The sequence below is a fragment of the Amblyomma maculatum genome, chromosome 6, assembly GCF_055883805.1.
Source record: "Amblyomma maculatum isolate TAMU_Amacu chromosome 6, ASM5588380v1, whole genome shotgun sequence".
NCBI lineage: Eukaryota > Metazoa > Arthropoda > Arachnida > Ixodida > Ixodidae > Amblyomma > Amblyomma maculatum.
The window spans coordinates 159626746-159770924 of NC_139349.1; the positions used below are offsets into that span (position 1 = coordinate 159626746).

General features: G+C 48.9%; 1 pseudogene; it reads left to right on the forward strand.

Moving 5' to 3' along the window:
• The first annotated feature begins 85453 nt into the window (after window positions 1-85453).
• On the forward strand, window positions 85454-87628 carry LOC146187308 (uncharacterized; annotated as a pseudogene).
• Window positions 87629-144179: the final 56551 nt, after the last annotated feature.

The window sequence follows — 144179 nt, forward strand, 5'->3', positions numbered from 1 at the left end:
CTGCTGGCCATCTAGGCGTTACAAGGACGTACGACCAAATCCGCTGTGAGTTCTTCTGGCTTGGCTTCTACCGCTCAGTGCGCCGATATGTTGGGGCTTGCAATATGTTGCAGCGACAAAAGCGACCTGCGTCAGCTCCAGCTGGCTTTCTTAAGCCCATCGACATCCCTCTATAGAGCCATTCTACCATGTCGGCTTGGACCTCCTCGGACCTTTTCCTGAGTCCATTTCTAGCAATAGATGGGTTGCAATAGCCACAGATTATGCCACCCAGCTAAAACAGACGCTTGGGCAAGTTGGCCGCGAGGGTAGATGATGATTATGTCTATAGGGCTTCGGTGGCTGCAATAGCGAATGAATTGAGCTTTTTGAACACAAAGCAATGACGCCGCTGTTGTCATCCGCAGCTGGAGATATTATGTATCTATGTATATCAGTGTCATTACGTTTGCTTTTGTTGATTAATCGAAGTATATATTTTCGCGGGACAAGCAATAAAGCATGAGTTGAAAATCAGCGCTCGTTTGGGTACTTCTTATGTCCTCCTTTTCTTGCGCTGACGTCCGATACGCCTTTCGCGTGTGTGCGGTTTTGTGTGAGTGTACCAGTGTTTACGTGGTGTGAACGCCTCCTGCCACGTAACAGTATTGTTAATATAAGCAACGAAATAAAATTTATTATTTACCCTGAAGACACCAACTTATTCTGCTCCTCCCCTAATATTAATCAACTAACGGACTCTGCGGACCAAGTACAAACTTCTCTGAACGAATCGTTGTCCTTAAATTCTTTGACGGTAAAAAAAAAGGCAATAATTTTTCATGCTAAGGGCAAACTAGTAGGGAATGCGCATTCTATAATTTTCATAAATTCACATAAATTGGCACAGATTTTACACCCACAATGTCGTGAGATGCTCTGATAAACAAGGTCTGTACTAAGCTTTCTAAATTCATAGATATAATTTCTCGTAATAAATATATTGTAACCACGAAAATAGAACTTGACCTCTAGTATGGATTCTTTTTCTCATATTTAAGGTATTGCTATATGGTATGGGGAAATATCACTATTTTCAATTAGCAAAAGCATTTTGTTCTCCAGAAGAAAATGCGACTCGTTATTAACAATTCCTCCTATAACGCCCCAACTCATCCCATACGGATAAAATAAAAAAATAATTCGAATCCTTAAGCTGTTTGAATACAGGTTTGCTCGTTGTTATGAAAACATACCGCTTGAAATGACCCATTTTGTACTGCATCGTACCATAGGTGCCACGCAACACGCCCTCTACTGCAAGAAACCCTAAAATGTTTGACGTATCCAGGTGTAGAACGAAATATGGTCTTGCTATGTTGAAATATATACTGCCAGTATATTTAAATACTTTTCTTTATAACAACATAAAATAATTACTTTTTGTTTCCTCTGAGAAATCTTCACTGATTAGGTTGTATTAACAAGAAATTAATCTGTCGACCATTCATATTTTTTACTTTTTCCTTCTCATTGTATATTTTTTCTTCTCTATCAGAGCACTGTCTTCTTTTGTAACATGTGAATTGTTCATTTTATATTCCACGAACTGCCACTGTTCATTGTCGACTTTACGGATGATGAAGCCCGTCAAGCGGTCATTGCTAGCTCTTTTGTTTTGTCGCCCACGCTTTTAGACATTCATTCATTTGAACAGAGGCGAACGCGCAGCACAATGTGGTGTACGTTTGGTTTCCATGCGATAAAGACCATACTTCCGATCACAGATCCGGAGGAGGGTCCGCTACTGGGAGATTTTCTAAACTAGGTAAATGCCCTTGTCCCGAAGGCGGTGCTGCTCAGGTTAGAGAGGATATACCTGTGTTTTACACTATTGAACCCTCCGCGTAAGTCCCGCGAAATGATGGCCCTTTCCTTAGGGTTGGAGATGATGACGTCTTCTCTTCTGGAAGTGGAAACAGGATGTGTTTAGCTGACATATGTGGCCTAGATCAGCACATTGTGTCGGCGAAAAGCCGTTATCACTGAAGTTTGAGGAGATATGGTCGCGTGTCATGGTCTTCTTAAGCTTTCGGACGCATGAAGTAAGGAAAATAGGGCCCAGAATATCAACGTGCATCATCTTCCCGGGCTTGCGGATGAGAGTATTGAGGAATGTATTCCATTCCGCAGGCAAGGGTCGGTAGCCATCCCTGATATGATTCTCATATTTGCGTACTCCTGATCCGGCAGAATCGTCAAATACGGGACTGTTATACCTCTCTGCCGGGAGCCGTACCGCGCGTCATTTTAGCGAGAGCTGCCTAAATGTCGCAAAACTGAAAGGAGCATACAGATCTGCTTTTAGTTGCCCAGCATACTGGAATTCAGACCTCCTTGGATCCTCTATGCGACAGAGGTAGCGGCAGCACAAGTTGTCAGCAAGCTGAGCGGAAGTGTCCGGGTATGTTGAGTAGTAATAGTAGTCGAAGACTATTGAGGTGCAACACTTAGGCGCCTAATTCTCGATAGCCTGCTGGACGAGCAGGCGTTGTTCTTCACCCTCAGCACCAAGCCAGTCCACCTAAGCCCAGATAGTATGGGAGGCGGTAGGAAAGAAACCCGATAACAATGCATACCGCGGGCATGAAAATAGGCAGTGGGGAAGGTTGGCTTAAGGGGAAAGACATTTGGGGCATAATCGATCACGACGAAATTTGTACAGATATAGCCGTGCAGGGGTTAAGATAGTATTCAGCTGTATTTGCCGAAGGACATGAGCCTCCCGAACAGATAGATTAGGATGAGGGTCAGGGTAGAACTTGCGGTCTATAAGCGAGTAGAAGGAGTTTTATTTTTCGTTGTTTCACCACGTGTGCTGGCAGGGTGGAGAACTGTGCGGAAGAGTTGTCAGGTCCTCTTGGAGCTCATCGGTCTCGTCGCCCTATCGCACCGTGCGATTAGTTGGAATCCATCAGCTGGGACGAATACTGCTCGGCCTTGTCATCATAATCATTATTAGCCTGACTATACCCACTGCAGGGCGAAGGGCTCTCCGATATTCATCTAGTTAACCCGGTTCTGCGCTAGCTTTCAACCACTTTTTAACCTCAGAAGCCCACATAACTCTCTGCCGTCACCTACTAAGCTTTCCTTCCCCTGGAATCCATTGTGTTACTTCAAGAGACCATCCTCCCTTCGCACAGCATGTCCTGCCGATTCCCATTTCTTCTTGATTTCCACAAGAATGTCAGTAACTTGAGTTACTTCTCTGAACCACTATAAACGCTTCCTATCTCTTATTGTCACTCCTATCATATTTCGTTCCATAGCCCTCTGCGTTGTCCTCAACTTAAGTAGAACCCTCTTGACTAGCCTCCCCGCTTCAGCCCCATAGTTGATGCAGGGAAGATGCAACTGTTGTATACGTTTCTCTTGAGCGCGTCCGTTAACCTGCTAGTCATATTCTGCGAATTCTTGCCAAGTACGCTCCATCTCAATCTTATTCTCCTTCTTATTTCCCTTTCATGGTCCAGATCTGCGATTATATCTGTTCTAAATAGACATTTTATTCTACTTCCAGTGCTTCGCTACCTAACGTGAACATTGCCTTGTGGTAAGCTGGCGTATTCGCAACCAGAGCCCTTATGGGCACGCTTCCACTGCCGGTCAAGACCATGGCGGACCTCCCACAGATGAAGGAGCTGGTTATTCATCGCAAGCTGGTCGTCTGCCAGGGGAAGCATCTTTGTGTGTTTCCGTTGCAGAGTGAAGAGTTGTCTGGCCCATGCAAGGTATCACTTGGATAGTACGTAGTTAGCGATGGCAGCTCTCCGCAATTGTGGCTACTGGGTGAGCTTGGCTTGGCCCCAGCACAATTGCGGGACAAATACATGCTGTTTTTACGAGAACTTGTGCGGGGCTCACTTTATTTAGATGGCGAATACAGTTCATTGTGTCACGGGTTTCACACCGTGGAAAATATGGCTTGATAGACGGGGTCAGCAACGCCTCAACATAATTGAAAGTTAACACGTGGCAGAGCTCGTTCAGTGCACTATTATAAAAGATTAGTCTTTATATGTTCATATTACTGGAAGGGATTCATTTATAATAACAGTCATGCCTAAAATGGGAAGACAAATAAAGCGAGGAAATGTTGGGAAGTTGCATGGCTTGTAAGGCACAACTTTTTCAAAAATTATGAAGATGCACTCAACGGAGCTAATGGCGTTTTCTGGCATCACATATAAGTCTTGTATCGTGTTCTTACTGGATTTAAATACGGTCAGCGCTAGTTGCTTTTCCGCTGTTTCTGTTTTCGTTCTCTCTGAGACAAGAAATGCATTCGCCTTATTTCACATTCGGGCACATTACATTCTCGTGTTGGACACATGAAATAGCGATACTGTTCGTGCCATGGTTCGACAAAGTTATCTATGAATATACTACGAGGCTCGTCATTTCTATCTCTTGTAAGCGCAGAATTATGACAGATACTGCGCCTTTTCTTTCCTCTTAACAAACTTGAAACGGCACTAATTCTTTCTTTACTGCTTAAAACTATAGGCTGTATCATGGGCGTTCGAGGGAAGCGAGACATGAAAGGCGCAGCACGGAACCCTGGTTCACCCGGCACGCCTTGTAAGGTCAGTTTCGTATATGCGTGAATAGCCTAGTGACCGGACGACCGAATGCGACTTCATAATGACATAAGTATCGAATATCAGACATGACCGGACGTGATGTTGTGATGTCACTTCCAGGCAAGACGGTACGCCCGATCAGGGTGATGTCATTGCTGCGAACACAGCCAGATTCCAACGATAGGGGGAACGTCCGGCCTAAAAGCATTGCGGCCAAAATAGCGAAAAAGTCAAAAGACGCTAGAAAATGAACACATATATGCAGGATAGCCGTGTTTTGTTGCGATAGCTACATTACGTGCACTCTCGCCGTTTCCCTGTGGCTCTTCTTCGGCAGTTCTGCTCATGCGCGAGGAGCCGAGTGACGTCAGAGTTGCGCAGCTGGGGTGCCGCGCCGACCGCGGAGCAGACGCCGCTCGCTTTTCCTTCCTCTATGCCGCTCGCCTCCGCCCGAGGAGGTTCATGTGCGAGAAAAAAGTGCGAGAAAACCTGGTGAAAAAAGGTGCGATAAAATGGAGGGATACTTAAGCATTTCCAAGACGTGGAGCCTGCTACGATATCGCCTTGATACCGGCAGTTCGAAAACACAATCGAACACAAAAATAGCAAAGACAACACACGCGTTCGAGAGGACGGACGCGGAACTAATAACTACACTAGTTCCTACTTAGGTCGACTTACAACATCCCTCCCTCTATGCAATACGCGCACCCTTCGAGCGAGGCCCTGGACGCGCTCATCACAGAGGCGGAGGTTACAGCAGAAATCCTGAGCTTAAAGACGCGATTAGCCCCCGGCCTCGATTAGATGACAAACAAAATGCTAAGAAACCTATACCACGCCTCCATAACTGCCCTCAACAACTGCATGAAAGTATGTAATAGCGGTCGTCTCCTTCTGGAAAACTGCAAACGTTGTGCTGATTCCAAAACCTGGTAAACCACCGAAATTGGAATACCTCAGACCCATTTCTCTAGCCTCATGCATGGGAAAGCTCATGGAATGCGTAATTAACCAAGGCTAACGGCCTTTATGGACCAAAACGACCAGCTGTGGCCGAACGAGGTGGTCGGTTTCCTACCGGACCAGTGCACTCAAGACGTGATGCTCCCTTTGCGACGTCATCACTGACTCGAATCCAGAGACGCGAAGGTAATTTTAGCACTGGATCTAACAAAATCATTTGACTAATAAAAGGCGAGGCGTTTCTTGCGGGACTGAAGGCATTAGGCGTCGGCGAGAGGACATTCAATTGCGTAATTGATTTCTTGACAAACAGGACGTTCAAACTACAGTTTCAGGACCTAGAATCCCCTACTGTCACATGGGAAGTAAAAGCACGCTGCAAGGATCGCGGCTCTCGTCCTTTCTATATAACGTGGTGATGAGAGGCCTTCCCGTCGCTCCTAGGAACATAAAATATCTAAAGTTCAACATGTAAGCAGACGACGGTAATCTCTAGATGATCAATATCAGTGACGGCAGCATAGAGGAACGCCTAGAAGCGGTAGCAGACACCGTTGTGTTCTACTTGGCCAAAATAGGTCTCGCGTACTCCCCGCAAAAATACGATCTTTTCGTAAATGACCCAATGTCAATGAGGTGCAAGCGCAACTTTATCTTGGAAATTAAGGTGACGGCAAGACCGGACCAAATTTCCGGCAAATCAGAATCCTCGGGATTTTTATTCAAAAGGACGGATATAACGACACAATTATAAGAACAGTCTCTATATACGCAGCGCAAGCAACAGGGATATTCAGAAGGATAACACTCAAAGACAGAGGCCTGAAAGACAGTTTGGGAATAAAGGTGACGAGAGCCGTCTTCCATTGAATGGAAGACGTCACTCGTCACCTTTATACCCAAAGCCGGGAAACCAATCGACACGGACAACATCGGACCCATTTTTCTCAACTCGTGTGTGGGAAAATTGATGAGACGATGGTGCGGGATCAGCTCTCTGAGTACCTTGAACAACACAACACTTTCGCGGGCACTATGTTCGGATTTCACCACACAGATCAACACAGGATGCCCTGCTCCAAATCGACCGCGAAATAATGAACCCCATCACATGCACAAGAAACGATAATATCGTCCTCACCCTGGAACTCAAAGGGGCGTTCGATTATGTAGCACACGAGGCCATACTTACGCACTTGAGTCAAATGCACTGTGGTATGAACACTTTCAACTACATCAAACAGTTTCTCACAGACAGACTGTCTTATATCCGAATACAGGATCAAGAACACGGACCTTTTTTGCTCGGCACGAGGAGCACTTCGCAAGGCGCAGTGCTTTCCACTCTGCTATTCAACGTTGCAATGATGCGCTTACCTGCTCTGTTGGGTGCGGGCGAAGGGGTGCAGTACGCGCTGTACGCCGACTACATCACCTTCTGGACCACGCAAGGGCATTTTGGGGACATGGAAACTAGCCTGCAAACGGCTGCTAGCATAGTGGACCGCTATGCCCGCGGCTGCGGTCTCCAATTCTCACTGCAGAAATCTGAATTCCTGCATCTGTGCCCCTCGCGCTCATGCTCCCGACTCAAATCAATCTCTCCTTGTAAAGCGGTCCCATTAAAGAATCTAAGGAAATCTGAGTTCATGGACTCTTTATACACAACCAGCGCGATGCGACACAATACTCGCCAAGCTTCGGCAGATGGCGGGCCAGGTGGGCCGCATGGTCCGCCGGGTTTCCAACAAGCGCGGTGGGTTACGATGTAGGGACGCCTTGCGGCTGGCGAACGCATTCGTGACTAGTCGAATCTTGTATTCGACTCCCTACCTGCACCTGCGGAAACAGGAGGGCAATACTATTGAAGTTATCCTCTGTAAAATAATGAAACGAGCCCTGGACCTCCCGGTCTCCACCTCTACCAGCCGTCTCAAGGCGCTGGGTGTGGTGAATACTTTCAAGGAGTTTCGGGAGGCCCACCTCTCCAATCAGTACACGCATCTGATAAAGACAGAGTCGGGTCGCCGTCTTCTTGCTCGACTTCACATCCAACACACCCAACTCACAGAGGAGAGATGTCGCATTTCCGAAAAAGGGAGACGCGCCTCCACGTGCGGCCTCTCCCCGCCAACATGTCCAAAGAGGACCATAAAGGTCGGCGCCTGGCGCGGGCGGAAGCCTGGACCACCATTAAGTAAGTAAACTACGAGTTTTCTGTGTGGACGTCTCCGGCCCGAATCCTAAGGGTTGGAACACAGCCGCTGTCATCCACAAGGGCAAAACAGTAGACGGCCTTACGTTGAAGGTCCAGTCACCAACCCACGCAGAAGAGGTTGCCATCGCGCTCGCAGCCTCTGAATCCTCCTCCAAATACATAATAACCGACTCGCGAGGAGTGTGTCGGAACGTCCATTAAGGGTGGACTGCTCCCTAGCTTACCGCATCTACCAAAATAGCAGTCGATATTCGTATCCTGCGTACCGACCTCTCGTTTGGGCTCCACGTCACCAAGGTCTCCAAGGGAATAAGGCAGCCGACGCCAACGCCCGCGCGCTCTCTTTCCGGGCATTTCCCACGGGACTCGACGCGGACCAGGATTGTGATTTCAGCCCAGCTCACAAATTTAAAGAAATATGTGAAAATTACAGATCCATGCACCAAACTCCTGCCACCCCGTGCAAAGGGCTGGGGAAGGCTAACGAGCGGGTGCTCCTGCGCCTGCTCACCAATGCAATGTTGTGCCCGGCTACTCTAAAACATTTTGATCCACACTTTGACGAGCCTTGCTCGCACTGTGAGGAGATGTCTTACTCCGGAGCCCTCCACTACGGTTCCTGTTTCTCTCTTTCCACTTTCACTACCACTTTCTGCCTTCCCTTACAGCGCGGTTGAGGTGTCCACAGAAAACAAGTGAGACAGTTACCGCATCTTTCGCTTCCTATGAAGCAATCAGTTCTGTCTGCAGTTCTGTCCACAGATTCTGCACCTGAAGAATCTGTGGACCGAACTTCGTCTTCACAAACACCTAACGAAGGCGTTTCTAGCGCATGATGAAATCTGTCGCGCGAAGTGTTCGAGTTATAACAGAAGTAACATGCACCGAGCACTTTCACACACACAAGAAAAAAAAACACGCACGCCTTGCCAAGGACGGCCCTTTCCTTTTTCAAGATTTTCCGGTAAAAAAAATACTCCTTGCGATCACTCAAAGTAGCTCAAATCCGCACTTCAAGACGAGGGTAGGGACATGCTCGAGTATGCCTCTCAGAACGGAAACGACTGCGCCGCTCAGCTGCCTGGGCACTCCGCTGCTTCGGCACTCCGCCGAAGGCGGCGCTGTTCCGCCGAGGCGACGGTAACTAACTAGTAAGTATGTTAGTAACAAGGACGAAGAAATAAAGAGCATTAAGCAACAGGTGAAAAACACAGAAGGTAAAAATTGGATAAATTCGATGGAAAAAAAAAAACAGAGTGTGGAATTAAACCGAAAGTGGAAAATGCAGATCAGGAAGGAAGATTTCTTTGATAACTCAAGAGGCAGTGCCCTACTTTTTGAAGCTAGATCAGGGTGCCTTAGAACACGCAGCTACAAAAAGAAGTTTAACGATGGGGATGACGCATGTGCTGTATGTGGAAACTCCAGTGAAACAATTGACCATATTATACTAGAATGCAATGGTATCCATCCAGAAGTTGATGCAGGCGCAATCACTGTTCCTGAAGCTCTGGGGTTTAGAGATAACAGTGGCCGGGTGAATAAACCGGCGGTGGAAAGTAGCAAAAAACGGCTGGAAGATTGGTGGCTTAAAAGCAGAGAAGTGACATAATGTTAGTAATGTAGGAGCAAAATTTAATAAATAGAATGATGGTTTAGTTGACAATTCGAAATCAATAATTAAGATATATGGAGAAAGATGAGCATGATAGCTACTGCTACCACCCCGTTTCAAAGGGGACGCTCCTATATTCCATCCATCCATCCATCGACGGTGGCGCCATACAACGGGCGCCCAGTCCCTATAGCTATATGAGGTGTATGCTCACAGACTGCACTTATCAGGGCATACAAGCATGGAAACGAAGATGCGGGAGTCTCCACAATTAGTGACCGCAATCGGCTTAAATGCACTACATGAAAGCGTACTGTATTTGGTGTGATATTTAACAAATATCAGTTAGCTTGCACGCATCATGCCAAGGCAGTAAGATTCCGATCGACCAAAATGTTAGGCAAATGAAATTCATGAATACCACTAAACAACCGTTCACAATCTACCTCAATAAAACGGCGGGCATATGAATAGACTCACGTGTTTAGCCTTTGTGCCTTTATTCTGCCCTTTGCATGAGCATCCAAGATAAAAACGTCGACCTTTCCTTACCTCGCAAGCAAATAACCTAACATGTTTGAAGGAAAGCAGTTCTTCATATAAAGCATTGCTTCACACTACTGTGCATTGTTGTACTTTGTCATCAAGGAAGGAGCGAAGGGTTTGACCGATATTGTGTCGAGACAAAAGTCTCTCAACAGCCTTAAAAGGCATTCACACGAAGAAAAGAATAAGCAAGGGGCTGTTCCTTTACGTTTCAATGTCACTGGCCGTGAACACCAGTGCCTTATTGCAACGGGTTCCGTACACCCTGCATGCCACAGTATTCCACACAGCGTTTAACCTATCGAAAGACGTGTTGCAGGACAATTCTTTATGCATGTACATCTCATCAGTCATTATGATGCAGCAATCATTACGGCGCATGCGCGCCCGGGTGCGAAAACTAAGCTCATTGCTTTTTACTACTTTAAAAATTAAATAAACCCCATTTTCTAGGGAGCACACCTTCAAACAGAACTTCAGTACCGTGACTTACGTTAACATGAAAAACTGTGTACAATGTCTGGAGCCCTTTTGGCGATGGAAGTGAAGTTCTAGGGGAAATGCTTTGCTTTATCTGCTGCAGAGACAACCACAGCGTTTAACGTGTCCGAGCTTGGGCTGAGCTTCAACCAGTGCAGAAACGTATGCCGATAGTAAGGTGCTTATATCATTTGCTATTTCTGTCACGGTGCTCTGGCGACATCGATGTGCGGCCTGAAACTTCTGGTTGTACTCTAGAAGCAGCTGGTACTTTCTTCCCGAGGCTGGGTATATCTGGCGGCAGAGCTGGCTCATACAGGAAGCTGCAAGAGACAGGAACAATTGAGAGAAGTGCATGCCACACCGCATGCCGTCTGAAGTGAAAACCAAATAGACGTACATTAACGAAGCCTTTGTCGCTACAGGTAGCTCTCATGTAATACGCATCTATAAAGCTAGTCATAATCACATCTATGAGCTCACGATTAATTACAATTAAAGGAAAGTGGATGTTTCAAAAAACACTAATGAACAGTTCTGTAACAGTTTGATGCTGACATTTCAGTAAGTCCTCGCGTGCTATATTTAATGCTCTATTCGACCGTGCTACTCCTGATAAACGTTCCCGAGCACAGCTTGAGCACTCTGTGGTAGTCTGCTCACATGTATGTTGCTAGAGAAAATATCTTTTCGGCATTTGTACTAAATAGGCGTTCTCGGGAGTGATTCTCCATTTTTCTGTGCGTATATTTGAAACTACTGCCATTCTGCGTGTTCGCATGACTGGGTGCTCACAGTGCATAAACGTTTTTGTTTAACTGGTTGCTCCTTTTAAATGCTAGAGTTTCTGTGAGAAACCCCTTTCCTAACTGCGCGTTAACCCAAATGCTTTTTCTTGCGCCCGGCGTTTCAGAGGCGTGTTCTTGTGGCTTTCAATTCCATACGCTCATACACACCGATGATCAGGAATTCAGCTTTTAATTCCTCATAGCTAGAAGTTGACAGCTTCCTGCGGCAAATTGTTTTTGTGAATTATACTTCCCTTTCGTAAGTGACAAGGAATACCTTACCTTTCTCTCAAACAAAGTGACGTACTTATGGACCATGCCCTTCATGCATTTACTTTTTTCTTGTTTACTCACCTTAGGCGTTGTTTTTATTGGATTGAAATGTAAGGATACAGTACCGGGCACAACACTGGGGAACGTACTTTAGCTACCAATCATATGTTACGCCTTACCGAACTATAATTAGGAAGCACATCGTGCATTCGTTCCATTTTGCCGCTGGTGTATTTGCAAGTGAAATCAAGAAACTCAAAGCTTCTGTACGGAATGAAAAGTTTTTAACGCCGAATTATTCCGCCAAACATTTTCGCCGTACCTTTTTATGTTTGTGATTGCTTTGGCCTCTTTTTATTTAGCTTCTCCATTTTTATTATGTTATTTGCATTATGAATATTCCACTTTATGTTAAAGATGGACCCCTTAGGATAAGTGGTAGATATATATTTCTGAGCTGAGAAACTTTATATTGAGTATTGGCCTGCAGTTATTTCGTAGCAAATTTCGTTTTACAGCATTTCATTTAGGTATGTAAAAGTCCGTTTTAGAGGATTATTAAAGTTGCTTCTTCTAACGCGCTATAGTTTGCGAAGCTTTTACAGCTGTGCTGTACACGGTCTAGCTATGGTCTAAGTTTATGTGGTTGGTTTGATGCCATGATCTGTCAGAGCTGTTAGATTCGATCTTGTTTCCTAATTACAAAGAGTAAACTGCGATCATGGGCCTCATTTTGTTTCCGCTTGGTACAAAGAATGCGCATCGAGATGATGCCACGTCTTGTGTATGTATGTAGCCATGATGTTGCAAATCCGGCATCCAGAAGGACGTAAAGACAGCGAGCGATCCGAAAACCTTCTTTTGACGTTTCCGCTCTACTACTTATAGCATTACATAAAGTGGGATAATATTCCGAGTTGATATGACCCATTGCAGAGCTCCTTTCGTCAGCTTTCCTGCATAGCGAAAACCCCTTTACCATAGAGGCGCAGCCTGTCATTGAAACAGAAGTTGGGCATACCGCGCAAGATTTCTATATCAGGCCTCATGCCATGCACGAACCTCGCAGCATTTCCCTGCTATTTAAAAGGATGTCGGAGGGGGGGGGGGGGGGGGAGGGGGGGCTCGATGGTACCTGTGAGGCAGAGGTGCTCCTAATCCCCTAATCGCATCAGCTACACAAAGGATAGGGGTGCAAGAAATGGTTCCGCAATTATTGTCTCAAGAGGCATCTCCTTCGCTGTACCCCATTTCTGCCTCCACAACAGGTTGGGTCGCTATGCTGAAGGAGTTTTGCTGTGTAGAAAAGCTTAGTTCTAGGGTTGTGGAAAGTATCCATAGCACACCAAGATCATTTCCCGCTTTAAATGCGCAACCTAATAGCCCAGTTCCATCTAAATTTTATGCTCGGGGCGACAATGTGAAAAAAGTAGCGCATCGGACCATTGGGCTTATATCTCAAGACGTGGACGGAGCGCTATCGTGGAGCTGTGCACGTACATGACATCGCTACCACGAACAGCGTATCACCTTACTCTGCAAAAACAAACCGGGAAGTCTAATGGCGCTGTGCGCTCCGTAGTCGCAAAATGAAATCGAAACAAATAGCATTGCCAACAGCAGCCGTAAAGACCGCTCATATTAACGGGAAATAAACGTATTTTGTGCTGTGAGTACCTCTTCAATTACTAACCTTAAGTGATCCGTACATTTGGGATGCAATTCACCCTATGTCAGCTCTCAGTGCTCTAGCCAGAACTGCTTCTATTGTTGGAAAAGTGAAAATCTACCACAGCTGTATTTCCCTTGCCTCCCTCATCTGCTCCGTCTTCCTTGTGGTGAACGTTTACCCCTGATCTGGCATTTTAAAACGCAACTCGTTAAGGAGTACCCTAGAGGACGTTATTTCCTTCAACTCTGAAACAGTGTAAAGACTTCAATAGTGTACATGTCTCACACTAAGAAAATGGGAAAGTCGTCGCCACCAGTTCTCTTCATTATACGCCTGATCTGTTGGGCCTCTGACATCTGACTGGTTGACGACACCCTTGGTGTAACTCGTAAAGTTCTCGCCGACCTGCTGAGACTGTGTACGCAAGCGCTGTTCTGTGCGGAGCTTTCTGATAGCCAGGCGACTGTTTTACATGCACCATGATGCAATTTTACCTTTATTTATTTATTTGAAATACCTTGCAGGCCCATTAGGCATTGTGTAAGGGGGACGGAAAAACCTATACAGTGCTATATATACGTAAAATGTAAGGAAACAGTAAAAAATAGAAAGCATAGTATTTAACATATGAACAAACAAAATAGTACAGAAGAGCACATGAAACGACTTGGAAATAATTATATCACTACGGAAAAGAAATACGCGACACATATTAAAGCACAACGGTACACACAGATTAAGCACAATAAAAACCAACCGGCAAACAGTGCCCCGTATAGCGCTTTAAAAAAAATGGTAAGGGGGAAAAAAACGGAAAGAGTACATAGGCAAACACAAGTAAATAAACCCCATCAAGACATTTAACAGCTGCAACAAATTTAATAAAAATGTATTTATAAGACAAATAAGGCTAAATGAAGGCTTCAATGATATAATGTGATGAGTTGGCGATGGAACGCTTCTAGATTAGGAAGAGAAGCGATAATTTCTGGCAGGTAATTCCATAATGGTTCCGATACCAGAGATTTGCCACGCCAGTGACATAGAAAATCAAGTTGTCCAGGTCGATTTCTTCGCACTCTTTATCAAAAGCTCTCATCAGCTCCTAGGATGTAATCAAACCTTCAACACCATGGTCGTCAGTCCCGTTGAAGATTGTGGGCTCTCGGGGGCGGAGATAGCCAGCAAAATTCACGGGCGTGCCTTCTTGTAATTCTCGGAGGTTTACGGCTTCAGGCATCGCAGGAGACGGTAATTTGCGGCTACGTAGTTTCAAGAAGAGCGGATTGATTGCACCTTGCACCGCCACGAAATATAACGGTGGGCAGCATTTTTAATATATTCATGACTGACAAGGCAAAACAGTATAGTCCGTGATAAGACAACCGAGCGAGGGGCATTAGTTACACGATGACATCCCTATGCGACTTGCACGTATACTCTTCTTTATTTACAAAACCAAGATATTGCGTTACTGAGCTCCGACGTAAGTGGTTGCGCTGCCGACAGTGGTGCAAAGAATGGGCAGCGCAAGTTTTCGTGATCGTTGCTTCGGCGATAACCTGAGCAGTCCAACGCAACAACTATACGCAGAAAAGTGAGGATAGTCACGACGATAGTCAGTGTGAGAGTATAAATCTTACACATCTGTTAACACGTTTTAAATTAATATGTTTGAATTACGGTCGTTACTTTCAAAGGCCGTCGGAGTGAAGTCAAAGGGCATTGAGCTAATAATGCTAATAAAAAGGAGGTCGCCTGCCCCAGCTCACGAATGTTTACCATTTGACACCGTAGTTGCTCAGCACTCATCTGTTGTTAACGTCTCGTGAGTGGTATGCAACCACCTATGAAACTTCTATGCCCATTCAACACTTCCAAAGATGCCTATTTTAGAGCGCAGCTCTTTGGCGTCCGTTCCTGGGTTTCGCGTCGGCGTCGGCGTCGTCGTCGGCCTCGTAACCAGCTCCGTCCCCCTTTCATCCCCCCAGCGCTAGCAGCGACCGACTGATACCGCTGGATGCCGCTGACGCCGCTAGAGGGTCAAGATAACGTGACTGCATAGAACACCGTCGCCGCCATGCAGAAATAGGGGAGGGTCTCCCCCCCTGTTCCTGTGTGGCGGATAGGGTGCTCTTCAGTTGCCGACGCGCCGGTTATTTCACGTAGGCCCCGGCACGTCAACGAATACGTGACCACCTTCCCACGGCTAGACCTGGTTCTTGGCGCTGCGGAAGCGAGGGTATCATATTGTTTGCGTCGGCATCGGCGGCGTTGTCCCTGAAACCAACTCCGCAGCTGGGGTTGACTCACTATCGGCGTCAGCAGCATCAGTCAGTCGCTGCTATCTCTTCCCTCCTCCCTTTATCGCGTTGTCCGCTTGCTGCGCGCGCTTCTGCCCCCATCGTTTGCCGCTGGGTGTACACGCCGCCCCCCTCCCCCCTCTTCCTGCGATTCTCCGGTTGTCAAAGCGCCGGCTCGAACTTAATTCCTTTCTTCGCTCCTCCTCCAATGCAACCCCTGTGCGGTGGCAATCAGAGAGCCAGATCGGTGGCGGCGGATCTGTATATGTGCACCGCCCGAGCCGAAATTGCCGCTGCCGTTCGCCACTGCGAAATTATCTGCCAGTTCTTTCTGAGCCATGAGTGAGACGAATGTTGACATAAAGACAAACAGGAATTTCTTCACACTTATGCGGGAGAACATCCCGTTCCTCTCACTCGTAACGCGTCCCACGGCTGTGACAACCTCGCGAGGCACTTGTATAGATCTCGTCTTTGAGAATCAAGCATTGGTGTACCAAGTCGAACATATATCAGTCTATTTCTCCGACCACAAAGCTTCCTTCATGACTGTCAAGAACTGTCAGGGGAGTCTTGGTAAAGGAATACGTGTGAAAAATAAAAAAAAAATTCTGTGATAGCGCATACATGTGTTGCTCGATTTCTTTGCCTCAATCTATCTAAAAGGTGAAACAGTTTATTTGCTGCGCTCAAATTTCGCATTACGAAGTAACGTAATCGTCGGTAATTTTTTTCTTTTACGGCCGGGTTCGAACCCGACCTTTGCAGCTGCGTTTCGATGGAGGCGAAACGAAGAGGCGTCCGTGTGCTGTGCGATGTCAGCGCACGTTATTGTTCGACATAGCCGCAGCGAAAAAAACACAATCACAGAAGGAAGACACGTACACAAGGACTAACGCAGTCCTTGTGTACGTTAGTCCTTGTGTACGTGTCTTCCTTCTGTGATTGTGTTTTTTTCGCTGCGGCTATGTCGAATGTAAGCTACCAACTCGCCCAAAAGCTTGTTTTACTGAAGCACGTTATTGATTCCCAAGTGGTCGAAATTACTCCGTAGCCCTCCACTACGGCTCCCCCTTCTCTCTTTCCACTTTCACTCCCACCCTCATCCCTTCCCTTACGGCGCGGTTCAGGTGTCCACAGAGCTAGTGTGACAGATACTGCGCCTTTTCCTTCCTGTGAACCAACCAACCAAGCTTTTACTACACCTTTTATTCTCAACAGTACGTTTATGAAATCACGTGCGCCATTTACGCCAACGCCCTGCCAGTTCTAACTCCAATCAAGAAAATAATCTGTTGGTCGAAGATCAGACTCGCACCAAAGTTTCATCTATTGTGAATGGTACAAGCATGTCTAATTCTTAATTCGAAGGTTTTGACTTTCGTCCTGCAGATGTTCGGGACGACGTTTTGTGGCACCCCAATACGTTAACCTTAGTGACTACAATCTGCGGTTGGCCATCAACGGCCACCTTCTGGACGATTCCCAACTATGGATTGCGGACACCACTGTCGACATTCAGCCAGGGTTCTTCAGTGCCCTCGGCGAGAACCATTTACACAGCGACGGAGCACGCGAACGCTTCAAGCGCTTCTTTGTCGCTTACGTCGTCTGGACGCTGTCTCTATTCCTAGCCAGTGACCTGGATCATGCCATGCACGTCGACATAGGAGATCCACAACCATCCCTGACACGCAAGACTCAAGAATGTTTCTCGTCTCTCAGCAACCTCATGCCACTGGTAAGCTGTGAGGGGAGGCTGACCAAATACAAGACAAACCTCAGGCCTGGTGCCTACTCCGACTGCTAGCAGAATCGACCGTCAGGATCCTGAGCGAGTACAGTGAGGATATGGTGGCCCGAGCCTCAGCGGTCTTGTTGCATTTGGGGCTCAATGCACTGAACATGACCGTGTCGTGGTCTATGTTAGACCACATATGCGGTTTCATACCAGCCACCGTTGGAAGTGGCAGCTATTTCGATCATTACAGACACGCCGCCCAGACTACTGTCAGCGCGTGGATGCAGTCAATGCGTCGACCTCGGCTTAACCGCTACCGTTCCCCAGACGCCTCAAGAGTTGTCATCTACCGCAGCTTGGTCACCAGGGAGGTTGCAATGAGCTGCTCCTACTTGGTTAAACCCGTGATGGCGCCGAACCACCCACTCGCCGTAGTGCTTGGAACCGTCGGCTGGCAAGTAGCCTCCGATATCCTTGAGCTGCTTAAAGTAATACTAGTCTATGACGGACCAGCTCAAGGTGAGAGGGAGAGCAACTCTGTGGCAAGCTCACATATCGTGTGTGCTTTCCAGAAAATATGATCGATTTGTTCCGGGCCCTCATTTGCCTGAGCGTCGTGCTTACTTCTTCAATTAAAAGCCGAGTACACTTTGAGCAGCGCAGCACGCACTGCGATACCAAGGGGGTCAGGGTCTACTCCTTACTAGCAGCTTAAACTATACGCTTGCTCGCCTGGGGAGGGAAAGCATGGAGAGGTACTAGCGCACTCAAACCGACAGGCACATCTAGCACATGAATTCTCCTACAAAGCAAATCTTAGTAGCAAGATTTACCTAAGCCCATATATATATATATATATATATATATATATATATATATATATATATATATATATATATATATATATATATATATATATTGTTGTAGAAGACCTTGACCTGGGCGATACGTCGTCAACAGTCAATAGAACGTTCTGCGATCAGTCGTGAGACGTGTCAACACACGTACGAGCGTCGAAGCGAGCTTCGTTGTCGTTTTCCTTCCTGCCCGTCACGCGCGTTGGACATGCTTGTTGTCGTTCTCTTCAGCAATAGGCGCAAAACATATCAGAGACCAATACCTGTTTTACAACTTCCCCCGGGCGAAAAGACGCCATCCTGGCGGCTCATGGCGATGTGACGATGGCCGGATCGTAGTAAGGTTTCAGGCGGTTACTGTGTACTATTTCACGATTTCGGCGACGGTGGTCAGTGGATGGCGTAAGGGTTCGATGAGGTAGTTGATGGGGGGTGTTTAATGACAACACGGTAGGGGCCCTGATACTTGCTCAGAAGTTTGGATGAAAGGCCGGGACTGGAGGAAGGCACCCATAGCCAGACCAAAGAGTCTGTACCGTAAGTAGGAAGAAGTGCAGATTGATCTCGGGTGGTTTTCTGCTGTTGCTGGGCGTGAGAAGTGAAGGACCGGGCAAGCTGGCGGCATTCTTCGGCATAAGTTGCAGCTTGTGAAACAGTCGTGAATTCTGAAGAATCCGGTCGGTAAGATAGAATGGTGTCCATAGTACAAGAGGGCTCACGACCGTAGAGGAGGAAGTATGGTGAGAAACCGGTGGTTACTTGTGTGGCAGAGTTATAAGCGAATGTGACGAATAGAAGAACGCGGTCCCAGTTGGAGTGGTCGGAAGCGACATACATTGCTAGCATGTCGCCCATGGTGCGGTTAAAACGCTCAACCATTCCATTTGTTTGCGGATGGTACGGGGAGATGGCGCGGTGAACGATTTTGCATTTTCTTAGAACAGCTTCGACAACTTCAGAGACGAAAGCGGGACCTCTGTCACTCAGCAATTCTTTGGGAGCCCCGTGGTGAATAATTATGTGATGGAGGATGAAGGAGGCAATGTCTTGGGCTGTAGCATATGTCAAAGGCGCCGTTTCGGCGTAGCGTGTGAGATGATCGATTGCAACGATGATCCAGCGATTGCCTGTTGATGTGCTAGGAAGCGGGCCGTATAGGTCTATTCCAACACGCTCAAAGGGCTGAGCTGGGCAGGTCAGCGGCTGCATAGGAGCGGTGGGTTGGCGAGGTGGGTGTTTTCGGCGCTGACACTCTTGGCAGGACTGGACGAACCGACGAACATAACGGCACATCCCACGCCAGTAGTACCGCTGTCGCAGGCGAGTGAAGGTTTTCAATAAGCCGGCGTGGGCACATTGGGGATCGTCGTGGTAATGGGAGCAAATCAGGGAGCGTAGATGGGTCGGAATTACAAGCAGCCAATTTCTACCATCTGGAAGGTAATTCCTACGGTAGAGGAGCTCGTCTCTGATGGCGAAATGGTGAGACTGCGACGGAGAGTGTGGCAAGGAGGTCCTGAAGCGCGGCCAGATAAAAAAAATCAAGGAGGGAGGCGATCCATGCGTCTTTGCGTTGCTCGGAAGTCATATCGGTGGGCATGTCGGTGGGATGTAGAACGGATATAGCAGGAGTGGCTTCAGACGGCAAGGGAGAACGTGAGATAGCATCAGCATCAGCATGTTTACGGCCAGAGCGGTAGATGACGTTAATGTCGTATTCGTGGAGCCTCAGAGCCCAACGGTCCAGTCGACCAGAAGGATCTTTCAAAGAAGACAGCCAGCAGAGGGAGTGATGATCGGTGACGACATCAAAAGAACGACCATACAAGTAGGGGCGAAATTTTGCTATTGCCCAGAGAATAGCGAAACACTTTCTCGGTGACGGAATAGTTTGCTTCAGCTTTTGTTAGGGTCCGACTTGCGTAAGCGACAACGTACTCGTCAAAGCCAGACTTCCGCTGCGCCGGCCAGGAGTACTGCGCCGAGGCCGACGCCGCCATCAGTGTGGATTTCCGTGGGAGAAGAAGGGTCGAAATGACGCAGGATTGGCGGAGTCGTCAGAAGGTGGCGGAGTGTCGCGAAGGCATCATCACAGTGCGGAGACCAGGCTGAGAGATCGTGGCTGGACAGAAGCTTGGTGAGAGGGTTGATGATTGTGGCGAAATTGAGAACGAAGCGGCGGAATTACGAGCAGAGGCCGACGAAGCTGCGGAGTTCTTTCACATTAGTTGGCTTGGGAAATTCTGCCACAGCGCGTAATTTTGCCGGATCGGGAAGAACGCCATCCTTGGAGACGACATGTCCGAGTATGGCTAGCTGCCGTGCTCCGAAACGGCACTTCTTTAAATTTAATTGGAGGCCAGCGTCGGTCAGGCATTGCAGAACTGTCTCAAGGCGCTGGAGGTGAGATGGAAAATCTGGGGAAAAGATGACAACGTCGTCAAGGTAACAAAGGCAAGTGTGCCATTTGAGCCCTCTGAGTAGGTTGTCCATCATGCATTCGAATGTGGCAGGGGCATTGCACAGTCCGAATGGCATGACATTAAACTCATAGAGCCCATCGGGTGTGACGAAAGCGGTTTTTGGGCGATCGGCCTCTGCCATCGGCACCTGCCAGCAGTCGGAACGCAGGTCTATTGAAGAAAAAAACTCCGCTCCCTGCAGGCAGTCAAGGGCATCGTCGATACGAGGTAGAGGATAAACGTCCTTGCGCGTGATCTTGTTCAGTCGGCGGTAATCTATACAGAATCGGATGGAACCGTCTTTTTTCTTGACCAGGACGACCGGAGACGCCCAAGGGCTGTGCGACGGTTGGATTACGTGGCGCTGGAGCATGTCGGTCACCTGATCATCAATAATGCGGCGCTCGGCGGCTGAAACACGGTATGGACGCTGGCGCAAAGGGGAATGGGTGCCGGTATCAATACGGTGAGTAACGGTAGTTGTGCGCCCCAACGAATGTTGCTGGGAGTCTAACGAAGCCGCGAAACGTTGTAGGATGGCGACAAGCTGGGCTCGTTGTAAGGGCGTCAGGCCAGCGTCGATGGACCGGTGGAAAACTTCTAGAGATGATGGAGTGGCGGCAGGAATAGGTGTTATGGCGCTGATGTGAAGGCTGGCGATGGTATCGCCAGAGGGATAGGTGGGCATGGAATCGAGCAAAGCAACACTACCCAGTGACTGGCCACGAAGTAAAGTGGTAGGGCATGGGCACGGGTTACAAACAAAAATAGCACTTGAGTTGCGAAAAATTCTCAGCACAGCATGGGGCAGCAACACGGATTTTTGGTCAGCGCATCGTAACGAAGGTGTGTAGATAACAGTGGCGTCGGAAAGAGCAGCACAATAAAGAGGCACAAGCACTGAGGAGAAAGGCGGAACATCGGTGTCCTCTGCGACGTGCACGGTAGCTGCAGCAGCAGCGGGTGTGTCGAAAAAAGTGTCACTGGGCGGTGATAACTCAAGTTGAGCACGGGCCCAGTCTATTATGGCGTTATGATTGGAGAGGAAGTTCCAACCAAGGATAACGTCGTGTGATGAACGGGCGAGGACGAGGAATTCTATTGTGTATTGAACGTCGTCGATAACAAGGCGGGCGGTGCAGGCGGCTTATGATCGAATATCCAGAGCGCTGGCTGTGCGAAGAGAAATTGCAGAAAGCGGCGTCATCACCTTTTTCAGTTTGCGACAGAGGGCGTAATTAAGAACAGAAACGGATGCTCCAGTGTCTACAAGTGCTTCGACAGGAACTCCCTCGATGAATATGGTAATAATGTTAGCTGGTACGTAAACAGGTCTTGAGTTAGTCCCTGATGGCGCAGTTCTTGCCTCCGGAACTGCAGCCGTTAGTTTTCCGTGTTAACGGCTGGTTGGCGGCGGAGCATCGGATAACGGGAACGACGGCCAGGAGAAGGCGAGCGGTGGGAGCGGCGATCGTAACCTGAATAGGACTGCGGAGGAGGCTCTAAGAACACAGGCGAGGGGGACGGAGGAAGGTTGTACATTGGCTCACGTGTATAGTCGTAGGGACGAGGGCCACGATTGCGGCACAAACGAGCCACATGGCCGGCGACTCCACAGGCGTAGCAGATAGGTCGGTTGTCTTGTGTGCGCCAGGGGTTGGAAGGGCGTGGCTGTGGTCGACGGCGGAGAACTGGACGATAAGGTGGGATTGTAGGTTGCTCATTTTGCTGGCGTCCCTGAGGCTCGTATAGGAGGGGAGGCCGGCTGTACACAGGGGCGACAGGGGGTGGTGGCCGCACCAAAACATCAGCGTACGTGAGAGGAGCCGCCACCAACGGCTGCTGAGGAAGTGAAGGCAGAACCTCAGCGACCTGCTCTTGTATGACACGCTGAAGAGTGGGAGTGAGCGGCGGCGCAGGCGCAGGTGCTGGCGGGCAAGTTAAGGTGGACAAGGAAAGCTGGCGTGCGACTTCCTCGCGAACAAATATTGAATATGCTGAATTAGCGACTGCTGGTCCTCGGCACCGTCCCCGGAGAGAGCCAAGCTGGAAAGAGTGGCCTGCTGAAGGCCAGCGCGTCGTGTGGAAAGCCGCCTCTTGCGCAGCTCATCGAAGCTTTGGCAGAAGTTTATAACGTCGGACACAGTTTGGGGGTTTTTGGTGACGAGCATCTGGAAGGCGTCATCGTCAATGCCTTCCATAATGTGTCCGATCTTCTCCGCGTCGCTCATGGTAGCGTTTACGCGCTTACAGAGGTCTACGACATCTATAAAACTGGTGAAGTTTTCGCCGGTTTGTTGTGCCCGACTTCGCAAGCGTTGCTCGGCGCGAAGCTTACGTATAGCGGGACGGCCAAAAACTTCGGTCAGGCCGGTTTCGAGAGCCGTCCAGGTAGAAATGTCCCTCTCATGGTTGCGAAACCATAGATTGGCAACGTCGCTCAAATAGAAAATGACGTTTGTGAGCTTCACGGTGTCGTCCCACTTGTACGCACTTACGCGTTCATACGACGCCAACCAGTCTTCTACATCCGTGTCATCGGTGCCGCTGAAGATGGCTGGGTCGCGCTGACGCGCTGCACCGGGACAGATGACAGGCGATGGGGTTGGTGGTTGGCTGGTGGTCTCAGGCATCGCGGAAGTGGTAGGCAAAGCTCGGCTGCGAAGCTCCAGGTTGAGGGGATTGCTGGCACCTCCACCACTTGTTGTAGAAGACCTTGACCTGGGCGATACGTCGTCAACAGTCAATAGAACGTTCTGCGATCAGTCGTGAGACGTGTCAACACACGTACGAGCGTCGAAGCGAGCTTCGTTGTCGTTTTCCTTCTTGCCCGTCACGCGCGTTGAACATGCTTGTTGTCGTTCTCTTCAGCAATAGGCGCAGAACATATCTGAGACCAATACCTGTTTTACAATGTATATAATTTATGCGTTGATTAAAGTGCACTTAACAAAGTCACTCGCAAAGATGTTTACCCTATGCCACGAATTGACGGCCCCTCGACTGTCTTCAGGGCGCCGAATATTTCTCCACGTTGGATTTGCGTTCCGGTTACTGGCAGATTCCGATGCACGAAGCCGACAAAGAAAAAACCGCATTCTGTACTGCCGACGGGCTTTACGAATTCGATGTCATGCCTTTTGGACTTTGTATTGCCCTCGCTACGTTTGACCGAATGATTGACACTGTTCTTAGAGGACGTAAGTGGAAAACATGCTTGTGCTACCTGGACGACATAGTTATTTTCTCTCCGGCTTTTTCTGATCATTTACGCCGCCTTGATCAAGTATTAACGTGCCTGGCATCCGCCGGTCTCCAGCTGAACAGAAAAAAGTGTAATTTTGCCAGGGAAGAAATCAAGATACTGGGCCACCTCGTCAGCCGCGATGGCATTCGACCCGACCCTGACAAGCTTGCTGCAGTTTTGAACTTTGCACGACCTCAACGGACTAAGGGTCTACGCAGTTTCCTTGGCATATCTTCATACTTTCGCCGTTTTATTCGCAATTTCGCTACCATTGCTGCACCGCTCCACCACCTCCTTACCAACCGTACTACTTTCAATTGGTCCGAAGAATGCGAAAAAGCTTTTCAAACCCTGAAAACCCTCACTTCGGACCCTGTCCTCTCTCGCTTCGATGATACTGCTGCCACCATTCTCCACAGCGATGCCAGCAGCCTCGGTATCAGCGCCGTACTTTTGTAACGTGATACTGCTTCTCGGGAAAAGGTAATTGCATTTGCCAGTCGAACTCTAACACCAGCGGAACGCAACTACACCATCACTGAGCAAGAGTCCCTCGCCGTCGTTTGGGTAGTTCAGAAATTTCGCCCCTACCTCTACGGCCACCATTTCACGATCGTTACCGATCACCACGCTCTGTGTTGGTTATCAATCCTCAAAAATTTGACTTAACGCCTGGGCCGTTGGAATCTGCGTTTGCAGGAATGCCAGTTCGACGTAACATAAAAATCGGGTCGCAAACATCGAGATGTCGATGATCTTTCCCGTTGCCCGCTCCCAAAATCACCACCTAGTGCTTCTTCGCGCCTTCCTGCGTGCATCCTCGACGTCCCAATGGCGTCCAGAGCTCCAAACATCATCTTTGCTACTCTTTCCGCTGCACCAGATCGCTACGACATTATTTCACGCCAGCGAGCAGATCCCTACTGTCTTTCCCTAATTGACCTTCTCACCGGTGCTTCTCATCCTCCTACCGCTAAGATGTGCAGGCAACTACAATAGTTCAAACGTTTCAACGGCGTGCTCTCCTGTTATATTTATTGCTCTGAAGGCACCCGTTGGATCCCCGTTATTCCGAGAGCGTTTCGCACCCGTATCCTGGCGGCTTTCCACGATGAGGCTACAGCCGCTCACTTAGGCTTTCATAAAATTTACCACAGCGTGAAAACCCGTTTCTTCTGGCCAGGCCTCGCCTCAAGCGTGGCAAAATACGTCGCCTCTTGTCTGCCATGCCAGCGCCGCACACGGCCGACTTCTCCTGCTGGCCTACTACAGCCGCTACCTTGCCCTGCTATTCCTTTCGCCGTTGTTGGCATAGACTTATACGGGCCACTTCCATGGTCCGCACGAGGTAATCGCTGGATCGTAACCACCGTCGACCACCTAACACACTACGCTGAGACCGCTGCCCTGCCTATTGGCTCAGCACATGAGGTCGCAACCTTCTTTTTGGAATCGCTCGTACTGCGCCATGGGGCCCCTCAAGTGCTTCTCAGCGATCGTGGTCGGACATTTCTGTCGACAATTGTAGCCGAAGTTCTTGAGACCTCAACCACACATCACAAATTGACCTCCAGCTATCACCCGCAGACCAATGGGTTGACTGAGCGGTTCCACCGCACACTTTCTGACATGTTTTCTATGTACGTCGACCAGGACCGCCGAAACTGGGACGCAATACTTCCTTTTGTTACGTTCACCTACAATACAGCTGTACAGCAGACCACAGGTTACATCCCGTTTTTCCTCGTTTACGGCCGTTCTCCCAATACCTTTCTTGATGCCTCTTTCCTTCCTACGCATGCCAGTTCGTCATCCTCTCTTCCTGACCAGTTCCTTTCCCGAGTGACCAAATCTCGCCGGCTTGCTCGCGTCAACACGAAGCTAGCCAGGAAGACCGCAAATGCTGCTATGATGCAACCCATCGCCAAATCTCGTTCCGTCCCGGCGACGAGGTGTTACTTTGGACCCCATTACGCACTCCTGGCCTTTGTGACAAGTTCCAACACCGTTACATTGGTCCTTACACAGTTCTTGCAAAAACCTCCCCGGTCAACTATCGCGTCTCCCCTGTGTACCCTCCTCCGGACAGTCATTACCGTTGCACTGAAGTTGTCCACGTTTCACGCATGAAGCCTTTTATTCAGCGCAATCCTGCGGACTAATTGCGGCCAGGCTGGCCGCTTGAACTGCGCGGGCGAAATAGTGTGAGCACTGTGTGGCGCTTCATCTTCCACAAGGCTGAACGTGCTTCTTCATCTTCATCCTGCTCCCTCTTGTAGATACCCATCGTCATCGCGGGGTGTGGTTGGCTGCAGTGTGCGACCAAAGCTTCAGGTCTGCGATAAAACCTGATCTCTCAAGTCCGACCTTCGCGTTACCTTACAATATATATATATATATATATATATATATATATATATATATATATATATATATATATATATATATATATATATATATGAAGGAAAGAAGCCAACAGTCGGCGAGGCCAAGGAAAGCGTTGGGGATGGTACTTTGTCTTTCTTTTTTTTTTTAATGTTTACTTGGATAATCACAGAAATTAGTAATGTAATCTGTTTAGGGGAAAGATAATTAGACACAAAGTAGAAGAAAAAAAAACAACGTGCCGATGGTGGGATCCGAACCCACGACCTCCGAATAACGCGTCCGGTGCTCTTCCAACTGAGCTACATCGGCCGCTGTCCCCCTGCTACTTTCTTGGGTATTTATGTTGTCTGTATACGAACCTTGAGAGTGTTCACCAGCGCCACCCTCAGCCATAGCGGCGGACGTGGGACGTCCTTTTTGTTACCGCCAGCATCACGTAGAACGTGATCAAGAGCGAGGGCGAAAGCTGTGCTAGAACCCTCTTACGCTACCTATGGCTTCAAGACTGCCAGAACCGAGACCCCCGTAAGCTACAAGCAGATCAATCAAGGGGAAATGAGGGTGCTCGTTATAATACATGAAGGAAAGAAGCCAACAGTCGGCGAGGCCAAGGAAAGCGTTGGGGATGGTACTTTGTCTTTCTTTTTTTTTTTTTTAATGTTTACTTGGATAATCACAGAAATTAGTAATGTAATATGTTTAGGGGAAAGATAATTAGACACAAAGTAGAAGAAAAAACAACGTGCCGATGGTGGGATCCGAACCCACGACCTCCGAATAACGCGTCCGGTGCTCTTCCAACTGAGCTATATATATATATATATATATATATATATATATTGTGACGTCCAGAAACAGATATAAGAGAAGATGCGGTCGATGAAGAAGCGGCTCGTTCTGGCTCGAAACTGGGCATAGGAGCGTCTTCGACGTCTGTTCTGCGTCAACTAGAACCTCGCTCGTAGCATCTTGGTGGAGGTGCTGGCTGTCGATCTCAGGACCTCTCGAAGCATTCATGGACCCAATACTCCGCGGTTTAAAATGGGAGGTGTGTATGTGTTACTTGGACGATGTCGTGATTTTCGGGAAGACGTTCAGCGAGCACAATGAACGTTTAGCTCTTGTACTGGACTGTGTGCGTGAAACTGGCCTCGTGCTGAACTCCAAGAAGTGTCATTTTTAAGCACGCCAAGCTCTAGTTCCCGAGCATCTCGTCGATAAAGATGGTTTCGGACCGAATCCTGCACAGACAGAAGCGTTTTGGCGTACTCGAGCCGCTCCCTTAGTAAGCCGGAGCGCAATTATACTGTCACGGAAAAGGAATGCCTTGCTGTCGTTTTTGCCACACAATGCTTTCGTTCATATCTTTATGGACGCCCGTTTAGCGTTGTCACAGATCACCATGCCCTCTGCTGGTTAGTTAATCTCAGGTACCCGTGCGGCCGCCTTGTACAATGGGCCCTACGGTTACAAGAGTATGAATTTGCAGTCACATACAAAACTGGCCGTAAGCACGCTGACGCAGACTGCCTTTCTCGCCTTCCTCTTCCTACAACGTAATCTGACGCTGATGATTTCGAGAACTGCGTCGCGTCGGTATCACCTCATTGTCCTGATATCCCCACGTTTATAGAAGAACAGCGGGGGGATTCCACCTTGGAACCTCTCTTCGCAGCGGCTCAAGATCGGTCAGGTGGACACCAATTTTGTGTGCGTGATCGCCTCCTCTGGAAGAAAAACTATTATTTTACCTGCCCCCGCTTCCTCCTTGTTGTTTCGAAGGCCCTATATCACTTTTTATTGCAGGCCATGCACGACGACCCTAGTTCCGGGCATCTTGGAAATGCGAGAACGCTCCACCGCGGCCAAGAGCGCTTCTCTTGGCCAAAAATGCGAACTACTACTGAGCGGTACGTCGCCAGCTGCACCCAGTGCCAGCGCTACAAACGTCCCACAAGCGTGGCAGCGGGGCAACTTCAACCCATCACACCACCCCGTGCACCATTTGAGCAAGTGAGCGTTGATCTACTTGGCCCCTTCCGGGTATCCCATAATGGGAACCATTGGATCATTGTTTGCGTTGACTACCTCCCTCGATACTGTGAAACGGCAGCCATACCCTTGGCCAACGCGTATCCAGTCTCTTGCTTTGTTGCGGGTGATAGTTCGTCGCCACGGACCACCACGAGTGATTATCAACGACCGTGGTCGTTGTTGTTGTGGTTGTAGGAAGAAGGAAAAGAAAATACACGGGCCTGCCACTGGCTCTGTAGCTGAGGCACCTCCGCTGCCTTGTGCAGACAGAAGAGAATATAGAGAAGAAAGAAAAGGAAGAGGGAGAGAAAGACGCGCGCCGCAACAACAGCCGTCGTCCACCACCGAAGCAGTGGCGGGAGCAATGACGGCCTACAACATAGAAAACTTCGGTGGCAGGCAAGCCCACGCCGCAATCGGCGGTGACCTACCTGTCTCAGCCCCACCATCAGGGGATGTAACCAATTTACTGCCGACGTCGTGGAGCAGATGCTCCGTTTGTGTGCCTGTGATCTTCGCCATTCGTCGCCTTATCGTCCGCAAACCAACGGTCTAACTGAACGCACCAACCGTGCGATCATCAACATGCTGTGCATGTTCAGTTCAGTTCAGGCGTTCAGTCGTGTCCGACTCTTCGTGACCCTATGGACCATGTCACGCCACGCTTTCCGGTCTCTCACTATCTTCTTAACATCACATAGCTTCATCTGCAATGCCTCGAGAATGCCATCTAACCATCGCGTTCGCTGCCTACCCCTTCTCCGGCGACCCTCAACCTTTCCCAACATCAAATCTTTCTCCAGCGACTCCTCTCTTCTCATCAGATGACCAAAGTAGCTGAGCTTTAACTTTAGAATTTGACCCTCCAATGAGCAGTCAGGGTTTATGGTCGACAATATCGACTGATTTGATCTTCTGGCAGTCCAAGGAACTCTTAAGAGTCTTCGCCAGCACCACAATTCAAACGCGTCAATTCTTCGGCGGTCAGCCTTTTTCACAGTCCAACTCTCGCATCCATACATCACAACTGGAAAGACCATAGCACGGGTTATACGGATCTTGGTTGGCAGACTAATGTCTCTGCTCTTTACTAGGCGGTCAAGGCTAACCATTGCTCTCTTTCCCAGAAGCAGGCGTCTCCTAATTTCATGGCTGCAGTCTCCTTCCGAGGTAATCTTGGCGCCCAAGAACAGAAAATCTGTCACAGCTTCCACTTCTTGTCCATTGATGCTCCAGGACTTGATAGGGCAAGACGCCATGATCTTCGTCTTTTTAATGTTCAGTTTAAGCCCAAACTTCTCACTCTCTTCTTGTACGCGCATCAGAAGTCTCTTGAGTTCCACTTCACTTTCTGCCATTAAAGTGGTATCATCCGCATATCTAAGGTTGTTGATACGTTTTCCAGCAATCTTCACTCCAGCTGAAGACTCGTCCAGACCGGCCTTCCTCATGATGCACTCTGCATATAGGTTAAATAGGCAGGGCGACAGTATGCAGCCTTGCCTCACCCCTTTCTCAATCGGAAACCAATCAGTAAGACCATGCCCAGTTCTGACTGTGGCCTCTTGCCCTTCATACAGGTTCCTGAGGAGACAGATGAGGTGAATTGGAACTCCCATCTCTCGGAGAGCTTGCCACAATCTGCTGTGATCTACGCAGTCAAACGCTTTCGCATAATCAATAAAGCAGAAGTAAATGGGTTTCTGGAACTCTCTTGCTTTTTCCATGATCCAGCGAAGGTTGGCAATTTGGTCTCTAGTTCCTCTGCCCTTGCGAAACCCAGCTTGCACGTCCGGAAGCTCCCGATCCACATACTGCTGCAGCCTACCTTGCAGGATTTTTAACATCACCTTGCTAGCATGCGAAATAAGCGCGATCGTGCGGTAGTTGGAACAATCTTTGGCACTGCCTGTACGTCGACGCAAATCATAAAAACTGGGATAGTGTCCTACCATACATTACCTACGATTTCAACACCGCCCGTCATGAGACGACTGGCTTTAGTTCACTCTTCCTGCTCTACGCTCGCCACCCACGATATACCTTAGACACCATCCTCCCGTTTTCAGCTACTAGTGAAGATCCCTCGGTAGCCGAGGCAACCTGTTTTGCCGAAGAAGCCCGCCGGCTTGCTCGCCTTCGCTTCTTAGCGTCTCAGGATCGCTCAAAAGCACGGTACGATGCCCACCACTGTCACGTTATTTATCAGCATGGAGATTTGGTCTAGCTGTGGCGGCCTATCAGGAAGCGGGGTCTGTCACAAAAGATGCTGTGCCACTATAACGGACCATTTGTCATCCTTGCCCAACTTGGCGAGCTCAACTATCGCATCGCTCGCCTCACCAAAAGCGGCCGTCGTTCCGCGAAAAGCCTTACCGATCACGCGACGCTGTTTAAGTCGCCCAGCGGGCTTCAGCTGTATCGGGGGAAGTGTGACACCCAGAAATGGAGATAAGAGAAGATGAGGTCGATGAAGAAGTGGCTCGTGCTGGGACTCGCAAGTGGGCATAGCTGCGTCTTCGACGTCTGTTCTGCGTCAACTAGAAACTCGCTCGTAGGAATAATATATATATATATATATATATATATATATATATATATATATATATATATATATATATATATATATATATATATATATATATATATATATATATATATTGATACAAACTATAGTCGACGACGAAGCGGAGACAATCAGTGGCTAGTTGATGTAGACGATTAAGTGGTTGCTAGTTGGCGTAGACGACGAAGTTGGTTGCCTGGAACCGCGCTCAGACCGCTGCTCGGACCGCTCTCGGACTTCGGCAGTCTTCTAGGCTCAGGGCGTTGCCTGGACGTTTGGCGCAATACTCGTTACAGTCTGGTGGAGTGCGCTGGGTACGTTTTCCGACGTTTACACGCTTCACGAGGGATCTGACTCCGGTCCACCAGCGACTCAGTCGCCGCCTCCGCGGACAGTCGCCTGAAGTTGGGCCTCTTTCCACCCCTACGAGGATCACACAGCCGCAACTCTCGAGCCACCTCGAAATGGCCACTGATCCCAGGCTCTCAGCTCCGATCCTTTGCCACCCGCCGCGAACACCACCATCTTTTCACGGCGACGTCTTCGAAGACGCTGAGGATTGGCTGGCTACCTTCGAGCGAAAGGCTCGGTACAACGGCTGGAGTGACGAGCGAAAGCTCAATAATGTTTACTTCGCCCTAGAAGAGTCTGCGCGTACGTGGTTCGAAAACCACGAGGGCGCCCTTACCACCTGGCAGCATTTAGCCATGAAGTTCTGACCACCTTCCCAAACGCCGATCGCCGCGAGAAAGCTGAAGCTGCACTTCAGTCCAGAAACCAGCGGCCAAATGAAAGTGTACGCATGTTCTGTGAAGACATGACCCGCCTTTTCCAGCGCGCAGACCCCAATATGAAAGAGGAGACGAAGCTTCGTCCCCTCATGCGTGGAGTTAAGCAGGAGCTGTTTGCGGACCTCGTTCGCAGTCCACCGCGTACCGTTGCTGAATTCCTCGCGGAAGCAACGACCATGGAAATGACGCTCCAACAACGGGCCCGGCAGAACAACCGAGATGTCAGCAGCCTGGCCCCAGATGTTTTTCGTCGTACCATGGAGGCGGTGCGGACGCCTTACGTGACCTCATCCGGTCTGTTGTTCGAGAGGAACTCCAACGTTTCCGTCTGTCTCCGAGTGCGCCAGTGACCTCACTGACCGAAGTCGTCAGAGATGAAGTACGCCAGGCTGCTCGTGAATTCCCGGTACCAACGTACTGCAGCGCGGCGATGAAATGCCCACGCACACATCCATTGTTCCTCAGGCAGCTGCCTACGATCCTGTCGCTACTATGCCTCCACGGGTCGACGACAAACGAACGTACGCGGTCGTTGCATGTCAAGCAGCTGCCTGTAGTCCTATTGACCCGACAACGGTGTTTAGTCACATCAGTCCGTATGACGTATCAGCTCAAGCTGTGGTGCCTGTTACACGCCCTCGCAAGTCGGACGTGTGGCGTACGCGGGACCACAGGCCAATCTGCTACCACTGCGGGGAGGCCGGCTACCTTTACCGTGCATGCCCGTATCGCCGAGTGGAACTTCGCGGCTTCGCACCCGATGCGCCCTGTCCACGGAACGGCGAACGGCCGCTCGAAATAGAAGCTCATCTGTCGGCCAGTCAGAGGCCTGGGAGATATAGGCGCTGACTCAGGATCATCTCCGCTGTGGTATCGTTCCCCAAGCCCTCGCAGAGAGCCCAGCAATACTGAGCGGCGTTCTCAAAGCCCACACCGGGAAAACTAATTCCAGCGGTCTCCGGAGACAGGGCCGCTGCTGTCGCAAAAATTGAAGATCCTCCGCCGCCGATACACCGATATGCTGATTTCTCACAGGGGCAGGGTAGCGACAGCATCCGACGGGCTACTTCTGATTTGTGCGTGACACTTGACGGAACTAACACGATCGCGTTACTTGACACCGGTGCAGACTATTCAGTGATGAGCTGCGCCCTCGCCCAGGAATTGAACAAAGTTGTGACGCCATGGTTGGTCCCTAGCATTCGCATGGCTGGAGGTCACCTCATTAGCCCGGCCGGAAGGTGCACAGCCCGAATTGGCATCCGCGGTTTCGTCTACGTTGGGGAATTCGTTGTCTTGCGCGAATGTTCGAGAGATTTGATTCTGGGGCTCGACTTTCTGCAGGCAAACGGTGCTGTCATCGACCTACACGAGGCACGAGTCACATTCTCGACCAAACGGGCAATGGCACGCTTAGACACACGAGATCCCTGTAGCCATGTTCTGCGTATTGTGGAGGATGATGTCATGGTGCCACCATGGTGCAGTGTCGTAATGCGCACGCAGAATGACCTATTTCATGACTTCGAGGGCATGGCGGAGGGTCATATCCCGCTGCTTCTTGGGAGGGGTCTCATTGTTGACCGAGGCCTCGTCCACCTACGGGATGGCTCCACTACCGTGCTGCCCACCAACTTTTCGAACGAATTTCAGCACCTCGTCAAAGGCACGGTAATCTCCTTCCTCCAAGACGTCGCGGAGTGTCCACATTTGTGCACCGTGGAAGAAGCTCTTCAAGACGACACTGGACCTCGCCATGTTCTGCCACCTGTCGAAATAAACACCAAGTTATCGCCGGCTCAGAAGGATCTTCTTTCGGCTGTCTTGGCAGATTTTGCAGACTGCTTCGCAACGTCTTCCAAAGTGGGCCGAACTCCGGTCGCCAATCACCGTATAATAACAGACGAGACCACGCGCCCCGTATGCCAACGCCCATACCGCCTTTCTCCAACGGAACGAGCAGCGATTCAGAGACAGGTCACCGAAATGCTTTCCGACGATGTGATTTAGCCGTCTACAAGCCCGTGGGCTTCGCCGGTTGTTCTCGTCAGAAAGAAGGACAATACTCTGTGGTTCTGTGTCGATTACAGAAAACTTAATCTCGTCACTAAAAAGGACGTTTACCCACTTCCCCGCATAGACGACGCACTCGATCGACTGCGAGATGCACGATACTTTTCGTCGCTAGACCTAAAAAATGGGTATTGGCAAATAGAAGTGGATGAGAGAGACCGGGAGAAGACGGCTTTTGTGACACCCGATGGCTTGTATGAGTTTAAGGTGCTACCGTTTGGCCTATGTTCGGCACCGGCCACGTTCCAACGCATGATGGACACCGTTCTGTCCGGTTTGAAGTGGCAGTCGTGTTTGGTTTACCTGGACGATGTCGTCATATTTTCGACCACCTTCGACCAACACCTAGAAAGGTTACGCCTTGTGATAAAAGCTCTCCGAGACGCCAATCTGACAATCAAACCGGAGAAATGTCATTTCGGCTTTGAGGAACTTCGCTTCCTTGGTCACGTGGTCAGCGCAAAAGGTGTTCGCCCGGACCCTGAAAAGACAGCTGCCGTTTCTGGTTTTCCGCACCCTACTGACAAGAAAGCGGTACGACGGTTCTTAGGCTTGTGCTCCTATTACAGACGATTTGTGCGAGACTTTTCGCACATAGCAGAGCCGCTAATCACACTTACTCGAGATGACACGCCGTTCCTGTGGGGAAGTGAACAAGAGGCCGCTTTCCTTGAGCTTCGCAGCCACCTACAGAATCCTCCGATACTAGGCCATTTTGACGAAAACGCCGCAACTGACGTTCACACTGATGCCAGCAACGTTGGGGTTGGTGCAGTACTAATTCAGTGGCAAGACGGTGCAGAACGGGTCATCGCTTACGCGAGCCGAACACTTACCCGCTCCGAAACCAACTATTCAACAACTGAGAAAGAATGTCTGGCGGTAATATGGGCCCTCACCAAGTTCCGATCATACCTCTACGGCCGACCTTTCCGCGTTATAGGCGACCACCATTCAATATGCTGGCTCGCGAGCCTCAGAGACCCCTCAGGACGATGGGCTAGATGGAGCCTTAGATTACAAGAGCATGACGTAACAGTCGTATACAAATCAGGACGGAAGCATCAGGATGCTGACTGTCTGTCGCGTTCGCTCATTGCCATATGTCCAGAAGAAACGGCCGATGATTTTCCCTTTCTGGGGGCTATTAGTACAACCCAAATGGCGCAGCTGCAGAGAATGGACCCAGAGTTAGCGTCACTCGTCGACTATCTGCAGGGCGTCGACACCCGTATTCCCCGTGTTTTTCATCGTGGGCTTCAAACGTTCACTTTGCGTGGTAACCTGCTCTACAAGCGAAATTTCGCTAACAGTGAAGAGACATTTCTCCTTGTTGTGCCCTCCGAGTTGCGCCGAGATATATTGAGTGCGTGTCATGATGAACCCACCGCCGGCCACCTGGGGGTGAGCCGTACCCTTGCACGAATTCGTCAAAAGTATTATTGGCCCAGGTTAATCCCATCGGTGCGGGCTTATGCACGATCATGTCGTGACTGCCAACGTTGCATGTCTCCGCCGTTGAAACCCGCTGGATTTCTTCAGCCTATTGCTCCGCCGAAGACCCCTTTCCATCAAGTGGGCATGGATCGTCTCGGTCCTTTTCCGAAGTCCCCGTCTGGCAACCGTTGGGTAGTCGTCGCGACAGACTACCTAACACGGTACGCAGAGACCGCGTCTCTTGTTAAAGGTACTGCAGCCGAAGTTGCTCATTTTTCGTTCATAACATTGTCCTACGTCATAGCGCCACCGCCGTGGTAATCGCTGACCGTGGAACAGCTTTTACGGCTCGCCTAATCCGGTTGGTCATGACTCTGACTCACACTAGCCATCGACGTGCGACGGCGTATCACCTTCAGACCAACGGGCTGGTGGAGCGCCTCAATCGTACCCTCACCGACATGATTTCTATGTATGTGGACGCAGAACATCGCACCTGGGATGCGATTTTGCCCTATATAACTTTCGCGTACAATACCGCTACTCAAGAGATGAGGCGACTGACCCCGTTCCAAATTGTCTTCGGTCGCCAAGTGAGCACGTCGTTGGATGCCATGATGCCAGTTAGTCCTTCTTGCGGCTCTGACGCCGACATCTTTGTTCAGCGTGCTGAGGAAGCGCGGCAACTAGCACGCCTCAGAATCCACCGACAACAGGCGAATGACGCTGCTCGGTATAATCTCGAAGAATCGTCACTTACGAGCCGGGCGACCTCCTCTGGGTTTGGACACCTGTTCGTCATCGCGGCCTATCGAAAAATTACTGCGCCGATACTTCGGCCCTTACGAGATTGTTCGCCGTATCAGTGAAGTCACCTACGCTGTTGTTCCAGTAGCTTCAGCTCCATCCCGAAGGCCACAGCGTCCTGAAGTCGTGCACGTGGTTCGGTTGAAGCCCTATCACGATCGTACATGACTGAACTTTTCGTCAACGCCGCTGGGTCTTAGTGACATTTTAGTGCACCCTTTCGCTGACTTCTTCCTAGTAGCACCGCGTCGCATCGAGTCGATGCTACGGAAAAGGGGGCAGTGATACAAACTATAGTCGACGACGAAGCGGAGACAATCAGTGGCTAGTTGACGTAGACGATGAAGTAGTTGGCGTAGACGACGAAGTTGGCTGCCTGGAACCGCGCTCAGACCGCTGCTCGGACCGCTCTCGGACTTCGGCAGTCTTCTAGGCTCAAGGCGTTGCCTGGACGTTTGGCGCAATACTCGTTACAATATATATATATATATATATATATATATATATATATATATATATATATATATATATATATATATATATATATATATAGCGAAGCATACGCTTCATTAAAGGAAACATTTTTTATTTTTCATTTCACTCGACGTTTCGATCGGAGACCGATCTTTCTCAAGAGTGAATCTTCTTGGATAGTGTTGCCGCTTTTAAGCGTTTGGACACAGACAACACCTGGGTAGGAAAACAAAACGTGAGAGACAGACGAAAGAGACAGATGCAGTAGGGAAGGATGATGTCCAGGTGTGCCATGCCAGGTGCAGCTCTCAGCTCGACAGGCCTGTCGAATTGCGCTGAAACAGGTGCCTGGATGCATATCCTCTGATGCGAAATAATGCGGGCTATTGTCACTATTCCTGGCCACGACGGCCGAAGAGTAGGGGTAGGGAAAAAGAGATCGCCACCATTGTTGCCGCTGCAACAAAAAAAAAGAGGGTGGGGTGGAGGTGGATAAGGAAGGGTGTTAGCTTAGAAAAAAGTCGGAAGCAAGCGAAAGAAAACAGAAAGGGGGGAGGGCGGTAGGAGGTAAGTGGCCTTGACAAGACAAGAACACGCAAACACTTTGGCATTCAAAAAAGGTGACGACCACAGACGACTTGGCTTTGTGCATTATAGTTGGAATTTTCGTGTGTTCGTGACATCGGAAGAGCGGACAGGACCCCGTGGTTTTCGTTTAAGCCCTCTTGTATAGTAATAAATTTAAAAATGAAATATGATTCTCGTTGTTCGCGCTCACGAGTGTTTTTGAAGCCACTCTGTAATATTGTGACTTTAATATTATCGAACTCATGACCTTCCTTGCGAAGTTGCTTCGAAAGGGGGAGGTTGGGAAGGGTTTGAGCGTGCGACAGGTGGTTATTAAATCTCAATCGGAAGGAGTTATCTGTTTGGCCAATGTACTGCATACCACAGTCACCACACTCGAGCATGTAAAAAACGTTGCTAGAATCGCAATTTGAATCTTCTCGTATATTATGTTTGAAATTTGAGTAGGTGCTTTTAGCCAGTGCTGTGGACAGCATGTGTTTACAGATTTGACATCGGCTTTTTCCGCATGACGTGCAGCCCAAAAATCTGGGTTTATTGACAGTTGAGTGGACAACGTGGTTTTGTAAATTCTTTGGTCTTCTGTATGTTACCTGATGAGCCGTCGAGAATATTTTGGAGAGTCGTCGGCTTTATTCTATGATATTGAAATGTTTTTAAGGTATTTTTTAATATTCGGGATATTGTCTGCGAAGGTTAGAATGAGATTACAGTGTTGTGATGTTGGCTGTGATTCCGCACGGATGTGATGACGATTACTTATTTCAGCCCTTTTTATGGCATCTTCGATGATAGAGGGCGGGTAGTGTTGTTTCTCTAGTGTTACTCGCATGCGATTAGCATTTTCTTGAAAATCTACGGATTTTGAGCAAATGCGTTTGAATCTGATAGCCTGCGAGTATGGGATTGCAGTCTTGTAGTGGCGTAGATGGCAGCTTTTGAAGTGAAGGTATTGTTGTCTGTCGGTGGGTTTTTGTAGACGCTAGTGATTAATGCGCCCCCTTCAACTCGAACCAGAACATCTAAGAGTTGATTTTACTAGTTGAGTAGGTGTGTGTGAAAGAGATGTTAGGGTGTATGTTGTTGAATGAGGCGATAAACTTAAGGAGGTCGTCCTCTGTTTTGGTCCAAATTATGAATATGTCATCCAGAAAGCGTTTGTAGAAAATTGGTTTGATTCCACATGAGGACAGAAAGTCGGACTCAATTTTGCTCATAAATATGTTTGCGTAATTTGGAGCCATTTTGGTGCCCATAGCTGTACCACTAGTTTGAAGATAGTATGAGTTGTTGAATTCGAAAGTGTTAAGTTTAAGGACCAGATTGGCTAGTGTCTCGACGGTACTTGGACTAGGAGAGTCTAAAATTTTATATTTCTCGTATGCTCCGATCATGGCCTTGATTCCGTCGTCGTGTGAGATGTTAGTGTAAAGTGACACCACGTCGAGGGTGACTAGGAAAGCGCCATGAGGGAAGGTAACATGGGATAATTTTCTCAGGAAATGATTGGTGTCGCGTATGTAAGATGGATGTTTCGGAGGTATGTGTTTGATTAGGGAATCGATATAATCTGAAATTGGCTCTGTGAGTGTGCCGATACCGGAAACAATAGGTCGCCCTGGATAATTCTCTTTGTGTATTTTCGGGAGCATGTAAATGCGCCCCGCTGAGTCATTTTTTGGCGTCAGTGCCTACTTACACGTAGGGGTAATTCACCTTCATCGGTTAGTTTAGTAAGAGTTTTTCCTATGATGCTCCGGTGTTCAGCGGTGGAGTCCGATTAGAGTTTCTTATAGAATTTTGGTTTATAGAGTTGACGGTTGCCCTCCTGAATGTAATCTTCTTTGTTTAAAATGACTATACCTCCACCTTTGTCGGCGGGCTTAATAACAATGTCAGTTCGTTTGCCGAGTGAGCTAATGCATTACGTTCTTTCCTTGTGAGGTTAGGTGGGCCAGATCTGCGTGTCCCAAAGGCCTGAAGAATATCCCCTTGTACTGCTTTTATATACATGTCCAGATATTTTTCCCTACCAGGTTTGGGCGTCCACGGTTCCTGAGGTCGGGGAAAGTGCGGATGACTCGAGTTTGGTCTATCGAAAAAATATTCACGTAGTCTAAGATTTCGAGAAAAGTTATCCAAATCTTTGAATAATTGAAATTCATTATACTTTCCATTACATGGACAGAATTTTAGGCCGCGTGACAAAAGGGACTTTTCATCGGAGGTGAGTTGAGAGTTTGAGAGGTTAATTATAATTTCTGGAAGGTGTGGTTCCTCGGGTGTTTGGTCTAATGTGGTTAGGTGTTCGGTTACCGCTTTGAGGTTCTTGTTGGATGGGTGTATGTGGCTCCCTGGTTGTAATTCTTTTGTAGGCTCTATGTTTGCATCCACAATTATGTTATCCCGGGAGATCTTTTAAGTTTCTTTGTCCAAATTTCCTCAGTTTTGCAAGACTGGAAGGCCTCAAGCTCAGTTGCCTGTGATGTTGAAAGCAACATGTTGTGACGCGCCCGCCTCTCCTCGAAGTTTAATGATGCCAACGTTTGTTCGAAGTTGCTCAGTTGTTATTATCAAAAGTTTAAAAGATGCCCCGAGTAGTTCTTTGTTCCATGCTAGTCGATGGGATTCCGAAATGTTATTCATCGAAGGGGTTAGAATTAGAGTAAGTCCTCTCGGTACAGTTTCCGATTTCAGATATATTCGAAGGGATTTTACGTGAAGCTCGTGCCTGATTCTTTTGTCTATTATTTTTCTTAACTTTAAAAAATTCCGAGAGTGTATGTCATCGCCAGAAGGAGAATTGGTGGGCGCGTGAGCCTGGTCGGCCTGTCAGTATTGCATCAGCCGTTGGGCTGAGCCACAGCGTCGTCTGAGGTCATACCTTTGTTTTGGCGTGGTGGCTTCAACCCCGAAGTACTGCACAGTGATTAATGTTTCCTGGGATCCAAGTGCCGGCTCCATTGGTGTCGACATTGGAGCCATCCGTGGACCCAGGGTTGGCGGCGTGGCAACCGGCGACGTGTCGCCATTCCCTTTGGGCGTCGGCAGTAGGGACGGGCTGTTTGATGTAGAGCTCTGGTTCCGGAGTGTGGTGTCTCGTGCTGCAACACTGGATGATTTTGCGGCGTCTTGAGACACAGTGCGATGCGATGGTCTGCTTCCTGGAGTTGGCAGCAGGGCTTGGCGAGGGGTCGTAGTTTTCTTATTCAACCTGGTGTCACCTAAAAATCTTGGGGGTGAATTCTAGGAGGCTCTACTCGGGAGGCACATCCGACTGCGGTCTTGCAATCCAGGAGATCGGCTTTGGCGGATCAGGTCCTCTGCTTCCGCAATGGTCGGGAAATCAGGGGATGCGAGTGCCCTGGCGTCTTCATTGTTTTTTTTTTGTCTCGTCAAAATAGCTGTCGGCTATTCGGGTGCTGTGCTGCATCGTGCGCCGGTGGATCCTCTCTGGTGTTAGATGATCTTGCCATTGGGAAAGAGAGTGTCGTTGAGCACTAAGGATAAGGTTGAAGATGTTCCAGGCGAGCACCAAAACGCCTCCAAAGCTTGGGTGCACTCCATCAGCAGCCAGAACCCTGATCGCGGGCAAGGCTTCCAGGTAGTGATAGAGGTAGAACACGTTTTCCCTTCGAGCGCACAATTTAACCAGCTTGTTGTTGAATATGATGGCACGTTGGTTAAATTTCTCCACCATCCGCCGATTTCCGGAGCGTCGTAGGGGATTAGGGGCCCGCGGAAGTACTAATGTGGCATAAACCACCTCTATATCAGGCCGTGCGGTGCGTATGAGCTTAAGTGCTTCCTCATAACGAGCGAGGGCAACATCAGTGCTTGTTTGGTAGAGGTCGTTGGTTCCCAAGTGAAGAATCAGTCCTCTAACACTGGAGGGCACAAAGTCCAGGCGGTTTCTCACCTCGGTGATCTCGGCTCCTGGTTGCGAGATGAAGGAAGGTGCGCACAGGCTTGATGCTTCGAAGTGGTTGTAGAAGTGTTTGGTCTGGAAATCTCCAATCAAAGCCCATGTCGGCGCGTTGAGGGGAAATTTCCAGAAAACGTTCCTTGAAGCGTTAGTTGCAGCCATTGAAGAAAAGAGGTTGCGAGAACATAACGTACTAGACTGCTAAAAGAGTATATAGCGAAGTATACGCTTAATTATAAGAAACACATTTTATTTTTCATTTCACTGGACGTTTCGATCGGAGACCGATCTTTCTCAAGAGTGAATCTTCTTGGATAGTGTTGCCGCTTTTAAGCGTTTGGACACAGACAACACCTGGGTAGGAAAACAAAACGTCAGAGACAGACGAAAGAGACCGATGCAGTAGGGAAGGATGATGTCCAGGTGTGCCATGCCAGGTGCAGCTCTCAGCTCGACAGGCCTGTCGAATTGCGCTGACACAGGTGCCTGGATGCATAGCCTCAGCTGCGAAAAAATGCGGGGTATTGTCACTCTTCCTGGCCACGACGACCGAAGAGTGGGGGTAGGGAGAAAGAGATCGCCACCATTGTTGCCGCTGCAACAAAAAAAAGGGGGGGGGGGGGTGGAGGTGGATAAGGAAGGGTGTTAGCTTAGAAAAAAGTCGGAAGCAAGAAAAAGAAAACAGAAAGTGGGAGGGCGGTAGGAGGTAAGTGGCCTTGACAAGACAAGAACACGCAAACACTTTGGCATTCAAAAAAGGTGATGACCTCAGACGACTTGGCTTTGTGCATTACAGTTGGAATTTTCCTGTGTTCGAGACATTGGAAGAGAGGACAAGACCCCGTGGTTTTCGTTTAAGCCTTGTCGTAGAGTATTAAATTTAAACATGAAATATGATTCTCGTTGTTCGCGCTCACGAGTGTTTTTGAAGCCACTCTGTAATATTGTGACTTTAAGATTATCGAACTCATGTCCTTCCTTGCGAAGTTGCTTCGAAAGGGGGAGGTTGGGAAGGGTTTGAGCGTGCGAGCGGTGGTTATTAAATCTCAATCGGAAGGAGTTATCTGTTTGGCCAATGTACTGCATACCACAGTCACCGCACTCGAGCATGTAAAAAACATTGATAGAATCGCAATTTAAATTTTCTCGTATAAAATGTTTGAAATTTGAGTGGGTGCTTTTAGCCAGTGCTGTGGACTTCATGTGTTTAAAGATTTGACATCGGCTTTTTCCACACGACGTGCAACCCAAAGGTCTCGGTTTATTGACAGTTGAGTGGACAACGTGATTTTGTAAATTCTTTGGTCTTCTGTATGTTACCTGAGGAGCCGTCGAGAATATTTTGGAGAGTCGTTGACTTTGTTCTATGATATTGAAATGTTTTTTAAGGATTGTGTTAATATTCGGGATATTATCTGCGAAGGTTAGAATGAGATTACAGTGTTGTGGTGTTGGCTGTGATTCCGCACGGATCTGATGACGATTACTTATTTCAGCCCTTTTTATGGCATCTTCGATAATAGAAGGCGGGTAGTGTTGTTTCTCTAGTGTTACTCGCATGCGATTAGTATTTTCTTGAAAATCTACTGATTTTGAGCAAATGCGTTTGAGTCTGATAGCCTGCGAGTATGGGATGAAGTCTCGTAGTGGCGTGGATGGCAGCTTTTGAAGTGAAGGTATTGTTGTCTGTCTTTGGGTTTTTTGTAAACGCTAGTGATTAATGCGCCCCCTTCAACTCTAACCAGAACATCTAAGAAGTTGATTTTACTAGTTGAGTAGGTATGTGTGAAAGAGACGTTAAGGTGTATGTTGTTGAATGAGGCGATAAATTTAACAAGTTCGTCCTCTGTTTTGATCCAAATCATGAATATGTCATCCAGAAAGCGTTTGTAGAAAATTGGTTTGATTGCACATGAGGACAGAAAGTCGGACTCAATTTTGCTTATAAATATGTTTGCGTAATTTGGAGCCATTTTGGTGCCCATAGCTGTACCACTAGTTTGAAGATAGTATGAGTTGTTGAATTCGAAAGTGTTAAGTTTAAGGACCAGATTGGCTAGTGTCTCGACGGTACTTGGACTAGGAGAGTGTAAAATTTTATATTTCTCGTATGCTCCGATCATGGCCTTGATTCCGTCGTCATGTGGGATGTTAGTGTAAAGTGACACCACATCGAGGGTGACTACGAAAGCGCCATGAGGGAAGGTAACATTGGATAATTCTCTCAGGAAATGATTGGTGTAGCGTATGTAAGATAGATGTTTCGGAGGTATATGTTTGATTAGGGAATCGATATAATCTGAAATTGGCTCTGTGAGTGTGGATAATTCTCTTTTTGTATTTTCGGGAGCATGTAGAAGCGCCCCGCTGAGGCATTTTTTGGCGTCAGTGCCTTACTTACACGTAGGGGTAATTCACCTTCATCGGTTAGTTTAGTAAGAGTTTTTCCTATGATGCTCCGGTGTTCAGCGGTGCGGTCCGATGAGAGTTTCTTATAGAATTTTGGGTTATTGGGTTGACGGTTGCCCTCCTGAATGTAATCTTCTTTGTCTAAAATGACTACACCTCCGCCTTTGTCGGCGGGCTTACTAACAATGTCAGTTCGTTTGCCGAGTGAGCCTAATGCATTACGTTCTTTCCTTGTGAGGTTAGGTGGGCCAGATCTGCGTGTCCCAAAGGCTTGAAGAATATCCCCTTGTACTGCTTTTATATACATGTCCAGATATTTTTCCCTACCAGGTTTGGGCGTCCACGGTTTCTGAGGTCGGGGGATGTGCGGATTACTCGAGTTTGGTCTTTCGAAAAAATATTCACGTAGTCTAAGATTTCGAGAAAAGTTATCCAGATCTTTGAATAATTGAAATTCATCATACTTTCCATTACTTGGACAGAATTTTAGGCCGCGTGACAAAGGGACTGTTCATCGGAGGTGAGTTGAGAGCTTGAGAGGTTAATTATAATTTCTGGAAGGTGTGGTTCCTCGGGTGTTTGGTCTAATGTTGTTAAGTGTTCGGTTACGGTGTTGAGGTTCTTGTTGGATGGGTGTATGTGGCTCCCTGGTTGTAATTCTTTTGTAGGGTCTATGTTTGCATCAACAATTATGTTATCCCGGGAGAACCTTTTAAGTTTTTTTGTCCAAATTTGCTCAGTTTTGCAAGACTGGAAGACCTTAAGCTCAGTTGCCTGTGATGTTGAAAGCAACATGTTGTGACGCGCCCGCCTCTTCACGAAGTTTAATGATGCCAACGTTTGTTCGAAGTGCTCAATTGTTATTTTCAAAAGTTTAAAAGATGCCCCGAGTAGTTCTTTGTTCCATGCTAGTCGATGGGATTCCGAAAGGTTATTCATCAATGGGGTTAATGATAGAGTACGTCCTCTCGGTACAGTTTCCGATTTCAGATATATTCGAAGCGATTTTACGTGAAGCTCGTGCCTGATTCTTTTGTCTATTATTTTTCTTAACTTTAAAAACTTCCGAGAGTGTATGTCATCGCCAGAAGGAGAATTGGTGGGCGCGTGAGCCTGGTCGGCCTGTCAGTATTGCTTCAGCCGTTGGGCTGAGCCACAGCGTCGTCTGAGGTCATACCTTTGTTTTGGCGTGGTGGCTTCAACCCCGAAGTACTGCACAGTGATTAATGTTTGCTGGGATCCAAGTGCCGGCTCCATTGGTGTCGACATTGGAGCCATCCGTGGACCCAGGGTTGGCGGCGTGGCAACCGGCGACGTGTCGCCATTCCCCATGGGCGTCGGCAGTAGGGACGGGCTGTTTGATGTAGAGCTCTGGTTCCGGAGTGTGGTGTCTCGTGCTGCAACACTGGATGATTTTGCGGCGTCTTGAGACACAGTGCGATGCGATGGTCTGCTTCCTGGAGTTGGCAGCAGGGCTTGGCGAGGGGTCGTAGTTGCCTTATTCAGCCTGGTGTCACCTAAAAATCTTGGGGGTGAATTCTGGGAGGCTCTTCTCGGGAGACACCTCCGACGGCGGTCTTGCAATCCCGGAGATCGGCTTTGGTGGATCAGGTCCTCTGCTTCCGCAATGATCGGGAAATCAGGAGATGCGGGTGCCCTGGCGTCTTCATTATATATATATATATATATATATATATATATATATATATATATATATATATATATATATATATATATATATGTATATAAACAGGGTGTCACGCAACTTTCCCGATTATCTAAAATAGATAATCGGGAAAGTTGTGTGACACCCTGTTTGAATTTAACTCTGGCCCATTAGTAACAAGCAATCCATGTCTATATATATATATATATATATATATATATATATATATATATATATATATATATATATACGTCGGAAATAAACCTTTGTTTTCGTTTGTGCGCCCCTACCCCATCTTATACATATTTCTGGATCCTGGAAGACTTTTATAAAATATATATATATATATATATATATATATATATATATATATATATATATATATATATATATATATATATAATCCTCTAGCGTAACCATGATCTGTAACTTATAAATAAGAAGACAGTGCAGCGATCCTATGGATGCGCTTTCTGCAACGACGTGACGCCCTCTCTCGTATAGTAATGATCCTCGGCGTCGCTAAAGCTTACCTGCTCATCATGATAACAGCAGCAGATATTGATATGCAAAAATCCAGTTCTTATCAAAAGGTGCCTAACTTGATCGGCACAGTATATGATTAAAAAAACTTGGAATTAAATGTATATGGTCGTTTCGTAAATATTTTCGACTGCAAAGAACACCAGCCTCGGCCCGTCGTGAGGGCATAGTCATATAGATTGGCTACACCGCGTGAAAATAATGCGATGTGAAAAGAAAATACAGGATGCCGAAGGTCAGCCCCAGCTCAGCTCAGGTCAACCGCAGCTCCTCAAGATGGTGCATGCCACCACGCTAGCATTGTCCGCGAGCAAAATACCATCGAGCATGTCATTACAAACGTCCTTCGTATGTTTGCGGCATGCTGCTGCTTTACGCGATGTTCCCTTAACAGGAGTTCGATAAAATCTATCTATAGTGGTTTATTTTTTGGAACTTTATTTTCCAAACTTTCGGAAAGCGCGACATATAAGCATTTTTATAGATCGTGGCCCGACTTAACACACATGAAACTCTCTGAAATTTGTATAGTAAGAATTTATCGCTTCCTTTCAAGCCCTTGTTTTGGGATTTTGTGCTTTGTGCGGAATGCTTCGTGAAAGAAAAGTAAAACCTAACACCTAACATTAGACTCAAACATTTCCAGTTAATCTGATTATGTACCATTCCCGCTTTATATGCCCACGTGACCTGCATCACAGTCCTAGTCACCTTGTGAGCAGCACCCTGATATCGCACAGCAAACGTTGTACGTGGCCGCTCCTGCTATATGACGCTACGCCCTGACGATTGCGCAAACGGAGCAGAGCGGCTAAGAGCCCTTCGTTTCCGCCGTACACGCGGCGTTGACGACTTCTAATCACGATTTTGTGTCGAAAGAAAGCTGGGAGCATTCATTCCAAATGTTCTTTCTTGTCATCTTGAAGCACGGCATTTGCACATTAGCCTCCTACCCGGTCGCTTCTTGACAGTCAGGTTGCTCCTTCTTCCGCCCGCTTTATAACCTAACTCCTACGTTTACCATAGCCACTCTCTGGGTTCTTTCCATGGGAGCCACCTTAGTCTCCTCTACTTTTTCCACAAATGAGGAGAACTCCTTGGCACAATGCCACCTGGATCCGTGGCTGCTGGCGGAGTACTTACTCTTACTCATTTCAGTTGCACTGCAATAGTCTGAATGGAATGACATTCCTTAATTTATTTCACTGTAAAATGAATTTCTTAGGGCGCAGTCTGCAATTACAAGGAATAACGAAGGCCATTGCGGGTACTTTCGTCCTATGACAGCTCTCGCTGCTAATCACAAACCAAGGTTCTGTATAAGAACGTCGCCTTCTACTAAAGAAAGGTGGAGCCGAAAGGAAAGTAATCAATTAGGAAAGCGTCACTTCAAAGGCCAGAAGCAGTTGACATTTTTTTCTCGTTCTTTCTTTCCACCTCGGTCCTTTTAAATTCCACGAGCGCAGGCTGACGCAGTGAATAATGCACTCATTATTGTCGACAATAAGCTTTCACCCGCATTCATTCTTTGGATTGAAATGTCCTTCATTAAGATATAGTATGAAAGGTGTATTCTGCAGGCAGTGCACTGGGTTGTCGCTGCAGAAAACGTGATCTACAGCTCTACCAAGCTAGGAAGATATTTTGTAAAATAAGATATCCTATTTTCAAAGCTCCGCCATAAAAACTTCAAACAAGGCTGTAAATGTCGAGTCTTTTAAAAATGCTTTGTATTCCCCTTTTCAATGAAAATAGGTGGAAGCAGCCTAATACTTTACAAGAACAACGCGATCGTCTTCATACCAGTTTTCACCTATAGATACAACTGATATTTTTGCGCTGAGGTTCTCTCCCAAGGTTGTTTTAGCAAAGCCTGAATGTCACGTCACTCTGCGCATGAGAACATTACAACCATCATGTATATCGCACCTGCAGGCTGACGCGCCAGCTCTGTCATCTCTGGTGGCGCGTTTGGAGGACATTGTCGCCTTCGCCGACCACTTCTACGATACCCATGAGAAGTTCACGGGCCTGCATGATATGACTGAGAGCGAGTTTCTACTCATGATATACCAAAGTATGGCGGCCCTGGTGGCGTCCGACTTGGTCGAGACCAACGGAGCTGTAACTGGAAAGCGTTTCTGGCCATTGGCGTTCACTCCGTTTCAGCACATTCCTGCCAGCAGTCTGTTCTTTCTCGTCAATGGTTTCATGCAGTGCCGTGCAGCCGGACGCAGTCGTTCGCTCAAAATGTCTAGATGCGTAGACAAAATGTCTAGGTGCGTAGATCTGTAATATTCACATATTTCTTAAATTTGTAATTTGGGCTGAAATCAAAATCCTGGTCTGCGTCGGGTCCCGTGGGAAATGTCCGGAGAGAGAGCGCGCTGGCGGCGGCGTTGGCTGCCTCATTCCCTTGGAGACCTTGGTGACCTGGAGCCCAAACGAGAGATCGGTACGCGGAATCCGAATCTCGACTACAATTTTGGTATATGCGGTAAGATAGCGGAACAGTCCACCCTTGCTGAACGTTCCGACAAGCCCCTCGCGAGTCGGTTATGATGTATTTGGAGGAGGAGTCAGAGGCTGCGAGGGCGATGGCAACCTCTTCTGCGTGGGTTGGTAACTGGGCCTTGAACTTAAGGTCATCTACTGTTTTGCCCTTGTGGATGACCGCGGCTGTGTACCAATCCCTAGGGTTCGGGCCGGAGACGTCCACATAGAAAACTCCTGGTTTGCTTCCATAATGGCGGTCCAAGGCTTACGCCCGCGCCAGGCGCCGACCATTATGGTCCTCGTTCGACATCTTGGCGGGGAGAGGCCGCACCTGGAGGGTGCGTCTCCATTTTTCGGGAATGCGACATCTCTCCTCTGTGAGCTGGGTGTGTTAGATGTGAAGTCGGGCAAGAAGACGGCGACCCGACTCTGTCTTTGTTAGACGCGTGCACTGATTGGTGAGGTAGGCCTCCCGAAGCTCATTGAAAGTATTCACCACACCTAGCGCCATGAGATGGCTGGCAGAGAGGGAGGCCGGGAGGTCCAGTGCTCGTTTCATGATTTCGCGGAGGATAACATCGAGAGTATCCTCTTCCTGTTTCCGCAGGTGGAGGTAGGCAGTCGAATACAAGGTTAGACTGGTCACGAATGCGTTCGCCAGCCGCAAGGCGTCCTTGTATCGAAGCCCACCGCGCTTGTTGGAAACCCGGCAGACCATGCGGCCTACCTGGTCCGCCACCTGCCGGAGCTTGCCGAGTATTGTGTCGCATCGTCTCTGGTTGTGTAAAGATCCCATGAACTCTGATTTCCTTAGATTGTTGAATGGGACCGCTTTGCAAGGTGAGATTGATTTGAGCCGAGCATGAGCGCGAGGGGCGCAGATGCACGAATTCAGATTTCTGCGGTGAGCATTGGAGACCACAGTCGCGGGCATAGCGGTCAACTAGGCTAGCAGCCATTTGCAGGCTGGTCTCCATGTCCCCCAGACGCCCTTGCGTGGCCCAAAGGGTGATGTCGTCGGCGTACAGCGCTTGTTGCATCCCTTCGACCGCACCCAACATAGCAGGTAAGCGCATCATTGCAATATGGAATAGCAGAGGGGGCAGCACTGCGCCTGGCGGAGGGCCCCTCGTGCCGAGCAAAAAGGTCGGTGTTCTTGATCCTGTATTCGGATATAAGACAGTCTGTCTGTGAGACATTGTTTGATGTACTTGAAAGTGTTCATACCTTTGCGTTTGACTCAAATGCGTGTGTATGACCTTGTGTGTTGCATTGTCGAACGCCCCTTTGAGATCCAGGGCGAGGACGATTTTGTCGTTTCTTGTGCTTGTGATGGGGTTCAGTATTTCGCGGTCGAGGTGGAGCAGGACATCCTGTGTGGATCTGTGTGGGCGATATCCGAACATGGTGTCCGCGAAAGTGTTGTGTTGTTCAAGGTACTCAGACAGCCGTCCGCAACATCGTCGCCATCAATGTGCCCACACACGAGGTGAGAGAGATGGGTCGGAGGTTGTCCGTGTCGACTGGTTTCCTGGCTTTGGGAATAAAGGTGACGAGAGCCGTCTTCAATTGAATGGGAAGGAGGGTTCCCTTGTCCGGATCGCATTGATATAGTCAAGAAGGCACTGGTGCGCCGTGTCAGGGAGGTTCGCCAGAAGTTTTACGGTGACCTTGTCCCTGCCCGGTGCAGTGCCCTTCTTCATTTTGGCCAGACTGGCCCGCAGATCGTGGAGCCGGAATGGGTTATCCAACTCCGAGTTTTCCCTGCCTGCATAGGAATAGGCCGATCCACGGGAGTGCTGAATTTTGCACAGATAGCGATCACGTAGCGCCAGTACCAGCTGCATTGTGTTTCCTTGGAATGAGTGCATGGCTTTGTGTCGGTGTTTTCACGTTTCCGTGCGTGTCTGTGTTGGATTGATGAGCGCTCTGAAGAGCCGCCACGTGTTGCGGCTCGACATTTGCCTCGCCGCTGTGTTGCAACAGTTCACCCAGTTTGAGTCAGCGAGATGGGCCGCGTACTCTGCTGTCTGCCGGGTGAGATCCGCAATGCGAGCTTTCAGCTTCTTGTTGTGTTTCTGACGCTTCCAGCGGTGCCTGAGGCCACGGCGTGCTTCCCAGAGATGCAGGAGGTGGTTGTCCACGTCCGTAACTACCTCTGTGAGCTGTATTTGTTTCTCATGGGAGTGAAGGTGCACCATGACTGACTGGCACCAGGTCGTGTAGCCCTGCTCTGTGATGTTCGTGTTAGTTTCTGTTGTGAAATTTTGGCAAAAGGTAGTCCAATCGGGGATGCGGGCTTTCGTTTTGGGGCGCTTCAGGGGGCGGGTGTAAACGGTTGTGGTGAGGATACAGTGGTCGCTACCGAGGGTCTCCTCGGTGTTGATCCAGTCTGCGTGTCTTATGTTGAGAGTGAAGGTGAGGTCCGGACATTTGTCTCGGGTCACCCAGTTGCCTGCGTAGGTGGGAAATGCTGGGTTGGTGTGAAGGGTGAGGTCCATTGTGGACGCCAGTTCTACCAGCATACGTCCACGCACTTCCTCCTTACGATAGCCCCCTAGCTCGGTAGGGGCGTTGCAGTCACCCACAATCCGCAGGGGATCACGATCCGCCTCTTTAAGCGCACGACTAAAGAGGCCCGCGAAGGTCACTCTCTTCAGTTTCAGGGAGCAGTATACGTTAAGCATTTGCAGGTGAGGATCCGATCGCCTAAGAGGGAGGATCCGCACCATCATGTATGAATAGGGTATGTTGAGATCGAGGTCAATTTTGGTGGCTGTGTATGATTTGTGCACAAGAAGACAAGACAAAGGGTCATGCTGGAACATCGCGTAATTAGTCGGCTGTCGCTCCTGGTTCTTGGAGGGCGACTACGGCGGGCAAAGCCTCGAATGTATTGCGAGGTAGAAACGCAGGTTGGCGCGTTTCTGCCGAGCCTTAAAGCCTCTACAGTTCCACTGCGTTATGGTTACGGATTTGTGAGCTTTGGGAGGAGAGGAAAGCGTGTTAAGCCGTCCTGCCATGATTAGGAACGGAAATGATAGATGGGGGGTTATGAGACTCCGACTTCCGGAGGTAGCTAGACAGCTCCATTGTGCCTGCCCGCCGCACTTGGGCTGCCGCACTGTGCCTTTGCAGTACCCGGGCGTGACCACCGCAGTGCCCCGGACTGCGAAGCAGACGCCGGGCACAGACGCCGGAGCGTGGCCTGCCGCGCTACCGAGTGCTCGGGCGACTGGGCGTGAACAGAGCCCGCGTCACACCCTGGCCGCTGGTCTTGCCTCAACCGGACGCCGAGAACCAGCGGACTCGCCTGCACCGGCATCGAGTGCACGAGCGGACAAACAGAAGTAGGACGGTTTTGTGTTTGGATATGTCCCACTTGATAGCAAGCTAGGCTGTATGCATGTATGTTGCCCGTGATACGTTGGTCAAGAAAAGAAACGCGTGCGTGTGTCTGTGAACCTGCTCTGTTACCGGCCGGAGCTCCTGAACGGACCTGGGCCCATAACATAACATCACACCATCCATCCATCCATACCCTGGTTTTATGTATTAAGAAATAGCTTGGACGACTGGTTCACTCAATTAGCTGTCGGAGTCGTGGTAGTAGTAGTCAGCACCGCTTGCTGGAAAAAAAATTGAAAGATGGCTTTGCTCTGCTGTGCGTGGATATACGTAGCGAAAAGCAGTAACTGCGTCGGGATCAGAAGAAGGTAATTTCGGCAGTCTTCGGCGCCGTTCGCCAGCAGCTAAACTCTCCTTGGCTTCCATGTCGAGCGCGTCTAAGTTGATTGGCGTTTTATAATTCGTTTACAGGAAACGGAAGGCGCAGCATCTGTCACTGGCGGAAGGCAAGAAGCGCCGCCCGGTGGCATCGGAGCGCATTCGTTCCTGCTTGGTCCTCATAGCTAGAGTGTACTGGAATCATAGCTGATGGCAGACGGGTGACATCACATCCTTGACGTCACCCTAATTGAGTGACTTAGCTATTTTAGTCTTTGGTACTTCAAACTGCGCGCCAATTGCAGTATCTCTCACTCGCGGAATCGCGCTATCGTGCTCACGGTAGACAAGCGGAATTACGAAGAGCGTTTCACTACCCGGGGCGTGGCACACCGGTAAAGTGTTCAGCTGGGGATCCAAGAGATGGAGGTTCTGATTGATTTACAAGAAGGGAAAGGCGCGGTAAGTGTCTCATTTCTTCTCTGTGGACAGCTTAACCGCGGCGTAGGGGAAGGGGGAAGGTAGGAGTGAAAGTGTAAAGAGAGAAATAGGAGCCATAGTGGAGGGATAAGGAGTAATTTCGACCACCTGGGGATCTTTAACATGCGCTGACATCGCACAGCACACGGACGCCTCTTCGTTTCGCCTCCATCGAAACGCGGCCGCCGAGGTCGGGTTCGAACTCGGGCGCTCCGGCAAAGTAGTCGGGCGTCTTGCCACTGCACCACCCCGGCGGGACGGATGGAGGTTCGATTCCTTGATGGAGACAGCTTTTTTCCCACCATAGAGGAATGAGGAGGAGTCGCACACCTCTTAAATGTTTCTCGGCAACGCTGACAGCGTTTGGCAAGGAGGCTGCATAGCTGGCCTTGCCTGTGACGTCACTGGGGCACGGTATACGCGAAGCCCGGGGGGGTCAGCGGAGAAATCGGACGCCGGCAGACGTGCTCTGCATGGGTCTGACCACGACGCAGTCAACAGACAGGGACGCAGCTGCCGTGCGGCGCTCAGACTTTGCAAGGCGATTGCCTTGGCTACGGAGCTTCTGTGGAATACCGGTTTTTCAATGGTAGGCCCACTTTTTGGATTTTATCACCACCCTTGACTCACCTCGTGGGAGCCGAGCGCTAAGCCTAGCGCTAGGCCTAACGTCGCAATGTGGCCGGGGCTACCCGACGCGCGTTAGACGCCGAGACCGGCCAAGATGGTCACAGAAGAAAAAGAACAAGAACTGGAATGCGTCGATATGACGGAGCCAGAAGATGAGGCTGATAAGCCGGCCTTTCAAACCGGCTGGTTTCGACGCGAAGGCAAAAGATACATGTCGGAGGAAGATGGAACGCAAGGGCTAACCAGTCAAGGCAAGTTCAAGCCCAAACTGGGAAAAAGGCTGGAGAAGAGAGCGGTGGAGAGGAAAATGATTAATCTACCAAGTGGCGCTCTAAAGCTGCTCCTCATACCGAGGGGCGGCATTACGGCGAATTGGGGAAACAGAAGAAGCAGAAGTTGCTGGCGCGCTAGCGCAAGAAGCTGGAGCCGACCTCAAGGTACTCATGAGAGAGGACGTGGTCTCAATTAATACGACACAACAAACCATCCTCGTAGCGTCAGCAAACGAGGAAATGGCAGTGAAGTACCAAGGAGCCAGGAAACTGGTGATCAGAGGGAAGACCGTGGAGGTGAACAACCATGCACCGATGCCGGAAGACGCGGGAAAAGGAGTCATCCACGGAATTCCCATGACCAAGAGCATGGAACTGATCAGAGAGACGCTGGATTGCGACGCTTACCCACCGACATTAGGCGCACGGAGACTCGGGGACTCCGGCTCGCTGATGATTCTTTTCGAGGGGAGCGAGGTGCCTGACCTGGTAAAGTGCTTGGGATCATTTAAAAGATGCTGGAGATACAAGAAGAAGCTGGAGGTGTGTGTGACGTGTGGCCGACTCGGACACCGAGCCGACGTATGCCCGGACCCGACGAAAATAAAGTGTCGCGGCTGCGGGAAAGAAGACCCGGAGCAAGGACACACGTGCAACCCCCGTATGCCAACTATGCGGGGGAGACCACATGCTGGGCGACAGCAAGTGCAGAAAAATATACAGGAAGCCATTCGTGCCGACGAACAGGCTGGGAGATGAAAAAATTACCGACGATTACGTTACTTCCTAATGCGAAATTTGAGCGCAGCAAATAAACTGTTTCACCTTTTCGATAGATTGAGGCAAAGAAATCGAGCAACACATGTATGCGTTATCACAGAATTTTTTCGTCTCGCTCCTGGCTCAGAAAGAACTGGCAGATAATTTCGCAGTGGCGAACGGCAGCGGCAATTTCGGCTCGGGCGGTGCACAAATACAGATCCGCCGCCACCGATCTGGCTCTCTGATTGCCACCGCACAGGGGTTGCATTGGAGGAGGAGCGAAGAAAGGAATTAAGTTCGAGCCGGCGCTTTGACAACCGGAGAATCGCAGGAAGAGGGGGGAGGGGGGCAGCGTGTACACCCAGCGGCAAACGATGGGGGCAGAAGCGCGCGCAGCAAGCGGACAATGCGATAAAGGGAGGAGGGAAGAGATAGCAGCGACTGACTGATGCTGCTGACGCCGATAGTGAGTCAACCCTAGCTGCGGAGTTGGTTTCAGGGACAACGCCGCCGATGCCGACGCAAACAATATGATACCCTCGCTTCCGCAGCGCCAAGAACCAGGTCTAGCCGTGGGAAGGTGGTCACGTATTCGTCGACGTACCGGGGCCTACGTGGAATAACCGGCGCGTCGGCAACTGAAGAGCACCCTATCCGCCACACAGGAACAGGGGGGGGGGACCCTCCCCTCCTCTTTCTGCATGGCGGCGACGGTGTTCTATGCAGTCACGTTATCTTGACTCTCTAGCGGCGTCAACGGCATCCAGCGGTATCAGTCGGTCGCTACTAGCGCTGGGGGGATGAAAGGGGGGCGGAGCTGGTTACGAGGCCGACGCCGACGCGAAACCCAGGAACGGACGCCAAAGAGCTGCGCTCTAAAAGGCGAGGCTACGCTACCCAAGAGTGGGCCCAAAGGTGGGCCTGCATCTGGAAGGAGACCCAACTCCAGGAAACCCAACCCCCGGCCTAGTGTGGTACTTGCGGACGACAAGGAGTTCCCTTGCCTACCCTCCAGGGAGGACTTGCGACTACCCAAGACGGGGCCCCAAAAGGCAGCGGTAAGCTACGCGAGCAAGGCCTCCCAGGCTAGCCCAGAAACTATAGTGCTAAGAAAAGAAAACGCAGAGCTAAAAACAAAAATAGGAAAACAAGAAGCCGATATAAAAAGGCAAGGATCAGAAATTGCAGAGCTAAGAAAAATGATGGCAGAACTTATCAATAACAGATCTAGACCGGAAACGCCTCGTGCTCACGTTGCGGTAACACAAAAACCAGCAGAGGCGAAACAGGCAACAGAAAACGGGGAAGAAAAAATGGACGCGGAGGTAGCTAAACCCTCACCAGTAAAACGGAAGGCGGGCGAGTCAGACCAACACCACCTAGACTAGTCAGACCCTCTCTTGGTACTCGAAAGGAAACTAACAAGCAGATTCGGCAGCAAAATTGAAAAGCTAGAAACGCGAGTAGAAGAACTAAGGACGCGGTTTACACAGCTAGAGGGACGAATAGGTGCACAAATGCAAGCAATTAATAACAGGTTTAACGCCTTCGGCGACATAAAGGGGTCGAAAGACGAAATCCTTGTGGCGCTAACCAGCATCGCTGATAGGATGACGAAACTAGAACAAATAGTATACTCCAACAATGGACAAGAACCGAAATAAGAAAGAGAACGCTACCATATGGCAATGGAATTGCCGGGGGTACCGACGCAAAAGGGCTTGAGTAAAATTTGTCGGGCTAGTTGGTTCATAGTTCAATGCAATAAAAAGCTGCGCTAATCAGACACGGACGAAGGAAAGGTAGGACGCACACAAAAGCGTTTGTGTGCGTCCTACCTTTCCTTCGTCCGTGTCTGATTAGCGCAGCTTTTTATTGCAAAAGGGCACTACTGCAGCAGCACCTAGAAAATCTAGACGACAAACCGATTGCTATAGCACTGCAGGAGACCCGAGGTTATCAAGTTAAATTTGACCGGATACCAAAGTTTTTGCAGCAATCTGGGAGAAAAATGCAGGGTGGCCACGCTGGTCAAGAGAAACATAGCAACCTTAGAGCACGATGTTAGCACTGGAAGCATAAAAGCAGTCTTGGTAGAAATGATAACAGGGCGGAAGAAAGCAAAAAGTATCTTTTTGCTTAACATTTATAGCAGCCCAAGACAAAAGAAAACCAAATTCGGAACGATATTCCAGAAAGCCATCAAATTTGCCGGGTCGAACCCGCTGGTGATAGTGGGAGACTTTAATGCAGCGCATCAGGAGTGGGGGTATGTAAGGCAGCACCTAAAAGGTAGACTTCTCCTGGAAGAGTCCCAAACTCTTGGCTTAACCTTACACACAGACCCGTGTGCGCCCACTAGAGTCGGCGGCAGTGTAACCAGAGACACGGCGCCAGACCTCACTTTCAGTAAAAATGCTAGTAAAGTCGAGTGGAGCAACACCATGGAGAACTTGGGCAGTGATCACTACATATTAGCCACCAAAGTGGGAGAAGGGGCGAAACTGAGGAAGATCAAAAAGACCAAAATAACGGAGTGGGATAAATTCCGAGCAATTCGGGGAGACCACGGAATTGAAGAAATCGAGGATATAAATACCTGGGCTAAACAGCTTAGAGAGGATGCTAAGAGCGCGGAAATGGCTGCCGAAGGGGAAGACACGCCGGAAATAATGGACAGCAAACTAATGAGTATGTGGAAGGAGAAGGAGAGACTTGGAAAAAAAACTGAAATCCCAAAAATGGAACAGAAACTTAAGAAGAACGCTAGCCAGGCATATGAAAGACATGGAAACCTACGCGATAATACTAAACGAGCAAAACTGGTGCAGCACGTGTGACGAAATGGGTAGGAATATGAGCTTAGCCAAAACGTGGAACCTACTGAGGCACCTCCTAGACCCGAACAAATCAAAACAGACAGCTAGCGTCAACCAAGTGAAGGCGAGACAAGCTTTCCATGGGACGGATAAGTAACTAATGGAGAGACTCAAAGAAATATACATAGGAGAAACAACAGAAATCAGACAAGCTGAATTTGGGGGTCTAGAGAATTGCAAACTAGATGCAGATATCACGGTAGCAGAAGTCAGAGCAGCTATTGCGGGGTTAAGAACTCGCTCGGCCTCTGGACCAGATAAGACATCAAATGTCATGCTTAGAAATCTAGATGAAGGCTCGGTGGAAGCAATCACACGATACATAAACAAAGTATGGAAAGAAAGTAAATTACCGGACGAATGGAAAAAGGCAGAAGTGATTCTCATTCCTAAGCCGGGGAAAGAACCAAAGTTAGAAAACCTAAGACCAATCTCTCTGACATCGTGTGTGGGGAAGCTCATGGAACACGTAGTGCAAGCGAGATTAACAAAATACATGGAGGATGAAAACCTATGGCCGCATGAGATGGTAGGCTTCAGACCTAAGCTCAGCACGCAGGACATAATGATCAGACTAAGACATGATATCATAGACAAGAAAGGGCTAGACACTAAGGTGATCCTAGGCCTAGACCTCACGAAGGCCTTCGATAATATCAGACACGACACGGTACTAAAAGGTCTTGAAGAAGTAAACGTAGGCAAAAGAACATACAATTACATTAAGAACTTTCTTCAGGGCAGAAGGGCGGTGATTAAATTTCAGGACGCAGAGTCTCCCAGCATAAGGCTAGGAAGCAGAGGAACCCCTCAAGGTGCCGTGTTATCTCCATTTCTATTCAACATAGCAATGAGAGGCCTCCCAGCTAAGCTGAATGAGATCTCTGGAATAAAGTTCAGCATGTATGCTGACGATATTAACATCAGGATGAACAATGGAAGTGATGCAGAAATTGAGTGGAGCCTGCAGAGAGCTGCAGACACCGTGGTGAAGTATGCAGCCGACAGAGGACTAGCATGCTCACCGCAGAAGTCGCAGCTCTTTAGGTACAACACCAACAGCAAGGACAAAAAGCTAATAAACATCAAAGTGGTAGTAGAGGGCCTAGAGGAGGAGGAGGAGGAAGAGGAAACAACTTTATTAAACGCATTGCATTAAGCGTTAAGAATGTCCTGGGCCAGGGTCACCAAGGCCAACTGATTTTGCAGCTGGTCAGAGGCTAACCAAGCCCGCCACGTTGGGGGAGGAGGGTGTGGAAAGTGAGGAGATTGGAGGGCGACAGGGCATGAAAAGATGCAATGCTCCAAGTTTGCATAGTGTTCTGGGCAATTTGGGCATGCAGGGTAATGTATGATTCTGTATAGAAAAGATCGGGCAGGAGTAAGCAGTGTATTTAGTTGTATGCGTCTAAGAATGCGGATTTGCGTGGTAGTGAGAGATTTATCAGGAAGAGGATGTGTACGGAGTGTTTCTCTAATGTTGTCGTAGTGAACATTGATTTCTTTTTTGTAGTGAAGAGTAGTGTCCCACGTTGGTGGATAAGGCCAGGGAATCCCAGCCGCCCGGTGTTGAAGTTCGCGGGCGAGGCGATGCACTACCTCATTGCCTGGGATTCCAGCGTGACCAGGAATCCACCTCAGTGTTACAGTGTGGGGATGTAGTTTGGTAAGGGCTCTGTGTAGATCATCGTGTAGTTCTTCAGGAATGCGACCCGTGTGAATGGCGCGTATAGCTTGTATTGAATCAGTGTATATGGTATATCCTGAAGGGTTAGGGGGTGCTTGTGCGAGGTGTCGAAGGTCGAGGAGATGAGGGTCCTGGGTATGGTTATCAATCATAAAGGCAACAATACCAATACCATAAAGAAATAAGCAACATATGCGGATCAAGTGCAAGGCATATTCAGAAGAATAACAGTAAAAGGGAGAGGCCTAAAAAGAGAAGCCTCCTAAGAATATCACAGGCGTACATAACAAGTAGAAACTGCTATGCAACGCCGTACGTAAATATGAACAAAGAGAACATAGATAAACTAGACAGGATACTGAGGAAATGTGCCAAGAGGGCTCTGGGACTTCCCATATCCACATCAAGGGAACGTCTTGAGAAAATGGGTATCCACAACAGATTGGCCGAGCTAGCTGAGGGAGTTAGAATAGTTCAGCTGGAGCGACTTATCCAATCTGAAACAGGAAGAAAAATACTAGAATGAATAGACATCCAACCGGGATACACTGCTCATAAGACAGTGGATATCCCGGAAGAGATAAGAGCCAGGATACGCGTCCCGCCTAGGCTAAAAAATATGCACTCAGAATATAACAAACAGAGGCGCGGGCATAGAGCCAGAGCCTACGAGAAAAGAATGGGAGAACAATCAGCAGAACAAGTGGCCTACGTAGATGCTGCATGTGGACGGCAAGGAGCAGCCGTATCGGCAGTAGTCGGCGGAACAGGAGCACCGGTAGTATCGGCTTCAAGCCGCACGAGAGACGCCAACGCGGCGGAGGAATTGGCAGTAGCGCTCGCTTGTGTCGGTACCAAGGCTAAATTAATACTATGCGATAGCAAAAATGCGGTCAGAAATTTTGGGAAGGGAAGAATATTAGAAGCTAAACTAGTCCTCGAATCGAGGCCGCTTGAGCGCAACGTGGAAATTATATGGATACCAGCACATGAATCCATTGCAGGGAATGAGGCTGCTCACGAGTTTGCCCGAGCTCTCTTTCACCGGGCGGCTGCCGAGCAGCCCTCTTGCATGGATATAAAAGATAGCCTAATCTCGTATAAAGAGGTTACAGAGCACTATAAACTAAGCAGAAGGGTCTATCCGCAGCCAGACCGTTCCCTCGGAAACGGGGAGGCAATTGCATGGAGGAGACTACAAGGGGGCAATCATATTAGTCCCTTTTGGGTATATGCAACAATTTCAAAAGATGAAAAGGATCTACATTGCATAACATGTGGGAGATGGGGCACTCTAGATCATATTATTTGGGAATGTAACAACAGCCCAGGAGCTAAAGAAAATATAGATAGAGACGCCTGGGAGACCCTGCTGTGAAGCGAGGACTCCGCTCAGCAGCAGCAAGCCATCCGCCTGGCGGCTGAGGACGTGAAGCAACAATGCATATTCACCAGACCTTAGTTCGCGACGCTCCTGAGTAAGGCTCCATCAGGCCTGCGTGCCGGGGAGTCCGAAACGGAGCTTCTTCTCGGTGGAAATAAAGGTTTTCAACAACAACGCGAAGGTCGGCTCCGACCCTCGTATGTGCAAGAACGTAGCGTCGACACACTGGCCCAAGATCGAATAATCAGTCACGAATCACCGTAGGTTAAGTTAGCGGCGTCTCAGAAACCTGCCTCTTTTCGCTATGGGCCGCGCACATAAATAAAAGACTTCACCAAGTGCACTTGGGGATTAGTATATACCTTGGTCTGTCATAAAAAAAAATTGGCAGTTGCTTAGCTTGGTTAAGCCTGGTAATTGCGAAAGCAATAGCTATGGCTACGCCTATAGGTTCAGCTGGTGATGTAGCTGGTTGTGGTGCTTGTGGTTATGCTTTTGGTTATGCAGTGATTCATTCTGGCCACGGCATATGGTTCAACTATTGTTTATTGCGGGGTGCTACCTGGTTATTCTATTTATAACTAGTAGCGAGGCAAGGAGTGTAGTGGCTGCAACGATATACTTGGTTGTGGGTGAGGTTAAGGCAGAATGTACAACTGCCGCTCCGGTACCTGCTGCAACGCCATTCTTTACGCCAGCAGAAATGAAAGCATCCCTGGAGACGGCGTTGGTTCCACCTGCCGCTAGGCCACCTCCTATAGTATCCAACTTGCACCCCCGGCGGTAGCTGCGGCTGCAGCCCCATAATTCTTAGCTTTAGGAGCATGTGGCACAACTGCAGCTCCGCCCGGCCGTAGATCAACGTTGGGCCGTAGATCAACGGTGTGTAAGGGCGTACCCGAACCGGCGCCCCAAACGTCGTTCTAAACGGTCTCACAACAGTCTCAGGGATGACGTCACTCCGGCTGTAGCGCTTTCTCACGGAGGGAGCGGGAGTTACGCCGCAGCTGGTAGTTACCGCCTCGCGAGCCGACGGCGCGAGTTGGGGCCCCTGTTTTTGCGGCAGATGGGATGACGGCACTCCGGCTGTAGCACCTCTCGTGGAAGGAACGGCAGTTAGGCCGCGGTTGGTAGCTACCGCCTCGCCAGTTGACGGCGTGAGTTGGGGCCCCTGTTTTTGCGCAGCTGTGCTTGGCGGCGCACCAAAGGTCACGCTAAAGGTCAATGGTAGCTACCGCCTCACTACGCGAAGGGCTGAAAAGTGAAAGTAGTATTGCTTTCTCAATAATACAAGTTGTGTGCGAAATGAAGGCAAGCACTACGACACGGCGCCGCAATTGAAAACTATTGCCAAACTTCTCACGATGTCCTTCACTAAGCTCGCTTTACGTTACACACATCGCAAAGCACGCATGCTAAAAGTGCACCTTAAAACAGTAGCGTTTCATTGAATTGTATTTATAGACGCTTAATACGATACGATACTGTCAGTATAATCATTCAGGAAAAATCCAACCAAATTACGGGGACACTTCACCTCCGCGAACACGTGTAAAACTCGATAACGCTTCCCACCCATGGACAATACTTTTCACTGTGTTTAAATTGTTGCAGTTTTCATTTCTCTATTTACTTTTTATCAGATGAAACTTAGCACCTTTAAAAAAATAATTTTCGTTCTGAGGTGTTCGACACCTTCTATATACAATTATTATTTCAATAATTCATCAATTAATAAGTTAAATACAACGATTTCATAAAATTGGCATCGCCCAACACACACGAATCAAGCAAATTGCACAATAACCATAATTTTATAAAATACGGGTTTTTTACGCGGTCCTCGATTATTTTCGACACCTGGAGCATACACCGCGTACGGCGTTTCGACTAAACACTAGGTGCATCGCTTAAATGAATAGAAGTACCCTTAGAATGTTTGCCTAGAACGTAACAGCCAGAGCTGTTTTGTAACATATAAATATGACGACATTTTCTCGCCAGTGAAGTATTAGAAATGTCTGGTGAGTACATGTGGAGCGGAGATATCCCTAGTGCAGTTGTATATGCTTGCACTGACCAGCCGACTACTGCGTGTTAGCAATGCAAACTCCGCAAACCCGGCGCATGCGCTCATCGGTCGGTCGGATTAATGTCCGTTGAAAAGTTTGGTGCAGTTTTTCCCGCCTAGGCATCGTCCCTTCAGATCGGTTATTGCATGCCTCATGCAGAACAATGTATAGTGTTCAGGGACATTTATTTTCAGTTTTACCAGTTGAGAATTCTATAAAACATTTATTGCCTCATTTTGTAACCTTTGCAACCATTAGCGACAAGAGAAGTGTTGCCGAGTTGGTGTGGATTAATCCTTAAGCTGCGCGTTAGGATAGATCAAGATTCCATTGTATATTGTGCATCGTCTCCGTCTTTCGCGCTGCTTAAATGAGGAGAAATCATGCTACATTGTACGCCTTTTCTATCCAGCCTGCCTTAAATATGCACACCTTTACCCCCTTATGTCTGGCACATTATGGTCTCATCACTCCCCTACTAACCGCTACCTCACCGTTAAGTGCAGTCTGTGAGCATATAGCTCATATAGCTATAGGGACCGGGCGCCCGTTGTATGGCACCACCGTCGATGGATGGATGGAATATAGGAGCGTCCCCTTTGAAACGGGGTGGTAGCAGTTGCTATCATGGTCATTTTTCTCCCTATATCTTATTATTGATTTAGAATGGTTAACTAAACCATCATTCTGTTTATTAAATTTTTGTTCCTACATTACTAACATTATGTCACTTCTCTGGTTTTAAGCCAGCAATCTTCCAGTCGTTTTTTGCTAGTTTCCACTGCCGGTTTATTCACCCGGCCACTGGTATCTCTAAACCCCAGAGCTTCATGGAACAGTGATTGCGTCTGCATCAACTTCCGGATGGATACCATTACATTCGGGTATAATATGGTCAATTGTTTCACTGGAGTTTCCACATATAGCACATGCGTCATCTCCATTGTTAAATTTCTTTTTGTAGCTGCGTGTTCTAAGGCACCCTGATCTAGCTTCAAAAAGTAGGGCACTGCCTCTTGAGTTATCAAAGAAACCTTCCTTCCTGATCTGCATTTTCCATTTACGGTATAATTCCACACTGTTTCTTTTCTATCAAATTTATCCAATTTTCACCTTCTGTGTTTTTCACCTGTTGATTAATGCTCTTTATTTCTCCGTCCTTGTGACTAGCATACTTACTAGTTAGTTTCCTAGTTCTTTTTCTCCATTGTGAGTCCACGCTTTTTAAGTACAGGTATTTAAATACTTTAGCTGCCCATCTGTTACTGTCCAATTTCCTCAGGCGTTCCTCATATAATATTTTACTCTGAGCTTCCCGTACTTCGAAACATGCCCAGCCCATATCTCCCTGTACCGTCTCATTTGTAGTTTTGCCATCGGCACCTAGTGCTAATCGTCCAACGGATCTCTGATTTATTTCTAATGTCGACTGTACCTCTGATTTTAGGCACAAAACCGCATTTCCGGAAGTAAGTCCGGGCACCATAATTCCTTTCCAAATACCCCTCAAAACCTCATACCTATTGTATCCCCACAATGCCTTATGCTTCATTATCCCGGCATTCCTTCTCCCTTTGGCCTTAAGTGATTGCTCATGCTTTCCAATGTATGCCAATCCTTCGTTTACCCATACCCTCAGATATTTATATTCAGCTAATCTAGGTATTTCATTGCCTTGTATTTTAAGACCCTGATCAGTTGAGCCGTTGAAAATCATCAGCCCCGACTTAACTGCGCTGAAACTGAAGCCTAGTGCGTCCCCTTCGTCTCCGCAACACTTAACTAGAGTTTGCAATTCTTCCAGACTCTCAGCTAGCAGCACAATATCGTCTGCATACATCAAACCGGGGAGGCGCTGCTCTACCGCCTTTCCACCTAATCTATATGACAGGGTAAAACCTAGATTACTGTCTTGTATCCTCCGTTCCAGGTTTATCATATAAAGCGTGAACAGCACCGGTGATAGAGGACAGCCTTGTCTTAATCCTTTGCATACTTTGACATCCTCCGTACCTATCCCTTCCCACGTAATTTCTACTTTGTTATCCCGGTATATTTCCTGTAGGAACTCTATTATCTCATAACCGATACCTTCTTTTAATATGTTCCACAGGAGTTCCCTGCTTACGCTGTCGTACGCCCCGTTTATGTCCAGGAAGGCCAAATACAAAGGTCTATTTCCCACTCTAGATATTTCGATGCATTGGGTAAGCACGAACAGGCTATCATCTAAGCGCCTACCATTTCTAAAGCCGTTCTGAAGTTCTCCGAGTATCTTGTTACTTTCTACCCATGCTTGCACCTTTAATTTCACCGCCTGCATGGCTAACCTGTACATAAGAAATGTTATGGTAATCGGCCTGTAGGATTTTATGTGCATCCTGTCGCCTCGGCGGAACAGCGCCGCCCGCGGCGGAGTGCCGCAGCAGCGGAGTGCCCAGGCAGCTGATTCATATATGGCAAGGGAAAGGCGCTGTAACTGTCTCACTTGTTTTTTGTGGACACCGCAACCGCGCCGTAAGCGCTGGAGGAGGTGGGAGTGAAAGTGGAAAGAGAGAAATCGGAGCCGTAGTGAAGGGTTACAAAGTAATTTCGACCACCTGGGGATCTTTAGCGAGCGCTGACATCGCACAGCACACGGACGCCTCTTCGTTTAGCCTTCATCGAAACGCAGCCGCCGAGGTCGGGTTTGAACCCGGGTACTCCGGCACAGTAGTCGGGCGTCTCACCACTGCACCACCCCGGCGGGGAAGCAGGCAGCTGAGCGGCGCAATCGTTTCCGTTCTGAGAGGCGTACTCCAGCATGTCCCTACCCCTCGTTTTGCAGTGCGGCTTTGAGCTACTTTCAGTAATCGCAAGGAGTATTTTAGAGCGCAGCTCTTTGGCGTCCGTTCCTGCATTTCGCGTCGGCGTCGGCCTCGTAACCAGCTCCGCCCCCCTTTCATCCCCCCAGCGCTAGCAGCGACCGACTGATACCGCCGGATGCCGCTGACGCCGCTAGAGCGTCAAGATAACGTGACTGCATAGAACACCATCGCCGCCATGCAGAAAGAGGAGGGGAGGGTCCCCCCCGCATCGGCGGCGTTGTCCCTGAAACGAACTCCGCAGCTGGGGTTGACTCACTGTCGGTGTTAGCAGGATCAGTTAGTCGCTGCTATCTCTTCCCTCCTCCATTTATCGCGTTGTCCGCTTGCTGCGCGCGCTTCTGCCCCCATCGTTTGCTGCTGGGTGTGCACGCCACCCCCCTCCCCCCTCTTCCTGTGAGTCTCCGGTTGTCAAAGCGCCGGCTCGAACTTAATTCCTATCTTCGCTCCTCCTCCAATGCAACCCCTGTGCGGTGGCAATCAGAGAGCCAGATCGGTGGCGGCAGATCTGTATATGTGCACCGCCCGAGCCGAAATTGCCGCTGCCGTTCGCCACTGCGAAATTATCTGCCAGTTCTTTCTGAGCCATTGGCGAGACGACCGGTGGAAGTCCTCCGTCTGCTGCTGCTGCTGCTGCTAAACGAGCTGCCAGAGTAGAGGCCCAGCGCCGTCGCTGCCAGAATCCAGAGCAGTAAGCGAGGCTGAAGCAGAAGCTCATCGCCGCCGTCGAGAAGACCCTGCCGTTCGCACCGCCGAAGCGGAGGCTCATCGCCACCGTCGAGAGCAACCAGGTGTAAGCGAGGCTGAAGCAGAAGCTCGTCGCCGCCGCCGAGAAGGGAGTCTTTGTTAAAGGAATACCTGTGAACAATAACAAAAAAAGATTCTGTGATAGCGCATACATGTGTTGCTCGATTTCTTTGCCTCAATCTATCGAAAAGCTGAAACAGCTTATTTGCTGCGCTCAAATTTCGCATTAGGAAGTAACGTAATCGTCGGTAATTTTTTTTTACCGGAAAATCTTGAAAAAGGAAAGGGCAGTCCTTGGCAAGGCGTGCGTGTTTTTTTCTTGTGTGTGTGAATGTGCCTGGTGCATGTTACTTCAATTATAACTCGAAAACTTCGCGCGACAGATTTCCCCATGCGCTAGAAACGCCTTCGATAGGTGCTTGTGAAGACGACTTCGGAGACAGATTCTGCACCTGCGGAATCTGTGGACAGAGCTGTGGACAGAACTGATTGCTTCATAGGAAGCGAAAGGCGCGGTAACTGTCTCACATGTTTTCTGTGGACACCTCAACCGCGCCGTAAGGGAAGGGAGGAAGGTGGTAGTGAACGTGGAAAGAGAGAAAGAGGAACCGTAGTGGAGGGCTACGCAGTCAGACACCTCCTCACACTGCGAGCACGGCATGCCAAATTGTGGATCAAAATGTTTTAGAGTAGCCGGGCACTACATTGCATTGGTGAGCAGGCGCAAGAGCACCCGCTTGTTAGCCTTCCCCAGCCCTTTTCACGGGGTGGCAAGAGTTTTGTGCGTGGATATGTAATATTCACATATTTCTTTAAATTTGTGAGCTGGGCTGAAATCACAATCCTGGTCCGCGTCGAGTCCCGTGGGAAATGCCCGGAAAGAGAGCGCGCGGGCGTTGGCGTCGGCTGCCTTATTCCCTTGGAGACCTTGGTGACGTGGAGCCCAAACGAGAGGTCGGTACGCGGGATCCGAATATCGACTGCTATTTTGGTAGATGCGGTAAGCTCGGGAGCAGTCCACCCTTAATGGACGTTCCGACAAACTCCTCGCGAGTCGATTATGTATTTGGAGGAGGATTCAGAGGCTGCGAGGGTGATGGCAACCTCTTTTGCTTGGATTGGTGACTGGGCCTTGAACGTAAGGCCGTCTACTGTTTTGCCCTTGTGGATGACCGCGGCTGTGTACCAACCCTTAGGATTCGGGCCGGAGACGTCCACACAGAAAACTCGTAGTTTACTTACCTAATGGTGGTCCAATGCTTCCGCCCGCGCCAGGTGCCGACCTTTGTGCTCCTCTTTGGACATGTTGGCGGGGAGAGGCCGCACGTGGAGGCGCGTCTACCTTTTTCGGAAATGCGACATCTCTCCTCTGTGAGTTGGGTGTGTTGGATGTGAAGTCGAGCAAGAAGACGGCGACCCGACTCTGTCTTTATCAGATGCGTGTACTGATTGGAGAGGTGGGCCTCCCGAAACTCCTTGAAAGTATTCACCACACCCAGCGCCATGAGACGGCTGGTAGAGGTGGAGACCGGGAGGTCCAGGGCTACTTTGATTATTTTACGGAGGATATCTTCAATAGTATTCCCCTCCTGTTCCGGCAGGTGGAGGTAGGAAGTGGATTACAAGATTCGACTAGTCATGAATACGTTCGCCAGCCTCAAGGCGTCCTTACATCGTAACCCACCGCGCTTCTTGGAAACCCGGCGGTGAGTGAGTGAGTGAAAAACTTTATTAAGTATATTTAAGGGAGGGGGATGTGTAGGTGGGGTTCCTAGTCAGGGACTCCAGCGGCTGCCACAGCTACCCGCGCACGTGTCACGAGGGCCCGTTGGGCCTCTAGTCCAGAGCTGGATAGGGCAGCCTCCCACCCCTCAATTGTTGGCACTGCATTCGGATCATCTGGAGGATTGTGTGGGCAGGTCCACACCATGTGGTGCATGCCTGCCTTTTCCCCGCAATATTTGCATTTGTGGTCGCAGAACCCGGGTGTATTGTGTTTAAACGGGCTGGTCTGTTATATGACCTGTCTGTAGGCGTCGCCATCTAACTTCCGCTTTGGAGAGCCCCTTGGCTGGGTTTGGATATTTTCTGCGAGAGAGTCTGCAGTGCTGTAACCTTTCCGCATACGTCGCCAGAGGGCCGAAATAGGGCGGTGTGGAGGATAGAGGGTTCGAGTCCCGGGGGAGGAGAGCTCGGGTAGCAGCATGGGCGCACTCGTTCCTTCCACGCCTTGATGTCCCGGTGTCCAGACGAGGCATTTGTCTTGCTCGGGGTGTCCATAATTTTTCAATGTTCTGGCAGCCTGGGGACATATTCGCCCTTTGATGTAGTTGTGGTAGGCAGCCATAGAGTCTGTTGTTATATAGGCGCAGGTGGTATGCGTGGCGGCTAAAGCAATGGCCACCTCCCCCGCCATTTCTATATTGTCATCGCAGATGGTGAGGGATCAACCAGTTGTTGTTGGTGAATCACAACCGCTACCATGTACCCCGCTTCTGACTTTGCTGCGTCTACGTAGTAGGATTCAGTGTCCGTCCCGTACTTTTCCTGGATGTATTTAGCCCGCGCCTTCCGGCGCCCTTGGTGGAACAGAGGATGCATATTGCGGGGTAGGGGATTGGCTATGAACGAGTCTGACCACCCGGGCGGTATAGCCTGTTTTTGTACGATACCTTGCGGGCTAGTCAGGTTAAGCTCCATAAGAACGGTCTGGCCCGTGCGGGTTGCTGCTAGTCGATTTATCTGGGTGGCGCGTTGGGCGCAAGGAGTTCTTCGGCTGTATTGTGCACCCCTAATTGCAAAAGACGTTCTGTGGAAGTGCTTTGGGGCAGGCCCAGCGCCTTTTTAACTGCGTTTCGTATAATGAAGTCGATTTGCTTATAGTCTCCCGTTTTGAGGTGCAGATACGGTGTCGAATACACAATTCTATTAATGATGAATGCTTGAACCAGGCGCAGGGTGTCTTGTTCGAGCATACCCCTGTCGTTGGTAGTGACCTTGGCTATCATACGCTCAACCTGCAGACTGGTGTTTTTGGACCGAGTGAGGGCGTACACATTTCTGCCCTTATCGTTGATGTAAAGCCCTAGAACCCTGATGGTGTCCTTCTGTGGTATTGGGTTTCCATTGAGGTTGACTTCAACAGTGGGTCTGCGTTGGCGGGAGCTGAGTAGTACCAGCAACTCCGACTTTTCGGGGGAGCAAGTAAGGCCGCAGTTAGCGGCGTAGGCTCGCACGATGGTTACGGCCTCTTGAAGGCGGTCTTCGATTTCCGCGATAGAATAGGCCGTGGTCCAAATACTGATGTCATCCGCGTAGAAGGCGTACTGTAGATGCGATACCTGACTTAGCTGGGCTGGGAGTTTGATTAAAGCAATATTGAAAAGTAAGGGTGATAGAACAGCACCCTGTGGCGTGCCGCGTGTGCCTAGCTGTATTTGGCTGGGTTCTGCCAGACCGAGGTCGGCGTAGATGGTACGACCGTGAAGGAAATCTTTAACATATGCATAGGTTCTTGCACCACAATTTATGTGGCTCATATTTTCCAAAATAGAGTGGTGCTTTACGTTATCAAACGCCCCCTTGAGGTCAAGAGCGAGAATTGTCCTGAAGAAAGGCATGTTAGGGGGGTTTATGACTTCTTCCTTAAGCTGGAGGAGTATATCGGGTGGATAGGCAAGGCCGGAATCCGAACATGGTGTGTGGGTACAAGTCATTTTCTTCAAGATATCGGGTGAGCCTGATGTTTACCGCCTTCTCCATAACTTTCCCTACGCAGGAGGTGAGAGAGATGGGCCGTAGATTGTTAATATTTATGGGTTTGCACGGTTGGGGATGAAGTGCACCTCCGCAGTCTTCCACTCGTTTGGCAGCCGGCCCATGCGCCAACAGTTGTTAATGTAATTCGCGAGCTGCGTGAGGGCTGCGTCGTGGAGACTGGCGAGGAGTCCCACCGTGATCTTTTCTTTCCCAGGAGCTGTGCCTCTGCGCATGGCTAGGATGGCGGCCTGTATTTCTTTGACGGTGAATTCCGCATCCAGTTTCTCGTTTGGCTGCCCATTATAGGGAGGGAGGGGGTCCGTGTCGACTACGGAGGCCCATATGAGAGGTCGACTCGAATTGTCTGACAGTCAAATCCTACGCTGCCCACATTCCCCTCCAAACTTCCCATAACCCTATCCTAATTCCTATTTCCCATTACCCTACAACCCATCCCTTCCGCTACTTCGCAGGGGAGATACGTGGGGTCTCCCAGGGCCCGCTTCCTCGGCTGTGGGTCGCTTTAGTAGCACATCCCCCTTTTATTTAATAACTTCAAATCAAAAACTTTTGTCTCATTGACCTATTCATTTATTTTTCGAATTGCAGAACTTTCTCTCCCCGCGATACAATAGTGGTGCGGGCGGAGTCTGACTTTGGACTCCATCTTACCTTATGTGGTGCAGAAGTACTTTTGTTTGGTGGTTTGTACGAATCTCTATTGGAGCCGCGGTAACCATGTAGAGCCCTAGCAAGGTTCTTGCATTGGTCGCTTTTGGAGTTGGGGCCAATGAGGCATCTGAGTAAACTCCAAGTTTGTTTCGAGCTAAGGTTACCACTCAGGGAATCGCATCTTGTCAGCCAATTTGATTGAGCAAGGTTCCATGCATAGTCCTCTGCAGCTTGCGTTAGGGTTGCGATGCGGCAATTGAGCGTTCTGTTGTGACGCTGGTGGCGCCAACGTTTCACCAGGCCTCTGCGGGCGTCCCACAGGTGCAGGAGATGGGAGTCAATAGAAGGGCGGTCTAAAGATGTTTTCAGGGTTCGGGTGTACTTAGAGGCCAGGTGCCTAAGGTCCGATGCCCAGGAAGCGTAATCAGTGATATCTGAGTGATCAAGGTCAGCTTGCTCTTTTCGAAACGCGGTCCAATCAGGGATTTTGGCAGTACCGCGCATATGTCGATGCGTTTTGCTTGCAAGATGGACGATCAGAATGAAATGGTCACTGCCTAAAGTTTCCAGTGTGTTTTCCCATAGGCAAGCTTTACCGCCGTGGGTTAGTGTGAGATCGGGGCTGGTTTCACGCGTGACACTGTTGCCAAGTCGAGTAGGTTGGGTCGGGTCGTTCAGCATGGTAAGCATGAGGTTTGATATGGTGTCTGCTAGGATGCGGCCTGTCTTGTTTGCTTTCGGGTAGCCCCAACATGGGTGTTGCGCATTTAAATCGCCCAAAATAAGGAGCGGAGCTCCTTGGGTGACAGTGAGTGTCTTTGTGAACACCCTGGCGCAAGGGAAGGCAATTTGGGTGGGTTTACTGTAAATGTTGAGAATGTAGGTGCCCGTACCGTTGCGTTGTCTAGGCAGGATCTGTACAAAGTCGTACACTACATCATCTTCTTCTTCTAGATTTAAAGCAAGTGCAGTATAATCCTTGTGAACCATAATGCAAGTTTCTTGAGTGCGTTGGTGTGTGGAGTAATTAATGAGTTTTGCGGAGTTGTTAACCTCCTGTAAAGCGATGACATCTGGTTGGTTCGGGAGAGAATCAATGTATTGTTGGAGTGAGGCTCTCTTACGGCGGAAGCTGCGGCAGTTCTACTGTAGGACGCTTAAGTTGTGGGTGGTTGCTGTCCGGGCGGTAGGCATGGTACAGGTGGAGAAGATTCTTCGTTAATGGAACGCATAGGTTCGAGGGTGGGTTCGAGGCAGGATTCCAAGTCTTCGTCCGCGACAGCGTGTCGGCGACGGAAGCCTTTCAATCGTGGGGAGGCAGACCGCATGAGTTCCGCCACCTGTTGTTGTAGGCGCGCTATCTTAGCGTCGTGAACTCGTTGGTTTTGAAACATAGGTTCTAGTAAGAGCTTAATTTCTTCCCTCATCTGTGGCACGACTGGTTGCATAGCCTCCTGAATCATCTGCCGCATACTTTGAAAAAGTTCTGTCCTTAGGTTATCTATAGCCTGGGTTACCCACGTTTTAAATTCGGTATACAGCTCGGGTTCCCCTGTGGCTTCAGATCAGATGGTAGGGGGGTTGGTTGCGAGTTGAGAGGCGCTAGTGTCAGTGGAGGGTAGGGGGTTAGTTTGCGTGGGGGATGTGTTGTTTTGGGGTTGAGATAGGAGCTGTTTTAACCAGCGGTTTTCGGCTTCGAGCGTGTTGAGCTTATGTTGCATTTTGGTTTGTGCCAACAACTGAGGGTAAGTAATGGCTACCTTAGCCCAGCTCACCTTTTGTGCGGAGCCGTCTCGCTTGTCTTCTCTTTGACTGCCGCCTCGCCGCCCGGCTGAAGTGCTGGAACGCCGGGAGTTTGCAGAGCCTCCGCTGGATGACCGCAGGCGCTGATGTTTATGTGGCTCATGGTGCTGCAAGCTTTGTCTGTCCGTGGATGAGCGGGTGCTGGTTTGATCGGTGCCAGATCGCTGACCTCGGGGGGTTGGTGTCCGATATTTGTGTTTGCATCTGTTTGAGTTGGTGAGGTGATCGCCTCCGCAGGTGAAACAAGTAACTGTGCACTCATGGCCAGAAGATGGGTTCTGAACACCACAGGAGGGGCAGCATGACGCGTCCGGATGAGGACAGACGTCTTGGCGATGGCCTACCTGGCCGCATTTCAGGCACGTCGGTGTGGTTTTCTTGTATAGCCGGACCGGGGTCGCTTGCTGGTAGAAGAAGATGTGTGGGGGTAATTTGTGCCCGTCAAATGTGAGGGCTACCATGACTTTTCCCAAGGCGGCGAACGCCGATGACCGCAGCTTGTGGAGAGTAAATGGCTTGCATGATTTCGTCTTCCGTGGTTTCCAAGTCGACAGGAATGACTCCTCTGCATGTCGCATCTTGAGGCTTGAGGTATGCAGTCACTGCGTACAGATTACCTCCGACCCTAATGTGCTTGATGTTCAAGAGCTTGCGGGCAGCTTCCTCGTTGCGTGCTCCTATGACGATGAGATTCTGGTTCCATTCGGGCCAGAAGCTCAGTAAGCGCGCCTGTGGCTGTATCCCAGTAGCTTCATGAAGCGCGTGGCTGATTTTTCCGCTGTTCTTTAATTGGCTTAGATCGAGGGTATCCTTGGGTTTTATAATTACGACCGCTTCGTCCTTGCTGATCTCTGCCTGTGTTGAAGGACGCCAGCGGGGCGGCCGCGTCCGTGGTTAACTGTCTGTCGTTTCAGAGCCGGACGCTTCCTAACCTTTTGGCGCTGCGACGTGGCGTTGGCTGGAACGCACTTGGGTCCATATCTCTTTCTGCCTTTCGAGTAGCGTCTCCATGTAGGCGTTAAATTTTGGAGAATCGCTCACCTGGATTGTGGAAGTTTGCATTGCGTCGGGGTCGTATCCCGTGACGGTAGCCATCTTGATGTAGGTGGTAGCATACGCCTGGATCTGGGGCCGAAGCCCGCGCTCAGGCGGTTAGGCCTAGCTGCAGGCCACTGCTGAGTTTCGGGGTTCAGAATTTACGGGAAGCGAGCCCACCTGGTCAGGAAGGTAGTCGTGGCGTCCCAGAAGTGTCGGCAGTTTCTCAGGTGCACGTTGCAACAATGCAATGCTCGTAGACGGCCAACAAGGCATAGATTGAGCAGAGCCTACTCGAAGCAGACGCGGACCGTCTGAAGAGCGAGGCTTTGATGCGTCTGTCGTTCGCTTCTTGGCGATGCCTCGGGGCGAAAGGACGAAACAAACCAGGCCTCCCGCACGCCCCGCGAGCCCGCGCCCAAGAAAAGGGGAGAAAAGGAAAAAAAAAGACAGCGCTTGCTCCTTGGCCTCGGCGCGTGGGGGTTCGACCGCCAGCTCGACTCCACGTGCGAGTCGCTTTTCACTGCGACCTTACACCTGGGCACACCTATATTTGAAGTAGTATAGCCCGTCATCACACGATGCTATAATGCCGAATGTTAAAATATAAATGGTAATTAATGATATGGCACGCAGGACTTGCAATTGAATCTGGAAGGATGCCTCCTCACCATGAAAAAATAAATCAAATAATTTGTTAGCATTCAAAATTGGTTGTCTTTGCCCTTTAAAGTTACGTGTGTCACTTTCCTTTTTATCATTTGCCCATCAAAGTTACTCATATCACATTACCTTCAGTTTAGGTGCACGTTTTTCATTAGCCTTTACTTTCCATCCCATACATTAGTAATGGTAAGATAACAGCTGTTACATCATTTTTTCTTGTGCCATTCTTCGCCTGACATTACTTTTCATATGGCCTCCCAACGTTCCTAATAGTTGCGTTTGTACCATGATTTGGATCTGCAGTAAACGACCGGCCTTAATTAACTTAATTAAATGTACTCCCTTCTCTCTTCCAGTGCTTCACTGGCTGTTATGTACACTCATTACCTGCCAAAACCTTTGAAAAATATAAGTTTCTGCCTGTTCATACAAATCATTTCGGTTTGCACTAGGCCTTGAACAAAGCTTTGTGATTCATCTCCTGCATTACTTAGCAAGGTGTAGCCAGCAGCATCGCAGATTACTAAAGCATTCTCTAATAACTTATACTCTTTATCCAGATAATAATAATACTTTCTAAACGTGAAAAGCATGGAAGAGATTTTATGCACCTCCCTACATAATGCGCACACATTTTGGAATTGTTATTTTCTTTGTAGAGGCCTACGTTTACTACCCTTGCAGCGAATAAGGATGCTTTTCAGTACTCTTACACATGAGTCGAATACAAGATTCGACTCGTCACGAATGCGTTCGCCAGCAGCAAGGCATACTTACATCGTAACCCACCGCGCTTGTTGGAAACCCGGCGGACCATGCGACCCACCTGGTCCGTCACCTGCCGGAGCTTGGCGAGTATTGTGCCGCATCGTCGCTGGTTGTGTATAAAGAGTCCAAGAACTCAGATTTCCTTAGATTCTTTAATGGGACCGCTTTGCAAGGAGAGATTGATTTGATTCAGGAGCATGGGCGCGAGGGGCACAGATGCACGGATTCATATTTCTGCAGTGAGCATTGGAGACCGCAGCCGCGGGCATAGCGGTCCACTATGCTATCTGACGTTAGCAGGCTAGTCTCCGTGTCCCCCAGATGCCTTTGCGTGGCCCAGAAGGTGATGCAGTCGGCGTACAGCGCGTACTACACCCCTTCGCCCGCACCCAACTGAGCAGGTAAGCGCATCATTGCAACGTTGAATAGCAGAGGGGACAGCACTGTGCCTGGCGAAGTGCCCCTCGTGCCGAGCAAAAAAAGTCCGTGTTCTTGATCCTGTATGCGGATATAAGACAGTCTGTCTGTGAGAAACTGTTTGATGTAGTTGAAAGTGTTCATACCACAGTGCATTTGACTCAAGTGCGTAAGTATGCCCTCGTGTGCTACATAATCGAACGTCCCTTTGAGATGTAGGGTGAGGACGATATTGTCGTTTCTTGTGCATGTGATGGGGTTCATTATTTCGCGGTCGATTTGAAACAGGACATCCTATGCGGACCTGCGTGGTGAAATCCGAACATAGTGTCCGCTAAAGTGTTGTGTTGTTCAAGGTACTCAGAGAGCTGATCCCGTGCCATCGTCTGATCAATTTGCCCACACACGAGTTGAGAAAAATGGGTCGGAGGTTGTCCGTGTCGACTAGTTTCCCGTCTTTGGGTATAAAGGTGACAAGAGCCGTCTTCCATTCAATGGAAGACGGCTTGCCGCTGCGGCCTTCAATGCTCCCCTCAAAAATCTGAATTTGTACACATACGCCCCTCACCATAGTGTACGGCCAAAATTGAGCTTTTTTTAGAGACAGGATCAATTCCTGAACGAACAGAAGTCCGGGTACTGGGGCTCTTCATTCATCAACATAGACGGTCGGACACTACATTGGCGAAACTCCGTAAGGTGGGGGACCAGGTGGTCCGCATGGTCCGCCGGGTTTCTAACAAACGTGGAGGGTTGCGATGCAAAGAGGCCTTGCGGCTGGCGCATGCAATTGTGACCAGTCGAATCTTGTATTCGACTCCTTACCTCCACCTTCGGAAACAAGACGAGGATGCACTCGAAGTCGTCCTGCGCAAAATTTTTAAGAGAGCCCTCGATCTCCCCGTGAACACCTCCAAACAGCGTCTACTGGCCCTGGGCATGGTGAATACGTTCCGGGAGATCCGAGGGGTCACTTAACCAACCAAAACACACGTCTTTCTAAGACACTGTCGGGTCGCCGCCTCCTTGCCCGGCTACACATCCAACATACCACCCTTTGGAAGATCGTGTACGCCTCCCTTTCGAGTGGAGATGCGCCCTCCACGTAGGCCCTCTTCCTAAAAACATGACACGTGAAGACCACAACGGCCGGCGCCTGGCGCGGACGGAAGCCCTGGGCCGCCATTACGGGTCGAAACCCGGCATTTACTACGTGGACGCCCCCGGCCCCATCATGGGGGATGGTACATGGCCGCAGTGGTCCACCAGTCCAAAACTGTTAACGGGCTTACATTTCGAGCCCGTGACATAACCCACGCGGAGGAGGTCGCCATTGCGCTGGCAGCTACTCACACTGATCCTAAAAAAATTATCTCCGACTCGCGAGGGGCCTGTCGGAACGTCGAGCAAGGCTGGGCACCATACTTTGCCTACCGACTACTTCAAAATTGCACCTATACCGGGGACACCGCTTACCGAAAAATAGTATGGGCTCCTGCCCATATGGGTCTCGAAGAGAATGAGGCAGCCGACGCCGCCGTCCATGCGCTCTCTTTCCGGGCTTCCCATCTCGACCCCCTAGATCAGGATCTCGAATTCGAACTCGCGTATTCTTTTAAAGACATTGTTCTTTACTATCAATCTTGTCATACATAGCCTTTACCCTCGCCCGAGCAAAGGTCTATCTAAGACGGAGGAGCGGCTTCTACTCCGTCTGTATACCAACACTCTGCTGTGCCCGGCAGCACTAAAACATTTTAATCCCTCCTTCACGGGCAGTTGTCCACACTGTGCGGAGAAGTCTTCGCACATCTACCACATGGTGTGGGCTTGCCCATCCAACCCAGCTATTCCTCCTCACCCCAGCCCCACTCGGGAGGACTGGGAGGCGCCCTGCTCGGCTGCTATGACCTGCAGGCCCAAAAGGTCTTGGTCGAGCGCGCCCGGGCACCGGCCGACGCCTCTGGGGTCCCGTACTAGGGACCCACTCAGTATCTGTAAGGGCTGATAGTCAAAGTTCCGGCCCATGCATACATCCTCCCCTTTTAAATGAATAAACGTTTGTCACCACCACCACCACCTCGTCACCTTTATTCCCAAACTGTCTTTCAGGCCTCTGCCTTTGTGTGTGATCCTTCTGAATATTCAAGTTGCTTGCGCTGCGTATATAGGGAGTGTTCTTATAATTGCGTCGTTATATCCGTCCTTTTGAATAAAGACCCCGAGGATTCTGATTTGCTAGAAATTTGGTCCGGTCTTGCCGTCGCCTTAATTTCCAAGATAAAGTTGCGCTTGCACCTCATTGACATTGGGTTATATACGGCAAGTTCGGATTTTTGCGGGGAGTACGCGAGACCTTTTTTTTGGCCGCGTAAAACACAACGGTTTCCGCCGCCGCTTGTAGGCGTTCCTCTATGCTGCCGTCACTGCCATTGTTCATCTAGAGATTACCGTCGTCTGCTTACATGTTGAACGTTAGATATTTTATGTTCCTAGGAGCGACGGGAAGGCCTCTCATCACCACGTTATATAGAAAGGACGATAGCCGCGATCCTTGCGGCGTGTCTTTACTTCCCGTGTGACAGTGGGGGATTCTAGGTCCTGAAACTGTAGTTTCAACGTCTTGTTTGTCAAGAAATCAATTACGCAATTGTATGTCCGCTCGCCGGCGCTTAATGCCTTGAGTCCCGCAAGAAACGCCTCGCCTTTTATTCGTCAAATGCTTTTGTTAGATCTAGTGCTAAAATTACCTTCGCGTCTCTGGATTCGAGTCAGTGATGACGTGTTGCAAACGGAGCATCACGTCTTGAGTGTACAGGTCCGGTCGGAACCCGACCACCTCGTTCGGCCACAGCCGGTCGTTTTGGTCAATTAAGGCCGTTAGCCTTGCTGGAATTACGCATTCCATTAGCTTTCCCATGCATGAGGCTAGAGAAATGGATCTGAGGTTTTCCAATTTCGGTGGTTTACCAGGTTTTGGAATCAGCATGTTTGCAGTTTTCCACTGCTGAAGGAGACGACCGCTATTCCATACTTCTTTCATGTAGTTGTTGAGTGCAGTTATGGAGGCATCGTCTAGGATTCTTGGCATTTTGTTTGTTATCCAATCGGGGCCTGGGGGCTGATCGCATCTTTAAGCTCAGGATTTCTGCTGTAACCTCCGCCTCTGTGATGAGCGCGTCCAGGGCCTCGCTCGAAGGGTCCGCGTATTGCATAGAGGGAGGGATGTTGTAAGTCGACCTAAGTAGCTACTAGTATAGTTATTAGTTCCGCGTCCGTCCTCTCGAACGCGTGTGTTGTGTTTGCTATTTCTGTGTTCGATTGTGTTTTCGCACTGCCGGGATCAAGGCGATATCGTAGCAGGCTCCACGTGTTGGAAATGCTTAAGTATCCCTCCATTTCATCGCACCTTTTCCACCAGGTTTGCTCCCAGTGTTTTGCTCGCACATGAACCTCCTCGGGCGGAGGCGAGCGGCATGCTGGAAGGAAAAGCGAGCGGCGTCTGCTCCGCGGTCGGCGCGGAATGAATGAATGAAAACTTTATTTCCACCGGAAAGGAGCCCTTCATCTCCCGCCCCCGGCACGCAGGCCGGCACGCAGGCAGAGGTCAGGTGAGGTTACAAGCGCTCTTCACGGCCTCAGCCGCCAGGCGGGTCGCGTTCCGCTGAAGGGTGAGATCTCCGCTCCGCAGCCAAACCTCCAAGGCTTCTCTATTATCAATGTTAATGTTGGTGCCTGGTGAATCGGCGCATTGCCATATTATATGATCTAGCGTGCCTTTTTGTCCGCAATTTTTACATTTAGAATCTTCTTCCTCCTGGGTCTGTGTTAAGAAAACCCAGACAGGGCTGATGTAGTTATCGGCTTGCAATCGCCTCCAGATGCGTGCTTCATTGTTAGTGAGAGACCGATCTGGGGGAGGGTATACTTTTCGATCTAATTTGTAAGATTCTGTGATCTCATTGTATGTGATAGCGCAATCTTTAATTCCCTTGCATTCGGGCTGTTCTACCGCTGCCCGGTGGTAGAGATCTCGGGCCAGCAGGTGCGCAGCTTCGTTGCCATTGACAGATTCGTGTGCAGGTATCCATATGATGCATATGGTTCTAGTAATGGAATTTGTGAGAATATTTTTGGCCTCCTCTGAGATCCGTCCTTTTGCAAAATTCCAGACAGCCGTTTTGCTGTGGCTGATTATTGTTTTGGCCTGTGTACCAGTGCATGCGAGCGCTATTGCGACCTCTTCAGCTGTACTGTCACGGGTGCGTGTTGAAGCCGCAATTTTAGGTGCACCTTCTCCATTTACTACTGACGATACAGCTGCTCCGTGTCGTCCGCATGATGCGTCTACATAAGCAACTTCATCGACTGCTTTGCGTTTCATTCTTTTAGCGATGGCTTTGGCTCTGTGTTCTCTGCGTTCTTTGTTGTAGTCTGGGTGCATGTTTCGAGGTAAGGGTGGCACCAGTACGTGTTCCCTTATGTTGGGTGGGATAGATGTTTTCGTCTGTGGCCCTCTGTCTGATTGCAGTCCGACTAAGTCTAGGATGGCTCTGCCTGTCTCCGTCTGACTTAATCTTTCCAGTTGAGATATTCTGACAGCTTCAGTGAGCTCTTGCCATGTATTATGAATCCCCATTTTCTCCTGCTTCTCTGTTGATGTGGAGTCAGGGAGGCCTAGTGCGCGTTTGACGCATTTTCGAATTATGACGTCGATTTTTTCACGTTCTGTCTTTTTGAGATTGAAAAAAGATGTGGCATAACATATGCTGCTGATGATGTAGGCCTGTGTCATTTTGAGTAGACTACGTTCCTTGAGACCGTGTCCTCTAAGCGCTACTCTTCTGAATATGCCCGTAACTTGGACTGCGTAGTTCTACAATTTTTTTATTGTGTTTGTGTTCTGCCCTCTTGCTTAGAGGATAATTCCTAGGATTCTAATTTCCTCTACTTGTGGAACCGGGTAGTTTTCAACATTTATCTTTGTGTCTGCTTTATTCTTCTTATATTTGGGGTAAAACATAGATGAATAGTTCTGACTTTTGCGGCGAGCAGGATAGACCGCGTTCCGCAGCGTACTCAACCACCTTATTTGCCGCAGCCTGGAGTTTGTTCTCTATTTCTGCGTCGCTACCTTTATTTATCCACAGATTTATGTAATCTGCGTACATGCTAAATTTTATGTCCGGTATTTGCTTTAGTTGTGCTGGTAGCCCCCTCATAGCAATGTTAAATAGAAAGGAAGACAATACAGAGCCTTGTGGCGTTCCCTTGCTACCCAAGGTGATTGTGGGTGATTTGGCGCTTTGAAAGCTCATGGTGACTTCTTTGTTAGGGAGAAAATCTTTGATATAGTTATAGGTTCTGATTCCAACCCCAACTTTTTCGAGACCTTCGAGCACTGCCTTATGCTTGACATTGTCGAAGGCTTTGGTTAGGTCAAGTCCGAGAATAGTCTTTGTATCTGAAGATTCATGTGTTATGATATCGTATCTAAGTCTGAGCATCACGTCCTGTGTGCTTAGCCCCGGCCTGAAGCCCACCATTTCGTGTGGCCAGAGGTTCTCTTGCTCCATGTATTTGGTAAGTCTCGTCTGAATAACGCTTTCCATTAGCTTTCCCACGCACGAGGTCAGTGATATGGGTCTTAGGTTTTCAAGTTTTAGCGGCTTCCCCGGTTTGGGTATGAGGACTATATACTGGCATTTTTCCATGCCTGCGGTAGTTTTCCAGCCTCCCATACCTTATTCATGCATCCTGTCAGGGCTGCGATTGACTCGTCGTCTAGATTTCTGATAATAGTGTTCATGATACCGTCAGGTCCTGGGGCTGATCTTGTCTTTAATCCAATAATCTCAGCTCGGACTTCAGCCCTGGTGATCGGGGCGTCTAAGTCTAGGTTAGGTTTCCCCTCATATGATGGTAACGTTTCGGTTTCCGTTTGTCCGATGTAGATTTCGATTAATTTACTCATCAATTGTTCGTCCGAGCCTTCGAAGGCATGCTTAACGTTAGTTTGATTTACGTTGGCTTGTGCTTTAGATTTTTCGGATCGAGCATGTGTCGTAGAATGTTCCATGTTTTGGAGAGGCTCATGCCTTGTTCCGTTTCATCACATTTGCTACACCAGTTTTGTTCATTTAGTTTGATGGCGTATGTCTCCATCTCTTTATTATGTTGAGCTAGTGCTCTCCTAACATTAACGTTCCATCTTTGTGTTTTCAGGCTTTTCTCTAGGTCCTGTTTCTTGTTCCACATGTTTAGGAGCTTGCTATCGATACTCGGCGGTGCATCTTCGTCTTCTAGAGTGACTGTTGCTTCCTCCACATGTTTCTTTAGCATTTGTGACCACTTATCAATATCGTCGATTTTCTCAATTCCCTCGGTCTCTCGTATTTGCCCAAATCTTTCCCATTCCGTGATTTTGTGTTGTTTGGGTTTTCTAATTTTGATTCCTTTTCCTAATGTAAGTGCAATAATGAAGTGGTCACTACCCAGGTTTTGCTCGGTGTTTTTCCAGTCCGCTGTACTTACATTCTTGCTTAAGGTCAGGTCGGGGGTGGTGTCCCTGCTGACGCTATTACCCGTGCTTGTGGGCGCATTTGTATCAGTGTGCAGTGTGAGTCCTAGTGTTTGCATGTCTTCCCATAATTGTCTGCCCTTAGGATCCTGCCGATTGTACCCCCATTCCTGATGGGCTGCATTAAAGTCACCGGCTATGATAAGCGGGTTATTTCCTGCGATCTTTATAACTTTTCGGAATAGAACTTGAAACCTAACTTTCCTTTGCTTCGGAGTGCTGTATATGTTCAAAAGAAAGGTACTCTTTCGCTCTTTTCTTCCAGTGATGATTTCAGTTAAAACTGCTTCTATATCCCGAGATGTGATCTCGGGATTAGTAGCGGCTATGTTTCTCTGGATAAAAGTCGTCACTTTGGATTTTTCACCCGTATCGCTGCTGTGGCTTTGATATCCAAACAATTTGGTTGGGTTTTTCCCAGTTTCCTGTATCATATGATAGCTATGGGTTTGTCGGCCGTTTGTTCTATGTATTGTTGCAATAGCGCTCGCTTTCTCTGGTACCCTCGGCAGTTCCACTGCCAGATCGTGGAGTGTGGTCGGCGCGGTACCCCAGCTGCGCAACACTGACGTCACTCGGCTCCTCGCGTATGAGCAGAACTGCCGAAGAAGAGCCACAGGGAAACGGCGAGAGTGCACGTAATGTAGCTATTGCAACAAAACACGACTATCCTACATATAGGTGTTCATTTTCTAGCGTCTTTTTACTTTTTCGCTATTTTGGCCGCAATGCTTTTTAGGCCGGACGTTCCCCTATCGTTCGAATCTGGCTGTGTTCGCAGCAATGACATTACCTTGACAGGGTGTACCGTCTTGTCTGGAAGTGACATCATTACATCACGTCCGGTCATGTCTGATATTCGATACTTATGTCATTATGAAGTCACATTCGGTCTTCCGGTCCCCAGGCCACATGAGCTCCGCTGATTTCGTGTTTTTACCCTAGACAGTGAGACCCTACAATACTTCCGTTGATATCACCGGTTTCCTGAACACGAGCGGAATCCAGGGACACCAACCAGAAGTACGTAAAACGAGTTTTGACCATTTTAGGTCACCTTTTCCCCGTGACCAAGCCAGATGCCTCGCTAGGCCTACTGCGCCGCGCCGAAAAATACGGAGCTCTGCGTCGCAGTGGCGTTCGCCACCTGCGTCGCAGCAGCGTTCGCCAGCTGGGCTGCGCCGTGCACCGTGCCCGCGCGCCGTAGTTCGCCATGAGGGTCACCGTAGAAGGCATCCCAATTTCTCGAGAAGAATTAGCAGCCAGTGATTGGTTGACTAAAGTAAACAAGCTCCGGGAAGCGCGAACAACATCAGGGCCTGCCGTGCCAGATTTCCCTGGAGACAAAGCGGGACCGAACCAAGCGTCCCAAATTGACAATGGGCTACGTGCGAAGACGGAAGCTGAACTCACGCCTCGGCAGCGAGGGCGCTTACTAGCCAAAAAATCTGTAGCATCGAACCAGCCTCGCTTACCCAGCAACGCTCTCAAGCTAATTGTGCCCCCACGGGGCGGGCTGCTACTCTCCAAGATTACAACCTACCAACTACTGGAAGCGATTTGCACTGCTGCTCACTTCACCAGGGACGCTGTTCGTCACGAAGACCTAATACAAGCTAACCTGATCCAGAATACTTTCGCGTACTGCACCCCAGTCGTTGAAAGAGCTGAACGGGTGATGCCACTCAAAGAGATCGCCATTGACAACACGGCGTATGAGATATCTGTCTACTGCGCTCCAGATGATAGTTCGAGCCGTGGTGTGATTCGCGGTGTCGACCTCCGACTGGATCGAAATACAATCAAAGCAGAGTTACAAGACAACCGTAACCCACCCATTGTGGACTTTCGGCGGCTCGGGAACACCACCGCAGTACTCATCACATTCGCTCAGCGCCAAGTGCCTACCTGGGTCTACTTTTGCAATAGTCGCCACAGATGCAACTTATTCAAGAAGAAGTACGAGGTGTGCTATCGCTGTGGCGAGCTCGGTCATCGAGCCGATGTTTGTGTAAGCACAACTACCAACTGCAGAGGTTGCGGACTATCCAATCCTACCAACGACCACACGTGCAAACCAATCTGCCGCCTGTGCGGCAAAGAACATCTCACGGGCGATAGTCGCTGCAGGGAAATCTTCAGGATTCCTTACGAAGTCAAGCGCAGGAAGTGGGAGAAAATTCGAAATGCTGAGGAAGAAAAACTCAAGACCCAAGAGACCGCCAAGCGGATCACACTCCAGCGCACCAGCCGATGGGACTGGCAACGCTCCGATAGCCAGCAGCGGCAGCTGCGAGACCGCTCGAGTCTCCCGCTCCACGGATGGGTTCTCATGGGACCTCCCGGACCAATCCCGGGCCACCTGCAGTCGTCCAGCAGACAGGGGACTCTCCTCATCCTTTGCAGCAGCCACCTGGGCTACCACCATCTCTACCAGATCTACGAGAACGTCAAGAACCGATGAGTACGCAGGAAGGGACTCCCACTACTCTAGACACACACAAAGCGATTATGGAACTGACAGCAATCATCCAACAACTTATACTCAGAGTAGAGGCTCTCGAAAAGCCGACGGCCACACTCACTCCGTCTCCCCCGCATCCGCAGGGATCATATGATTCAGTACCTATGGATATCGCTCCTCCCAACCGATCAGCACAAAAACGCAAAGCAACGTCCGACACCGACTCACCCGCGGAGGGTTGGCAGGCGCGTTTTGCCAAAGTTGAGGAAAGCTGCAACCTAAGTCAAACTCGCATCAAGGCTTTAGAAGCACACATCGAACGCTCACTCCACACAATCGGCTCACAAGTCACGCAACAATTTGAGATGCTGAGCAAAGCTATAGAAGCACAGAGCAAACTCCTCACTGCTGTTGTACCCGCGGCCCCTGCGCCGACACCCGTTCAAACCCCACAAATATCCCAGCCTAATCATGGCGAGCAGCTCCGGTAACACCACCATCTGGCAGTGGAACTGTCGTGGGTTCGCGCGTAAGCGTCCGGTCCTCCAGCAGTTCCTCGCCGCGAGTGATCGCCCCTAACTAGTAGCTCTCCAGGAATGCGACAAGAACACGAAACTTGCCGGTTACAGTACATACCTATCGGAACGAGTAAAACCTCGAATAGCTACTCTCGTCAAACGTAATCTCACTGTCCTCCAGCACAATTTAGATCCAACTTTCCCCGAATACGTCTTCTTAGAAATATTACCTCTACCCTCGCGTAAACGTTGCACTAGTCTGTTTATAATTAATGTCTACAGCCCTCCCCGAGCACATAAGGATATCTTCGGTCCGCGTTTCTTCAAAGCCCAGCAGCTGGCGCAGGGGCAACCCCTCCTCATTCTCGGCGACTTTAATGCGCATCACCGTGCTTGGGGCTACCACTATGACTCTGCTAAAGGTCGACGCCTTTGGAATGACTGGTATACGCACCAGCTGACCCTTATCACGGACGTGTCCTACCCCACTAGACACGGTACGGGCCTACAGCGTGATACAACGCCGGATCTTGCCTTTACGACCTCCGGAGTTAAAGCGACTTGGTGTCACACTCACGAAAACTTTGGGAGTGATCACTTCGTACTCGAAATCGTAGTACACGAGCCCACCAGGCAATGTTCGCGGCCGGCTCAGGTGATTGACTGGGACTCCTTCCGGACGCACAGGAAACAGCAGGACAAACCTCCCGCTAATACTGATATCAAGGCGTCGACAACCGAAATTGTCAAACAAGTGGCCGACGCCACTCAAACCGTCGAGTTAGAGGACAGTATCCCACACTGCGACCGCTACTACGCCCATCTGTGGGAGCTCAAGAAGTCGCTCGAAGCTCTACTTGCCACTCGGAAATGGGACCGCAATGTCCGGCGTAGACTGGCGCGCGCACATACGAATATCGAGAACTATGCAATAGAACTCACTTGACAGAGCTGGAACAACATATGTGACCAGATGAACAAGACTCTAAACGCTCGTAAGACGTGGAACCTCCTTCGACATTTACTCGACCCAGCAGGAAGCAAGCTCCAGACACGCCAACAGCTCGAGCGAATCTTCCACCAGTATCCTGGCACGTCTGATGAGCTCAAACAAGAGCTTATAAATACATCCACCCTGAACCAACAACCAACCTCCCCTTCTATCAGGGCGCGGACAATCTCTGTCTAGACGCTCCAATCACTTTTGCGGAGGTCCGAGCAGAACTCAATCGCCTCAAGACGACTTCAGCGGCCGGCCCTGACCGCATTTCAAATAAAATGCTTAGGAATCTAGACGACGCATCCATTCATGCTCTTACCTACTATTTTCAAGAATGTTGGGCCAGCGGTACCATCCCTCAAGGTGGAAATGCGCCAATCTAGTCCTCATCCCCAAGCCGGGCAAACCACCAACCTTGGCCAACCTCCGTCCCATCTCTCTCACGTCCTGCGTTGGGAAGCTGAAGGAACACGTTATCCAGACCAGACTCTCACGATACCTTGAAGACAACCATCTTCTACCAGACACAATGTTCGGCTTCCGCCCTTATTTAGCGGCCCCGGACATTATGCTTCTTCTCCACCATCAGGTAGTCATGAGACGTACACTAGACACGAAAGTCATCGTCGGCCTCGATGTTGCCAAGGCATTCGACAACGTCCTCCATGAAGCTATTCATCAACAACTTCAAGCTCTTGGTGCTGGACATCGCATGTATGCGTACATCCGAAACTTTCTCACCGACCGCACAGTGCAACTTAAAGCCGGCACTGGAGATCCTTCCATCATCTCTCCGGGAAATCGTGGCACGCCGTAAGGTGCCGTACTTTCGCCGATGCTTTTTAACGTCGCACTGATAGGCCTGCCGAAGCTACTGGCCGACATCCCCCACCTGCATCACAGCATTTATGCTGACGACCTCACACTTTGGATCACGTGCGGCAGTGACGGCCAGATTAAGAGACTTTACAGACCGCGATCGAACGGATTGGAGATTATCTAAGTACAGTTGGCCTCACTTGCTCGGCGACAAAGTCCGAGTATATCATAATCCCATCCCCGGGACGACGTCCTTCAAATATACTTCCTGATGTCAACCTCCAGATGCAAGGAAACCCGATTCCTCGAACAGACAACATCAGGATCTTGGGCTTGCATCTAGTCGGTTGTACAGATCAGACGCCTCCTTAAGCGAATCTCCAACAAACATCATGGCATGCGAGAGTCCAACCTCCTGCGCCTCGTTTGAACTTTCATCTGCTCCCGCATCACCTACTCTGGACCCTACTTACGTCTCACTCGTGCCGAAAGCGAACGGCTAGAGGCATCACTTCGAAAAGCATACAAGACTGCCCTATGTCTTCCCATGTCCACAGCTACCCATAAGCTCATGGCTCTCGGAATCTCCAATACCGTGAGCGAACTGATCGAGGCAACCCTCACCGCCCAGTATGAGCGGCTGTCACTCACACACGCTGGCCGAGCAGTACTGCAGCAAGTTGGGATCTCCCCGCCGAGATCGGCCCCAAGTTATGCTGAACTTACACCGGAATATCGCCTAAATCTCCGCATTCCTCCCGTTCCCAAACGGATGCACCCGGAACACCACGCCGAGAGACGGGCCGATCGGGCTCATCAGTTCGAGAAATGCTTCAGTGGACGTCCGGACGTCACGTATACGGACGCCTTTTACCATCCATCGAGGCCAGCGATGGTGGCGGTAGCTCTCGCCCCTCATCGCAGCTGGTACACAGCTTGCAGCATTCGCAATGCAGAAACAGTCACCGCAGCTGAGGAGGTTGCCATTGTGCTAGCGCTAGCCGACCCTAATACCAAAGTCGTCATAAGTGATTCTCAACAGGCTATTCGCAATTACGATGCTGGCCGTATCTCTTGCCAGGCGTTACACATTCTGCGTTCTACAGCACCCTCTTCCACATCTCGCTTACTTCTTTGGGATCCAGCCCACGAGTCGCTCAGCGGAAACGCTCAGGCAAACACTCTCGCTAGAGATCTCAGCTGCCGAGCCGAGAGTATGATCAGCCACCCTGCTTCCGCTGACACTAATATATCACGCGCTTCTCTACTCACCACTTACACGGACATACCCAGCACTACCGACTCCAAAAGGTGCACATATCCTCCCGCACACCGCGATCTAACAAGACGCGAGACCATCCAATGGCGCAAATTAAAAACTGGCAGCTTTCCACACCCCCTCTTAAACAGCACGATATTTCCGAATCAGATAGCCCCCATGTGCACACTGCTCAACTCCGGCCACACTCATACACATGGTGTGGACTTGTACACATTACAACACAGACAATACAAACACCTCAGAGACGTGGGAGTCTCTCCTGTGTACTTCCGAGCCAGCAGACCAACGCTGGCATATCCAACGCGCGGTGGAGGCCGCGGCATCCCAAAGGATCCCCGCCGACCTCCTCTGAGTCAGCGCAACCGGCCCTTTGACTGGTCCCCTATTTTTGGGCGCAATAAAAGAGTTCACCACCACCGGTCCCCAAGCTATTCATGCATATACGAAACTGACCTTACAAGCCGTGCCTGGTGGACCAGGATACCGTGCTGCGCATTTAATCGCTTCCCTCGAACGCCCATGATACAGCCTATAGTTATAAGCAGTAAAGAAAGAATCAGTGCCGTTTCAAGTTGGTTAAGAGGAAAGAAAAGGCGCAGTATCTGTCATTGCGCTTACAAGAGATAGAAATGACGAGCCTCGTAGTATATTCATAGATAACTTTGTCGAACCATGGCACGAACAGTATCGCTATTTCATCTGTCCAACACGAGAGTGTAATGTGCCCGAATGTTTAATAAGGCGAAAGCCTTTCTTGTCTCATGGACAACGAAAGGTGCGATAACAAAAATAACGCAAAAGCATCTAACGCTGACCGTATTTAAATCCAGTAGACCCACAATACAGGACTTATATGCCATGCCAGAAAACGCCATTAGCTCCGTTGAGTGCATCTTTATAATTTTGAAAAAGCTCTGCCTTACAAGCCATGCAACTTCCCAACATTTCCTCGCTTTATTTGTCTTCCCATTTTAGGCATGACTGTTATTCTAAATGAATCCCTTCCAGTAATATGAACATATAAAGAATAAAGACTAATCCTGCCCCGCCGGGCTGGTGCAGTGGTAAGACGCCCGACCACTGTGCCGGAGTTCCCGGGTTCGAACCCGACCACGGCGGCTGCGTTTCGATGGAGGCGAAACGAAGAGGCGTCGTGTGCTGTGCGATGTCAGCGCACGTTAAAGATCCCCAGGTGGTCGAAATTACTCCGTAGCCCTCCACTACGGCTCCTCTTTCTCTCTTTCCACTTTAATTCCCACCTTCCTCCCTTCCCTTACGGCGCGGTGCGGGTGTCCACAGAGCAAGTGTGACAGTTACTGCACCTTTCCCTTCCTGTGAACCAATTTAACTTAACTAATCCTTTATAATAGTGCACTGAAAGAGCTCTGCCACTTGCTAACCTTCAATTATGTTGAGGCGTTGCTGATCCTGTCTATCAAGTCATAGTTGTGAAACTTACCCCGCCGGGGTGGCGCAGTGGTTACGGCGCTCGACTACTGTTCCCAAGGATGCGGGATCGAATCCCGGCCTCGGCGGCCGCTTTTCGATGGAGGCGAAAAGCAAAAGCGCCCGTGTGCTGTGCGATGTCAGTGCACGTTAAAGAACCCCAGGTGGTCGAAATTTCCGGAGTCCTCCACTACGGCGTCTCTCATAGCCTGAGTTGCTTTGGGACGTTAAACCCCACAAACCAACCAACCATCATAGTTGTGAAACCCGTGACACAATGAACTGAATTCGCCATCATGGTTCATGGTTGGTTCATAGGAAGGGAAAGGCGCAGTATCTGTCACACTTGCTCTGTGGACACCTGAACCGCGCCGTAAGAGAAGGGATGAAGGTGGGAGTGAAAGTGGATAGAGAGAAAGGGGGGCCGTAGTGGAGGGCTACGGAGTAATTTCGACCACCTGGGGATCCTTAACGTGCGCTGACATCGCACAGCACACGGACACCACTTCGTTTCGCCTCCATCGAAATATAGTGAGCCCCGCACAAGTTCTCGTAAAAACAGCATGGATTTGTCCCGCAAGTGCTGGGGCCAAGCCAAGCTCACCCAGTGGCCACAATTGCGGAGAGCAGCCATCGCTAACTAAGTACTATCCAAGTGATGCTTTGCATGGGCCAGACAACTCTTCACTCTTCAGCGGAAATACACAAAGATGCTTCCCCTGGCGGACGACCAGCTTGCGGTGAATAACCAGCTCCTTCATCTGTGGAAGTCCGCCATGGTCTTAACCGGCAGTGGAAGCGTGCCCATAAGAAGAACAATCAGCTCTTGTTGCGAATACGCCAGCTTACGACAAGGCAATGTTTACTTTAGGTAGCGAAGCACTGGAAGTAGAATAATATGTCTATTTAAGACAGATATAATCGCAGATCTGGACCATGAAAGGGAAATAAAAAGGAGAATAAGATTGAGATAGAGCTTACTTGACAAGAATTCGCAGAATATGACTAGCAGGTTAATGGACGCGCTCGAGAGAAAAGTATACAATAGTTGCATCTTCCCTGCATCAGCTATGGGGCTGAAGCGTGTAGGCTAATCAAGAGGGTTCTACTTAAGTTGAGGACAACGCAGAGGGCTATGGAACGAAAAATGGTAGGGGTGACAATAAGAGATAGGAAGCGTTCGTACTGGTTCAGAGAAGTAACTCAAGTTACTGACATTCATGTGATAATCAAGAAGAAATGGGAATGGGCAGGGCATGCTGTGCGAAGAGAGGATGGTCTCTTGAAGTAACACACTGGATTCTAGAGTAAGGAAAGCTTAATAGGCGACGACAGAGAGTTATGTGGGCTTCTGAGGTTAAAAAAAAATGACGACGATCACGGTACTTTGTAATGCGAAATTTGAGCGCAGCTCGTCAGCTGTTTCAGCTTTTCTATAGATTTAGGCAACTAATTCGAGCAAGACATATATGTACAATTACAGACAACTGGTTACGAGGGACAATGGCGACGGCGACGACGACGCGAAACCCAGGAACAGGCGCCAAAGAGCTTAATGCTGGAACGATGCCATTCGAGACATATTTTGAAAAGCGAAGTTTTTTTTTTTACCGTGGTGAAGTAGGTGTATATAAGCAAGCTACATCAAAATATGATGCTTTTCTCTGTGAGTGTGTGAATGCTCTGTGGACACCTGAACCGCGCCGTAAGAGAAGGAATGAAGGTGGGAGTGAAAGTGGATAGAGAGAAAGGGGGGCCGTAGTGGAGGGCTACGGAGTAATTTCGACCACCTGGGGATCTTTAACGTGCGCTGACATCGCACAGCACACGGACACCACTTCGTTTCGCCTCCATCGAAATATAGTGAGCCCCGCACAAGTTCTCGTAAAAACAGCATGGATTTGTCCCGCAAGTGCTGGGGCCAAGCCAAGCTCACCCAGTGGCCACAATTGCGGAGAGCAGCCATCGCTAACTAAGTACTATCCAAGTGATGCTTTGCATGGGCCAGACAACTCTTCACTCTTCAGCGGAAATACACAAAGATGCTTCCCCTGGCGGACTACCAGCTTGCGGTGAATAACCAGCTCCTTCATCTGTGGAAGTCCGCCATGGTCTTGACCGGCAGTGGAAGCGTGCCCATAAGAAGAACAATCAGCTCTTGTTGCGAATACGCCAGCTTACGACAAGGCAATGTTTACTTTAGGTAGCGAAGCACTGGAAGTAGAATAATATGTCTATTTAAGAAAGATATAATCGCAGATCTGGACCATGAAAGGGAAATAAAAAGGAGAATAAGATTGAGATAGAGCTTACTTGGCAAGAATTCGCAGAATATGACTAGCAGGTTAATGGACGCGCTCGAGAGAAAAGTATACAACAGTTGCATCTTCCCTGCATCAGCTATGGGGCTGAAGCGTGTAGGCTAATCAAGAGGGTTCTACTTAAGTTGAGGACAACGCAGAGGGCTATGGAACGAAAAATGGTAGGCATGACAATAAGAGATAGGAAGCGTTCGTACTGGTTCAGAGAAGTAACTCAAGTTACTGACATTCATGTGATAATCAAGAAGAAATGGGAATGGGCAGGGCATGCTGTGCGAAGAGAGGATGGTCTCTTGAAGTAACACACTGGATTCTAGAGTAAGGAAAGCTTAATAGGCGACGGCAGAGAGTTATGTGGGCTTCTGAGGTTAAAAAAAAATGACGACGATTACGGTACTTTGTAATGCGAAATTTGAGCGCAGCTCGTCAGCTGTTTCAGCTTTTCTATAGATTTAGGCAACTAATTCGAGCAAGACATATATGTACAATTACAGACAACTGGTTACGAGGGACAATGGCGACGGCGACGACGACGCGAAACCCAGGAACAGGCGCCAAAGAGCTTAATGCTGGAACGATGCCATTCGAGACATATTTTGAAAAGCGAAGTTTTTTTTTACCGTGGTGAAGTAGGTGTATATAAGCAAGCTACATCAAAATATGATGCTTTTCTCTGTGAGTGTGTGAATTCTCGGTTACTGCACATGTTACCCTGCAGTTCGGTGTGGGCGCTCGCATTATTCATGAATTATCTTTGCATGAATTATATTTGCGACCATTTGTGGTCGCGTCTTCCACTTGAGCTGTGAAGCGTGCCTTTCATAATTGTTTCACACGAATGTAAAGGCGAAGTGTTGGTCACTTGTTTCTGTGGACACCTGAATCGCGCCGGAAGGGGAGGAAGGAAGGTGAGAGTGAAAGTCCACTTGAGCTCTGAATCGTGCCTTTCAAATTTGGTTCACATGAATGGAAAGGCGCAGTATCTGTCACACTTGTTTCTGTGGACACCTTAATCGCGCCGTAAGGCGAGGAAGGAAGGTGAGAGTGAAAGTCCACTTGAGCTGTGAAGCGTGCCTTTCATAACTGGTTCACATGAATGGAAAGGCGCAGTATCTGTCTCACTCGTTTTCTGTGGACACAGCAACCGCGCCGTAAGGGAAGGAAGGAAGGTGGGAGTGAAAGTGGAGCTGGTTACGAGGGACAACGCCGACGCCGCCGCGAAACCCAGGAACGGGCGCCAAAGGGCTGCGCTCTAAAAGTGGTTGAAAGCTAGCGCAGAACCGGGTTAACTAGAGGAATATCGGAGAGCCCTTCCCCCTGCAGTGGGTATAGTCAGGCTGATAATGATTATGATGACAAGGCCGAGCAGTATTCGTCCCAGCTGATGGATTCTAACTAATCGCATGGTGCGATAGGGCTACGAGACCGATGATCTCCAAGAGTACCTGACAACTCTTCCGCACACTTCTCCACCCTGCCAGCACACGCGGTGAAACAACGAAAAATAAAACTCCTTCTACTCGCTTATAGACCGCAAGTTCTACCCTGACCCTCATCCTAATTTATCTGCTCGGGAGCCTCATGTCCTTCGGCAGATACAGCTGAATACTCTCTTAACCACTGCACGGCTATATCTGTACAAATTCCGTCGTGATTCAGTATGCCCCAACTGTCTTTCTCCTTATGCCAACCTTTTCCACTGCCTATTTTCATGCCCGCGGTATGCATTGTAACCGGGTTTCTTTCCTACCGCCTCCTAAACAATCTGGGCTTAGGTGAACTGGCTTGGTGCTGAGGGTTAATACTCGATCCAGTAGGCTATCGAGTATTAGGCGCCTAGGTTTTGCACCTCAATAGTCATCTACTACTATTACTACTCAACATACCCGGACACTTCCGCTCAGCTTGCTGACGACTTGTGCTGCTGTCTGTCACATAGAGGATCCAAGGAGGTCTGAATTCCAGTATGCTGGGCAACTAAAAGCAGATCTATATGCTCTTTTCAGTTATGCGACATTTAGGCAGCTCTCGCTAAAATGACATGCGGTACGGCTCCCGGCAGAGAAGCATAACAGTTCCGTGTTTGGCGAATCTGCCGGATCAGGAGTACGCAAATATGCCAATCATATTAGGGATGGCTACCGACCCTTGCCTGCGGAATAGAATACATTCCTCTATACTCTCATCCGCAAGCCCGGGAAGATGGTACACGTTGATATTCTGGGCCCTATTTTCCTTTCTTCATGCGTCCGAAAGTTTCTCCAACCCTAAGGAAAGGGCCATCATTACGCGGGACTTACGCGGAGGGTTCAATAGTGTAATACACAGCTCTATCCTCTCTAACCTGAGCAGCACCAACTTCGAGCCAAGAACATTTGCCTAGTCTAGAAAATCTCTCAGTAGCTGACCCTCCTCCGGATCTTTTTTTTTTTAGTCGATATTTATTGCCTCAGGGCATCAGTATGGTATGAGATGAAGGATGAATAAATGATTAAATGAATGGAAAAATGTTGGCTGATATTATGAAGTCCAGGAGTAAGCGATGATGAGGTCCCTGCTTCCAATGACGTATGAGGCAGGATTGGTTGCTGAAATGCCAGCTTTCCTCAGGTACCGGATTCGTGTTGGCTTGAGTGCTGGGCAGTCCCACAGCAAGTGGTGGATGTCGGCCTCGACATCTTCGTTGTTACAGATCGGGCATCCTGGGCGAGGATATAAGAGTTGGAAGCATGACCACGTCCTAGTTACAGCTGGTGTAAGGGCAACACCGACCCGGATCCTCCTAAGCGCAACCTCCTCTGCACGGGTGAGACCGCGGGGAAGGGATATCGCACACGGAGGGATACGTGCACGTGTGCGGCGCCGGAGGTGCTCCTTTCTTGACAAAAGGAGGGCAGCGTCGTCATCTTCGAGAAGCCGTGGGATTTATGCGTCTTGGTTGACAAGGCGGGTTGCAAAATCAGCTTGACTTTGGGAAGGCAGCAGATCCCGTGGGACCCACTCAATGCGTATTGATTGTGGGATGCGCGCCGTAAGCTGGTGTATGTCTTGGCAAATTTTAGGGCAGTGGCTGACACGTCGGAGCAGACGTACTGCTTGGAGTGAGTCAGTGCGGATGACAACGTGGGCTGTAGGGAGCATGGTTATAGCAGTCACGGAGCAGAGTGCCCCCTGAACTGCCACAAGCTCAGCGCAGAAAGATCTAAGTGGTTCCGAAAGCTGAAACGTAGTTTTCTGATTCAGGCTAGGTCTCCGTGGACAGTTGATTGCTGTTTTGGCTTCACAGCCTTGCAGGCTTCCATCTACGTACACTACTATGGAATCTTGAGGCCGGTGAGTATCTTGTTCTTCAAATGTCTGGCGAAGCAACGATGCCGAGTTGGCAGACGTCAGTCTGCGGATGTCACTTGGGCTTGTTGTCTCCTAACTATAAATTTCCAGGGAGGGAGAACTGGCGCAGGTGGCTGAAGAATACTGTGTGACGTTGCATACGCCCTCATACATAGCATACAAAGTGGTCTTGAGTCTGCGAGCATCACGGCGCTGCTGCACCAGTTCATCGATGGTGTTGAGCTGCGCATTCTCCTGTAACGCTACGACCGGTGTGATTTGTGGAATGCATGTTATGGTCCTCATAGCTTCTCGATTTACGGCTTCAAGGCGATCCCATTGTGCCCTTGTAAGATGCTGGAACTGTACCTGATAAACAATACGTGGCTGCAGAACCACCCTCACTAACTGGCATGCCACAGACTAGCCAGCGCCACCCGTTTTAGGTGTAATGCTTCTTATTAAACTCGTAGTTTGAAGTGCTTGCTTTTTTGCCTGAGAAAGTCAAGCAGTCGCTGATCCTGGTTGGTGAATTGTTAAGCCCAGAATTTTCAGGCTCGAACTTTCTTGTATTGGGGTGCCTGATAGAGAGAGACGAATTGGATTTGAGGTAAGTTTACGGCGTCCCCAGCGGTTGGCGACTGACGTCTATGAAGTTTTACACACAGAAAGTTGAAGGCCAATGGAGGGTGCGTAATCAGAGGTTACGTCTAATGCTGACTGAAAGGCGGCCTCTTGAGTGAGAAGATCATGGTGAGTGCGCCATACCGTGATATCATCTGCGTATTGCAAAAACTTGATTTCAGGGATATCATGTAAGCGCCACGCCAATGGGATGAAAGTAATATTGAACAACGTCAGAGACAATACTGATCCCTGGGGCACGCCACGTAGTGAAACTAATGAACCAATAGTGTCACCGCTGAGGCGTATTGCAAATTTTCTTCCGTCCAAAAATGATGCGACAAAAGTGCGTACTCTCGGAGGGAGATGAAGCATGTCAATGGCATTCAGGATTGCAGCATGACTGATATTGTCATATGCCTTTTCGACGTCCATTGCTAGTATGGTTCCTCCGGATCTGGGATCGGGAGTATGGTCTTTACCGCATGGAAACCAAAGGTACACCACATTGTGCTGCGCGTTCGCCTTTGTTAAAATGAATGAATGTCTAAAAGCGCGGGCGACAAAACAACAAAGCTAGCAATGACCGTTCGACGGGCATCACCCCCCGTAAAGTCGACAATGAACAGTGGCAGTTCGTGGAATGTAAAATGAACAATTCACATGTTACAAAAGAAGACAGTGCTCTGATAGAGAAGAAAAAATATACAATGAGAAGGAAACAGTAAAAAATATGAATGTTCGACAGATTAATTTCTTGTTAATACATCCTAATCAGTAAAGATTTCTCGGAGGAAAAAAAATTGATTTTCTTTATGTTGCTATAAAGAAAAGTATTTAAATATACTGGCAGTATATATTTCAACATAGCAAAACCATAGTTCGTTCTACACCTGCATACGTCAAATAATTTACGGTTTCTTGCAGTAGAGGGCGTGTTGCGTGGCACCTGCGGTACGACGCGGTACAAAAATGGGTCATTTCGAGCGGTATGTTTTCATAAAAATGAGCAAACCTGTATTCAAACAGCTTAAGGACTCGCATTATTTTTTTATTTTATCCGTATGGGACGAGTTGGAGCGTTATAGGAGGAATTGTTAATAACGAGTAGCATTTTCTTCTGGAGAACAAAATGCTTTCGCTAATTGGACATAGTGATATTTCCCCAAACCATATAGCAATACCTTAAATATGAGAAAATGAATCCATACAAGAGGTCAAGTTCTATTTTCGTGGTTACAATATCTTTATTACTAGAAATTATATGTATGAATTTTGAAAGCTTAGTACAGACCTTGTTTATCAGAGCATCTCATGACATTGTGGGTGTAAAATCTATGCCAATTTATGTGAATAACTGGGTGTTTTTCGACTCTTGAGCCGCCGAAAATTATAGAATGCGCATTTCCTACTAGTTTGCCCTTTGTATGAAATATTATTGCCTTTGTTTTTTTCTCTTTTTTTTACCGTCAAAGAATTTAAGGACGACCATTCCTTCAGAGAAGTTTGTACTTGGTCCGTAGAGTCCGTTAGTTGATTAATATTAGGGGAGGAGCAGAATAAGTTGGTGTCGTCAGTGTAAATAATAAATTTTATCTCGTCGCTTACATTAACAATACTGTTACGCGGCAGGAGGCGTTCACACCACCTAAACACTGGTACACTAACAGAAAACCGGACACACGTGAAAGGCGTATCGGACGTCAAAACACAGAGACCACTGCCAGGAATTTGGGAGCCGAGCATGCGCCAAGCGCATCACACTTCGTCAGTCTCATCTTCGGTGAGTCGACCCGTAGCATGGCCACCGGGCACAGAAGCACCGCCGCGGGGCTGCTTAGTGATTCTCGGGACAAGGTAAGTTGTAGGGCATAAGGCGCGAGACGTGAGCAATATCGGAGTGTACGGTACGGGAAGTGATCTCGGAGAAGGCAGGTTCAATTTCGAAGGTGATGGCTGTTACTTGGCGCAGCACACGATACGGGCCCACATAGCGGGAATTGCTTTCCCGAGAGCTCAATACGGCGAGAAGGCACCCAGAGCGAACCAAGGGACCCAAGTGAGAAGGAGCTGTCGAGGTTGCGGTGGTTGTAGTGCTCTTGTTGAGAAGCTTAGGAAGCTTGCAAGCGGGAACGGGCGACTTGGCGGTGCATGGTAGGCACGGGGAATGGCTTCACGAGCGTATTCAGAATGTGGAGAACCAGATGTTCGAAACAAAGTATCAAGCGGCTGTTGAGGCTCACGGCCGTGGTAAAACGGAGATTAGCCAGCAATGTCATTGCGGGATGAGCTATATGCAAATGTAACGTGCGGGAGGGCGGTGTCCCAGTCGTCGTGATCAGAGGAAACGTACATGGCGAGCATGTCAGTGAGAGTGCGATTGAGCTGCTCAGTGAGGCCATTATTTTGCGGGTGCTAAGCGGTCGTCGGCTTATGTTTAGTTGAGCACGCGGGAAGAATGTCGTCCACAACTACGGAAATGAAGGTGCGGCCACGGTCAGTGAGCACTTGGCGTGGAGCTCCATGAAGAAGAATGAGGTCGGAAGAAGAAAGTTGGCGACATCAGCGGCAGTACTCGTACGGAGCGCGCGCTTTATCGCCTACTTGGTGGCACTGAGGGTAGACAGCGCAAGAAAATGAGGACATAAGTACCCAAACGAGCGCTGACTTTCAACGCATGCTTTATTGGTTGTCCCGCGAAAATATATACTTGGATCAATCAACAAAACCAAATGTAATGACACTGATGTACATAGATACATAATATCTCCAGCTGTTGCGGACAACAGCGGCGTCATTGCCTTGAGTTCAAAAAGCTCAATTCATTCGCTATTGGAGCCACCGAAGCCCTATTAACATAATCATCATCTACCCTCGCGGCCAACTTGCCCAAGCGTCTGTTTTAGCTGGGTGGCATTATCTGTGGCTATTGCAACCCATCTATTGCTAGAAATGGACTCAGGAAAAGGTCCGAGGAGGTCCAAGCCGACATGGTAGAATGGCTCTATAGAGGGATGTCGATGGGCTGAAGAAAGCCAGCTGGAGCTTACGCAGGTCGCATTTGTCGCTGCAACTCATTGCAAGCCCCAACATAACCGCACTGAGCGGTAGAAGCCAAGCCAGAAGAACTCACGGCTTATTTGGTCGTACGTCCGAGTAACGCCTAGATGGCGAGCAGTTGGGAGACCTTGGGCTTCGTGGAGAACGACGGTTCTTAAGGGCTTGGGGATGACTAGGAGAAGATCAAGACCAGTGGGCTGAAAATTGCGGTGGTATAAAATGCCGTCAACGAGAGAAAAGCGGTTCAGCGAAGGGTGGGTTTGGGCGTACGTTAGGCGATTAATTACAGAGAAGCTCCGCGTCCCGACGCTGTTCTTCGCCAATAGTTGTGAACGGTGATAGAGAGCACAGGTCACTGGAGCATGTACAGTCTTTGTCAAAAGTGTAGAGCCCAAGGGGTCTGCTTCTGAGCCACTTCGTTGGGCTTGTAATGTATTTACAATGTTCCAAATCACTTGAGAGTAAGATTTTTTGCCCTACCCTCTCCTATGAGAAGGACCTCCACTTATGCTAAACCAGCTCTACTACACGGCGCAGAAGTAGACTCCCCGTGCTCTACACTTTTGACAAAGGCTGTACTTTTGGCAGTATCAGTGTTGCCAACAGGGTAACGAGAGAGGCACTGGGCATTTTTGTGTAACCAGCCCTGACTTGTAGATCACAGTGTTGTCATACTCTTGGAGTCGTAGCGCCGAACGTCTGACGCGGCCAATATGATCCTTCAGGGAAGTAAGCCAGTACAGTACGTGATTATCTGCGACAACTGTGAATTGCATACCATATAGGTAAGATAGAAAGTTTCCAGCAGCCCAGACAAGAGCCAAGCACTCTCATTCGGTAATGAAGTAGTTCTTCTCTGGAGGGAATAGAAGCCGGATAGCATAGGCAATTACACGATGAGTAGCTGATTGGCGCTGGGAAATGATGGTCCTGATGCCATGGCCACTGGCATCAGTACGGACTTTCGTAGGAGCTTACACATTATAGTGTGCCAAGACTGGTGCGGTGGTAACCTTTCCAATATGGTGGGCAAATGCTTGGTTTGGGACGACCCCAGAAAAACGGACATCCTTTTTAGATATTTAAGCTGCTGAGCAATGTCGGCTAAATTTTAAATAATTCTGAGAAAGTATGAACAAAGACCCAAAAAACTACGGACGTCATTGCTCGAACGGGGTACCGGGAACTCCTTCACTGGACGGATCTTGTCTGGGTCGGGACGAACTCCCGTACCATCGACTGCATGTCCTAGTATATTGAGCTGGCGACGGGCGAAACGGCATTCCGAAGAGTTGAGCGGTAGTTCGGCATGGCGGAAGAGTAAAGGAACTTTAGAGAAGTGTCTCATGTGAGGCGAACACGTGGGTGAAAACAAAATTACATAATCATAATAGCACAGGCAAGTCGACCGTATGAATCCTTGCAGCAAGCAGTCCATCATGCGCTCAAAAGGGGTTGGCGCGTTACATGGGCCGAAAGGCATAACCTTAAACTGATACAGACCATCCGGAGTGACAAGCGCAGTCTGCTCTTGATCCTGGTTATCCACAGTGGTTTGCCGCTAGCTAGATTGTAGGTCAATGGACGAGAAGAATTAGGCTCCGTAGAGGCAATCCAAGGAATCATCGATTCTAGGAAGTGGATAGACATATCTTTTCTTAGTGATCTTATTCAGGTGTCGATATTCCACACAGTAGCCACGAGCCATCTTTTTTATTTACCAGGATGACGGGCGAAGCCCAGGGACTATGAGAGGGCTCAATAACGTTCTTCTCCAACATTGTTGCCACTTACGCCTGGATTAACTGTCGTTCTGCATGGGAGACCCGGTATGGTTGGCGGCGGATATGAGGAGCGTCGCCGGTCTCGATGCAGTGCGTGACACTCATAACTTGACCGAGGGCACTGTTTTTAGAGGTCTAAAATGTCGGAACATGACTCTATAAGCGCACGCAGCTGACGACATTGGGCAGGGAGCAAATCGGAAGGCATGTTTGTCATGATCGTGTCAGTCTGAGTAGGATCGTGGACAGGGTCTGCAGATCTTGGAGCATGTCAGTGTCCAATGGAGCAACTTGACAGGAGCCAAGAGGTCAGAATGTTGCCACGCATATGCCGGATGGAAGCACTTTGGCCGAATAGCTAAATTGATCAATGGAAGTGACACAGTGCTTCCCTTGATTGTAGCGACAGTATGGAGCAATGCAACTTTGCGGCTCAGAAAGAGATGAGAATTAGGTGCAGCTAAGTTGTCACCATCAGGAATAGATGAGGTAGTACGCAAGGTAACGGATGAGGCGGCTAGTGAGGGCAGAGAACCTTGGTCGGGCGAATACAGTCCGGGAGACTGCAAAGGTTCAGGATCGGTTATTGGGAGGTCTAGGTGCAAGATGCCTTGCGAGTAGTCGATCAGTGCAGAGTGTCCCGATAGGAAGTCGAGGCCAAAGATAAATTCATGGGTAGAAGGGGTAAAAACACTGAACTGCATCGAAAGATATGGCCAGCACAACTAACTCGAGCAGTGTAGACTCCGTGAACACCAATCGTTTCGCCGTCCGCGACACGCACCCGAGAGCGGGCCGGCGTGAGAACTTTACGTAACCGGCGACAAAGCTTTGCACTCATGACGAAGATAGGTGCTCCAGTGTCTACAAGCGCACGCACGGGAACACTATCAACACAAATGTCTAGCTGGTTCAAGCGGCAGGTCTGTAGAGGTCTTGTGTGCCTGGTCGTGGATGCAGCGTCACCTCCGGAAGCTGCATCAGCTAGTTTTCCAAATTAAATCAGCCGTATGAGGCTGCGGACGAGGATCGAGGGGGCTGCGGGGATCGAAAACGACGGGCTTGTGGAAATGGAGAGCGGGAAGAACGACGTGGTCCGGAGCTTTCGAAATCGTTGGGGGCAAATCTGATTGGTCAGGCTGTGGTCGAGGCGGAAAACGACAGGGCATATCCGGACAGTAGTCACAGGAAAACTCGGTGGGATGAGTCGGAGACCAGCTATTGCGGCAATGCAAAGAAATGTGGCCGACACAGGAACACTTGAAACTACGGGGCGATCATCAGGCGTCCCCCATTCTTCTGGATTTCGATACCGACGAAAGCAGGGGGCTCGGAAACGGAAATAATTCGTGCTTGGTGGCCGGACGGGGAGTTTCCGTTAGAACAGGCAGCAGGGAAGAGGTCCAAGTTTGCAAGGTTATCTGGCAAGACGGCCTGAATAAGGGAGACATCAGGCAAGGCGTGGCCGGGAATGGTGGGTTGAGGTGGTGCAGATGCACAGGCCTCCGTTTCGGGGCGAACTATTCGGGTGACGGTGCCGGTGATATTAAGACGCGAAGGGGAAGGTGCGCTAATTGGTGGCTGCTGCATAACACAAGAAGATGTGGCGGCCGTATTCGGACGTAGTTAAAACTGTAGAAAAATGCGCCGGCTCTTTACTTGCTCAAAGAGACGGCACTCCTTGAGCAAATGAAAAGCGTTGTCCACAATTCCTTTTAGGATGTGGGCCACCTTTTGAGATTCCGACATGGCGGTTGTCAACCTGGTGACATAATTTGAGCACGTCTTGAATGTAGGTGATGTAGTTTTCACTGGAGGAGTGCGCAAGCGACTTAAGGTGTCTTTTGGCGGCGAGCTTCAAATCATATGGTGTTCCGAAGAGAGCGCGAAGATTTTCTTTGAAGATGTCCCAACTTTTTAATTTGTCTTCGTGGGTGCCGTACCATTGTCTCGCGCTGTTCCAGACAAATAGAAAATTGCGTTCGTCAGTATTGCGGTGGCGTCCCGTCTATTATGGGTGCCGACACATTAGTGCAGCGATAGCCACTTGTCATCATTATCACCTGAGGCACCAGAAAAGATGTCGGGGTCATGGAGATGAGCCATGATCATTAACGTAGGGGCAGTGGTGGTTCGCGATACGTTCTGTCGAGTCAAGGTGGCAGTGCCGGTGTAGCGTCGCTGCGAAGCTCCGCGGTGTAATAAACCAGGATGCGGAGGTGGTAAAGTCCTCCCCTCCACCAAGATGTTATGTGGCATATGTACCATGTAAAACACTGGTACACTCACACAGGACTGGACACACGCACAAGGCGTATCGGACGTCAAAACACAGAGACCAATTCCAGGGATTCGGGCCCCGAGCACGGGCTAAGCACACACACCCTTCGTCAGTCTCATCTTCGATGAGTCTACCTACAGCAATATTATTTATATATACGTTAATAATTACAGGACCCAGAAGACTTCCCTGTGACACGCCATTCAAAATTTCTAGCACTTCGGAGCGACAATTATTGATACAACATATTGTGATTGCGAGCACATGTATGACTTTAGAAGATTGAGGGCATAGGCACGTATACCACAATGTTCGAATTTAGCAAAGAGAGTACTATGATTTAGTGTATTAAGCACCTTACAGAAGTGTACAAATGTTCCAAGACTAAGCTTCTGGGATTCTATGTTGCCTAATAAGTATTCTTTTTGGCCAAGTAATGCATGCTCCACAGACCTATGTTTGGTAAACACATATTAGCAGTCGTTTATAATAGAGTGTTTTGAAGGAAATTAAGTGTTCTAGTCCTTTGGAGAAGAAAGATGAGACAGATACCGGCTGTAATTACTTAAACTAGTTCTGTCACCCATTCTGAAGATTACTGCCGCCCTAGCAAGTTTCTTGTCAGGAGGAAAATTTCTTGTCAATAACGATGTGTTATATATGTGCGTTAGTATTAAAAGCAAGACATCGTTTTGGCGGCTTTTGGAAATCGCTAGAGCCTAAGGTTGTCGTATTTTGTAAGCATTTTGAAGTACAGTACACCTCATTTTCATCTGCTGGCTCAAAAAAGAGATTGTGAATCTTTATCAGGGCAGTGAGATGGACCACCAACTGCAGTAAAACATTCGGTAAATACATTGGGCAAAGGACGCCGATTTAAGTCTATACCATCCACTGATAATATTTTCATCTTATTTGGGTGAGTAATTGTAGGATTTAAAAGTTGATTAAGGCCCCTTCATCTTTCTTTAGGATTATTAGAGAGTTCACTTTAAAGAGGTTATTGTGGTAAGTCGTCCCAGCTATCCTGATTTATTTGCGCAAAATGTCCCGAAATGCTTTAAAGCGGACCAGTAGTGCGGTATCCTTATCTTTAGTGCTAATAAATTTCGCCAACATTCTGTGCTTTGTTTACACATCGCAGAAGTCGTGGGGACATTCACAGCTTGCGAGCGATTTTCGGCACTTTTGCTTCAATAGTAGGAAACCTTCCATGATAGATTGATAAAAAAAAAAAGTTCATACGAAAGCTCTATAGCCAACATCCGAGTCGGTGCATAAACAAAGTAGGTTTTTAGTCTACTTTCTCTATACGACACCTAAATGTTTCAATATTTTTTCTGTGAAATAAGCTGCTAATGGGGAATAAAGGTATGACATTAGCGGGAATTTGTATCTATGTGCAGGAAAACAGGTAGGTGGACTCCGATGTCTCAGCGAAACGCCCTGCGGTGAGAGGCACATTATAATACGTGATAAAAAGGTCGATAATCCTAGAAGACGTAGCGGTTACGCGCGTGGGGCTATTTATGACGTTCTGGTAGCTAGCAGCTTGAAACAATATTGTGAATTCTTGCTGCACAGAACCGTTGGCACTCATGTCTAAGTTGAAATCATCTCCTGTACAAGATACGTTATCTGGCATGAAATAAATTTCTTTTTCAAAAACGTGATGGAACTCGTTCATACGCTCTTCCAGTGGAAGGAAACTGCAGTGAAAGATTGGCGGTCAGAATGTACCGTAAGCATCTCAATACTCTGGTCGCTCAGACAGTGTTCTGATAGTATCTTGCACGAGTAGCTTTACTACTAAAATTCCTTTTTAAGTATTAAGCATTAAGTTCTTAAGTATTTGTTTTTTTTCTGCTCTATGCCATTTAGTAACACACTTGGATATACAGACATTCGACAACATGTTCATGTTTACAGCGTCTTCCGTTCCAACTCAGCCCGTCCGAAACGGAGGAAATTAAACGTATCTTGTACAGGAAACTAAGGACACAGTACGACCCGGCTCATCATCACCCTGGCATGGGCTTATGTGCGATAACAATTGAGCGGTTGGGCCATGGAGACAATCATGGGGCACAGCAGGATGTTATTAAAACAAAGCTTTAAGTGACAAGGTTTGAGAAGTTCGTCACCAGGACATTGTCGATACTGTCGCACTGGAACACGATATCGAAAAGCAAATGGTTGTATGCGATAGAGGAGAAAACAATGTTCTTGGATTTCAAGTTTGGTGCATGTGGGGAAAATAGATGATTGAAGTCAAATAAGTGAATTGCACATCGAAATAACCAACCAAAGTATCGGTGACGTGAAAAGTGGTCACGTGGCACATCAATTTCGGTCAAGTACCTATGAGGACTATGAATACGTTATATCATGGCAGAAGGCGGCGGCGCAATGGGAAACAGTGGCGGCGCGTTCGAGACGGTAACACGTTAAAAAAAATTCAGGTGGTATTTTGACGATCTAAGGTACGCTGACGCGGAAGCCCATTGCGCAATTTTGACGTCCTTGCGCGTGCGCAGTTGTCGGCACTAGGTGTCCGTTGAGTTTTGCGCATGAGGGCAGTGCACATTCGAGTGTGTGAGTGTAGGGTGCCTCAAAGCTTAGTAATTTACTCATTATAATTAGCTGATCAGCTAATTATCATTCGCTGATTACGTAATTATTATAAACAATTACAAATATCGTTTACTGACTTGCTATATTACCTAAATACTTATTAGTCTTCACATATTAACTTATTATTGCCTGAATAACCTATTACTATTTTTAACAAGTATTTATTGTTAAGTGATGTTCATTACTCTAATACTTCATTTAATAAATATCTACTGAAACAATCTTAATCCTCCTGGGAAAGATTGACAATCGCCGTGTGCTCACGCACGGAACCGCTGGCGAGGCATGAGCTATAAAAGGCTCGTCTTAAAAAATCCGAAAGTACTGTGTAATTTACACGGCAAAAATGCTAGTCACGTTTGCTCTCATTATCATTATCAGCTAAATGCACGCTCGTTATTATTGCTGACGCCATTATAACTAATAGCAGCTTCCTTGTCATCGCTACTGTCCTCCCCACGGTAGACGAGGAGAATTATGACGCGCGTTTCACGATCTCGCGTTTGGCGCAGTTGTTTAAAGCCCTCGGCTGGAGATCCGAAGCATAGAGGTTCGAGTCCCGATGCAGATAGGATTCCTAATTTATTAGGCAGTAAGTAATTAGTTAAGAATTGTTAACCAAATATAGGTGCGGTATTATCACTACAAAACTACTGAGTTAAGTTGATGATGCCACCAGTTTAATTGATCGGAATCCTGCTGATTAAATTCTCGAAACTGCCGCCTAAGCGGATATGATATAGTATGATTGAAGTGTGTGACAGAATCGGGCCCGACAGTAGGAGCCGTTAACGGCTTTTGCGGTAAAACGTTATGAGAGCACAGCAGAACCTGCGCTGGAGAAATCCGTGAGCCGGACCACTGCTGTGTTGTCTGGGATATCTGCAGCGGAATTTCGCGTGACAGACACTGCTCCTTTCCTTTCCTGTAATCCAATTATAGAACGCCGGTGAACTTTTATGTGTCTAACGGAATAGTAGTTCAAAGGAGTGAAATGCTCAGAATAAGAAACCAACACCTGATAATGCTAATCAGGAAGGTGAAGAGAGTAATCAAACAAATAATTGAAGTAATTGAAAAGAGTTAAAATTAGTAAAAGTCAGATCAACGTTGTCAAAATGGTCAGAATGGATAGCTAAGTGTTCTGATGCTGAGTATTGCTGTTTGAAAAAATAAAAATAAAAAGATATACATTTAAAAATAATTTACAGGTTTTTGAGACAACGTTGGTGTGTGAAGCGCATTGCGTCGTAGCCTTAACGATGGAGTCCCCGACGTTTCATCGAAAGCAAACTCCAAGCTCCTAAGGAGGCGTTGAAACAGCGCACTCCGCTGAACGCGCACTGAGACGCATCGTTTAAAGACGCGCTGTCCGAGCTTGCTGACGACGTTATCACCTGACGGGCTATATGAAAAAAAAAATGTGAAACAATATAAATGTCTAAAAAATAAAAAGTGCAAAAACATCCGGACGAGCATGGAAGAAGGAGTGGGCTGTGGCGCGTGCAGGAGCGCTCGCGCAAGGCCCGCAACATTTTCATTAAACGTCATCTCACGATCATCGATCTTCTCTCGGTCCTCATTTATCCTGTTTTCATCGCCTTGCCGCCCTGTAATAATATACCTTAACGGCGGAGCTTAAACGTCCCCCTAATTTTTCGGCAACTTATAAAGCCAGTTAAGAACGTAATGCAGCAAATTAATATATTTTGGTCCTTTAAATTGCTTGCGAATTGCACGGTTTCCGATAGCAATTTTCTTTCTCTGATACTCCCTATTTCACGAGCCTATTTTCCATTCACGTTTGCCCTTCATGCTTGCAGCGAACAACGTCATGTGCCGGATGGATGACAGGAAAAGTGACAGATTGCCTCTGCCATATGTCATGATGGTGCCGCGGCCGTATACAGTCGGAATGGCATCAGCCTCCGCGTCGTGACGTAGCAAACGTCGTGGCCTGTAATACGCAAACCTGAAATTTGTAGGACGGCTTGGTCTTCTCTGCCGCCGCGGGACAACGCCTCATCTTCATTCCCTGAATATTCGGCAGCGAGACACTGCCACAAGGTTTGAAACAATATTTTAATTTGATTTACATGCAATAAAACGCACTGTATCTCTCATACCTTTCTGTAAACAGCTGTACCGCAACGAAAGGGAAGGCAGGAAAATGGGAACGAAAGTGGAAAGAGAGAAAGGAGAGCTGTAGTGTAGGGCTGCGGAGTAATGTTTTTCAACTGGGTTGACCTTCAACGTGCACTCACACCTCTCTGTTTCGCCTCCACAGAAGCGCAGCTGCTGGTGGCTGGTTATAAAAAAAAATTGCTGTATTGGTTGGCGCGCCCCGTCGAGTGAAGCATCCGCGACGCCATTTTGCGAGGGGCGGAAAAGCGAGCCACCTGCCGCAGAGCGCGCCCGCTGAGCGCACGGAGAAGTGGAGGTTGTATAAGTGCGCACGCAGTATTATAACACGACAATGACAAAACGTTGTTTGGTTCATGTGATGCTTACGGTTGTGATACCCGTGTGAAAACGACGCCTGGAGTCACATTTCACACATTGCGCTCGTTAAAGCTCATTTTGAACTGGCCATACTTCTTGCATTGAGGCGTGTAGGTGCGGGCACATAGCGACTGTTTCTTTGCTGTTAAGACTTCCAAAAAGATGCTGAGGCCTTAACACTTAGGCAGGAAGCTGTTCGCTGCGGGGGCTCAAGCAAAAGGAGACCGCTTATGTGCAATTCACTTTATTTCAGAATTGTTCGACTGCGCAGGAGAAATGGTTGCGAATACGCACTGCGCCAGCCCGGCTATTCCATGGGCATTACAGGCGCCGTATGTAATTATATCAACCTCCTCCATGTTGAAAAACAAACAAGGCGATTAATGAGGGGCTTCTGTCTTCTGCGACCCCACGATAGGCAAAACACTCGGGACCGGCACTGTGGCCAAGCTTATCAAAAGCGTGTAATTGTGATGTAGAGGCGCCTCTTTGGAATACTAAATACCCATGTGCTATGTGAGTATTTCGTGAACCTCAGTGATGAGAACAAAAGCGATGGATGGAAAAGCTGCACGTACATGGCATGCAGCGGCCGTAACTGCTCTCGCGTAAAGGTGAATAAGCTCCATCTTAGCAGTGATGAAGTATTTACCGCATATTCAGTGCGCTTCTGTCGGTATCCAGCCTTCGCGCCTCACTGCGACGGCACACTGTTTACGGCGAACTTTGTGGAATATTTCTTCAACACAATACACATCATCACTGTCTGTATCCTTAGCCAAAGGCTAGTTATGGATCCATGCAATAAAAGCAACAAAATTATTCAGGGCAGGTGCTTTCTACGGCATGTCAAAATAATAGATATAAATGGTGGAAAAATGCAAAGCGTACAAGCAAGTTAGTTCAAATTACAGAATTATAGGATAGCTAGTGACTGCGTGATAAAATGATAGATATACCCCCCCCCCCACCTAAATGCAGAAAAATAAAAATAAATAAATGCAGAATCCGCAAACAAGGGAAAATAACATAAAATAGAAGAGTGTGCAAAGGCTGATAGCAAAAAAAAAAAATCAAGGATATGATAGCAAGAGCAGCAATCTTTATACAAAATAAACGCAGTTGCCTTAGAAGTGATCATTTGATGATAAAGGTGTATAGCAAACCCAACGTCGCCAATACAGAGAACAAAAACTTTAGGTTTTAGGGAGTTTTAACTCCAGCTAAAGTGGGCCTTGGCAAAGGTATTCACCTGCTAAACCACACGTCATGGGCCCGGTTCCCCTCAAGGAAGATGCATACTAGTGCTGCTAAAATTGAAAGAAATTTGCCCTCTAAGCTGGTTGAACAGAGTTAGATAAGAATTACCTGTATTGCGCAGCTTTTGTGTTGTTTAGCGTTTGGTTTTGGATTCGATTCGCCAAGACCAATTTAACAATATGCGACATGATATTGTGCCATAACATCTAATTTTAATTATAAATACTAAAAATCGAAAGTTAGGACCTTAGTGTTGTGCAATTACATTAATTTGATACAACTACACTTGATATAAGCTACGCTACGATATAAGACTTGGAAGTACAGCCTACATTGCAAATTTTAATTTGCAATGTAGCGAATTTTTGGTAATTATTATGACGTTAAGTTAGTGCAGTGCAATTCTACTCTGCCTAAGCAATTCAACGATATACGACTTGTAGCTATAGCATCACATTTTACTCTTTATTCACAGCTATCTAATTACCAGTAATCAATTAGAACCTGTAAGGAGCCCAGTGCAATTATACTTGACATAAGCTATATAACAACATATGAGTCGATGATGTCGGATAAGTACAATGTTTGAGAGTAGGTAATTGATTAACAGTTTAATTCAGATTCGCAATAGTCCAATGCTATTATACTCAATGTAAGCTACTCAACTATGTATTATTGTGTTGCTAAGGCTTCACTGAGAGGCTTGATATTGAGGTTGGCCTACGACTTTTGCACTGAATAGAGGATGGCCTCTGCTGTCTCTTCGGTGGAAATAGGTTGGCTACGTTCGACGCCAGTGCCGCATGCCTCGGCCCGCGCAGTGCCGAAGATTTGGACACAGTGGAGAGTTTCACACTGAAATATGCTGACAGGTTGCGTCAGGGCCGAGGGATGCTTGACGATGAGGTAGCGGCCTAGAATTAACGCCGGAACGCATTTAACGGTTCCATTTTCTGCTTCCTTTGTTGGTCACCACTAGGTCTATTGAGAACAAAGTGTGTATAATTACTTAGAACTGAATAGTTTGCGTCATTTTGATACCAGGAATCGGTAAACATAATAACGTCAAAATCAAATTTTGAAAGCAGGATAAGGGTTTCTATTTAAATTAAATTTGTTATTTATCGAACGCTGTGTCAAGAGAAATCTTTTTACGGCATTTATGCTACCTAGCTTATTTAACTCTGCTGGAGATAGCAGCTGATGCCAACCTATAAAGAATAACGTCTTAGGTCATCTTGGCCATGTCAATGCTATTTGTAATACGTCGCAGCGTTCTCTTCACATATTTCCGTGCATCCGCGCACTCAAAAAGCATCCAGTTTTTTTCGCACTTATTGGCAGGCAACACCAGCAATTAAGCGCTTACGAAATGAGCACAAGTGCTCGTTCACGTACATTGAATTCATTTCCTCATGCCTATAAGGTCTGTACATGAGGGCCTTGTTTTTCGTGCCTTTTCATCAAAAGCGCCTGCTTCTTTCAATAAAAAATTGTGCTACTATATACTTTTCTATTTTGCTTCCATGAATGATGACCCTATCATAGACGTCAATGGGGGAAATCGCTACTCTTTTCCCCACACTTCATTAAAAGTTTTTTCAGGATTTTGATTAAGGTTCCGCCTGTGTTCACGGATATCTCTTTGATTTCCACATTCACATTCGGAACATCCTGTTCACAGTGTACCAGCAAAGCCTCTCACGATTTGACTCGAATAGCAAATGAATCTCAATCTAATGAATTTATAATATTTTCAAGAGGAATTGCCGCCACGCATAGTAATTAAGTGATGATTTAACATTATCACACGTAAAGAGTTTGAACTGCTTCTGCGAAGTTGGGTTTACAAGTGTTTATTCATTCTTTGTTATGTTATTGCTTTACTACCTATGTTGAACTACGGTCTCTGTCCACATTCACTATGCTTACCTTGATTCAGCGATGACAGATAAGCGTTCAAGGCCTCTGGGCGGCATACCGGTTCTAAATTCAGATTTTCTAAGCTGTATATACTTCCCTTTGCACCCCGCTGAGGTGGCGCAGTGGTTACGGCGCTCGACTACTGTGCTAAGGATGCGGGATCAAATCCTGGCCTCAGCAGCCACTTTTCGATGGAAGCGAAAAGCAAGGCGATGTCAGTGCACGTTAAAGACCATAGGTGGTCGACATTTCCGGAGTCCTCCATTACGTCGTATCTCATAGCCTGAGTCGCTTTAGGAGGCTAAACCCTACAAGAAGGTTATTAAAAATTGTGATGTTTATCGAGATGTTTTTTCGCATGTTCTTGACGCGCAACGTCATTCTGCCGAAAAGGAAATTGCCGGTTCGAGGCTCGAATTCAGGTGGGATGACGTCATAACACTGCTTGAACAATATGATTTATTTTAGACCACATTTCTGGCGACAATGCCCGGTTTCTTTGCCGACGATATATATAAAGCGTCCGCCATAAATAGCGCCGGGGTGGAAGACTTACTATCAAGTTCCGATACTTCCGGCCATCGGAGGCTCTGTTACATGCATTGGCTTCGCATAGTATCATATAGCCGGCTTTGTGATTGGGACGAGAGTCAGCGTAGGGAACAGAGTGGACAAATCACGTAAGACTCGCGCATCAGTTCTTTATTGTGCTTCGCATCAAGCAAACGGCTTAGATGCCGCAGCAGCACCGTTTAATGTCATATCACATGATCACATCGCCGGCTCCCAAACGTTTGAATGTGCGAAGGTGATCTTTCAGTCGGCCATGGATAATTTAGAAGTGCCATCCCTAGTACGGCGAACACAAGTGGGAGGCCACCGTACCTAATCCTGCGGTGAACTAAGTAGCGGACGAACGTTCTTGTTATGGTGATGTCGGGCGAGCTGTGCGACGTGACCGTGCAAGTAGCGAAACATATATTTTTATATGTTGATAGTTTCCATCTAGACAGGGATATTTTCATCTTGACAGGAGAAGCCACAGTATAATGGTTATTCGGGAGCCCATGCTTCCGTTTCACATCGCGGCTGTACGTGCGGGCCGCCTCGCATACATGTGCTGCCTGACCTACCTTCGTAATTCTTGTTAATGGTGCTAAATTCATTTGGAGTAAATCTTTGCGCCATACAATAAAAAACACCACTTTTTCGCACAGCTCCGTAAGGAAACCGCACATCGATACGTGGATTTGAAACTATACTCAACTGTGAATTTTTACAGATTATATTCATCCAATGTTTTGTGGAAACCCTTAAGTACAACTATAATGTGTTGGTAACTATTCCTTAACGTCTACCTTTACATCCCTCTAAACAAACACCGCATGGACTTTCATAATGCTTTATCAGGGAAGTAAATTTGTCCCACAGCTGTCGGTGGGAAATATATGACTTCTGTGCAGGTATCTCCAACCATTCCTCCAAAATATATTGTCGCAGCCTGTATGCCCAGGGTGACCGGCTGCCTCTGGTGCTTTTACACACTGGTGTAGCAAATACTGCCACAGTAAGGAAATGCAAACGTATTTCATGGAAATTTATTGCCAGCCAAAGGAGAGTCTACAAGGGAAGTAACAATGGCGGTCTTTGTATTCATCTGAGATACTTTGGATACTTTCACATACATTGCAACCACAACTGACGAGCGCATTGCTTTTCTCTTCTGCCAAAATATGGTGGTCTTGCCCGAGACTGAAGAGGAAACATCTTTCCCAGAAGGAGGGCGGCCCAGGTGTGATACGACTCACCATGCAGCTAAATATTTTCAAAATAATGTGCCCCGCATCCTTGTTGTTGCTTTAAGAGAACGCTCGTATTTACGCAGTGAATTTTGTTATTTGCTTAGGTTTGAGTGCAACTGTACTCCGCAGTGAGGCATTTTCTGTGCTTTGGCAGGAACCGTTAATGCCAATTCTGCTCAGGCCTTTTACGCACTCCAACAGTGAAGTCTTCCGCGGTCAGAAAGCCTAGTCCTTTCTTGATCGTCAATGGTACCTGCAAGAAATACATCACAAAGAAAAAGTTATTTCTCAGTGCATTTCAAAACTGTGAAATCTCGTTTTCGTGGTGCTCTTCCGTAGTTTGAGCATATTGTTACGGGGATGTACTTAATGTAACAGCACTATGATGGGCTGAACTCGACGCTAAGACTTCAGTAGCCATGTAGTATTCATTCTGTCAGCGTCGTCCTCTTTCTCAACGCTTTATCGTGCCCGTGTTCCTCGTTCGTCGTCTTCGCCAGTGAGCACATCACTTTGGTCCCGCGTTTCCAGGTAACACTACCCCCCTCGGCAAAAGGCAACGTCCCGGTGCGTATTAGGCGTGCGATGTGGAGTGGGAGTATTATGGCTTTAGGCGGGCGACATGTACCATTTTGGAAGTGGTTGTAGCAGTCGCTGACTTTGGGTGGAGCGGTGAAATCTCATAGATCACGTCTGTCACTGGGCGTAGTACACGGTAAGGACCTGTGTAGTGGGGCAGAAGTTTTTGACACAACCCCACACGACGGCGCGGAAGCCAGAGCAACACCAGAGATCCGGGAGGATAGTGCACATCGCGGTGGTGAGCGTCGTACCGGCGTTTTTGAGCTTCTTGAGAGATGGTGAGATTGTGACGAGCAATCTGGCGAGCAGCGTCGGCTCGGGCGATGGTATCGCGGGCATAGGTTGTGACGAGGTCAGCGGCGGGAAGCAAAGTGTCGAAGGGCAGTAAGGGGTCTCTTCCAAAGAGAAGATAGAATGGAGAGTACCCAGCAGTGTCATGACGCGAAGAGTTATATGCAAAGGTGACAAATGGCAGACTAATATCCCAGTCGCGATGACTGTCGGATACGTACATTGCGAGCATGTCGGTGAGTGTGCGGTTAAGACGCTCCGTAAGGTCGTTCGTCTGAGGGTGATACGCAGTGGTGAACTTGTGCCGAACGGAGCAAGAACGAAGTATTTCCTCAACAACTCGGGAAAGGAAACAGTGGCCACGGTCGGTAAGTAGTTGACGGGGAGAACCATGGTGTAGTATGACGTCGTACAAAAGGAAGTCAGCAATGTCTGTGGCGCAGCTGGTTGGAATGGCGCGAGTGATCACGTACCGCGTGGCATAATCGGTGGCCACAGCGATCCATTTGTTTCCTGACAAGGACTCGGGGAAGGGCCCTAGGAGGTCAAGGCCAACACGAGAAAATGGCTCAGTCGGGATAGCAATCGGCTGCAGGTGTCCAAGTGGTAGCACAGGGGTTTTCTTCCGGCGTTGACAGAGGTCGCAAGCGGCTACATAACGTTGGACAGAGCGGTAGAGTCCAGGCCAGAGGAAACGCCGGCGCACGCGGTCGTATGTGCGTGAGAGGCCAAGGTGACCAGCTGTAGGGGCGTCGTGCATTTGTTCGAGAACGGCAGAGCGTAGGTGTTGGGGAACGACCAGCAAGTGCTCAGCGCCATCAGGTCGCATGTTGCGGCGGTATAGCGTATTCCCATGAAGGAAGAACAGGGCGAGGGAAGAGTCACGGCTGTGTGTGCGGAGGCGGTCGATAAGAGAACTGAGGGTTGGGTCCAACCGCTGTTCGTCGGCTATGTGGGAGAAGTCCGATATAGAGAAGACACAGGGGTCCGACTCATGGTCAGTAGAGGAAGGGGGGTCGACGGGATAACGGGACAGACAGTCTGCATCCTGGTGAAGCCGACCGGATTTGTATACAACGGAAAAGGTATACCCCTGCAAGCGCAGTGCCCAGCGGCCGAGGCGGCCAGCGGGATCCTTGAGGGAAGAGAGCCAACATAAGGCGTGGTGATCGGTAATTACAGTGAAGGGTCGGCCAAACAAGTAGGGTCTGAATTTTCCAACGGCCGAAACGAGAGCCAGGCACTCCCGTTCCGTAATAGAATAGTTCTGTTCTGCTGATGACAGGAGACGACTGGCGTAGGCAATAACGCAATGTTGGCCGCGTTGTCGCTGTGCAAGAATGGCACTAATCCCGTGGCCACTGGCGTCGGTGCGAAGTTCCGTTGGGGCAGACGGGTTGAAATGGGCCAACACAGAAGGATTGGTGAGAATAGCGATGAGGGTGGAGAATGCGTTAGCCTGCTCTGGTCCCCGTGAGAAAGGAACGCCTTTCCTCAGCAGATTGGGGAGAGGACGAGCAACAGCGGCAAAGTTTGGGACGAACCGGCGCAAATAAGAACACAGTCCTACAAAGCTGCGGACATCACGGGGTGAACGGGGACCTGGAAACGCACTGACAGCGCGGACTTTGTCGGGATCGGGTTGCACGCCGGTGGCATTCACCAAATGGCCAAGTACTTTAAGTTCGCGGTGACCAAAACTGCACTTTGAGTTCAGTTGAAGTCCGGCACGGCGGAAAAGTGCCAAGATGGAAGAAAGGCGACGAAGATGGCTTTCGAACGAGGGCGAGAAGACAATCACGTCATCCAAATAACATAGACAAGTCGTCCATTTGAAGCCGCGGAGTAAGGAGTCCATCATTCGTTCAAACGTAGCAGGGGCGTTGCAAAGTCCAAAAGGCATCACCTTAAATTGGTAAAGTGCATCGGGTGTGACAAAAGCTGTCTTTTCGCGGTCTTGTTCGTCAACAGAGATCTGCCAGTAGCCGCTACGAAGGTCGATGGAGGAAAAGTAGCGGGCTCCAAGCAAACAGTGGTGGAGGTCGCGGGTTCGACACAATCTGACGCTGGATCTCCGCAGTGGCCGTCACCTCGGAACCGTCACGATGACAACCGATGCGGCTCCATCTACCCCGCACCTCCACCAAGATGTTACGGGGATGTACTTAATGTAACAGCCCTGCGATGGGCTGAACTCGACGCTGAGACTTCAGTAGCCGTGCAGTGTCCACTCTGTCAGCGTCGTCCTCTTTCTCAACGCTTTATCGTGCCCGTGTTCCTCGGTCGTCGTCTTAGTAAGTGAGCACATCACTTTGGTCCCGCGTTTGCAGGTAACAATATTATTTACCTGGTTATTCTATGTTGTGTTTTGAAATAAAGTTAGATATTCTTTCTCATGCAGCCTGAGCTGACTACATAAAGATCGGTAGAATCAGGTATCTAACAGAAGGAATACCTTGAAATATCCTACATTTTCCAGCGTAAACAGCTGTACATAATGAAAAAAATGTGGCAGATATGTTGCGCTTTTAAAGAGTAGAGTTCTTTGCCGACTGTCGTTGTTATATTTTGTTTATTATAGTATTTCATGACGATACTTAATACGAGAAAAAAATCTGAGTGCAGTCTTTTCCAAAATACGCAGTCCGCGCATTCGGCGGCAGGAGTAGCTGCCGAGACGCAGCGCTGCGCAGTAGCACTCTCGCTGAGAGGGTAAACTGACTGATAATATATTCGCCCACATTTTCGAAGGGAACGTAGTTTACTTGATAAATTGTATGTGCGACGACCACTTGTCTAACCGGTGAAGCTTGCTATACGATGGAAGGCACCAGGCTAGTGCGCTCCTACGAGCACCCCCTTCGCACACGGCGCCTAAACACTGATGCGCTAAAATTGCGTCAAGCCAATCTAGCGCCGCTTCTCACGCTCCCTAATTACACTGTAGAAACAAGCCTATGCTGCTTAGCCTCGAACTACGCCCAGTAAAATGTGGCGCCGAGTACTATGTTTAAAAAGAAAACTTGAAAGCATTTTAGCTCGAAAATACATCTGGAAACGTCTTTTTACTTGTACAGACAATTTTGAGTATACCGAACAAGGATATCTCGACTCACAACTTATATCGAACTGTCTTATATCTCGTCGAATATCCCATCTATATGTGTAGGATTTGTGTTCGCGTTCACCGGAGTTCTGCTCACCGCAAAATTAAACTGCGCCCTGTTCCTTGCAAGGGGCCCTCTTCTAGTTGCATCTACAAGTAGACTCGAAGCATGTTCGCGAGTGGAGCCTTGGGCCCCTGCTGGTAGCGCTAACGGTACAAAATCCTCTTGATGGTTCCAGTTACCATTCGATCTGGCATTCTTGTTTTCAAGATATACTTCCTACATGCGGACAAACTAAACTTCGGCGTACCACTGCCGAGCAGTAAGGACCGCCCTGCTGACCGTAGGCCTATCGCCGCCCTGCAGTACCCTGCTTTACTACTGAAGGCAACGCCTTCTCCTCCTTCGATATGACCCAACCATACATTGGGAGGACGCGCTCGTTCCCACCGAGCAGCACATGGAGCTGCACTTCGTGCGCGCCTCTTGATGCTCTATTTTCTCGTCGGTCTCACTTTTGTTGTGTCTCTATTGGGGGCTATTATATGTTATGCCTCCAGTAGTATGCACCATCTAGCCCATATGGACGTTCTTTTATGCCATCTCTTAACGCTTGTGACATAAGATGGCAAAGGTGCGTGTGCGTGTGCGTGCGCTTCGCGCGTCGTCGCAACCGTGGCGAGCGTCGGACTCCACGTTCAGCGCGTCGCTGCAGACAGTGCGCCGCTAACATTGGTGCACCGCATTCACACTTCTGGGTTACAGTGTAGCTCCTCTGCTGGTATACTTTCTATATGAAATTATCAATATATTATATATATATATATATGGAACTATTTTGATTTCGAGTTTGATATATCCCGCCTCTACAGTTTTCAACCTAAGACGGTATTAATAAAGGGGGCGTAACCATAAAGATGCGAATGTTGGAAGGAGGAAACGAAACTACAGGGTGTGCTAATGGTTCTAGCATAGGCGTCACTGCTGCCGTGTGTAGACAGCGGAGAATGGAGCGAATCTGGTTGGCCTTGACCAGAAAATATCGGTCTGTGTTGGTCATGTTGCCATAGTAGAAGAATCTATGCGTTAACTAGAGCTGAAAGGTGATGATCAAGAAATCCGCTCCAAAAGGTCCAATGTTATAGTATACAGAAAACTAGAAGATGAAAGCGAAAACGCAGATTCCCTCTATGAGCATATTAATCCAACTATCGCCAAAGACATCCTAAAAATAGATCCAATACTTAATGAAAGGATTCGCAGGCTAGGTCAACCAGCAGCTAACAAGACTAGAACGGTAATTGTGAAGCTAGCCGATTTCCGAGACAAAAGTAGAGTGCTAATTAACTGCTCCTAGCTCAAAGGGACCGAATACTCGGTTGGCGAAGATTTGTCTGCCAGAATTCGCAGTATAAAGAAAAATTTTTGAAACTACATAAAACCAAAAACATGTGCTGGTTACCTTACCACACATGTGTGGTAAAGTTACCAGCATGGAATCACGCACTTACATCTATAATTTCATGATGCAGATAATACGAGTATTCTTGACTACCTTTTTTCGAGTATGCTCCATATCAGGAATTTTTGATAGCGCTTCTAATGATGTCAACATGCTCTGGGGTAGGTTCAAGGAAATTGTGTTCTTTTGTATCCAATTAATATGTGCCAAATAAAACTATAAAGACTAAAATGAAAAGCCCGTGAATAACGCGAGACATTATTTGTGACAAACCAAAAACCAAAATTTTACGCAGAGCACTTAAGCTTAGGCCCAGCGTAACGACTTGGAACAAGGTTACCAGTTCTATTAATTACATGAAATCTAAAACCAAGGCTGCAAAAAATAAATATTACACTCAGACACTTTCCACCTATATCAAAACTGCACCTAGAAAATTCTGGAATTATATCAACTTAAGAAAGCAAAGCGAAAAGGTACTTTGCATTGAAAATAACATAAAAGCCGCCAATTCTTTCAATACATATTTCTAGTTCCAGAGGTGTGGAAAATAGATAAAATCATTCCTATACACAAAGCGAGTAAATCTCAACCTTCAAACTATAGGCTCATTTCATTAACCTGTACTGCTTGCAAACTCCTTGAAGACATAATCATCATAGTTAACAGTTAACCTGGAACAAGATAATGTCATATAATCCATTCAGCAAGGCTTCCGCAGAGGGCTATCAACTATTACCCAGCTTCTTGAGATAACACACGACATATGATTCAGCATAGATAACCGCAAACAGACAGTCATAATATTTCTAGAATTTTGCAAGGCCTTTGACCCTGTATGACACCCCACACTTAACAGAAACCTTAAATCGTCTTTATGTGATAGTTCCCTCCTTATCTGGATTACTAACTATCTTACCGAGCGGTCAAAATTTGTACAAAGTAACGTCGATACATCTGCATTAGTGCCTGTCACCTCCGGGGCGCCGCAAAGGAGCGTCATAGGCCCCATCGCATTCTTGATGTGCACGTCCCCTGTCCTGCAAATATTCGTCTTTTTGCCGACGATTGTGTTCTATAGCCCGAAAGTAACTCACCTAAAGACCAAGATGCATTAAACTACTGATTACGGTAGGTGTCCAGGTGATGCGAGGACTGGCAGATAGTTCTCAATAATAACAAATACGCAATATCGAATATAATGAGGAAAAAAAAAATATCTAACTTTGCCTACTCCGTCCTCAATACTCCCCTGACTCGCGTTTCTGAGTATAACTGTCTCGACCTAATGATATGTCATGACCTCCGACAGTGTACTCATATTAACAACAGTACTTCAAAAGCACTGAAACGACTATTCTTTCTTAACAGACACTTGCGATTCGCACCCCCTGAAACAAAATGGCTTATAGTACACTCATAAGATCAATACTAGGTTATGGTAATATTGTTTGGTTCCCCCTTACTAAACAAATCACAAAACAAATAGAGAATATACAGCGCAAGTCTGTCAGGTTTATATTTAACAAATACAGAATAACTCAGTCACTTTCACAATTGCTAAATGATGCCAGAATGCTAACTCGACAAATTCGAGCCAAGCTAGCGCAATTAAAAGTTCTGTATCAACTTATACAAGGACAAATAAAAGTCGACTCTCCGAAGCACATCTCCTTTACTAACACTAGACAAGCACGTCAAAAGCATCAGCACACGCTCTGCGAATACTCACGCAACACAAACTTTTTAATATTGTTAAGGTTTATTTACAGAGCGCTTCTCCACCTTAGCCTAGGGCGCTAAGCAACAGGTGGGGAGCTTCATCTTCCTCAACCTCCCTTCTGGCGAGCTTCTATTTCACACTTCCTTGTTCTCTTCTGTGTGTATGCCTGACAATATTTTCCACGATTAACGGGAAAATGGAAGCAACTGAATCCTTTAATTACAAGCACTATTTCACTAAGCAACTTCATAACGCTTGTAGAAAATGAATTACTAAAATTCTAGTTGTGATGATTATTAACTAATTGTTGGTAATGCGTAGCGTCTGTAATAGGAACTCCTTCAACGATTTAATAAATGCCTTGTATTGTAGCGAAATTAAAGCCTTCGGCAGGTTCATAGCTTATATGGGTTTTTAGTGCTGAGCGTATAATTTTCGCTAACCGTTACCCTTTTGCTTTATTTAGTTCTAAATGCAGTCTTTTACTGTTTGTAAATTAAACTAAGTATTTCACTTTTCGTCCTGTATAAACAGCTTCCAATTGTCGCATTGGTCTCACTCTGTGTTACGTGGGTTTGAAACTTAGTTTATTTGTGTAATTGGTATGATGTTCATATTGAAGTCCTCAATAAGCAAAGCTTTGTATCCGGTATTTTGCTTTTTTTTTTCCTTCTAACGTTTCGTTCTAGTGTGTATGTATTACTTGTGTGTCCTTCCTGCTATAATCTCCTGCGAGATTGGCAGTATTGTTAAATAAATAAATAAATAATGTTTTGATGAAGCCTCTAGCCCGACGACTGCAATTGGTAATGAATTCGTTGCCCTTCTAATCAAACGAGAGGATTAAAGGACATTCTACTGTGCCAGTGTAAACATAGTCAGATACGCTTTGGTGTTTTGCGAGATTGAGAGACGGTGCAACTCGGCCTGGAGTAAGCTTTCGATTGTATTGCACACCAAGTTTTATTTTCAATTCTGGACCTTGTAAATGTGACATAAGTGCAATGCGATGTCAATTGTTAAAAATTTATAAGAAATTTAACAAATTGAAAACGACAGGAATTTTTTTGCTGGCGTGCTCTTATCAGACTTGAGCGATCACTTACCATTATTCTTTAGAGCAGTGTCCCAAAAGAAAAGTAAAAAAGATCGGAATGCGTGGCTTCACCTGCACCGAAAAATCACTGATGCAACACTGCAGTGCTTTGTCCACTTAATCGCAAGAGTTCATTGGAATGAAATCTACAAACAAAATGACCCTGACAGAGCTTAACCTTATTCTTAACCTTGTTACGGGCTTTCTATGATGCAGAGTTTCCAGAAGAAAACATCGCTTCTTGCATAAACAAAAAAATGTCGAAAACCATATGACTTCACTTCTTTCAGTCGCATAAAAATTAATGATAAAATGTAACATGAGCTTAAAGAGATTTATTCTTTATTCTTGAAATTTAAAAAATACCGAAACACACTGACATCCGATCAAAAGAAAGCTAAGGAAGAATATTTTCTTAGTAAATTCGAAAGCATAAGCGAGGAACCTAGAAAGATTTAAAATGCAATAAATACGCTCACTGGAAGAAAAATAGCAGTTTAAACATTATAGATATCACAATTGATGGCAATGCTGCGGGCGCCTGTGCTCTCGCCAATGCTTTGAACATGCATTTCATAAGCGTTGGCTCGAATAATTTTACAGCATTGAGCATTGCAGATGAGTCAATATCTGACGTAAGACCGTTACGTGATTCTGTTTATGTACATTCAGCTAGTCCTCATGAAGTAGAGCTAATAAACAAGCTATAAAAAAATGCTGCCTCTAGAATCGACGGCATTGGCCCGATTGAGATGAAGTATATCTACAGTGATATGTTTTTGTTTTGCCTGTATTATAAATCTTACGCTATCCACATGAGTCCACCACTCCTTTCGTCCGTGTGTTTTTTTATCGTAGTACTCCCTTTCGTTGATTATCTCCCTTCGTTGATAAGATTAACGTTAACAAACTAGCCCAGCTTACCGCTCTACCTCAGGAGCGTTTCCGCAAAATTTGAAGATACCAAGAGTCACTCCAGGAGGGAGAACTGAGCACCCGGCAAATTATCGGCATATATCCGTGCTGTCAACGCTATCAAAAAAATTCGAAGGTGTCATTCGTAGCCGAATAACGTCATTTTTTGATAAGCACGACCTTATTACCGAAAGTCCAATATGGTTTTCAAGAAGAAAAATCTACCGAGCAGGCTTTATTAGTTTGCGAACTGCCGCTTAAAATCCCTGGACCCTGATCTGAAGCTCCGCCTTCCACCTGGCCTACCCCGACGAGAAGAAACTTTGCTGTGCCGCCTGTGGGTTGGTGTATCATTCACAAACTCGTATAATAGGTATGACAAACAGCCCTGCATGTACAAACTGTGGGTGCGACGAGTCTATAGGCCACATTCTTTGTGAGTGCCCTATATAAAGTGAGGAAAGACAGTGTCTATGCCGTGCGCTGGAGCATCTAGATGGCCGCCCATTGACTGAAATTAGGATTTTAGGTCCCTGGCCACGGCGATCGTCTGCGGTGAAGGCCTCCGCTTTATGACAAGCACAGGCCTAGTCGAAAGACTATGATTTTGCTGTTATGTTACGTGATATGACTGTGACGTGATGTGACATGTCTGTGATGTAGCTGTACTAACTTCACCCATCCCTCTCTCGCAACTTTTATATCCAATCACCCCTTTACCCCAGGGCAGGATAGCAAGCCGGTTTCTTTTACGGGTTAACTTCCCTGCCTTTCCTCCTCATCTTCATCCTCCTCATAACATAGACTATAGAAAATACACAGTAGGATTTTTCTGTGATATCAAACAAAAAGACATTTGATTATATCCAGTACACCATCCGACTAAAGAAATTTTATATGTAGGGAGTACGCGGTATGGCACTGCACTTATATTTATGATCGCTATCATATCGTACGCATAAATGGCTCGAGTTCAGCACAACTAAGGCTAACTCAGGATGTTCCACAGGGATCTATATTGCGACCGCTGCTCCTCCTGACTTGTATAAATGATATTGTCAAAATACTCGAATTACCATAAGTCATTATGTATACAAATGATACTAATATTTTTTCACCTCGTATGATACAAGATTACTCGAAACAATAGTGAACAACTGCCTTACGCACCTCTCTAGGTGGCTGAAGGAAATTATTGTGGAACAGAATTAATAGAGACAACCTATATTGTATTTCGCCCGATCAATAAACCATTAAAGCCTAGATTAGCACTGAAGTTTGATGATCAGTGCCTTTCCTCGGTTAAAAAACAAAAATGCCTAGGCGTGTGGTTCAGGGAAGAATTGTCATGTACGCCACACCTGAACCATTTAATAAATGACCCGGGACTAATCATTGGCTGTTTATACAATGTAGTTCATAAAACCGCCATATGGAGATAGCAACCTTTGTATAATACACATTTTTATTAAAAACTGCTGTGTGGGATTATGATGTAAGTAATCTCAACATATACTAATTGGAACAAGATTATAATACGACAGAAGAAAATATTGCGTTGTTATGAAAATTATTCATATCCCTTTGTGCCATACATACTAGGCAGCGGGGGTGGCTCAGCTACAGAGCCAGTAGCAGGCCCGTGCATTTTCTTTTCCTTCTTCCTACAGCCACAACAACAATAATAATAGTAAGAAATGAAATGTTGATCTGGAGAGTTCTCTTCAAGAGACAGATAAACAGCAAGTTCTACAACGCTCAAGAATACGCTATTAATTAGTGTAATATCCGCTTGAGCAGCCCCAGAAGAAATTCGTCAAAATTCAAATGGTTGACAACTCTGCTAACAGGCAGGCCTGTTTTACAGTTCCAGGCATCAGCTACAAGGCGTCTTTCTCTCCCTCTTCCTTTTGTTTCTTTTCTATTTTCTCTTCTGTCTGCACGAGGCAGCGGAGGTGGCTCAGCTACAGAGCCAGTAGCAGGCCCGGGCATTTTCTTTTCCTTCTTCCTACAGCCACAACTGCAACAACAGGATGTCCCTGGCCCTACGCGGCTGGGGCGCTAGGTCTACGCCGCTTGCGGCGAATGCTAGGCAGCCACCGTACTTTTAATGTCGTAAGCCGTCATTGCACCCGCAACCGCTTAGGTGATGGACGACGGCTGTTGTTGATGATGATGATGCCCTGGGACAAAATGGCACATATCCACGGTGGGGGATTGGCCAGGGTGCATTGTAGTTTGCAAATAATTATGTTCAAGGACTAGAGTATTCAGATAAATATGGATCTTTAACTATTTAACTTCTCTATTTCCTCTTCTGTCCGCACTAGGTAGCGGAGGTGGCTCAGCTACCAAACCAGTAGCAGGCCCACGCATTTTCTTTTCCTTCTTCCTACAGCCACAACAACAACAAAAAACACCGTTTCTGAGATGGCCTGTTTTCCTGAGGGCTGCCGGTGGTAGCTACACGATGCAGTAATAAAAACCGAGACGACGGGGAACAAGTGCCCGATTCAATGCGTTACGCGACGTGGTGCATGCGGAGTGGTCCTATCACGCAGATGTGCAAACTGTGGGTCTTCGACGCAGCGCCGGAGATCGTGGTACGATATATATAACGGTGTTTGGAATTTTGAAAACGTCGCGTGTTCTGCTCAAAACGGGCCAGTCACAATATCTATTTTGCTTCCGGTGACTGTATTGGAAGACTACGGCGGTATGGAATAAAATTTAGCAGTGGAATATATCGTCCCAAATGTGCGCATGTATTATTAGAAATGACTAGTGGATGAATTCAGATTGCTCTCCGCAACTGTAGGTAATTGTTTCAATAAGAAGCAATGGCATGTCACGCGGGCTATTGCGCTCGACTACGCGAATGTCCAGTAACGCCGCCACAGCCATCACTCTCCAGTAAACGTATATGCAACTGACATGGCTTGCATTCAAACCCAAGACTATTTGCTCCTTAGCCGACGTTTCGAGCAAGAAACTGAGACAGCTCATCGCAGGTTACGCATGTGCTTTGAGATATCCCGCAGCCCGAGGGTTGCAATTGGAAAAATTGCGAGAGCACTGAGGAATCTACAAAGCAAAAATGCGAAAGCCTAAGCGTTGCTGGGGTTCACGGTGTTTCAAGATAACTCTTCATAATTGTAAACTAAATGCACCATCATTATCATTGCTAATGTTATCATTGTCATTATCACTAATTGCAGCCTCCTTGTCATCGCTGCTGTCATCCTCACCGTAGACAAGGAGGATGAGGAGGAAAAACTTTATTTAGCCCTCTATTACTTGGTGGTTTTTGGACGTCTTCAGATATGTCTGCTTGTTGAATCCACAAGAGTCTTCTCCGTCGACCTCGTTCACTTTTGCACAATGGTCGGTTGCCCTCAGTCCAGGGCTCCACTGGCTACTGCCGCCCGTTGGGCTCGCTGTGCCAGACCTTGCTGATCTTCTTAGCGGTCGCTGGACAGCAGAGTCTCCCATTGCTCCACACTCGGGTTTCGAATTTTGAGGACCACATCTATGTTTTGACAGGCCCATGCATGTGATATAGTGTTGGTTTTTCATCGCACCACGGACATCTGTCAGCGTATATGGTAGGGTGCTTTTGTTTAGTATGTGTAGGTTTGGGTATGAACCCGTCTGTAATTGTCTCCATATGACAGCTTCCTCTCTGGTGAGAGAACTGTGTGGGGGGATATCGCATTCTTCTTCCTATATAGTTTTCTAGTATGGCCGAGTATGCCTTGGGTGCTGGCAAAAGTTCCGCGGACCCGTCGGATGCTCGGAAAGTAGTGTATGCTCGAGCTATCCTGTCAGCCTATTGGTTCCCTGCCACCCCCATGTGCCCCGGTACTCACAAATTTTTGTGTCTGGTCTTGTTCTCTTCGTGGTTTTTAATTCTGCCGCTCGCTTCGAGGAGTATACGGAGCGCGTGACGACCAATCCTACCATTCATGAAGTTTCGATAGGCTGTTTGAGAGTCCGTGAGTATCGTTAGCGACCGCCCAGCTCTATAGCGCTCCACCACCGCTAGAGCAATGGCTACTTCCTCGGCCTCTGCTACTGTGCAGTGTCGGATAGAGGCGCTGGTCACTTCGCGTAAAGACGAAACTACCGCCATGGCCACTGCAATTTTGTGGTGCCCTCCTCTCGAGGATGCGTCTGCACACACGGTCGTGTCTTGAGGAGCGTATGTTTTTTCGAGTAAACTCGGCCTTTGCTTCTCTTCAACCTTGGTGGAGATTAGGGTTCATGTTTCTCGGGATTAGAGCTACGTTGAGGGACTTGCGAAGTTCGTCGGGGATTGTTACCGTCCTCGGTAGGCAAGAATTATATGTGTTTGACGATCCTGGGTGTGACGCAGTTAGTGAAAGCGCTGGGCTGTTTGTGGTGACTGTAATAATAATTGCACCTGTTTGTGGGGACTGTAATAATAATAATTGATACAAGGCGAAGAAAGACGCAATTAATAATGTTACGTGGAAGGCTCGACTATATCTTCGCTAACATCTTTTCGACCTCCGCTTGAATGACGCGTAGCTCGGCAAGCGAAACACGATAGGGCCGCCATTGAATAGGACTGGTGTCACCGGTGTCAATGCGCTGGGTGACAACTGTCTTTTGACCCAGTGGGCGGGTACCGAAGTCAAAAAGGTCACTGTAGGTAAACAAAAGCTTCTGTAACTCAGCGGCGAATTCAGGTTGCAGATCAGCTGCAATCATGCTGTTAAGCGGATCAGGGCGCGATGTGGACGACGAGGGGTTGTTGGCAGGGACAGCAGTTGTATGATGTGTACACAGAGCTGAAATGACACAATCGGTAATCGGCGACAGTGAAGTTAATAAAATTCCCTCGGGCAGAACTTGAGTTGAAAAGCTGAAGTTAAGGACAGGGAGAGTGGTGCGGTTCTGAGGGATGTGCACAATTATATTAGGAAGGGTGACGTGCCGCTGCAGCATGACATCAGTAATGGGACAAGCGAGATAATGGCCATCTGGGACGGGTGGAAATGGCGACATAGGGATGTAAACGGCAGTTTCAGGAGGAAGGCGGCTAAACTGTGCTGATCGAAGGCGGGGTGAGCAGGAGGGGTCTTCAGAGCAGAGCGGAAGGTCCAATCGAAGTGGGCCGCTAGAGCAGTCAATAAGGGCAGAGTGGGCTGTTAAGAAGTCAATGCCAAGGATAACGTCGGGGGGGCTTTCATGTAGGACGGTGAACAAAACAGATGCATGACGGTCAGCAATTGTAACTCGCGCCGTACACATGCCAACCACGGCAGCAGGGCTGCCATTGGCGACGCGAACTGTGCACTAGGCGGCTGCAGTAAGGACTTTCTTGAGGCGACGGCGAAATGATGAGCTGAGAACGGAGAGTTGGGCGCCTGTATCAATTAGAGCAGAAACGGGAACTCCATCCACAAGGACGTCTATACGATTATTTTGTAGGGCAGGGGTCAACAGCGGTTTTTTGGTCCAGGTCATAAATGCAGCGTCACCTCCGGGAGCTGCATTCGCTAGCTTTCCGATACGTGGCCAGAACACGACGGTGGCAAACTACAGCGAGGAAGAGGAGAACGCGAACGTCGTGCTTGCGGGGATGGTGAACGGTTGGCAGCACGGACAGTGGAACCAGGGTCAGCACGGGTCTGGTCGGGGCGAGGTGAGGAATAGCGAGGGGCATAGTCTCCGCGGTGGTCGACGTAGGTGTACCGACCAGATGGCGTGTACCAGCGACTACGGCAGTGGCGGGAAATGTGGCCAACACGAGAATAAGTAAACCAGATGGGGCGATTGTCGTGGGTACGCCATTCATTTGGTTTGCGGTAACGATATCGGGGCGAGAAACCGGCGTTGGTTGAGGCGGCAGCAATTACTGGAGGGCCAGGTCCTGAATCCTTGGTGTCGGTGGAGCTGGTAGAAGGGAGGCCCATATTCGCAACCTCTTGGCGAACAACAGCCTTAATAAGTGACATAGTAGCCAGGGTGTTGTCGGGTGTATGCGAGCGAGGCCGCGGGAGTCATTGCTTCAAGCTCTTGGCGGACAATGCGTGTCAAAGTGCTGTCGTTAGCAGGCGGTCGAGGAGTCAGGATATCGATACAGGAGGAGCAAGCAGCCGTGTTCGGCAGCCGATCGAAACAGTGATATGCGCCTCTGTTTCGCCTGCTCGAAACGTCGGGACATCTGCAGCACAGAGTCCACGATGGAGCAATCCCTGAACAACAGGAGGTTAAAGGCATCGTCGGCAATGCCTTTTACTATATGGCCGACTTTATCCTCCTCAGGCATGCCTTGGTCGACGGTGCGGCATATAGACAGGACGTCTTGGATGTAGGTGAGATAAGACTCCGTAGACGTTTGGGCGCGAGAGGCGAGCGCTTTTTTGGCGGCAATGTGGCGGCCAATAGGCTTTCCGAATAGGTCGTGGAGCTTCTTTTTGCAATTATCCCAAGATGTTAGCTCGTCTTCGTGGGTTTCAAACACACGCCCGCGCGGTCCCAAACAAGTAAAAGATTACATTCCCGAGCATGCGTGAGGCATCCCACCGGTTGTGCTTGCTCACGCGCTCGTATAGGGCTAGCCAGTCGTCTACGTCGACGTCGTCGGTCCCGCAGAATGTTCCGGGGCCACGGGGGTGGGCCATTACAACAGCAGGTGCGGCGGCTGTAGAGGTAGAGGCGTCTGTAGTCCTTGTGGTGGTTCCGATGTGGCGGCCGCTGCGGAGATCCAGATTGTCAAAGGGGATCGAATAGATTCACCTCCACCAAGAGATGTTACGTGGAAGGTTTACAATCCCAAAGCTGTCCGCACAACTATAGTGCCTAGAATATACTGTAGCACAACTAACGTTGATGAGGGCACCGATTTCACAGCAATATTACAGTGGTCACAAACAGCCCAGCGCTTGAAACAACTGCGCCATGCCCGGGATCCTCACACAATTTTCCTTGTATACCATGAGGATTGATAGATTTATTCATTTATAGGACGGGAAAGGCGCGGTAACTGTCTGGCTTGTTTTCTGTGAACACCTCAACTGCACCGAAAGGGAAAGAAGGTGGGAGTGAAGGTGAAAAGAGAGAAAGAGGAGCCGTAGTGGAGGGCTACGGGTTAATTTCTACCACCTGGGGATCTCTAACGTACGCTGACATCGCACAGCACACGGACGCCACTTCGTTTCGCCTCCATCGAAACGCAGCCGCCGTGGTCGGGTTCGAAGCCGGGAACTCCGGACAGTAGTCGGGCGTCCTACCACTTCACCACCACGGCGGGGCTCCGGCACAGTATTCGGTGATAGCAACGATGACAGGCGACTGTAGGAAGAAAGAAAAGGAAATGGACTGGCCTGCTACTGGCTGTGTAGCTGAGCCACCTTTGCAGTAGCCTGTGGACAGGAGAAAATACAGATAAAAAGAAAGAAGACGGAGAGACAAAGATGCGCGTCGCAATAGCCGTCGTCCGCCACCAAATCGCTGGTGGTGCAATGATGGCCTACAACCGGTACAACTGAAGGTGGCAGGAGAGCCCCCGCCACCAACAGCGGGGGCCTACCATTCCCAGCCCCGTAGGGCCAGTAGCAGCCACCCCTCCGTTTTGTGCTGTGGTCACACTTGCTCTGTGGACACCTGCCCTGCTCCGTAAGGGAAGTGGGGAAGGTGGGAGTGAAAGTGGAAAGAAAGAATGGAGAGCCGTTGTGGATAGCTACGGAGTAATTTCGACCACCTGAAGACCTAACGTGCGCTGACATCGCACAGAACACGGACGGCTCTTCGTTTCGCCTCCATCAAAACGCAGCTGTGGCGGTCACACAAATGACAAATGATACTTTTTGGCCCGGCTACAGCGCTGGTTGCTCCGGATTTGATCCCGACAGCCGGCGGCTGCACTTCGATGGAGGAGATAGAGGGTGGCGGCCGTGTGCTGCGCGATGTCAGTGCACGTTAAATGACCGCAGGGGGACTGAATTTCATCTTAGAATGAAATATCTAGGAGTCCTTCACTACGGCGTCTCTCATAGACTCAGTTACTTTGGAACGCTAAAGCCGCAAACCAAACTAAACCTATACCTGACTTTGTGCGTTCCCGGAACACTCCCGTTCTTTCAAAAACACAACGAGTTTCGGGTGGCAACACCGCAGGAACTGCTCACCGATCACATGATCGTGCAGGTCTTCAAATGTCTTGGGAACACTCGCCATTTCGATCCAATGGTCTAAGTAACCAGAAAACCTGGCGGCTGACTGCCTTTCCGTCTCACCATTTTCTGCTCGAGCTTTCCGCAATTTCTCATGGTAACCTTGAGCACTGAATTTAAAGCGCTGCAGAATAGCCTTTTTGACCATTTGGTAGTCTAATGACTCTGCAGCTGACATCCTGCCAATCACGTTCAAGGCTTCCCCAGTTAGGCACATACTTACGGCCATAGCCCATTTATCTTGAGGCAGTCCTGTCCCAATCCCATACGCTCAAACCGTTGCAAATAGGCATGCAGGTCATCCCGTCGCTCGTCGAATAGGGGTAGCAGCTTTTGAGGGTTGAAAAGCTGTACTTGTGGCGCTGACACTATGGGCTCGATAACTTCTCTCGCGTTACTCCCCGCTCCTTCTTGGAGTCTGAGTTTCAGTTATAAAATTTCTTTCTCTCTCTCCGCGGCTATGCGACTTTACTCTCTTTCAGCAGCACGTTAAGCCCTTTGCTCCGCGCGTTCCTTATCTGCAATCCCGCAACTAAGCGCCGGAGAAACCCAGCTGCGCGCCCAGCGCGGCTAGACGTTCAAGGTCCATCTTCGCTCAAACGTATCGATGCGCGTGAACCCGTCCTCGATACTCTGCCCTCTCTCTGAATGATTATTTCCTCGAATCTACTAAATTCTCGGATCCTGGCAGGCTCGCCAAATTGTGATGTTATGTTATGGGCCCAGGTCCGTTCATGAGCTCCGGCAGGTAACAGAGCAGGTTCACAGACACACGTACGCTTTTCTTTTCTTGACCAACGTATCACGGGCAACACACATGCATACAGCCTAGCTTACTATCTAGTGGGACATATCCAAACACAAAACCGTCCTACTTTGCCCGTTCGTGCACTCGATGACGGTGAAGGAGAGTCCGCCGGTGCTTGGCGTCCGGTTAAGGCAAGACCAGCGGCCGGGGTGTGACGCGTGCTCTGTTCACGCCCAGTCGCCCGAGGACTCGGTAGCCCGGCAGGCCACGCTCCGGCGTCTGTGTCCGGCGTCTGCTTCGCAGTCCGGGGTACTGCGGTGGTCACGTCCGGGTACTGCAAATGCACCAGTGCGGCAGCCCAAGTGCGGCGGGCAGGCACGATGGAGCAGTCTAGCTGCCTCCGGGAGTCGTTCGCAAGATGGCGAAGCGCTGTGCGGCACCAGACCCAGGACCAAGTGCCCGGCAGGTGCTGGCGAGCCGGCCTTGTACGCCAGGCCCAGGAAGATGAACTCAGCTGCCAGCGACGCCCAGGAGCGTCCGCCCCGTTCTCTTGCAAGAACAAACTCTCGCGCACTGGCACGCCCCGCACGCGGCCGCACTTCACTTCTTTTCGAGCAACCCGCACACTCGCCACAATCACCATCATCACAGACGGACAAAACTTTAATGTCCAATAGAGAAGGTGATCTACCCGCCCCCCGACACGCAAGTCAGGGGGCGTATGCCGCCGCCTCAGATGCAGGCTGGGAAGTCTTGAGTCCCAGCAGTCCCTTCAGCCAGTTGGGCAAGTAGGAGCTGGAGCGCAGGGTCCGAGCTGCGAAGCAGGGTCTCCCAGGTGAAAGGGGGTGTTTACTGTCCTTTAACAGGGATAATAGCCCTCTCCAAGTTGCACAGAGAACCACACAAGAGCACAGCCAGCCTAGGCCTCCACAAGCGAGCTCGAGCAGCGCAGCGGCACTTCGTCGTTCTTCTCCCCGTCTTTGTGATATCCTCGCCTAGTTCATCCTCGTCTTCATAATATGTTCGCAGAGTTCACTACAATTTTCCCCGGAGCGAAGAGGAGCCATCCTGGCGACTTAGGGTGAGGGCAAGAGGAGCGGATCGTAGTATGTTTTGAGGCGGCTCACGTGCACAGTTTCGCGGCCACGATGACGCATGTCCGAAGAGGGAGTGAGTGGTTCCACGATGTAATTCATAGGGGAGGTTTGGCGGACAATGCGGTAGGGGCCGTGGTGCTCGGTTCGAAATTTTGATGACAATCCCGGTGGGGTGCCAGGAACCCAGAGCCAAACAAGGGATCCTGTAGGGAAAATGTGTGGCCTCTGATCTTTGTCGTGACGATACTTTTGGCGGCCTTGCGATTCCGATGTTAAACTGCGGGTGAACTGGCGGCATTCTTCCGCATGTTTGGCAATGTCTGAAAGGAGAGTCCACTCAGAAGAGTCAGGACGATATGGTAAAATAGTGTCCATCGTGGACGATGCCTCATGCCCATAAAGCAGGAAAAAAGGGCTAAATCCAGTGGTTGACTGCGTGGCGGTATTGTATGCGTACGCCACGAAAGAAGAACAGCGTCCCAGTTGGTCTGATCAGCGGCAACGTACATTGTGAGCATATCTCCAAGAGTGCGATTGAAGCGCTCAGTCAGCCCGTTAGTTTGAGGGTGGTAGGCTGTTGTGGTCCGATGTATGATGCGACATTCGGCGAGTAGAGCTTCAACGACGTTGGAAAGGAAGACGCGTCCTCGGTCACTCAGCAGCTCTCGCGGCGCGCCGTGGCGAAGAACAAAATGATGTAGCAAGAACAGGGCAACTTCACGTGCAGTAGCGGTGGGTAAAGCGGCGTTCTCGGCATACCGGGTGAGGTGGTCGATGCCGACAATAATCCACCGGTTCCCAGAGACCGTGCAGGGAAGTGGCCCGTAAAGGTCAACGCCAACGCGGTCAAAAGGGCGGGCCGGGCATGGAAGTGGTTGTAAGGGGCCAGAAGCACGAGGTGTGGGTGACTTGCGGCGCTGACAGGCGATGCAGGAGCGGACGTATTTGCGAATATAGCCGTACATGCCGCGCGAATAGTAGCGTTGAGAAATTCTCTGAAACGTCTTGACTACACCAGGATGGGCACACTGAGGGTCGGCATGGAAAGAGGCGCAAATTTCTTGTCGTAAATGGCGGGGAATGACGAGAAGCCACCGTCGACCATCAGGCATATAATTGCGGCGGTAGAGAAGACCATCTCGTAGGGCAAAGTGTGGTGCTTGACGGCGTAAAGCCCGAGAAGGCGCAGCGTTTGGAGAAGTGGACACAATGTCGATAAGAGATGCGAGCCACGGGTCTTTTCGCTGCTCCGCAGGCATATCAGCGATTGTTAGAGACGAGAGGACGGGATCAGCCGCCGAGGAGCAAAGAGGTGCGATGGATAGGGGAGAACGAGACAGAGCGTCGGCGTCCATGTGTTTACGGCCAGACCGATATATAACGCGGATGTCAAATTCCTGAAGGCGGAGAGCCCATCGTGCGAGGCGGCCGGACGGGTCTTTAAGAGAGGACAGCCAACATAACGCGTGGTGGTCCGTGACGACGTCAAACTGGCGACCATACAGGTAGGGTCGGAATTTCGTTAGTGCCCACACAATGGCCAAACACTCCTTTTCCGTAACTGAGTAGTTACATTCAGCTTTGGGGAGGACGCGACTCGCGTACGCGACGACGTATTCTTGAAAGCCATCTTTCCGTTGAGCCAATACCGCTCCGAGGCCAACGCCACTCGCATCAGTATGGACCTCGGTAGGTGCTGTGGGGTCGTAGTGGCGAAGGATTGGTGGCGAAGTCAAAGACGGCGCAATGCGGTGAACGCTTCGTCGCACTCGACCGACCACGCAGTTAAGTCACTGTTTCCCCCGAGTAGCTTCGTAAGGGGTGCAATTATAGAAGCGAAATTCCGCACGAAGCGCCGAAAATAGGAGCATAGACCAATGAAGCTTCGAAGTTGCGTGAGCGAAACCGGCTTAGGAAACTCCGCCACTGCGCGCAGCTTGGCCGGATCAGGGCGAACACCTTCCTTAGAGACGACGTGCCCCAAAATAGTCAACTCCCGGGCACTGAAGTGACACTTCTTGAGATTTAGTTGTAGGCCGGCGTCAGTAAGACAAACCAAAACTTGCCGCAAGCGCTCTAGATGCGTGGCGAAGTCGGTGGAAAAGATAATAATGTCGTCCAGGTAGCAGAGGCAGATGTGCCACTTGAACTTCCGCAGGATGTTATCCATCATCCTCTCGAATGTGGCGGGCGCGTTGCACAAACTGAAGGGCATTACATTAAATTCATAGAGGCCATCCGGGGTCACAAATGCGGTCTTCTCTCTGTCACAGGCGGCCATTGGTACTTGCCAGTAACCGGAACGTAAATCAAGAGACGAAAAGTACTCGGCACCTTGGAGGCAATCAAGAGCGTCGTCTATACGCGGCAGGGCGTAATTGTCCTTGTGGGTAATTTTGTTCAGGCGCCGGTAATCAACACAAAAGCGAACTGAGCCATCTTTCTTCTTTACTAGCACCACTGGTGAAGACCAGGGGCTTTGAGATGGACGAATCACACCACATTTTAGCATGTCCTCAACTTGCTCATTGATCACGCGACGCTCTGCCGCTGACACACGATAGGGGCGCTGTCGAAAAGGCGTGTTAGAGCCGGTCTGAATGTGATACACGACTGTGGAAGTGCGGCCGAGAGGTGTGTGGGCGGCGTCGAACGCGGAGCGAAACGTCTGTAAAAGGGCCACAAGCTGCGTCCGGTAGGTGGAAGGAAGGGCGTCATCGATGGCGGTTCGGAAGAAGTCGTCTGGCAACGAATCAGGCGTCGGATCGGGCTGCAGAGCATCGATGTAGTTACCACGGTTGGTGTCGGAGGCATCCAGGTTAGAGAGAAGGTGGGCTGGTTCAATAGAACCGGGAGATTCCCCATGTAGTAAAGTAATCGGGCGCGGAGAGGGATTGTAGATGAGTAGCTTCGTGAAGCCACCGTGAACATCGAGAACAGCAGACGGCAGCGGCAGGTGCTTGCGGTGGATGAAGGATGCAGACGGCGTAAATAGAACACTAACAGCTGACACGGCAGGACACGAAAGAGGCACAAGGGCACAAGCTTCTGGAGCAACGTCGACGTCTTCAGCGATGGTGAGCTTTTGAGGACACACTGAACGGTTTACGTCGTGCAGTACGTCGCACAGTGCAGAAAATTCTACTTCAGCTCGGGCGCAATCGATCACGGCGTTATTTTTAGACAAGAAGTCCCATCCAAGGATCACAACGTGAGAACAAGACGACAAAACTATGAATTCTACACTGTATAAAAGACCTTCAATGATGACGCGCGCTGTACATGCTGCTAAAGGTACAATCCTCTCTTCGCTGGCAGTGCGGAGCAACAAACCGTTAAATGGCGTTGTAACTTTTCGTAATCGTCGGCAAAGTCGCTCATGAATCACAGACACTGCAGCACCTGTATCGACCAGCGCATGTACAGACAGACCATCTATAGAGATTACTATAACGTTCGTGGGCAAAATATGAGGCCTTGAGCTTTTCGCAGAGCACGCAGTTCTCGCCTCATAAACCGCGGAACTTAGTTTCCCTCATCAGCAGGGGGTGGTCGCCGGCGCATTGGTGACAGTGACCTGCGACGTGGAGAAGGAGAACGATTGGTCGTGTACGAACGCTGTTCGCCGGCGTATGCAGGCGAAGACGGAGTAGAACGAAGCAGCGGCGGGGAGTACTCCGAAGACGCAGGCTCGGGACGCGCAGCCATGCGGCGACGGCACCGACGGGCCACGTGTCCAGGGCAACCACAGTAGTAACAAATTGGGCGATTGTCAGAAGTACTCCACGGGTTGTAATAGCGCGGAGTCGCAGGATGAAGCGGAGCCGTTTGAGGAAGCGGTGCATGGCGTAGGACAGGCTGCACGGGTGGTAACGGCTCAGGCGGAGGCCGCGCAGCCACTGCCGCGTAGGTCAAAGGGGCTGGGATAGATGGTTGGCTATATTGTAGTGGTGCTCCGACGTATGTCAAGGGAGCGACGGCAGGAGCTTCAGGAAGCGTAGAAAGTGCTTCTGCGACTTGTTCGCGGATGACTTGCTGTAACTTTGGCGCCAAAGGAGAGGAAGCGTCAGGACGATGGGGAACGAGGGACAGTTGACGGGCAACTTCTCGAATGAACTGCTTGATTTGTTGCAGCAAGGGGAACTGTTCTGCATCAGCTGTTAACGCTGCAAGAGGCTTCTGGTGTGAGAGCGAAGAACGAGTGATTTGACGGCGCTTGCGTAATTCCTCAAAGTTTTGGCATGCATTGATGACGTCGACCACGGTTGCTGGGTTTCTGGCCAGAAGCATCTGGCACGCGTCATCGTCGATTCCTTGTAAAATATGACCAATCTTGGCCTGTTCTGTCATTGAAGCGTCCACGCACTTGCACAGGTCTACAACATCTTCAATATAACTCGTAAAATTTTCGCCGGGTAGCTGCGCACGGCGGCGCAAGCGTTGCTCAGCGCGCAGCTTGCGCACTGCAGGCCTGCCGAGGATATCGGAAAAAGTAGTCTTGAAGGCAGACCACGAGGAGATATCGGCCTCGTGGTTGCGGAACCACAGGTTGGCAATGTCCGTCAGGTAGAATATCATGTTATTTAATTTGAGACCGTCGTCCCATTTGTTGTGCGTACTGACCCGCTCATATGATGACAGCCAATCCTCCACGTCGTGGTCGCCGGTTCCGCTGAAGATAGGAGGATCACGCTGGGCCAAAGCTCCAGCGCAGAACACGGCGGATGAGGGGCCGGTTGGACTGGGGGTGGTAGCGTCGGTCATTGCTTGTGTCGGGAGTGTGCGGCTTCGGAGCTCCAGGACGGCAGTAAATCCTGACCTCCACCAAGTGAAAGGGGGTGTTTACTGTCCTTTAACAGGGATAATAGCCCTCTCCAAGTTGCATAGAGAACCACACAAGAGCACAGCCAGTCTAGGCCTCCACAAGCGAGCTCGAGCAGCGCAGCGGCACTTCGTCTTTCTTCTCCCCATCTTTGTGATATCCTCGCCTAGTTCATCCTAGTCTTCATAATATATTCGCAGAGTTCACTACACAGGTGTCTTTGTGGGGCGAAAAGGACCCTCGACTACACAATATGGGAATGCCCGTATTCTCTCAGGGGGACACACAAAGCCGGGTATAGCTTTAGTTTGGTTTGCCGGCTTTAGCATTCCAGTCACTGAGTCTATGAGAGACGCCGTAGCGAAGGACTCCGGATATTTCATTCTTAGACGAAATTCAGCCCCCTACGGTCATTTAACGTGGATATCGCGCAGCACACGGACGCCACTCTCTATCGCCTCCATCGAAATGCAGCCGCCGGCATTCGGGATCAAATCCGGGACAACCAGTGCCGTAGCCGGGCCAAAAAGTATCATTTGTCATTTGTGTGACCGCGACAGCTGCGTTTTGATGGAGGCGAAACGAAGCGGCGTCCGCGTGCTGTGCGATGTCAGCGCACGTAAATTCTTCAGGCTGTCGAAATTATTCCGTAGCCCTCCACAACAGCTTTCCTTTCTCTCTTTCCATTTTCACTCCCACCTTCCTCACTTTCCTTCCGGAGCAGTGCAGGTGTCCAGAGAGCAAGTGTGACCACAGCACAAAACGGAGGGGTGGCTGCTACTGGCCCTACGGGGCTGGGAATGGTAGGCCCCCACTGTTGGTGGCGGGGGCTCTCCTGCAACCGCCAGTTGTACCGGTTGTAGGCCATCATTGCACCGCCGGCGCTTTGGTGGCGGACGACGGCTATTGCGACGCGCATCTTTGTCTCTCCGTCTTCTTTCTTTTTATCCGTATTTTCTCCCGTCCACAGGCGACAGCAGAGGTGGCTCAGCTACACAGCCAGTAGTAGCAGGCCAGTCCATTTCCTTTCCTTTCTTCCTACAGTCGCCTGTCATCGTTGCTATCACCGAATACTGTGCCGGAGCCCCGCCGGGGTGGTGCAGTGGTAAGACTCCCGAATACTGTCCGTAGTTCCCGGGTTCGAACCCGACCACGGCGGCTGCGTTTCGATGGAGGCGAAATGAAGTGGCGTGGGTGTGTTGTGCGATGTCAGCGTACGTTAAAGATCAACAGGTGGTCGAAATTAATCCGTAGCCCTCCACTAAGGCTCTCCTTTCTCTCTTCCTGCTTTCACTCCCACCCTTATCCCTTCCCTTAGGGCGCGGTTCAGGTATTCACAGAGGAAGTGTGACAGATACTGCGCCTTTCTCTTCCTGTGAACCAATTATTATTATTATTATTAGAGTACACGGGCTCGAACCCGACCTCGGTGGCTGCGTTTTAAGGGGGCGCAACGAAGAGACCTCCGTGTGCTGTGTGATGTCAGCGCACGTTAAAGATCACCAAGTGGTCGAAATTACTCCGCTGCCCTCCACTACGGCTCCTCTTTCTCTCTTTTCACCTTCACTCCCACCTTCTTCTTTCCCTTTCGGTGCAGTTGAGGTGTCCACAGAAAACAAGCCAGACAGTTACCGCGCCTTTCCCTTCCTATAAATCAATAAATCTATCAATCCTCACGGTATACAAGGAAAATTATGTGTTTGAGGATCCCGGGCATGGCGCAGTTGTTTCAAGCGCTGGGCTGTTCGTGACCACTGTAATATTGTTGTGAAATCGGTGCCCTCATCAACGTTAGTTGTGCTACAGTATATTCTAGGCACTATAGTTGTGCGGACAGCTTTGGGACTGTAAACCTTCCACGCAACATCTCTTGGTGGAGGTGAATCTATTCGATCCCCTTTGACAAGCTGGATCTCCGCAGCGGCCGCCACATCAGAACCACCACAATGACTACAGACGCCTCTACCTCTACAGCCGCCGCAACTGCTGTTGTAATGGCCCACCCCCGTGAGCCCGGAACCTTCTGCGGGACCGACGACGTCGACGTAGACGACTGGCTAGCCCTATACGAGCGCGTGAGCAAGCACAACCGGTGGGATGCCTCACTCATGCTCACGAATGTAATCTTTTACTTGTTTGGGACCTCGCGGGCGTGTGTTTGAAACCCACGAAGGCGAGCTAACATCTTGGGATAATTGCAAACAGAAGCTCCACGACCTATTCGGAAAGCCTATTGGCCGCCACATTGGCGCCAAAAAAGCGCTCGCCTCTCGCGCCCAAACGTCTACGGAGTCTTATCTCACTTACATCCAAGGCGACCTGTCTCTATGCCGCAACGTCGACCAAGGCATGCCTGAGGAGGATAAAGTCGGCCATATATTAAAAGGCATTGCCGACGATGCCTTTAACCTCCTGTTGTTCAGGGATTGATCCATCGTGGACTCTGTGCTGCAGGTGTCCCGACGTTTTGAGCAGGCGAAACAGAGACGCATATCACCGTTTCGATCGGCTGCCGAACACGGCTGCCAGCTCCTCCTGTATTGATATCCTGACTCCTCGACCGCCTGCAAACGACAGCACTTTGACACGCATTGTCCGCCAAGAGCTTGAAGCAATGACTTCCGCGGCCTCGCTCGCATACACCCGACAACACCCTGGCTACTATGTCACTTATTAAGGCTGTTGTTCGCCAAGAGGTTGCGAATATGGGCCTCCCTTCTACCAGCTCCACCGACGCCACGGATTCAGGACCTGGCCCTCCAGTAATTGCTGCCGCCTCAACCAACGCCGGTTTCTCGCCCCGATATCGTTACCGCAAACCAAATGAATGGCGTACCCACGACAATCGCCCCATCTGGTTTACTTGTTCTCGCATTTGCCACATTTCCCGCCACTTTCGTAGTCGCTGGTACACGCCATCTGGTCGGTACACCTACGTCGACCGCCGCGGAGACTATGCCCCTCGCTATTCCTCACCTCGCCCCGACCAGACCCGTGCTGACCCTGGTTCGAAAGTCCGTGCTGCCAACCGTTCACCATCCCCGCAAGCACGACGTTCGCGTTCTCCTCTTCCTTGCTGCAGTTTTCCACCGTCCTATTCTGGCCACATACCGGAAAGCTAGCGAATGCAGCTCCCGGAGGTGACGCTGCATTTATGACCCGGACCAAAAAACCTCTGTTGACCCCTGCCCCACAAAATAACCATATCGACGTCCTTGTGGATGGAGTTCCCGTTTCTGCTCTAATTGATACATTCGCCCAACTGTCCGTTCTCAGCTCATCATTTGACCGTCGCCTCAAGAAAGTCCTTACGCCAGCTGCCTGGTCCACAGTTCGCGTCGCCAATGGCAGCCCTGCTGCCGTGGTTGGCATGTGTACGGCGCGAGTTTTAATTGCTGACCGTCATGGCCCAGTGTTGTTCACCGTCCTACATGAATTCCCCCACGACGTTATCCTTGGCATTGACTTCTTAACAGCCCACTCTGCCCTTATTGACTGCTCTAGCGGCCCACTTCGCTTGGACCTTCCGCTCTGCTCTGAAGACCCCTCCTGCTCACCCCGCCTTCGATCTGCACAGTTTAGCCGCCTTCCTCCTGAAACTGCCGTTTACATCTCTATGTCGCCATTTCCACCCGTCCCAGATGGCGATTATCGCACTTGTCCCATTACTGATGTCATGCTGCAGCGGCACGTCACCCTTCCGCATCTAATTGTACACATCCCCCAGAACCGCACCTCTCTCCCTGTCCTTAACTTCAGCTTTTCAACTCAAGTTCTGCCCGAGGGAATTTCATTAGCTGCACTGTCGCCGATTACCGATTGTGCCATTTCAGCTCTGTCTACAGATCATACAACTGCCGTCCCGGCCAACAACCCCTCGTCGTCCACATCGCGCCCTGATCCGCTTAACAGCTTGATTGCAGCTGACCTGCAACCTGAATTAGCCACTAGTTACACAAGCTTTTGTTTACCTACAGTGACCTTTTTTGACTTCGGTACCCGCCCATTGGGTCAAACGACAGTTGTCACCCACCGCATTGACACTGATGACGCCAGTCCTATACACAGGCGGCCCTATCGTGTTTCGCTTGCCGAGCGACGCGTCATTCAAGCGGAGGTCGAAAAGATGTTAGCGAAAGACATAATCGACCCTTCCACGTAACAATATTATTTGCGCCTTTCTTTGCCTTGAACCAATTAATATTGTGAGCGCAGCGCGTGAACTTTCACCTCTTTCATCTGAATAGATCCATCATCATCATCATTATCATCGCTGACTGCTGCTCGGAGCGTCGCGCGCTGTGTGCCAGCTGGTTCTGAAAAAGAACAGACGTTTGTGCAAGTGCTGTCTCACAAGTGGCGGAGGTGCGATTCGTATTCCCCACCTCTCGCTTTAGACCCACTTACTGTTCTCCCTGCAGCTCCGTTCAGGCCTTCGCTTGAGTCCGCGGTCCTGTGCTATGGATGAGGGCAACGGTGCTCGCTCACCCCCGGCATCTCCTGCTTCTACTGCGGCTGCCCCTGCCTGGACAGTCACCAGCCGCCAGCGCGATCCCCAAATCTTTGCTGGCCTTCGCGGTGAAGATGTCAACGACTGGCTCGACAACTACAACAGGGTCAGTACGTTTAACCGCTGGGATGACGCTCATAAACTTCTCAACGTCGTCTTCTACTTGGCTGATGTCGCCAAAACCTGGTTCCTCAATCATGGGGATGACATCGCTGACTGGTCTACATTCACGGACCAGCTAAAGAAAAATTTCGGCACTCCGGCTGGTCGCTCAGAGCAGGCAAAGAAAAAACTTGAAGCCCATCTCCAGCAGCCCGGCGAGTCCTATACGTCGTATATCGAGGACGTTCTGGCCCTTTGTCGACGTGCCGACGCGGCTATGCCTGAATCTGAGCGTGTTCGCCACTTAATTATGGGCATCAACACTGCCGCTTTCAATGCATTCGTGGTTAAAAATCCGTCGTCCGTGTCTGACATCACATCCACATGTCAGCGTCTGGACCAGCTACAGTCGTGCCGCTTCATACAAGGCCCCAGTGATGGCGGCTCCCTCATAGATGGAAATTTGCGGTCCCTAATACGCACCATGATCCGAGAGGAGCTCTACGGCCTTTTCAACCCCTCTGTTTCTCCAACTCTTCCTCCAGCAACGGTGAATTTGCGCAGCATCATCAAGGATGAATTGACAAATTTCAACTGCACTGTGGCACCTGCCCCACCTCCCATTGCCTCCCAACCTCCCTCGCCGCCTCCCATCGCCTCCCAACATCCCTTGCCAACCTATGCCGAGATTACTTCACGTCAACCCATCCCGCCTTCCCCGACTTGTTCGGCAACCGTGTGCGGTCACGTCGCTGCCTTGGCACCATATCCTACAGTGCCCCGTCCTGTTACAGCCTGGCGCCCCTCCCGCCCTGTGCGCTACTATTGTGGGATACGTGGCCACATTGCCCGTGTCTGTCGTCGCCGCCAGCAAGACGAACAACGGGGTTATGCTCCCTTTGAACGTCCCCGCGTGCGCCAGTCTGATGATTTTACACTGCCCTACTCAGACTTTTACCGGCGTTCTTCCTCTCCTCCGAATTCCACCAATGTTTCACGGCCCTCGCGTTCTTCCCGACGCCGATCGCCTTCGCCTTTTTTTGCCGCACGTAACCGCTTCGTCCTGCCTCGCAACCCTTCCAACCTATAACGGAAAACTAACCGAAGCAGTTTTTGGAGGGAAAGCTGCTTCGAGTTCGAAATCTACAACTCCTCCTGGGCGACGATCGAATATGTTAGTAGTGATTGTTGAAGGATTGTACGTTGAGGCCCTCATCGACACCGGCGCCGCTTATTCCGTCATGCATTTCTTCCTGTGTTCTCATCTGCGCAAAGTTCTAACGCCATACATCGGTCCGCCACTTCGTGGAGCTAATGGAACTCATATGAAACCCACCGGCCAATACACAGCACGTGTCCTCATCGATAACCAGCGGCATCATATTGAATTTATTGCGCTCCCCACGTGCGTTCATCTCATGATCTTGGGGTGGGATTTCTTATCGTCGGCGTCCGCCCTCATCTCTTGCCGTGAGCGCCTTATTCATCTTGCGGACCCCGATATATTACCGACTTCTTATTGTTCACCACCACACGTGTTCGCAGCAGTTGATTTCGTTTTGCCCCCAGGACGCGAGCAGCTGATCATCGTGGCATTGGACTACCCTCTCGATGGCGAGGCCTTAGTTATGCCCGCTCCTCGGTGGACCTCCGACGACCTAGCTTTTGCCTCGTGCCTCACCTCTTTCAGCCGTGGTTGCGTGGTGGTTGCGGCCCTCAATACAACTCTCCAGCCGTTCTTACTGCCCAGAGGAGCCACAGTTGGGTTTATTTTTTACTGCGATCCCATTCCCCTCAACACACTTTCCAGCGCACCACCGCCTGCTGCCAAGCCTCCATTTCCAACATCCTCTGCGCTCGCAGCCGCCATCAGCCCTGACCTTACATCCGAGCAGTCCACAGCTCTGCTAGACGTCCTCATGCGGCACCGAGAGTCTTTTGATGTGTGCGCCTCAGCGTTAGGGAGGACCTCCGTCACCTCTCATCGCATAGAGACGGACGGCTCTGCTATTGTTCGACGACGGCCGTATCGAGTTTCAGCAGCAGAACGCAAAGTCATTGAGGAGCAAGTTGCTGACATGCTTGCTCGAAATGTAATCCGGCCATCCACGAGCTCTTGGTCCTCACCTGTGGTTCTCGTTCGAAAAAAAAGATGGCTCAGTCCGCTTCTGCGTGGATTACCGGGCACTTAACAAGATCATGCGCAAGGATGTTTACCCTTTGCCTCGTATTGATGACGCATTAGATTGTCTCCAAGGCGCTGAGTATTTCTCCAGTCTCGACCTCCGCTCGGGATACTGGCAAATTCCTATGCACGATGCAGACAAGGACAAGACTGCCTTTTCTACCCCCGACGGCCTCTGCGAATTTAACGTGATGCCTTTGGGACTCTGCAATGCGCCAGCCACCTTTGAGCGCATGATTGATACCGTGCTTCGCGGCATGAAATGGAAATCAAGCCTATGTTATCTCGACGACATCATTGTCTTCTCGTCAAACTTCGCTCAGCACTTACAGCGTCTCACTGAAGTCCTCACGTCCCTTGCCCAGGCGGCGCTTCAGCTGAATACCAAGAAATGCCACTTTGCCAGTAAGACCATTAAAGTACTCGGCCATGTCGTCAGTAAGGCAGGAATCCAGCCTGATCCCGAAAAATTGCGGCTGTCAATAATTTTCCTCGGCCCCAACGTCAAAAAGATCTTCGCAGCTTCCTTGGCTTAGCCTCCTACTTCCGCCGTTTTATTCGGAACTTTGCAACAATTGCGGCCCCGTTACACAAGCTCGTGTCTTCCCAAGTGTTTTACACCTGGTCCACTGAATGTGAAGACGCCTTCAAAGCTCTCAAGCAGGCACTCACTTCCATTCCTGTGCTTCGCCATTTTGACGCTGACGCGCCCACCATACTTCACACAGACGCCAGTGGCCACGGTATTGGCGCGGTTCTCTTGCAACGCAACGCAGTGTCTGAAGAGCAAGTCGTCGCATACGCCAGTCGTACGCTTACTGCAGCTGAGCGTAACTATACTATTACTTAGCAAGAGTGCCTCGCCGTTGTTTGGTCGGTTCAAAAATTTCTACCTTATTTGTATGGCCGCCACTTCACCATTGTCACAGACCATCACGCACTTTGTTGGCTGTCATCGCTGAAGAACTTATCGGGTCGACTGGGTCGCTGGGTACTACGTCTTCAAGAATACACCTTCACCATCACATATAAATCTGGGCGAAAACACCTCGACGCTGACGCTCTCTCTCGCTGCCCATTGATACCTACTGA